Source organism: Pseudophryne corroboree, chromosome 6 (genome assembly GCF_028390025.1).
Source record: "Pseudophryne corroboree isolate aPseCor3 chromosome 6, aPseCor3.hap2, whole genome shotgun sequence".
NCBI classification, from domain to species: domain Eukaryota; kingdom Metazoa; phylum Chordata; class Amphibia; order Anura; family Myobatrachidae; genus Pseudophryne; species Pseudophryne corroboree.
In genome coordinates this window covers 36,179,530-36,323,708 of record NC_086449.1, presented here as the reverse complement: position 1 = coordinate 36,323,708, position 144,179 = coordinate 36,179,530, and the positions used below count along the sequence as shown (strand labels likewise).

Genomic DNA, 144,179 nt, shown 5'->3' with positions numbered 1-144,179 from the left:
CTCCCATCTCAGAGCCATTTGGAAAAAAGTGCACCTTGCTCTCAGAAAAGCGGCCTTTCGAGAGAAGAAATTTTCTGACAGGCTCCGATGTCCTTGCACTTTTAAGGTGGGAGATAGGGTATGGTTGTCGACTCGTAACATCAGGCTTCGACAATCCTCGGCTAGATTGGGACCCAAATTTATTGGGCCATTTCTTATTATTAAAAGAGTCAACCCAGTTGCCTTCCGGTTACGTTTACCAAGATCTCTCAGGATTGGAAATACGTTTCATTGCTCCCTGTTGAAACTATACGTTTCTTCCAGTAGATTTCCTCGGAGGATCTCTCAGGGTAGATCTCCGGTGGATGTACAGGGACAACAGGAGTTCTTGGTGGAGAAGGTTCTCGATTCCAAATTATCCCGGGGCCGGATTTATTTTCTGGTTCACTGGAGAGGCTATGGTCCGGAGGAAAGGTCTTGGGTCCTGGATAAGGATCTTCATGCCCCGAGGCGTAAGAGGGCATTTTTGGGGGAATTTCCTTGGAAACCTGGCTTTAGGGGTTCCTTGACCCCTCCTCAAGGGGGGGTACTGTTAGGCGCCGGGGTCCGCTTGTCTGCGCGGCCCGGCGCCTAGCAACTAGGGACGCCATGCGCGTACAGCCGCCGGCTCCCTAGCAACGCTAGACGCTGGGCGCGTTGAGCCGCACGGACCCTAGCAACGGGGACGCCACTGGCGGACCGCGTTCCCCGTTGCTGGGTCCTTTGAATTAATGGGTGCACCTGCTCTCTGGCCGTGCAGCAAGGCAGCTGCACGGCATTGATTCTAATCAGCTCATTAAGCAGCTGATTGGAAGACTCCTGGTTAAATACACTCCCAGGGCTTCTCACAGACGCCGGTAATAGCTTCCTGCATGCTGTCTTGTTTGCTGAGAGTCTGTTTCCAGTCCAGCTGTATCCGGTCATTCTGGTCCTCTGAAGTCCTGTACTAGGGAGTTATCATCTTGTCCCTGGAGTCCTGACTGATCACCTGTCAGGAATCGACTCACCGCTGTCATGTCGATCCGCCGGAGCGGACTCCGTCCGGGGTCACTGCATGTTGCTGTCACCTGTCGCCCTGCTCGTGGATGCACCCTCAGGCCTGGAAGCGCCCCTGGAGTCAACGGGCGTGTGAGCGCGCCGCGTTCCTGCCGGGCCGCGGCATGGGCGCCGCCATGATAGTATTCCCCAGTGTAAGTGCGGCAGCCAATCCGGAGCTTGGCCGCACCCCCTTGTCTCACTCCAGCCAATGCCTGCCGGTCAGGGGGTATATCAGGAGCTGCTGGGTGAGTCAGAGGTTGTCCTGAACTTTGTGTCACTCCTGCGACTCGTGTGTTTGGACCTGTTATCCTGTTCCTCCGTGTTCCTGGATATTCACCTGATCCTCCGTGTTCCTGGATACTCTCCTGTGTCTCCGTGTTCCTGGATATTCTCCTGTATCTGCTACTCCGTGGAACTACAAGCACCAGCACCACAGCAAGACCTTTCTGGCTTCACACCTTCTACACCTGCAGTGTGCTCCAGCCATCAGCAGTAGAGACTCCCTATCCAGGTGCATTCTAACAACTCACCTGTGATTCAGCCTGCAAGCTGATTGTGCTTCTCCAAAAGCACAGTGGACATTAACACCTAGTCTCCTGCATTGCTACCAGGTTTGCTACTATTATTCTCATCTCTGCTGGCTCCACGTTTTAACCATTCCGGTTCACTTCCATATCACAAACTCTGCCATAGACTTTCAGTTTACCATTTGCCATTACCATTTCTATTACCATTGTCGTTACCATTGCCATTTCCATTGCATTCGTTTGTTTTACTTTCTGCTGCATAATTATTATCTGGACTTTCTGTTATTAATAAACTACATTGTGCACATGCGCAGAAATCCCATACTGCCTCCTCACTTCATTCCTCCTACCTCCACTGACCCACTAGCGCCCCCTCCGGGGACACAAACAAAACCGTCTCTGACATCACCGTTTTTCATCCAGTGGTGTTCGTGAGTCGCGGCTCTGCAGTGTGTAGCGGCTTGGCCGCTTTACCCCTTTTATTTTGTGTTTGGAGCATTTGCGGAGGGTTCCGCTTCCACAGGTCCACTCTGGTATTCGGCGGTGCCGGGTAGGAGTATTGGACAAGTGGATACTTTGGTTGTCCTTTTCCCTGGCAGTTTCTCCGCACATACTTTAGGTTTTTAGTTAGCTAGTAGCCCCTGGCCAGGTTGTCTAGTTAGAGGGCCTCTTGTTATCATCCTGTCTCAGACTTCCCTTTGTCTCTCACTAAGACCGGGGGGCATCGGAGTTGGGCAGACATAATCCGCCCTTCAAACGCGGCTGCCAAGGGCTCAAGAAACCATAGTCTCGCAAGGGATTTCTGATAGCACGGATGAGACAACAGAGTTAGGGCGCCAGGGGCTATGGTTCTTTCCGGCTCCCTTCCCCAGCATTCCGTTCCAGTGCTCCGGTCCTTGCCATAAAATCTCCTCAGACCAGGAGTGCTGGAATCATAACATCCGTGGGGTCGTCAGTGTTATTTGTAATATACGTACAGCACTTCACGCCGTATTGAGTTGCCAAAGTGACACAGTACCCACCCGTCACGGCTGTGAGATAATTAAGGACCATCCTGTGTTGAATCAATTCCTTCTTGTAGGCTTGTAACTCCCTTCCCGTATACCTGAAGGTGTCGTCATACATCTCAGTGATATTATCTATCAAGTTCGCCAGCGCATGGATATACCTATAATTTATAGTTCCTCTGGCAGTTCGGGTGACGTCTAATGTGAGAAGGAACTGAATCCCGGTGGATTCGTGGATCAAATCAGAGGCTGCGTGCTCTGTCCTATCTATGAGGTGTCTCTTGATGATGTGTTCATAATGAGTATGAGTATAAGGAGCCTGAGCACTGCGGTGAACGTCTTTCATCTTATCATGGGTTATGGTCATGACCTCAAGCAGTACTCTCCCAATATAACAATCCCTCTGAGCTCGGGGCAAGCCACTTGAATGCTTTCCTCCCATATATGAAATAGGCATCATCTGGGAGAACATAGGGGACAAAATATAACATTACCATATTACAAACTTTCCAGGTAAAGAAACCAATCCCTAGTTCTCCCATCTGCTCAGTACAAGTATCGGGCTGGATGATATGAGCACAATACCCTGACGATACTTTTCCAACCCACATGGTCTTGCTTCCACGGGTGTACCTATACTGGAAATACCTTCCACTTTTGGATATTTGGCGTACAAGTTCAGAGTCTATGGGTATCCTATCAGCTCTGTGTGTAAAGGTCATTGTCTGGTTATTCCACGTCACTTCCCAATTTCCTGGTTTTCGGTAATTGGAAATGTTAAAACACACTAAGGATCTGTCTACGTGTTACTGGTGGAGCTTTAAACTAGGAGGCCCAGTAATTCGAGTACCTCATCTATTGCTAAAGGGTATGGTACTAATCCTGTCTTGCTCTGTCCTTGAGGTACCTGTGAGCACACCCAGCATTCTATCTGGTTTAAGACCTTACCCACTAGTGAGTGGTAATCACTCAACAGATGATGGTCCAAGTCGATATTAAGGTTGGACTGACATCTCTGGATGCACCCATCCTTGACTATGTTCTCACAGTTCCTACAAATACAATTTTCCTCAGACAATAACCCTTCACAGTGCCTCCGAGCTCCCTGACGACCAGAGCACTTACTGATGCTAGCCTTGACTTGAGTGATGTGCTGCTCCTGAGATTCTACAAAATCGTACTCGCCATCAGAACCCATTCTAGATCCCTGCTCGACCTCTCTGGGACCCTCACCAAAACAAACTGTCCTTATCAATACCAGAATTATTAACAGAACCCGAAACGCAGTCTCTTGTGATTGATCCATTTCATTAGGGGAAAGGAGGAAAATAAGAAGGAGAAAAGAAAGGAAAAATGCAGGGGGAGGTGAAAAAAGAAAATGGTACGACAAGCGTTCTAACTCTCGTTACTCTGCGTGCTCAGATGACTTTCAACAGTCCTGCCTCTCAACTTTCCCGGAACAAGCACTCTAGTGATACGAGGTTCTCTTCCACCTGCTCTTTGTCATGAGTCTTCTCCGAGTCAGCCTCTCTCTCGGCAACCTTCAATGCTGTCGTGCTGGTTAACAAAACTTGGTATGGTCCTTCCCACCTGTCTATGAGGCAACCTGAGCGTAAGAAATTTCGAATCATCACATAATCCCCAGGTTCAATGTCATGACAATTACTGTTCGGTAGGTCAGGAATCACCAGCTTTAAATTTCTTTGTTGATTTGTCAGCTGCTGGCTCATCCCAACCAAATATTTCACAGTCACTTCATTATTACATTTCAAATCATCCTGGGGGTCTATCATTACATGAGGTTGTCGACCAAAAAGAATTTCATAGGGTGATAGGTTAAGGGGAGACCTGGGAGTGGTTCTGATGATGTACAACACTAGTGGCAAAGCTTCTGGCCACAACAATCCAGTTTCAGCCATCACTTTTCTGAGCTTATTCTTAATAGTGCTGTTCATTCTTTCTCTCTACCTTCGCGCTCGCCTGTGGTCGGTACGGAGTATGCAGCTTACTATTAATTCCCATCAGTTTGCACATGACCTGAAAGACTTCACCTGTAAAATGGGTACCCCTATCACTTTCAATTATTCTAGGGATACCATATCTACACACAAATTCCTGCACAATTTTCTTTGCAGTGAACGTGGCAGTATTTGTGGCAGCAGGGAACTCCTCTACCCAATTGGAAAACACATCTATGCAAACTAATACATATTTTAAATTTCTACATGGTGGTACCTGTATGAAATCGATTTGTATTACCTGAAATGGCCCGTCTGTCGGAGGGACATGGGATGGCTCCGTTGGTATTGACTTTCCAATGTTCTTTTTCAAGCAAGTAAGGCATGTCATTGCTCTCTTACCTGCATGAGAAGAGAATCCTCGCGCACACCAGTAGGCTCTCACCAGCCTGCACATACCCTCTTTGCCCAGGTGAGTCAGACCGTGTGCCGCCTCAGCTAGACCTGGAAGGTATGCTCTGGGGGCCACTGGCTTACCGTGTCCATCTGTCCAGAGTCCTGAGGACTCCTGGCCATATCCCTTTGACCTCCAGACCGCTTTTTCCTGCAGGGAACACAAATCTTGCATTTCAATTAATTTTTGTGTGTTGATTGTGTTGAATGTCATCAGTGATGTGATGTTCGTTTGTATGGGGGTGCTGGCTGCTGATTTAGCAGCTTCGTCTGCCCGGCTGTTACCAAGTGAAATTGGGTCTTGGTTGTAAGTATGCGCTTTACACTTGATAACAGCCACTCTGTCTGGTTCCTGTATCGCTGTCAGAAGCCTTTTTATGTGGGACGCATTCGCTACCGGTGTGCCAGCTGCCATCATAAAATTTCTGAGGCGCCATAGGGCCCCGAAATCATGCACCACTCCAAAGGCGCACATAGAATCTGTGTATATATTAGCTGACTTACCCTTGGCCAATTCACATGCTCTGGTTAGGGCGACCAGCTCAGCAACTTGTGCTGAGTGCGGTGGGCCCAGGGGTTCAGCTTCTATGATACTTCTGTTGTCTACAACTGCGTATCCAGTGCACAGGTCTCCCGAGTCCGTCTGTCTGTGGCAACTACCGTCAGTGTAAAAGGTAAAATCTACTCCTTCCAGTGGGTCTTCACTGATGTCAGGTCTCGCTGTGAAAGTCTGATTCAGGTATTCCATACAATCATGCGTATCTGCACTAAATCCTCCTTTACCATCATTCTTATCCTCCACCCTTTGCGCCTGTCCAGGCACACTTGGCAGATGAGTTGCAGGATTTAGTGAGCTGCATCTTTTAATGGAGATGTTTACAGGGGCCATCAGTGATAATTCCCACCTTGTAAACCGTGCAGATGAGACATGTCTGGTTTGGGCGGAGTTTAGTAAGGCTGACACTGCATGAGGTGTATGGATGGTCAGGTTGTGTCCTAACACTACGTCTTCACTCTTACTTACTAGCAAGGTTATCGCTGAAACACTTCGCAAGCATGTGGGGAGAGACCGCGCTACGGTGTCCAACTGTGCACTGTAGTATGCTACTGGTCTGCTGGCATCACTGTGTTTCTGTGTTAAAACACCTGCCGCACACCCAGCACTTTCTGTACCGTACAATTCAAAGGGTTTACAATAATCTGGCATACCTAATGCAGGCTCCTGTGATAGGCACTGTTTGAGTCTCTCAAATGCCAGTTCGGACTCATCTGTGTGCGAGATCTGATCTAGTTTGTTTGAAGAGACCGTTTCTTGCAAAGGTAAAGCCAGTATGGAGAACCCTGGGATCCAGTTTCGGCAGTACCCACACATTCCTAGAAAAGTGCGGATCTGTTGCTGGGTTTGTGGCAGAGTCATGTCGCGAATCACCTGTATTCTATCAGCGGTGAGATGTCTAAGTCCTTGAGTCAAGCAATGTCCCAAATATTTTACCCTGGCCTGGCACAGCTGCAACTTATCCTTTGAAACCTTGTGTCCCGTATGGGAAAGATGAAACAGAAGCTGTTCCGTGTCTTTCAAGGACGATTCGAGTGAATCAGAACACAACAATAAGTCATCGACGTACGGTATTAGCACTGATCCACTATCAGGTTGAAAGGATTGTAAACAGTCATGCAACGCCTGGGAGAAAATACTTGGGCTGTCAATGAAACCTTGGGGATGATGAGTCCAGGTGTACTGTACTCCCCTGTATGTGAAGGCAAACAGGTATTGGCTGTCAGGGTGCAGAGGGACAGAAAAGAAGGCAGAACAGAGGTCAATGACAGTGAAAAATTTTGCAGCAGGAGGAACTTGCATGATGACAGCTGGATTGGGAATTGGCTCTCAACTATCTTGTTTATCCCTCTTAGATCCAGCACTAGCCGGTAACCCCTCCCCCTACTCTTTTTCACAGGGAAGATGGGACTATTGGCAGTGCTGCCCTGTTGTAGCAAGCGCTCTATGATGGGGTACACTCCTAATTCTACCTCTGGCTTCAGAGGATACTGAGGGATTTTTGGAGCTATCCTACCATCTTTTACTTGTACTACTACTGGAGCTACATTCGCCATCAATCCAGTGTCTTGTCCATCTTTGGTCCAAAGGGAACCCGGTATTCGTGAGATCATTTCCTCTACCTTTGATGGACACTTGTCTATAACAGCAGAATGCGACATTAGCCTTTGAGGGGTGTCTAATATATCTTGTACGTCTTGAATGTGATTCTCAGGTATATCTAAGAAGACACCCTCAGGAGTACAATATATGACACACCACATTTTACACAATAAATCTCTTCCAAGCAGGTTAGTCGGAGCCGATGCAGCCAGCAAAAAGGAATGCTTGGTTTGCAAGGGCCCTATCGTAATCTCTGCAGGTCTACTCAAAGGGTATTGTTGCACTGTTCCTGTTACTCTCATTGCCGAAATTGTTTTACCCGTGGTTTTTATACCTACCGTCGAATTTAACACTGACCTGGCTGCCCCTGTATCTACAAGAAAAGGTAATGATCTACCAGCTACATCAACTGTGACCTCAGGTTCACTACCAAGGTTTGCAATCAACTTCACTGGCTGCAGACTACAGGTGTGGCCCAACCCCTATTGTGTGGTGAGACCCTCCCACAGCGCATTGGCAGCTACAATATGTGAGGGGGGTAACTGAGAATTTTCAGAGGTCTGCTAGTCCCTCCTAGGCGGGTACCTTCTTGTTTCCCCTGCGTGTGGCTCGTAACTTCTCCTATGTGGTCCCTGATCCCAATTATGTGTATTGTAGTGTGGTTCATATCCTGGTCTAGGGGGTCTATCTTGGCTATGCGCTCTATTACTCTTACAGTCTTTGGCAAAATGTCCTTCCTTCTTACAAATGTAACATGCTCTAGGTCTGTCCCAAACAACAGGGGTCCGGGTTTTTGGCTGATGGGGTTTTGCTGTAAGAGCCTGGTTACTTACTGTCATCAGCTTTTCACCCTGTGACTCCCTGTGTTTAATGATGTTCCTATCATGCTCGACAGCAGACTCTCTCAATGCAGCCACCGAGATACCTCTCCAGTTTGGTAGAGAGGTCTGTACCCTTGTTCTTAGTGCTTCCTTCAACCCGTCCATTAATACAGACACAGCTACCTCCCTGTGATGTACATTGTCCTTAATGTCCTCGATCCCAGTGTATCTAGCCATTTCCTGCAGTGCTCGATGGAAATATTCGGATGCCGTTTCACCTTCCTTTTGTCTTATGAAAAACATTTTATTCCATTTGACAACAGTAGGGAAATATACTCCTAATTGCAGATTGATTTGTCATACATTCTCCTGAGTTTACTCATCAGTGAGAGGTACTTCTGCGTCTAAGTTACAATCAGCTATGAATTTCGCGGGGTCAATATTGGAGGGTAAACATACTCATAGCACTGTTCGCCAATCTTTGTTTGTGGGTTCGGTGGCATTACCTAACTCTTTAATAAACCTCTGGCATGTGACTAGATCTTTTCTGGGATTGGGAAATTCTGACATAATTGACCTTAACTCTGTCCGGAACCAGGGACAATGCATAGCAATGTTCCTGATGGGAGTGACTCCCAGAGCGTCAGTCTTCCCATTGGGGACTGCGATCACCCTGACAGGATTTAATTCAATTACGTCATTCTGTTTTGACTCTACAATGTGAGGTGCTATTGTATCTGCATAATGTATGGTACCGTACTTACCTGTGGACACAACCTCACTTATACTTCCGCTAGGGGGCCTTACTATTGCTCTTGTTGGTTGGGCCATGCCCACCTGAGTATTCTGTATCGTGGCTGCTAGAGAGAGTGCCGATATCGTGCTGGGCTCATCTTCCTGCTCGCAGTCCTGGGGAAAATTTAAAACAGGGTACAGCTGGCAATGGTTAGCGTTAGTACATTTATCAACTATACTCTTATCTGGTACCAATGTGCCATTGTCTGTAGCCACTTTCTCCCCCACAATATACGGTGGTGGTGGTGCGGTTGCCATCATTTTCCCGCTATGTTTGGAACCTGCTGCGTGAGCTAATTCTTTTTGCATATCCCCCACTTGCTGCCATACATTTAAACAATCTGTATGTCTAATCCTTTGTTTTCTGGATTTTATTAGACATATCCTAATCCTTAAATTCTGCAATTCCTCTGGTTCAAAACTGCCTACTTTAGGGAATGGTACCATATCTTCCGCAGTCATACATACCCACTCATTGCATAAGACTTCTGTGTGTGAACCATACTTTTCACACATGATAAACTTTGCGGACCCCTTTGGCCGCAATTCCTCAAACTGAATCCTACGAGAATGTGTCTCACTTGAGCAACTGGCTCCCATATTTGTGGGTCTTGCTTTCTCAGCTATTCCCACAAATACCAAAATACTCAATGTAAGTAGACGGTGAAAGTTCTCCGAGTGCTTTCACCCACTCACGCCCACGTTGGCTAATACTACGATACACTGTTGATAGCGGATCGCAATGTACCCAACCTAGGGCTCCTATCAGACCTTACAACACCGTAATTTCTTTCGGTGGAAGTTCTGTTTGGAATATTTTCCTGAGAGAGGCAGCGAAAAATTCCTTTTTGGTATCTTTCACTGGAATTGTGTGTAGGATGAAAAACAGAGAAATTAGATAACTATCTTTCACCCTTTCCAGTGAAGCCCACCAGGGAGATTTCCCGAAGTTATCAAAGAAAAACCCCTTTGTCTATTCAATTACGTCTGCGTATGCTCTTCCACAGCGCATATGACACAATAATATCATGTTGCGTTGTGCGGAACAAACGAACATGCGATGCAATAGCACAGCTTATAGATACTTGTTATCTATATGCCCTACGATTGCTGAGGACCACTAAGACCACTAAGACAACCAAGTTCCACCTAGAATTTTATGGGATTCCACCTAGACCACCAAGTTTCACCTAGCTAATAACGCAGGGTTGCGAACCCTACGCCACCGGGCCTCTACTAACACAGTGTGTCCACTTAGACCACCTAGTTCCACCTAGACCACCTAGTTCTTGGGTTCAGCTTCCACTCACTCCTACGTTCGCTCACTCAAATATACTTTTGGTTTTTCTTTACAGAAAATTATCATTCATTCAGATAAGCAGCTTAACTACCTGATGCAATACAGTAAAAAACGTTTTATTTATACTAATTTTGTGAAACCGAGCAATTTGTGCTATTGTAGCTTGGCTACTGTCACACCTTTAAACTAAACGACACTATTGTGTAGTTGTATTATGCGTACACAACCCTACGCAAGCTTGCATAATTATGCAACCGTGCGTACCTCTATGCCACGGGTACCACTGTGCGTACGCAATAAAACAACTTACACAACTTCTATAAACGTGAGCAATATTAACTATGATCGCTCACTTAACACACCACACAGTTTTTTTCTGTATAAACCTTTACAACTAGGCCAGACTGCGTTTGTGTTTTACATTTACTTCCTTAATTTTTATTCTATATCTTAACTATATAGCAACAAATGTCTCCGGCTTTACACAGGTCTAAATGAATCTAGTAATCAGTCCTTATGGTAACAATGTGAGCGGGTATACAAAGAGTATGGGTGTATGCTTGTGTTGTGTGCGCATTTGGCGCCAAACAGAAATTCACAGATTTTTTTAAATAGCTTTGTTTTTGTTTACTTTACGGGTTCTTCCAGCATCCCTACAAACCATACAGAGCAGATGCCATCTAATCAGCAATAAAATAGGGTTTTCAGTGTATCCACCGACCAGAAATAGGTTTACGTAGAATATCTGTCCGCCCTTTGCTGATAGATTAAGTCTGCTGTGACCTGCAAGGCTGCGGATATGTGGAAAACCGGACGCTGCCCCCAATTGATAATGTTGATTTTATATGTTAGAACAAAAAGCTATATCTTATACACACTTTAACATGGAGCCACTGTGGACGCTAAACTTAATACGCACTCTACGTACCTTTTACGCTATTTGCGTATGGAGTCCTGTACAACGTACTGACTCTGCGTACAAACGCTGCGCTGACAGTACAAAGTACTTGCAGCGCGTACACACCCAATTTAATACGCTTTTAAACCTTATACAGCTAAGCAATGCAATAATGAATACACTTTAAACCTTAGCAGGGAAAAGAGGACACAACACCGGTTTGTAGTTAAATCACTGGGTTCCGACACCACAGAGTAATATTGCAAAAAGGGGGTTACAATACAATCAATACAATACAATATCTAACAGAGTAAATGGCTACAGTCAATGTACATATGTGAGTGGATTCGCAGCGGTACCCAGTCTGGTCCTCCGCTATCAGGTTGATAGCGTTGTGAGTCTTGTGAGAGAGACCACGCCTGAAGCAGGCTATCTTTATACAATTCTTCCAAAGTGCAACACAATAGAAAATGTAATCCCTTTGTCCATTGGACACTGGGATGCACATTTACAGTACAGGAGAGGTCATAGGTCGATTTGTAAAGGTGGGCGATGTCCATTCCAACTGCTCTTGCGGGTGGTCTCTTCTGGCTTCCCGCCGCATACATAATGTACAGTAAATACAGTTTAAACCTATATTCTGCTTCTGCACACAACTATCTGCAGGAACATGCGATCTTCCTCAAACCAACACCGAAATGTTACCCTTAAAATACACTACAGCTGGATACCAAACACCACCTTCTGACCTTGTTCTGTCCCCTCCTATTCTGTAAAGGTGAATCCCTTGGTTCTGTTACCATTTAAACTGTTATAACTTTCTGATGTGGTGCATGGGGACTATATGTACATTGTGCACTATTTGGATTAAATATGTAATGTGTTTGGATGACTTTTCCATGCGTTAACAAAATCTACAGTAAATACTCATACCACGCGCTAATGCGCATGCCCGCGGGAGCGACCACACGCAGATTGCGAATATGCGCACGCACGGCAGCGCAAGTACGCGCACGGAGGTCATCTGTGTGTGGTTTGTACGTGATGTGTGTGCTGCAATATTTTTCGACTTTGACAATTTTATTAGGTGCCATCCTGTCTGACATTGCAGTGCCACTCCTAGTTGGGCCAGGTGTTTGTGCCACTTGGGTCGCTTAGCTTAGCCATCCAGCGACCTTGGTGCACATCTTTTTTTCTTTGCATCATGTGCTGTTTTGGGCCAATTTTTTTTAAGTGCCATCCTGTCTGACACTGCAGTGCCACTCCTAGATGGGCCAGGTGTTTGTGCCAGCCACTTGGGTCGCTTAGCTTAGCCATCCAGCGACCTTGGTGCACCTCTTTTTTTCTTTGCATCATGTGCTGTTTGGGGACTACTTTTTTAAGTGCCATCCTGTCTGATGCTGCAGTGCCACTCCTAGATGGGCAAGGTGTTTGTGCCGGCCACTTGGGTCGCTTAGCTTAGCCATTCAGTGACCGCCATCCAGCGACCTTGGTGCACCTCTTTTTTTCTTTGCATCATGTGCTGTTTGGGGACTATATTATTAAGTGCCATCCTGTCTGACACTGCAGTGCCACTTCTAAATAGGCCAGGTGTTTGTGCCGGCCACTTGGGTCGCTTAGCTTAGCCATCCAGCGACCTTGGTGCACCTCTTTTTTTCTTTGCATCATGTGCTGTTTGGGGACTATTTTTTTAAGTGCCATCCTGTCTGACACTGTAGTGCCACTCCTAGATGGGCCAGATGTTTTTGCCGGCCATTTGGGTTGCTTAGTTTAATCATCCAGCGACCTCAGTGCAAAATTTAGAACTAAAAATAATATTGTGAGGTGTGAGGTGTTCAGAATAGACTGAAAATGAGTGGAAATTATGGTTATTGAGGTTAATAATACCATGGGATCAAAATTACCCCCAAATTCTATGATTTAAGCTATTTTTGAGGGTTTTCTGATAAAAAACCACCCAAATCCAAAACACACCCGAATCCGACAAAAAAAATTTCAGGGAGATTTTGCCAAAATGCGTCCAAATCCAAAACACGGCCGCGTAACCGAATCCAAAACCAAAACACAAAACCCGAAAAATTTCCGGTGCACATCTCTATTTGAAACAATGTCCTGGGGTAATCCATGAATTCTGAAAATATGCTGAATGAACAGGGTATCAAGATTTTTGGCAGTAGGAAGCTTGATCAGATGCATGAAGTGAGCCACTTTGCTGAAGCGATAACTATCACCCAGATGACAGAAGACTTGGAAGATTTCAGAAGATCCAAAATTAAATCCAGGGCACTGGCGAAGGCAATAAATGTCCAGAGGGTAAAACTCTTGGAGTCTTGTTCTTGGCAAAGACCTGCACAAACTCCCGCACATCTTTCTTGATGATGAACCACCACATGGAACGCGACAGGAGATCCAATGTGTTAGACACCTTTAGACAGAAGTCTTATTGAAATGGAATTCAGATAAAACAGCAAATCTGAGATTTTCAGAAGCAAACAGAAGTCCAGATGGTGTCCTTGATGGAGCTTGTGTTTTGAACTGACTGGATACATGAAGCAAGATCTACAGTAAGACCGGCAAGGACACACTTTGGAGAAATAATTGGCAACAATGATTTAGAGACCCCTTGAACTGGAAGGAAACTCTGAGACAGGGTATCCACCTATACATTCTTAGACCCAGTTCTGTAAGTGATTACAAAATTAAACCTGGCAAAGGAGAGTGCCCAACTAGCCTGCCGGGAATTTAATATTTTTGCAGACTCAATGTACCACAAGTTCTTGTGATCAGTGAATAATATAACCACATGTCTGGCACCCTCCAGCCAATATCTTCATTCCTCCAGGGCTCACTTGAGCACCAAGAGTTCACAAGTCATTGTCACTGACCTGGGTTGGGAGTGTTGAGAACTCGGGGGTTCTTCCGATGATCAGGAAGAGGAACCACAGCTGGGCCTGAGCAGTCATGGCCGGATGTAGGTTTTCCTCATGCAGAACTTAGTTGTTGTATCCGACGTGTAATGCTAAATAATTAGTTGTGGCCAAGGCTTGGGGCAATGCTGAAGCACACAGATGAATGAAGAACATGTGAGCGATGTTGAAGAAATGAATGAGCATTTGAGAACGACGTTGAAGCACACGGAAGAATGAAAAACTTGTGAGCGATGTTGAAGAAATGAATGAGGATTTGAGAACGATGTTGAAACACACAGAAGAATGAAGAACTTGTGAGTGATGCTGAAAAAATAAATGAGGATTTGAGATTTAGTGTAACTCTGGAAGTATGGGAGGCGTTCCACTTAGGGATACCCTGTAATACTGGAAGCACAGGAGATGTCCCTCTGAGAGATACATTATAACACTGGTAATGCAGAGAATGTCCCACTGAGTGATACACTGTAACGCTGGTAACGCAGAGAATGTTCCACTGAGTGATACACTGTAACACTGGAATGCAGAGAATGTCCCACTGAGTGATACACTGTAACGCTGGTAGCACAGGGAATGTTCCACTGAGTGATACACTGTAACGCGGGTAGCACAGGGAATGTCCCACTGAAAGATACTCTGCAATGCTGGAACACAGGAGACGTTCAGCTTGGGAAGGGGCATCTGAAGGGGCCGATGACATCACCCACTCACAATTCTCCCGTCGACGCCGGGCGCAGTGGCGGCGCCCACACCCCGGGAACCCGCCGGAGGCAGCGCCAGCAAGACGCAACGACCCGGAGCCCACCGGGGGTGACGACCGCCGAGAGACCCAGCGCACCCGCAACAGTAAGCACGGCAGCCGCAGCGCTGCGAGTGTGACAGTACCCCCTCCTCTAGGAGTGGCCCCTGGACACTTTCCTGGTTTCGTTGGATATTTAGAATGAAAGATCCGGACTAGTCGGGGAGCAGTGACTTCAGAAGCTTTGACCCAACTCCTCTCCTCAGGTCCATAACCTTTCCACTCTACCAGATACTGTAAATTCTTGTGAAGATAACGAGAGTCAAGAATAGTTTTGATTTCAAATTCTGTTCCAGCTTCAGTCTCTACCGAGGTTGGGCTAGGAGACACCGAATGAAGCCGATTTAAAATGAGGGGACGAAGAAGAGAAACATGGAAAGAATTTGGTACCCGAAAGTGGGAAAGCAAACCCAATTTGCAGACAACAGGGTTCAGGACTTGCAAAACGGAGTAAGGACCGATGAACCTTGGAGCAAACTTCATAGCGGGCACTCTTAAACGAAGATTGTGGGTAGAGAGCCATACCCTGTCACCAACTTTGTATTGAGGAGTTGCTCGCCGTTTTTTATCCGCAAAGAATTTGTAGCGGCCAGAGATTTTCTTGAAATTAGCATGAACCCTACTCCAGATTTGACTGAAGTGCCGGAGAGTGGAAGCTGAAGCAGGAACATCCTCCGAAGGAAAAATTGGTAATTCTGGGACTCGTGGATAGAATCCATAATTAATGAAGAATGGGGACTCGCCAGTGGAAGAGTGGTACAGATGATTATGGGCAAACTCGGCCCAGGGTAACAGTTCCACCCAATCGTCCTGTGAAGGAGAGAGATAAACGCAGAGAAAAGTCTCTAAATCTTGATTGATACGTTCAGTTTGCCCATTGGTTTGTGGATGGTAAGCAGATGAGAACTTGAGTTTTATTTGTAAGGCTGAGCAGAGAGCCCTCCAAAATCTTGCAGTGAACTGTACCCCTTGATCAGAGACTATCTCCCGAGGTAACCCATGCAGGCGGAAGTGTTCATGAATAAATAGTAAAGCCAACTTTGGAGCTGTTGGTAAACCGGTCAACGGAACAAAATGTGCCATTTTTGAAAAGCGGTCAATAATCACCCAGATGGTATTGTAACCCTTGGAGAGGGGTAATTCGGTAATAAAGTCCATAGAAATATGGGTCCAGGGTTTCATAGGAATGGACAGTGGACGAAGCAACCCCGCAGAAGGCAGACGAAGAGTTTTGTGCTGAGCACATTGAGGACATGAATTGACATAATCTTGTATATCCTTCTTCATGGTGTCCCACCAATATGACCTTCGTAGAAATTCACAAATTTTTTGAACTCCAGGATGACCGGAAAACTTGGAGATATGAGCCCACTGCAGTAACTTTGGTCGAAATTCAACTGGTACAGACATTCTCCCAGGAGGATGACCCAGCAAGGTGGGAGCTGCTGAAATAGACTGGACTGAGAATTAAACTCTTTTCAAAGGAATTCTCCTCATCTGAGGCCGTTAAAGAACGAGATAGAGCATCAGCCTTAGCATTAAGAGTCCCGGCCTGGTACTTAATAATGAACGAGAACCGAGTGAAGAAGAGTGCCCATCTAGCTTGACGGGGATTCAAGCACTGGGCCGTCATGATATACAACAAGTTCTTGTGATCGGTGTAAATAGTAATTAGGTTTTTAGCACCTTCCAATATGTACCTCCATTCTTCTAGGGCAGATTTTATTGCTAAAAGTTCCTGATCTCCAATGGTGTAGTTTCGTTCAGCAGGAGAGAACTTATGAGAATGGAAACCACATGGATGTAACTTCCCATCAGAAGAGTACTGTGAAAGGACGGCACCGATGCCTACTGAGGAAGCATCGACTTCCAAGAAGAATGGTTTTGAGAAATTCGGTTGTTGGAATACCGGAGCAGACATAAAGGCTGATTTCAACCGGGCAAACACTACTACAGCTTCGGAAGACCAGAGGCTTGGGTCAGACCCCTTTTTGGTTAGGGCAGTAATGGGTGCAGCGATAGTAGAAAATCCCTTAATGAATTTCCGGTAGTAATTTGCAAAGCCCAGGAATCTTTGTACCGCTTTCAAGGAGAGAGGCTTAGTCCAGTCCTGAATGGCAGTGCGTTTTTCCAGATCCATGCGAAGCTCCGTACCTGAGATGACATAACCGAGGAACGGAATTGAAGGGACCTCAAAGATACATTTGGAAATTTTGCCGTAGATACGATTCCTTCGTAAACGAAGAAGTACTTCTTTGACCTGTACTCTGTGCTCTGCAAGATTCTTAGAAAATATCAGAATGTCATCCAAGTACACCACTACGCTTTGGTATAACGTATCTCAGAAGATTTCATTCACAAATCCCTGAAAAATGGCAGGTGCATTGCTGAGGCCAAACGGCATTACCAGATATTCGTAATGCCCATCCCTGGTATTGAAGGCCATCTTCCATTCGTCCCCCTGTCGGATACGTATCAGATTATAGGCTCCTCTTAAGTCGAGCTTAGTGAAGACGTGGGCTCCACGAACCCTATCAAATAGCTCTGTGATTAGCGGCAAAGGGTATTTGTTCTTAATGGTGTTATCGTTTAAGACATGATAATCCATACATGGTCTTAACCCCCCGTCCTTCTTCTTCACGAAAAAGAAACCTGCTCCAGCCGGGGAGGTAGAGGGGCGAATGAATCCTTTCAGTAGATTAGATTTGATATAGTCTGACATAGCTTATGTCTCGGGTAATGACAAGGGATATGTGCGTCCCCGGGGTAGCATTATCCCTGGGATAAGCTCAATGGGACAGTCCCAGGGTCTATGGGGTGGTAACTGATCGGCCGCCTGTTCCGAGAACACATCTGTGAACTCCCGATAGGCCTCTGGAATGAGCTCCTCACCCGACTTGGAAGATGCACTGAGCGGGTCAACAGGAGTGAGACAACTAGAGTGACCAAACGAACTCCAGGACAATATTTGGGATGACTTCCAGTCGACGTGAGGGTTATGAATTTTAAGCCAAGGTAGACCAAGAACAAGATCGTGAGGCATCTACGGAATTACTAGAAACTCCAAATGTTCTTGATGTAGAGCTCCGACCTGCAACTTGATTGGCTCGGTGCGACTTGTAATAAGACCTAAATATTTCTAAAATACACAGCGCTTTATGATAATACCACCAAGAAATCTGTTAATTACTACCCATAATTGATTAAAAAACACACCTAATCTCTACTGCTCCCACCGGTGGTACTGTTCCACCAATTACCAAAAACCACAAAATATATTTAAACAAGGGAGCGCTAAGAACAGGGTCAGTTTAAATCACACATTTATTACAATCCACATATAAACAGCAAATAAAATCAAGGATAATATCCGGATATTAAAAACAATATAGTGCACTCTTTATTTAGTCCCATGCCCTGAGCTCGAATTAGTAATTGTCTATTCACACGGATAGATCCGTACAATCTCCACTGGTACGCATTAATTGTGTCCAATTGTAACCATGCTGTCTTGATAATTAATTGGCTTTAGACAAGGCAACCTTCTTATTATTTGTATCCAGCAAAAATGTATCAGTCACTGGAAGGCTCCTTAATAGATAGCAGTAGGGGGAGAGCGCTGTGTAGAAAATGGATGCACAGCGGTATACTACGACCCCTACGTCCCAGCCGCAGCACGTCTTTTGAAAGGTTACTCACAGCCACCTCTGCTTCCCTCGGGGTGCAGACCGTTTTGCACTTGGTCCTGCTGTTGCTTTATCCCCGGTCAGGTTTCCATTGCGCTGCGTGCGGTAGTGGTATCCGTTCGTGAAAGAGCTCCGGGCACCGGAATCCAAGTAGTGAACGCCCCTCTTACGCGTTTCTCCGCCCACGGGGCCAGCGGTTTCCTCAGAGAGTTATGCTAGTGAGTAACCTTTCAAAAGACATGCTGCGGCTGGGATGTAGGGGTCGTAGCATACCGCTGTGCATCCATTTACTACACAGCGCTCTCCCCCTACTGCTATCTATTAAGGAGCCTTCCAGTGACTGATACATTTTTGCTGGATACAAATAATAAGAAGGTTGCCTTGTCTAAAGCCAATTAATTATCAAGACAGCATGGTTACAATTGGACACAATTAATGCGTACCAGTGGAGATTGTACGGATCTATCCGTGTGAATAGACAATTACTAATTCGAGCTCAGGGCATGGGACTAAATAAAGAGTGCACTATATTGTTTTTAATATCCGGATATTATCCTTGATTTTATTTGCTGTTTATATGTGGATTGTAATAAATGTGTGATTTAAACTGACCCTGTTCTTAGCGCTCCCTTGTAATAAGACCATTAGATATTTTGGTACCATTGATGGCAGTCAACGTAATAGGTCGTTCGATAGACTGTAACTGTAAACCCAGACTCTGAACACAAGAAAGAGAAACAAAATTCCCTGCAGCCCCAGAGTCCAGCAGGGCCTTAACAGGTTTGGCTATAGACTCAGAAAACAGAGACACGGAGAGTAAACAATCCACTGTCAGAGAAAATTTAGATGTAACCCCTAACTTGACTCCTCCGGAACAAGCTAGGCCTGCCCGTTTCCCGGACGGGACTTGCAAAACTTGATAAAGTGATCCGCGGCTCCACAGTAGAGGCAGAGTTTACTATCACGAAAGCGCTGTCATTCCTCCAGGGACAGCTGGGATCAGTTGATTTGCATGGGTTCGTCCGGACTCGGGGAAACTGTTTGCTTAGGCAGGAGAAGCCGGAATCTGGATCGATCCGACGGACTACGTTCGCCACCTCGTTCCTGCATGCGAAGATCCACCTTGACACAGAGTGAGATCAACTCTTCTAAAGGATCCGGCAGATCCCTAGTGACCAGCTCGTCCTTCAGACGGTCAGATAGCTCGTTCCAGAAAGCAGCCCTGAGAGCATCATTATTCCAGCGTAGTTCTGAGGCAATGGTCTGGAAGTGAACCACATACTGTCCCACAGAACGGGAGCCTTGACGGACTCGGAGCAGGTCCGAGGAAGCAGCGGTCGTTCTGCCGGGCTCATCAAAAATCCTTCGGAATGACGCAATGAAATGGGTCAGATCATTCCCACAACGGAGACACCCAATACAACGCTGACCCTTCAAGCAAGGAAATAATGTATGCCACTTTGGACCGATCTGTGGGGAAATTGTGTGAGAGAAGTTCAAAATGCACCTTGCATTGGTTGAGAAAACCACGGCAATTCTTTGGATTCCCATTATAGCGAAAGGGAGTGGAGGATTGAACATTACTGGAGACGACTACTGGAGCGGGTACTGGAGCAGGAGCCAGAACTACTGAAGCCAGGGAGGCCTGAATTTGATCCAGACGACCGGATAATTCCTGGAGATACTGCATCACCTGGCTCTGTGCCGCCTCCTGACTCTGAACTCGGGAAGTCAAGTTTTGGATGGAGCTTGACTCTGGGTTCTGATCCCCCGGGTCCATGAGGCCTGAGTATACTGTCACTGACCTGGGTTGGGAGTGTTGAGAACTCGGGGGTTCTTGCGATGATCGGGAAGAGGAACCACAGCTGGGCCGGAGCAGGGATGGCCGGATGTAGGTTTTTCTCATGCAGAACTTAGTTGTTGTAACCGACGTGTAATGCTAAAGAATTAGTTGTGGCCAAGGCTTGGGGCGATGCTGAAGCACACAGAAGAATTAAGAACTTGTGAGCGATGTTGAAGAAATGAATGAGCATTTGAGAACGACGTTGAAGCACACAGAAGAATGAAGAACTTGTGAGCGATGTTGAAGAAATTAATGAGGATTTGAGAACGACGTTGAAGCACACAGAAGAATGAAGAACTTGTGAGCGATGTTGAAGAAATGAATAAGGATTTGAGAACGATGTTGAAGCACACAGAAGAATGAAGAACTTGTGAGCGATGTTAAAGAAATGAATGAGGATTTGAGAACGATGTTGAAACACACAGAAGAATGAAGAACTTGTGAGTGATGCTAAAGAAATAAATGAGGATTTGAGACTCAGTGTAACTCTGGAAGTATGGGAGGCGTTCCACTTAGGGATACCCTGTAATACTGGAAGCACAGGAGATGTCCCTCTGAGAGATACACTGTAACGCAGAGAATGTCCCACTGTGTGATACACTGTAACGCTGGTAACGCAGAGAATGTTCCACTGAGTGATACACTGTAACGCTGGTAGCGCAGGGAATGTTCCACTGAGTGATACACTGTAACGCTGGTAGCGCAGGGAATGTTCCACTGAGTGATATACTGTAATGCTGGTAGCGCAGGGAATGTTCCACTGAGTGATACACTGTAACGCTGGTAGCGCAGGGAATGTTCCACTGAGTGATACACTGTAACGCTGGTAACGCAGAGAATGTTCCACTGAGTGATACACTGTAACGCTGGTAGCGCAGGGAATGTTCCACTGAGTGATATACTGTAACGCTGGTAGCGCAGGGAATGTTCCACTGAGTGATACACTGTAACGCTGGTAGCGCAGGGAATGTTCCACTGAGTGATACACTGTAACGCTGGTAGCGCAGGGAATGTTCCACTGAGTGATACACTGTAACGCTGGTAGCGCAGGGAATGTCCCACTGAGTGATACACTGCAACGCTGGTAGCACAGGGAATGTTCCACTGAGTGATACACTGTAACGCTGGTAGCGCAGGGAATGTTCCACTGAGTGATACACTGTAACGCTGGTAGCGCAGGGAATGTTCCACTGAGTGATATACTGTAACGCTGGTAGCACAGGGAATGTTCCACTGAGTGATACACTGTAACGCTGGTAGCGCAGGGAATGTTCCACTGAGTGATACACTGTAACGCTGGTAGCACAGGGAATGTTCCACTGAGTGATACACTGTAACGCTGGTAGCGCAGGGAATGTTCCACTGAGTGATACACTGTAACGCTGGTAACGCAGAGAATGTTCCACTGAGTGATACACTGTAACGCTGGTAGCACAGAGAATGTTCCACTGAGTGATACACTGTAACGCTGGTAACGCAGAGAATGTTCCACTGAGTGATACACTGTAACGCTGGTAGCACAGGGAATGTTCCACTGAGTGATACACTGTAACGCTGGTAGCACAGGGAATGTTCCACTGAGTGATACACTGTAACGCTGGTAGCGCAGGGAATGTCCCACTGAGTGATACACTGTAACGCTGGTAGCACAGTGAATGTCCCACTGAGTGATACACTGTAACGCTGGTAGCACAGGGAATGTTCCACTGAGTGATACACTGTAACGCTGGTAGCACAGGGAATGTTCCACTGAGTGATACACTGTAACGCTGGTAGCACAGGGAATGTTCCACTGAGTGATACACTGTAACGCTGGTAGCGCAGGGAATGTTCCACTGAGTGATATACTGTAACGCTGGTAGCGCAGGGAATGTTCCACTGAGTGATACACTGTAACGCTGGTAGCGCAGGGAATGTTCCACTGAGTGATACACTGTAACGCAGAGAATGTCCCACTGAGTGATACACTGTAACGCTGGTAACGCAGAGAATGTTCCACTGAGTGATACACTGTAACGCTGGTAACGCAGAGAATGTCCCACTGAGTGATACACTGTAACGCTGGTAGCGCAGGGAATGTTCCACTGAGTGATATACTGTAACGCTGGTAGCACAGGGAATGTTCCACTGAGTGATACACTGTAACGCTGGTAACGCAGAGAATGTTCCACTGAGTGATACACTGTAACGCTGGTAGCGCAGGGAATGTTCCACTGAGTGATACACTGTAACGCTGGTAGCACAGGGAATGTTCCACTGAGTGATACACTGTAACGCTGGTAGCACAGGGAATGTTCCACTGAGTGATACACTGCAACGCTGGTAGCACAGGGAATGTTCCACTGAGTGATACACTGTAACGCTGGGAGCACAGGGAATGTCCCACTGAAAGATACTCTGCAACGCTGGTAGCACAGGGAATGTCCCACTGAAAGATACTCTGCAACGCTGGAACACAGGAGACGTTCAGCTTGGGAACACACTGAACGCTGCTAGCACTGGTGATCATTGGAAAGACGATACTCAGGCGCCGGGGCTCTGTACGGCGTCTGCCTTTGAACTTCCCTCCCTCTCCCGATTGGCGGAAGGGGCCGATGACGTCACCCGCTCACCACGCTCCCATGGACGCCGGGCGCAATGGCGGCGCCAACACCCTGGGAACCCGCTGGAGGCAGCGCCAGCAAGACGCAACGACCCGGAGCCCACCGGGGGCGACGACCGCCGAGAGACCCAGCGCACCAGGAACGGTAAGAGCAGCAGCTGCAGCGCCGTGAGTGTGACATTCATCACATCATAATTGGCTTTCAATGAAAGGCAGATCCAGATCAGGATGGCAAAGGAACAGGGCTGAGACAAAATCATTCTTAGGATTTTCAAATGCCCGTACAGCCTGTGAAAACCAACGGGTGGGGTCTGCACCTTTCTTAATCAGTTCCACAATAGGTGCCACGATGGTGGAGAGAGAGTGAATAAATCTCCTATAATAGTAGGCGAAGCCCAGAAAATGTTGTACAGCCTATAAATTAGTGGGACAGACCCAATCAAGTACCGCTTGGAGCTTATTGGGGTCCATAGAAAACCCTTTAGGAGTGATAATATACCCCAAGAAGGAAATTTTCTCCACTTCAAACTCGCATTTCTCCAATTTGGCATACAGATGATGTTCTCTGTGCTATTGGAGGACTGCCTTGATATGACCTTGATGTTCCTGAAGGGATTTAGAATAAATCAAAATGTCATCCAGGTAAATGACAATGAATCTTCCCAAGAATTCTCGAAGAGCATTAATGAAGTCCTGGAATACTGCTGGGGCATTTGAAAGACCTAATGGCATTACCAGGTATTCGTAATGGCCAGAATGGGTGTTGAAGGCGGTCTTCCATTCGTCCCCCTGCTTTATCCTGATGAGATTATATGCTCCATGCAAATTAATTTTGGAAAAAAAATCACAGCCTCCCTTAGCTGATCGAACAGGACTGAGATGAGGGGTAGCGAATATTAATTCTTGATTGTAAATTTATTCAGGACTCTATAATGGAACCATCCTTTTTTGCCACAAAGAAAAACTCTGCTCCTACGGGTGATTTAGAAGGACAAATTAATCCTTTCTTAAGATTCTCTTGAATATAGTCCTCTATAGCCTTGGTTTTTGACAAAGACACAGCTAGAGCCAACCCTTTGGGTGCTTAGCATAGGGCATAAGGTTGACAGCACAATCATACAGATGGTGGGGAGACAAGAAGTTGGCCTGCTGTTTGGAGAAGATGTCCACATAGGAATGATACTGGACAGGCAACCCCTCAGGAACAGGCTGCACCTCACAAGCTGGGAAAGTAAGACATCTCTAGGAACATGCTGAACTCCATTGAACTAATTCACTGGTTCTTTAGTTGAAGACTGGGCTATGTGTTTTAAGCCAAGGAAGTCCCAGCACCACAGGAATCAGTGGACACTGGATGAGAAAGAAGGACATACTTTTCGAATGCAAGCACCAATGAATAAGCGACTGGTGTCTAAAAGTTCACTTGGCCATTAAAGAGCGGATTCCAGTCCAGACCACACACAGAGATTGGTGACTCTACGTCTTCTTTAGAGATACCACAGGAATGGGCAAACTCAAGATGCATGAAGTTCCCTGTGGCACCACAATCCAAAAAGGCCTGTACTTCAATCAGTACTTCTTGGGTTGTTATCTTAACGGGAAGTAGTGTAGAGTTATTTGGAGATATGGACGAAAGACCTGAGAAAACTCCACCTTCTTTACTCAGGCCTTGTCGTTTCCCACCTTCTGCAGACAGGTACTCGCCAAATGTCCTTTGCCCCTGCAATACAGGCATAGGCCAAGATTGCATCTCCTGGCCTTCTCCTGGGATGTCAAGTGGAAGACCCCAATCTGCATTGGCTCCACACTGTATTTGGAGGACTCTGGCATAGCCCACTGGGACGGTGGCAAGGGTATCTCCTTCTCCATCCTGCAGTCCCAGATACGTCTGGCTATAGTGATCGCCAGCTGTATGAGGGTGTCAAGTGTTCCAGGAGTTGGATATTGCACCTGGGATCCTTTATTTGTTCGATGAAGCCTAGCCAGAACCGATCTGGGTCATCATAAAGCACTCCCAGGGCTGTGAAGAAGGCATCCATGGTGCGAAGACTCGGATGATCAGATGGAAGGCCGAAACCCCAAGACTGAGGGTTGCCTTGAAGGAGGGAAATAACAAATTCCACATGCTGAGTCTCGGATCTGGAAGAATAAGGTCTGAGCCGAAAATAGAGTTTGCTACTCTCTTGGAAGTTCAGAAACTACTTTTGGTCTCCAGACAACCAGTCAGGGAGGTTCACTTTAGGTTCCTTCACCACTGCCTGTGGGGAAGCATTGGATATCCTAACCTCCTCTTGGTAAGTAACACAGAGAGTAAGATCCTGAAGCTGTTGGATCTGATTAGCAAAAATTTGAGCAGCTTCGTCAGCACCTTCCTGACCAGCAGAATCTCCCAGCTACAGTTTTCTGGCTGGTTATACTGTTAGGAACCTTAGACCCGTTTGGCGTCGAGACTCTTGGACTTGTTTAGAATTTTTTTTTTGGACTTGATGAGCCTGGAGACACTTGGACTTGATGAACATGAATATATTTGGACTTAATAAGTGTGCAAATGCTTGAACTTGATAGATGAGCAGAAACTTGGACTTACTTGATGTTGCAGGGAACTCAGTACTAATGGGGTGAGACTCCTAGAGCCCTCAAAAGGGTTTTCACCAATAGCAACCCCCACTGTTCCCTTAGTGCTTGTTGCCCACATTAGTACTCAGGGGGGCCCCCTGGACTTGATATCTCCAGCAGTAGGAGCTCACACAATAGACTGAGGACCCTGAGTTGCACCGGGTAGCTGATGAGAATGAGGTACATGGCTGTCCAAGGTATGAGGCACTTGTTGGAATAACCTCTAACGAGGCAGGTGTAAACAATGCAGATAGTATGCACGCTCCCAACTGGGGGATCTAGGGTTGGCAGATGTAGAACGCTACACCAAGCCTGGGTAACAGCAGGCAGAGCAGGATATTGGACGCTGACAGACAGGGATTCCATCAGAGTATCCTCAGTACAACGATACAGTGTAGATAAAGGGGACCAGTGATTTACATTGCAAGGGTAAACTATAACCAGCACAGAGGGAGTGGCCAGCCAGGTATATAAAGGGTATCTGACCAATAAACATGCAGGCAATGAGAAGGGAGCAGTGATCTTTAATGACATGCAGTTATCCAGACTATACAGAGCCGGAAGCTGTTTGTGTTATGTTGCCTAGTAGCCGGGAACGCTGCCTGCGTCCAGCGTCCCCGTTGCTAAGCACACGGCGGGCATTGTGGCTTCTGAACTGTGGTTGCAAGGCACCAGGCTGGGGCTCAGGACTCGGGTGGCCGGAAGCATCTCTGTCATCTGGCAACGACCGGGACCTGCATCTGCTATGGCCCACCCAGCTGATGGCAACACTGGTCTTGGATAGCCTTGCAAGATACAGAACTTCAACACCCACGTAAAGTACAGTAATATTATATGCTGCCTTTTAAACACACACAATCTTGGCAAAGCTAATAATAAAAAGTGTCGCTGATGGAATTGTTCTTGGGCCCTCCCCTACCCGGCCACTTCCCTACTCCAAGACCACACTACTGTCCTGATTAGTTGTAGCTCTCTCCAGCTACTGCCAGATACCCTCCACCCAACCGCACAGGGACATTAGCAACAGCTGCCGCAGATGCTCCTGTACACAACAACTCTAGTCTAATTCTACTTTAATTGATGGACTTCACTGTTTAATTCGGAATCTGTTTAACCCTGTGGTTTTTGACCTGTCCTTTGCTACTCCTAATTTTTGTTCTTCCTGCCGCATCAAAAACTTCCTACCATCCTGCGTAGTTCATCTTTATGAATTGCACATACTGGCCACTTTTACGGTAATACTACATAACAAGACGTAGAGGGCTGCCTCACCTGGTGTCACCAAGGACAAGATGTATTACCCATGGAGTAGGTATCTTAATCACTGTTTTTGTTTATTCTCATATGTCTTATCGTCTGTGTAGTGCTTATTTTCACATTGCAACCGGCGGTCGAATACCCGGTAGTCAAAATACCGACGCCGGAATCCCGACTGCTAGAATGCCGGCAGCGACACCACAGCTATTCTCACTTCTGGGTGTCTACGACACCCATGGAGGGGTAATAGAGCCTGTGGCAAGCGCAGTGAACCACCAAGCCCGCAGCGTGGCGAGCACAGTGAGCCCGCAAGGAGATTTGTTGCGCCCCCTGTCGGCATTCTGGCAGTTGGGATTCCGGCATCTGTATTTTGACCACCGGGATGTCGACCGCCGGATCCCATACCCAACCCGGTGCCAGGTGTTGAATGAACAGTAAATGGTACTGATTACCTTGCAAGGATCCTACCATAGTATTTTCATCTCTCCCATTGGTTCCAGGCATTGCTTGAGCAGATGTGATGTGCTCTGAGCAGGGCCGGGGCTTCTGCATGGCACGGTTAAGCTGACCAGGGCCGTAACTAGGTGTGTGCAAACAGTGCCTGGCACACAGTGTAAGTGCACTGAGGGCGCAGGACTGCCGGCAACACCTGCAGGCAGCGCCGGAATAATGGTGGTGTGACAGTGGCGGCTGTCTTGACTGTAGCGGATTTACCGCTATGCGGCCAAAGTGGACGGCGGGTCACTGTGTTGTGCTGCCTTGCCTGCGTGTCCGCTCTGTCTCCTCTTCAGCGCACTGTCTCCTCTCCGGGTACCGCGATTTCTCCTCTCCGGCTCTCTGTCTCCTTTCTGGGTGTCTGCTCTGTCTCCTTTCTGGGTGTCCGCTATGTTTTCTCTCTGGCGCTCTATCTCCTCTCCGGGTGATGAAGGCGTGCAGCAGCCGGCCAGTGGACTTAATGTGGTGAGTTGCTCCCGGGACTGTCTGGTTGTGGTTCTGATGCTGAGGTTCCAGCCGGTGGTAGCAGCAGCAGGTGGTCCGTCCTATACAGCATCCTGCAGCTCTCTTCCATCCTGTCCTGCTCCCTGACTATTGTCGTAGCTTTGTATGTGTATTGGTGTATCTGTATGTGTATTGGTGTATCTGTACGTGTATTGGTGTATCTGTATGTGTATAAGTGTATTGATGTATGTGTATTGGTGTATCTGTATGTGTATTGGTGTATCTGTATGTGTATATGTGTATTGATGTATGTGTATTGGTGTATCTGTATGTGTATTGGTGTATCTGTATGTGTATTGGTGTATGTGTATTGGTGTATCTTTATGTGTATCTGTATGTGTATATGTGTATTGATGTATGTGTATTGGTGTATCTGTATGTGTATTGGTGTATCTGTATGTGTAAATGTGTATTGATGTATGTGTATTGGTGTATCTGTATGTGTATTGGTGTATCTGTATGTGTAAATGTGTATTGATGTATGTGTATTGGTGTATCTGTATGTGTATTGGTGTACCTGTATGTGTATTGGTGTACTTGTATGTGTATTGGTGTATCTGTATGTGTATTGATGTATGTGTATTGGTGTATCTTTATGTGTATCTGTATGTGTATATGTGTATTGATGTATGTGTATTGATGTGTCTGTATGTGTATTGGTGTATCTGTATGTGTGTATATGTGTATTGATGTATGTGTATTGGTGTATCTGTATGTGTGTATATGTGTATTGATGTATGTGTATTGGTGTATCTGTATGTGTATTGATGTATGTGTATTGGTGTCTCTGTATGTGTATTGGTGTATCTGTATGTGTATTGGTGTATCAGTATGTATATATGTGTATTGATGTATGTGTATTTGTGTATCTGTATGTGTATTGGTGTATCTGTATGTGTATATGTGTATTTGTGTATCTGTATGTGTATTGGTGTATCTGTATGTGTATTGGTGTATCTGTATGTGTATTGATGTATCTGTATGTGTAAAGAGAAAAAATTGGGAACTAAGCGCACAAATGTCAAAGAAATCACACGTAGATAATTTATAGAATTAATTATTAAGAAACACTCCCCATTAATATCTATGGGTGGCTGCTAAAAAAAACTGTGTATTTGTGAAACACGCATAAACTAGTAAAAAAATTATGTTCTAAAGAGACTCTTACATTCTAAAGAGATTCTTGCTGTATCCAGGAATGCCACCTTGGACAGCCTTTATATTTGTGATCTCTTAGTTAAGACGTTACACACGATAGTCTCTATATTTTCTCTTTTCTTTCATATACATCTTGATTATATGCTGGTCTGATGACCAAAGATGCTAACTAAGAAGCTAAGTCTATTCCCAAAATATTTGTTCACCTGAGCACATTTTGCACTTTGTACGTCTGCACTAGTAGGCATTTTAGAACGTAATTTTTTACTATAGTATCTGTATGTATATTGATGTATCTGTATGTGTATTGATGTATCTTTATGTGTATTGGAGTATCTGGTGTATGTAATGTGTAAAAGGGGACTCTACCTGCCGTTATGTGTAAAATAGAGATGTGCACTTGAAATTTTTCGGGTTTTGGTTTTGGGTTCGGTTCCGCGGCCGTGTTTTGGGTTCGACCGCGTTTTGGCAAAACCTCACCGAATTTTTTTTGTCGGATTCGGGTGTGTTTTGGATTCGGGTGTTTTTTTCAAAAAACACTAAAAAACAGCTTAAATCATAGAATTTGGGGGTCATTTTGATCCCAAAGTATTATTAACCTCAAAAACCATAATTTCCACTCATTTTCAGTCTATTCTGAATACCTCACACCTCATAATATTATTTTTAGTCCTAAAATTTGCACCGAGGTAGCTGTGTGAGTAAGATAAGCGACCCTAGTGGCCGACACAAACACCGGGCCCATCTAGGAGTGGCACTGCAGTGTCACGCAGGATGGCCCTTCCAAAAAACACTCCCCAAACAGCACATGACGCAAAGAAAAAAAGAGGCGAAATGAGGTAGCTGTGTGAGTAAGATAAGCGACCCTAGTGGCCGACACAAACACCTGGCCCATCTAGGAGTGGCACTGCAGTGTCACGCAGGATGGCCCTTCCAAAAAACACTCCCCAAACAGCACATGACGCAAAGAAAAAAAGAGGCGCAATGAGGTAGCTGTGTGAGTAAGATAAGTGACCCTAGTGGCCGACACAAACAGCGGGCCCATCTAGGAGTGGCACTGCAGTGTCACGCAGGATGGCCCTTCCAAAAAACACTCCCCAAACAGCACATGACGCAAAGAAAAAAAGAGGCGCAATGAGGTAGCTGTGTGAGTAAGATAAGCGACCCTAGTGGCCGACACAAACACCTGGCCCATCTAGGAGTGGCACTGCAGTGTCACGCAGGATGGCCCTTCCAAAAAACACTCCCCAAACAGCACATGACGCAAAGAAAAAAAGAGGCGCAATGAGGTAGCTGTGTGAGTAAGATAAGCGACCCTAGTGGCCGACACAAACACCGGGCCCATCTAGGAGTGGCACTGCAGTGTCACGCAGGATGGCCCTTCCAAAAAACACTCCCCAAACAGCACATGACGCAAAGAAAAAAAGGGGCGCAATGAGGTAGCTGTGTGAGTAAGATAAGCGACCCTAGTGGCCGACACAAACACCTGGCCATCTAGGAGTGGCACTGCAGTGTCACGCAGGATGGCCCTTCCAAAAAACACTCCCCAAACAGCACATGACGCAAAGAAAAAAAGAGGCGCAATGAGGTAGCTGTGTGAGTAAGATAAGCGACCCTAGTGGCCGACACAAACACCTGGCCCATCTAGGAGTGGCACTGCAGTGTCACGCAGGATGGCCCTTCCAAAAAACACTCCCCAAACAAAACATGACGCAAAGAAAAAAAGAGGCGCAATGAGGTAGCTGTGTGAGTAAGATAAGCGACCCTAGTGGCCGACACAAACACCGGGCCCATCTAGGAGTGGCACTGCAGTGTCACGCAGGATGGCCCTTCCAAAAAACACTCCCCAAACAGCACATGACGCAAAGAAAAAAAGAGGCGCAATGAGGTAGCTGTGTGAGTAAGATAAGCGACCCTAGTGGCCGACACAAACACCTGGCCCATCTAGGAGTGGCACTGCAGTGTCACGCAGGATGGCCCTTCCAAAAAACACTCCCCAAACAGCACATGACGCAAAGAAAAATTAAAGAAAAAAGAGGTGCAAGATGGAATTGTCCTTGGGCCCTCCCACCCACCCTTATGTTGTATAAACAGGACATGCACACTTTAACCAACCCATCATTTCAGTGACAGGGTCTGCCACATGACTGTGACTGAAATGACGGGTTGGTTTGGACCCCCACCAAAAAAGAAGCAATTTATCTCTCCTTGCACAAACTTGCTCTACAAAGGCAAGATGTCCACCTCATCATCATCCTCCGATATATCACCGTGTACATCCCCCTCCTCACAGATTATCAATTCGTCCCCACTGGAATCCACCATCTCAGCTCCCTGTGTACTTTGTGGAGGCAATTGCTGCTGGTCAATGTCTCCACGGAGGAATTGATTATAATTCATTTTAATGAACATCATCTTCTCCACATTTTCTGGAAGTAACCTCGTACGCCGATTGCTGACAAGGTGAGCGGCGGCACTAAACACTCTTTCGGAGTACACACTTGTGGGAGGGCAACTTAGGTAGAATAAAGCCAGTTTGTGCAAGGGCCTCCAAATTGCCTCTTTTTCCTGCCATTATAAGTACGGACTGTGTGACGTGCCTTCTTGGATGCGGTCACTCATATAATCCTCCACCATTCTATCAATGGGGAGAGAATCATATGCAGTGACAGTAGACGACATGTCCGTAATCATTGACAGGTCCTTCAGTCCGGACCAGATGTCAGCATCAGCAGTCGCTCCAGACTGCCCTGCATCACCGCCAGCGGGTGGGCTCGGAATTCTGAGCCTTTTCCTTGCACCCCCAGTTGCGGGAGAATGTGAAGGAGGAGATGTTGACAGGTCGCGTTCCGCTTGACTTGACAATTTTCTCACCAGCAGGTCTTTGAACCCAAGCAGACTTGTGTCTGCCGGAAAGAGAATCCAAGGTAGGTTTTAAATCTAGGATCGAGCACGGTGGCCAAAATGTAGTGCTCTGATTTCAACAGATTGACCACCCGTGAATCCTTGTTAAGCGAATTAAGGGCTCCATCCACAAGTCCCACATGCCTAGCGGAATCGCTCCGTGTTAGCTCCTCCTTCAATGTCTCCAGCTTCTTCTGCAAAAGCCTGATGAGGGGAATGACCTGACTCCGGCTGGCAGTGTCTGAACTGACTTCACGTGTGGCAAGTTCAAAGGGCAGCAGAACCTTGCACAACGTTGAAATCATTCTCCACTGCGCTTGAGACAGGTGCATTCCACCTCCTATATCGTGCTGAATTGTATAGGCTTGAATGGCCTTTTGCTGCTCCTCCAACCTCTGAAGCATATATAGGGTTGAATTCCACCTCGTTACCACTTCTTGCTTCAGATGATGGCAGGGCAGGTTCAGGCGTTTTTGGTGTTGCTCCAGTCTTCTGTACGTGGTGCATGTACGCCGAAAGTGTCCCGCAATTCTTCTGGCCACCGACAGCATCTCTTGCACGCCCCTGTCGTTTTTTTAAAAATTCTGCACCACCAAATTCAAGGTATGTGCAAAACATGGGACGTGCTGGAATTTGCCCAGATTTAATGCACACACAATATTGCTGGCGTTGTCCGATGCCACAAATCCACAGGAGAGTCCAATTGGGGTAAGCCATTCCGCGATGATCTTCCTCAGTTGCCGTAAGAGGTTTTCAGCTGTGTGCGTATTCTGGAAACTGGTGATACAAAGCGTAGCCTGCCTAGGAAAGAGTTGGCGTTTGCGAGATGCTGCTACTGGTGCCGCCGCTGCTGTTCTTGTGGCGGGAGTCCATACATCTACCCAGTGGGCTGTCACAGTCATATAGTCCTGACCCTGCCCTGCTCCACTTGTCCACATGTCCGTGGTTAAGTGGACATTGGGTACAGCTGCATTTTTTAGGACACTGGTGACTCTTTTTCTGAGGTCTGTGTACATTTTCGGTATCGCCTGCCTAGAGAAATGGAACCTAGATGGTATTTGGTACCGGGGACACAGTACCTCCAACAAGTCTCTAGTTGGCTCTGCAGTAATGATGGATACCGGAACCACGTTTCTCACCACCCAGGATGCCAAGGCCTCAGTTATCCGCTTTGCAGCAGGATGACTGCTGTGATATTTCATCTTCCTCGCAAAGGACTGTTGGACAGTCAATTGCTTGGTGGAAGTAGTAAAAGTGGTCTTACGATTTCCCCTCTGGGATGACCATCGACTCCCAGCAGCAACAACAGCAGCGCCAGCAGCAGTAGGCGTTACACGCAAGGATGCATCGGAGGAATCCCAGGCAGGAGAGGAATCGTCAGAATTGCCAGTGACATGGCCTGCAGGACTATTGGCATTCCTGGGGAAGGAGGAAATTGACACTGAGGGAGTAGGTGGGGTGGTTTGCGTGAGCTTGGTTACAAGAGGAAGGGATTTACTGGTCAGTGGACTGCTTCTGCTGTCGCCCAAAGTTTTTGAACTTGTCACTGACTTATTATGAATGCGCTGCAGGTGACGTATAAGGGAGGATGTTCCGAGGTGGTTAACGTCCTTACCCCTACTTATTACAGCTTGACAAAGGCAACACACGGCTTGACAAATGTTGTCCGCATTTCTGTTGAAATACTTCCACACCTAAGAGCTGATTTTTTTGGTATTTTCACCAGGCATGTCAACGGCCATATTCCTCCCACGGACAACAGGTGTCTCCCCGGGTGCCTGACTTAAACAAACCACCTCACCATCAGAATCCTCCTTGTCAATTTCCTCCCCAGCGCCAGCAACACCCATATCCTCCTCATCCTGGTGTACTTCAACACTGACATCTTCAATCTGACTATCAGGAACTGGACTGCGGGTGCTCCTTCCAGCACTTGCAGGGGGCGTGCAAATGGTGGAAGGCGCATGCTCTTCACGTCCAGTGTTGGGAAGGTCAGGCATCGCAACCTACACAATTGGACTCTCCTTGTGGATTTGGGATTTCGAAGAACGCACAGTTCTTTGCGGTGCTTTTGCCAGCTTGAGTCTTTTCATTTTTCTAGCGAGAGGCTGAGTGCTTCCATCCTCATGTGAAGCTGAACCACTAGCCATGAACATAGGCCAGGGCCTCAGCTGTTCCTTGCCACTCCGTGTGGTAAATGGCATATTGGCAAGTTTACGCTTCTCCTCCGACAATTTTATTTTAGATTTTGGAGTCCTTTTTTTACTGATATTTGGTGTTTTGGATTTGACATGCTCTGTACTATGACATTGGGCATCGGCCTTGGCAGACGACGTTGCTGGCATTTCATCGTCTCGGCCATGACTAGTGGCAGCAGCTTCAGCACGAGGTGGAAGTGGATCTTGATCTTTCCCTAATTTTGGAACCTCAACCTTTTTGTTCTCCATATTTTAATAGGCACAACTAAAAGGCACCTCAGGTAAACAATGGAGATGGATGGATACTAGTATACTTATGGATGGACGAGCGACTGCCGACACAGAGGTAGCTACAGCCGTGGACTACCGTACTGTGTCTGCTGCTAATATAGACTGGATGATAATGAGATGAAATCAATATATATATATATATATATATATATATATATTATCACACTAGTACTGCAGCCGGACAGGTAGATATATTTATTATGTAATGACTGATGACGGACCTGCTGGACACTGTCAGCTGAGCAGCACCGCAGACTGCTACAGTAAGCTACTATAGTAGTATGTATAAAGAAGAAAGAAAAAAAAAAACACGGGTAGGTGGTATACAATTATGGATGGACGAGCGACTGCCGACACAGAGGTAGCTACAGCCGTGGACTACCGTACTGTGTCTGCTGCTAATATAGACTGGATGATAATGAGATGAAATCAATATATATATATATAATATAACACTAGTAATGCAGCCGGACAGGTAGATATATTTATTATGTAATGACTGATGACGGACCTGCTGGACACTGTCAGCTCAGCAGCACCGCAGACTGCTACAGTAAGCTACTATAGTAGTATGTATAAAGAAGAAAGAAAAAAAAAACCACGGGTAGGTGGTATACAATTATGGATGGACGAGCGACTGCCGACACAGAGGTAGCTACAGCCGTGGACTACCGTACTGTGTCTGCTGCTAATATAGACTGGATGATAATGAGATGAAATCAATATATATATATATATATATAATATCACACTAGTACTGCAGCCGGACAGGTAGATATATTTATTATGTAATGACTGATGACGGACCTGCTGGACACTGTCAGCTCAGCAGCACCGCAGACTGCTACAGTAAGCTACTATAGTAGTATGTATAAAGAAGAAAGAAAAGAAAAAAAAACGGGTAGGTGGTATACAATATTATATATATATTATATACAATTATATATATATATATTATATATATTAAACTGGTGGTGATTATTAAACTGGTGGTCAGGTCACTGGTCACACTATCAGCAACTTGCAAGTAGTACTCCTAAGCAGACAATCACAATATATATTATACTGGTGGTCAGTGTGGTCACAATGGCAGTGTGGCACTCTGGCAGCAAAAGTGTGCACTGTACGTTATATGTACTCCTGAGTCCTGCTCTCAGACTCTAACTGCTCCCCACTGTCAGTGTCTCCCCCACAAGTCAGATATACATTATACAGTCACACTATCTATCTATCACTTCAGCAAGTAGTAGTACTCCTCCTAATGCTCCCCAAAATGATTACTGTGTCTCTCTCTACTCTAGTCTCACTCTCTTCTCTATAAACGGAGAGGACGCCAGCCACGTCCTCTCCCTATGAATCTCAATGCACGTGTGAAAATGGCGGCGACGCGCGGCTCCTTATATAGAATCCGAGTCTCGCGATAGAATCCGAGCCTCGCGAGAAACCGACAGCGGGATGATGACGTTCGGGCGCGCTCGGGTTAACCGAGCAAGGAGGGAAGATCCGAGTCGCTCGGACCCGTGTAAAAAAACATTAAGTTCGGGCGGGTTCGGATTCCGAGGAACCGAACCCGCTCATCTCTAGTGTAAAAGGGGACTCTACCTGCCGTTATGTGTAAAATGGGGGCACTACCTGCCGTAATGTGTAAAAGGGGACTCTACCTGCTGTAATGTGTAAAAGTGGGCTCTACCTGCCGTAATGTGTAAAAGGGGGCTCTACCTGGCGTAATGTGTGACAGGGACTCTACCTGGCGTAATGTGTGTAAGTGGTGCTATTGTGCGGTGTAATTTGAATAATGGAGACTACTGTGCAGCATGATATATATTGGTATTTTTTTGTGGCCATGCCCCTTTCCCATGAAGCCTCGCCCCTATTTTATGGTGTCGGGGAAGGGGGGGTGCCGATGCTGTTTCTTGCACACAGCACTAAAATATTTAGTTACGGCTACTGACATCTTCAGATAGCTGTAGCTGCAGGGGGGCCAATCTCCAGAGTGCTTTGCATTCTAAAAGTTGGTAAATCTGGCGTCGCATTGCCCATAGAAACCTATGGGGGATTCGGCTGCCAGGGGCAGCCTGAAAGACGGCAACCCTGAGTAAGACATTAAGGTGATACTAAATATTTGCAGTTAACCCACTGTTCGGAGAAAAAGCCACAAATATTTTTTATAAATGGTGATAAAGCTAAATATTTATCTTATTTAAAACCCTTTAAGAGGTCTAAGAACACTGTACGCTATTGACGTATGGAGTACCGTAAGGGTACGCACGTTGCGTAACAATCGCTTAGCCGTGGTCGAGACGCTCAAGCGTCACGTTCGCTCACGGCCAAGAGATCACAGGCAGGCACGCTATTGGCTGCCGACTAACGTAATGGTTCGCTATAGCGTAGCAGACGCTCGGGACCACGAGGAGATCACCAGCGGCGCAGACGCTCACAATGTTAAACCTTTACATCTAAATCATAAACAATGTAATATGCAGTAAAACCTTAGTGTAGAGATAGGGTGTAGATGCAACACAATGTAACCTTATTAACTCAAAAGCTGTTCGAGCGTCACCGACGCTCTGAGAATACTTAACACTATAAGAAATACACAACTACCGGGCTTAGGGTCTAACGCCTTATATGAATGTTATACTTGCAAAAAGAATAATACAGTACAAGTCATACACTACAATATAACATAGACTAACTAACCAGATAACTACACAGGAAATACAATACAATACTATTACGTTTAAGGGAATACGAGAGAGAAAGAGGAGAAGAGAGAGAGAGAGAGAGAGAGAGATATGGCTCAGAATAACAAGAAAAACAATATGATTGCGGAGAAAAACTTACGCACAAGGGGAACGATCGCATGCGCCTCGATATCCAGCTCCCGATTATCAGCAATGAGAACCGTTGAAGAGAGTGAGCTGGATATGATCGGCTTGTCTATTTATGCCCCACACACAATACAATTCAATGGTCCCTACAATCTCATTGTTCATTGGACACAGGAATTCGTCTTCGCATTATAACAAAAGGTCATAGGTTGATTCATACAGGTGGGCTGTGACAATTTCCAACTGCTCAGGTGGGTGGGAAACTAGGTTTCCCGCCGCATGGATAAGTAAGTGCAAATAATAGTAAATGGACATAAACTTCTTATGTCCATAACTATTCGCACGAGCGATTAATTCGCTTCAAACCAACACCAGAATATTGCTAATTAAATACTCTTCCGATGGATACTAAACACCACTGTATAATCCCTGTCTGACCCTTTGTATCAGACAAAGAGGGATCTCTCTGTCCATGAACATGCTACATTAACTAAACTTTCAGAATCTATCAAAGGGACCATGATCTACAAAATACATTATATAGTGAAAATATGTAACGATTGAGTCGCACGCTACGAACACATAAACTCTACCGTAAATGCACATACCGTGCGCCTGCGGGTGCCCGCAACAGCGAGTATGCGCACGCACGGGAGAGCGCACGCATGCGCAGCGCGGACCTGTATGAGGTGCAAATATGGCAGTGTGCATAGTGATATTTTTCTGACTTTGACAGTCCACCCTTTGGCAGTCAACGATAACTGCCACTTCCTAAAACATTTCAAAACGAGAAAAATATATGTCAGGTGTAAATTCATTTCCATGGTTGGGTAAGGGAGGAGAGAAGAAGGTGTGAAAAGGGTATGACCTAGTGAGATAGCAGAAGCATGTGTGTATGAATCCATGTTTGGGGGGTCATGTATCATCGTGCCGTACGTGTTGTAAATCAAGCTTCGAGGTATTGCGAAGTATACATTTGAATTCCTTCTTATCCCGCGGTACGGGTCTGTGGATGGGCTGTCAAACTTTACCGAGCTCTTTTCGGCTGTGGTTGTAACAAAATGGGGAAGCACATTTTAGTTGATGATACATGAATGGGGGAATATGTGATTGCTGATATCTGTGCCTGTATTCCCTATCGACTATGTGTGTCATTACCTGAAGGTTGTAGAGATGAAGAAAAAGAACACTTATGGTAAATGCAGTGGTATTCTATGTCAGGTTAATGAACATTTGTCGGTTGAAGTCTTGTCTGGTGTCTGTTGAATGCAGTCTTCTTTGTGCGAGCAAAAGCTTTGTCAATGTCCATAGACTTACAAAAGTGTTGGGCTAGCGTAATTTTAAAATTTCTAGGGAAACTGGGGGTCTATGGCATAGTTCATCAAATATCTGTGTATAAGGTTGTCAAGACTTCTTCTTTAATCCATCAGTTGTCTGTATACAGGATCATCAAATTCCTCGTCCTGGTGGGTCTTTTTACCTTGGAGAAAACGGAAAAACAGGTGAAAGAAACGGACCGTATAATCGCATTTTCATCACATCATTGTTTCTACCGTTGGGTCATAAATCAAATCCATTGGAATTATAATTTCCTCACTCCTTAGACTCATTACCCTGGTACGACGTTTGCACTTCATTAAAGCCTGACCGCATCTAAATATCATGCCAATTGATATGACAACACCTAAGATACATAGGAGAAACTTCCCTATATCCATTATGACTCCTTGAGCCCATTCTCCTAAACCAGAGAACCAATTTCGCGGGTTCAACCATGACACCCAACCAGTCAGCTCATTACCCACAGCAGCAAGAGTGAGATTGTGTCTCCTGCGAAATTCCCACTTTAATTGGAGAATATCGTCCATCTTTTGGTCTATGACCTCGACCGGGTCCTCGGTGCTATTCGTAATATATGTGCAGCATTTCACGCCGTACTGCGTTGCCAGTGTGACACAATATCCACCTGTCACTGCTGTGAGATAATTAAGAACCATTCTATGCTGGACCAGTTCTGTTTTATAAGCTTGAAGTTCTCTTCCAGTATACCTAAACGTGTCATCATACATTTCCGTGATATTGTCTAACAAATTTGCGAGCGCAGATATGTATTTATAATTCAACACTCCTCTGGCGGTGCGAGTGAAATCTAACGCGATTAGAAACTGAATCCCGGTGGATTCATGGATCATGTCAGAGGCCGGATGCTCTGTTCTTTCTATCAGGTGCCGTTTAACTACGTGCTCGTAATGAGTATGAGTATAAGGAGCTTGGGCAACACGGTGTATATCTTTCATTTTGGCATGTGATACAGTCATTACTTCAGGCAGTACTTTTCCAATATAACACAATCCCTCAGAGTTTGGGGCAAGCCACTTATACGCCTTCCTCCCGCATATGAAATATGCATCATCGGGGAGAACATATGGGACGGAGTAGGACATAACCATATTACACATCCTCCATGTGAAATCTCCTACCCCTAATTCTCCCATCTGTCTAGTACACGTATCAGTTTGTACGATATGTGCACAGTATCCTGGTGATACCTCTCCAACTCTCGTAATCCTACTTCCTAGGGTATACCTATATCAGAAAGATTTTTCTCTACTGGCTATGTGGCGTATAAGCTCTGTATCTGTAGGCATTCTATCTGCTCTATATGAAAAGGTCATGGTTTGGTTACTCCATGACACTTCCCAATTTCCCGGCTTTCGGGGATTGGAAATGTTAAAACATACTAGGGATCTATCCACATGATATTGGTGGAGCTTCAAACTAGGAGTACTGGAGATATTAAACCTCCTGTCCACCGGTCTCCCACCCTTTAGCTCAAGTACCTCCCCTACCGTTAAAGGAAATGGTACTAGTCCTGATTTGCTATGACCTTGAGGTACTTGAGAGCATACCCAACAATCTGTTTGATTTAACACACTACCCACTAAGGAGTGATAGTCACTCAATGGATGCCGGTCCATGTGGATATTAAAACTGGATTGGCATTTCTTAATGCACCCATCCTCAACTACGTTGTCACAGAGCCTACAGATACAGTTTTCTTCAGCTAACAATCCTTCACAATTCCTTCTATTGTCAATACTATCGGATCGTTTTCTGATACTCGCCTTTACTTGTTGATTAAGTTGTTCTTGGAAAACTACGCCTCCATCTTTGTCATCAGAACCCATTCCAGAACCTCTCTCGACCTCCATGGTACTCTCGCCGGAACAGACTGCTCTGGTCAACATCATGGTCAACAGGAAAATCCGGATCACAGTCTCTTGGGGCAAGTCCATCTTATAGGAGGAAATGAAGAAGAATGAGAAGGGGAAAAAAATAACTTGAGGGAGAGGGGATGGGAAGTGGAGAAAAACAATAAAAGGGAACAGGGAATCGACAACTGCTTTTGATCTTGTGATTTTCAATGCTCAGGTGCCGCCTCAGTCCTCTTGGAACAGACACTCCAGTGATACAACTTCCTCTACCGTCTGTTCCTTATCACGGGACCTCTCTGGATCAGCAACCTTCTTACAATGGGACGAATGAACCCAAGTCTCTCTCTCGGCAACCTTCAATGCTGTAGTGCTAGTCAATAAGACTTGGTATGGTCCTTCCCATCTGTCAATAAGGCAACCTGAGCGTAGAAAATTCCGTATCATTACATAATCCCCAGGTTCAATGTCATGACAATTACTATCTGATAAATCAGGAATCACCAACTTCAAATTATCATTTTGATTCCTTAGCTGTTTACTCATGTTAATCAGGTACTTTACAGTCACTTCATTGTTACACTTCAAATCATCCTGAGGGTTAATCATAACATGCGGTTGTCGACCAAACAAAATTTCAAAGGGAGACAGATTAAGAGGGGACCTGGGAGTGGTTCTGATGCTGTACAGTACAATGGGTAAAGCTTCTGGCCATGTCAATCCTGTCTCTGCCATTACTTTGCTCAGTTTATTTTTAATAGTGCTGTTCACTCTTTCCACCTTCACACTCGCCTGTGGACGGTATGGAGTGTGCAGCTTGCTATCAATTCCCATCAACTTACACATTCCTTGAAAGACATCACCTGTAAAATGGGTACCCCTATCACTTTCGATTATTCTAGGGATACCATATCTACATACAAATTCCTGCACAATTTTCTTAGCAGTAAACATAGCGGTATTTGTGGCCGCCGGAAATGCTTCGACCCAATTTGAGAACACATCTATACAAACAAGTACATATTTCAAATTTCGACAAGGGGGTAATTGAATAAAGTCAATCTGTATTACCTGAAAAGGACCGCCTGTAGGTGGGATATGAGATGGTTCTGTTGGTATTGCCTTTCCGATATTCTTTCTCAGGCAGGTAAGGCATGACATTGCTCTCTTACTCGCATGAGATGAAAATCCTGGGGCGCACCAATATGCTCTTACCAACTTGCACATTCCCTCCTTGCCCAGATGAGTCAGCCCGTGTGCTGCCTCAGCTAAACATGGAAGATATGCTCTGGGGGCCACTGGTTTACCTTGTCCATCCGTCCAGAGTCCTGAGGACTCCTGGCCATATCCCTTTGCCTTCCAGACTGCCTTTTCCTGTGTGGAACACAAATTTTGCATTTCACACAACTTCTGTGTGTTGATGGTATTAAATACCATCAATTGTGTGGTGACTGTCTGTCTGGGGGTACCAGCTGCTAACTTAGCTGCTTCGTCTGCTCGGCTGTTACCAAGTGATCTGGGTCCTGGCTATATGTGTGTGCTTTACACTTGATAACAGCCACTCTGTCGGGTTCCTGTATCGCTGTTAGAAGCCTTTTGATGTGAACTGCATGCGCTACCGGTGTACCAGCTGCCGTCATGAAGTTTCTGAGGCGCCATAGGGCTCCGAAATCATGGACTACCCCGAATGCGTATCTAGAATCGGTGTAGATATTGGCTGATTTGCCCTTAGCCAATTCACATGCTCTGGTTAGGGCGACCAGTTCAGCAACCTGGGCTGAGTGAGGTGGGCCTAGCGGTTCAGCTTCTATGGTGCCTTGGTCATCTACGACTGCGTATCCAGTACACAAGTCTCCCGAGTCTGACTGTCTGTGACAACTACCGTCCGTGTAGAAAGTTAGATCTACATCTTCCAGTGGGCTGTCACTGATGTCAGGCCTTGCGGTAAAATTTTGGGTCAAATATTCCATACAATCATGTGTGTCCTCCTTTGTATTAAATCCTCCTTCCCCACCACTCTCATCCTCCACCCTTTGTGCCTGTCCAGGCACACCTGGGAGATATGTTGCAGGATTTAATGCACTGCATCTCCTTATGGTGATGTTTACGGGGGCCATTAGTGCCAATTCCCATCTTGTAAACCGCGCTGATGAGACGTGCCTGGTTTGGGCAGAATTTAACAAGGCTGACACTGCATGTGGTGTATGAATTGTGAGGTTGTGACCTAGCACTACATCTTCGCTTTTCGTTACTAGCAATGCTATCGCAGCAACGCTTTGCAAGCATGTGGGGAGGGATCGCGCTACCGTGTCTAGCTGAGCGCTGTAGTATGCTACTGGCCAGCTGGCATCACCGTGCTTTTGGGTTAGGACGCCTGCCGCGCAACCAGCACTTTCTGTTCCGTACAGCTCAAAGGGTTTCCCATAGTCTGGCATACCTAATGCTGGTGCCTGCGTTAGGCACTGTTTAAGTCTCTCAAATGCCATTTCGGACTCGTCTGTATGCGAAATCCGATCAGGCTTGTTTGAGGAGACCATCTCCTGCAAAGGTAACGCTAGAATGGAAAATCCTGGGATCCAGTTACGGCAATACCCACACATTCCTAAAAACGTTCTGATCTGTTGCTGGGTTTGAGGCAGAGTCATGTCTCTAATTGCTTGAATTCTATCAGCGGTCAGGTGTCTCAGTCCTTGTGTTAGACAGTGTCCCAAATATTTTACTTTAGTTTGGCATAATTGCAACTTGTCTTTGGAAACCTTGTGTCCTGTGTCTGAAAGATGAAACAGGAGCTGTTTCGTATCCTTCAGGGAGGCTTCCAATGAATCTGAACACAGTAGTAAATCATCCACGTACTGTATCAATACTGATCCACTCCCTGGTTGGAAAGACTGTAGACAATCATGCAAAGCCTGAGAAAATATACTTGGACTATCTATGAAACCTTGTGGTAATCGAGTCCATGTGTATTGGACTCCTCTGTATGTAAATGCGAACAAATATTGGCTGTCAGGGTGCAGAGGTACCGAAAAGAAAGCGGAGCAGAGGTCAATACCAGTAAAAAATTTCGCAGTGGGAGGGATTTGCATAAGGATGACAGCTGGATTTGGCACTACGGGGAACTGACTCTCAACTATTTTGTTAATCCCCCTTAGATCCTGCACTAGCCGGTAACCCCTCCCCCCACTCTTTTTCACAGGGAAGATGGGACTATTGGCAGTGCTGGATGTTCTTACCAGAATGCCCTGTTGTAGCAAGCGCTCTATTACTGGGTACACTCCTAACTCCACCTCTGGCTTCAAAGGGTACTGTGGGATTTTTGGAGCTATCCTACCATATTTTACTTGTACAACTACCGGAGCTACGTTTGCCATTAATCCAGTGTCCTGTCCATCTTTAGTCCAAAGTGACTCTGGTATCTGGGATGTCATTTCTTCTATTTGGGATGGAATCTTATTTGTCATAATGGTATGTTGTTAGGCGCCGAGGGTCCGCTCGTCAGTGCGGTCCGGCGCCTAGCAACCAGGGACGCCGTATGCGGACAGCCGCCGGCTCCCTAGCAACGCTAGACACCGGGCGCACGGAGCCGCACGGACCTTAGCAACGGGGACGCCACTTGCGGACTGCGTTCCCCGTTGCTAGGTTCAGTTGTAATTATCACTGACCTGTTTCCCTGGCCATGCAGCTTGACAGCTGCATGGCATTTAATCCAATCAGCCTCCAAACAGCTGATTGGAGGACTCTCTGTTAAGAACACTTCCTGGGCTTCTCACAGACGCCGGTTATAGCTTCCTGTTTGCTGTATCAGTTGCTGAGAGTGTTCCAGTCCTGCTCTATCCGGTCGTTCCTGTCCTCAGTGGTCCAGTACTCGGAAGTTGTCATCTGTTCCTGGAGTCCTGACCGAGCACCCTTAAACATCCTGTGGTGTTCGTGAGTCGCGGCGTAGCCGTGTGTTGCAGCTTGACCGCTTACTATTTTATTATTTGTTATATTGTGTTTCGGAGCTTTTGCGGAGGATTCCGCTCCCACAAATCCACTCTGGTATCCAGCGGTGCTGGGTAGGAGTAACGGATTAGTGGGTTTTTGGTTGTCCTTTTCCATGGCGGTTTGTCCGCACATACTTCTGGTTTTAGATTAGTTAGCTTGTAGCCCCTGGCCTGGTTGTTTAGTCAGAGGGCCCCTTGTTATCACCCTGTCTCGGATTTCCCTTTGTCTCCCATTAAGACCTGCGGGGGCATCGGAGTTGGGCAGACATAATCCGCCCTTCAAACGCGGCTGCCATGGGCTCAAGCAACCATAGTCACGCAGGGGATTTCTGATAACACGGGCGAGACAACGGAGTTAGGGCGCCAGGGGTTACTAGGCTTTCCTGCTCCCGTTACCAGCATTCCCTTCCAGTACTCCGGCCTTTGTCAAAAGATCTCCCCTGGTCGGAAGTACTGGAATCATAACATTTGTGACATTAATTTTGATGGGGAGTCTAACATGTCTCGCACTTCCTGAGCGTGATTCTCAGGTATGTCCAAGAATACACCTTCAGGAGTACAATAAATGACGCACCCCATTTTACACAATAAATCTCTTCCCAGGAGATTAGTCGGTGCCGATGCAGCCAGCAAAAAGGAATGCTTGGTATGTAAAGGCCCTATTGTAATCTCGGCTGGTTTGCTAACAGGGTAATGCTGGACTACTCCCGTTACTCCCATGGCTGGAATTGTCCTACCAGTGGTTCTCATGCCCACTGTCGAATTTATCACTGATTTGGCCGCCCCCGTATCTACAAGAAAGTTTAATGATTTACCAGCTACATTAATTGCAATTTCGGGTTCACTTCCAAGACTTGCAATCAATTTTACTGGCTGCAGATTACAGGTATGGCCACACCCCTATTGGGTATGGTGACCTCCCTGAATCCCGCTGGCAGCAACTACTTGTGAAGGGGTTAAATGGGAACTACCAGAGGCTTGCCAGTCTCTGTTCGGGGGGTATCTTTTTGTTTCCCCTGCATGTGGCTCATAACTCCGTTTCTGCGGACCCTGCTCCCAATGTCGTTTGTCGTGTCGTTGTCTAGGGGGTTGATATGAGTTTTGTAAATTTTTCACTCTACAATCTCGTGCCATGTGTCCCTGTCTATGACAAGAATAACAAGTTACCACATTTGACTTACCCACAGGGTTTGGTGATTTATACAAAGGCTGCCTTGTGGTCAGGGCCTGTATACTTACGGCCATTAATTTATCACCTTGTAGTTCCCTGTGTCTGGTGATATTCCGATCGTGATCAACAGCTGCCTCTCTCAAAGTAGCCACCGACAGACCTCGCCAACATGGTTGCGTGGTCTGCACCCTTGTCTTTAATGCCTCTTTTAAACCATCCATTAGTACAGATACTGCTACTTCTCGATGGTTTATGTTCGTTTTAATGTCCTCTATGCCTGTGTATTTTGCCATTTCTAGTAATGCCCTGTGAAAATATTCTGCAGCAGTTTCTGACTCCTTTTGTTTAATGGAGAAAATCTTGTTCCATTTAACTACAGCTGGGAAATACTCCTTTAACTGTAAACTTATTCTTTTTACATTATCTTTGTTGTACACATCTGTAAGAGGTACATCCTGATCCAATCCACAGTCAGCTAAAAATTGAGCTGCGTCGACATTGGAGGGTAAACATGCCCTCAGCAATATCTGCCAGTCTTTGTTATTGGGCTCTAAAGTGTTCCCTAGGTCTCTGATGTATTTTTGGCTAGCAACTAAGTCTTTCCTAGGGTCAGGGAATTCAGACACTATGGTTCTTAATTCCATTCGGGAAAATGGGCTATACATGGCAATGTTCCTAATGGGAGTGACTCCTGTGGTGTCTGTTTTCCCATTTGGAACAGCTATCACCCTAACAGGATTAAGTCTAGCAACATCATTCTGTGTAGATTCTACAGCCTGTGGTGAAATGGTTTCAGCATAGTGTATGGTGCCGTACTTACCCGTTGATACGACCTCACCTGTCCCTCCGCTAGGGGCCTTTGTTACTAATCTTAAGGGTTGGGCCGTGACTACTGTAGTTTCTGATATGGTGGCAGCTAGAGAGAGCGCTGATATTGTTGCTGATTCGTCCTCTTGATCACACTCCTGGGGAAAGTTCAAAACAGGGTACAACTTGCACGGGTTAATACTTGCATTGGTTAACTTATTAACATTTACACAGTTGCTAAGTGTTTGTTTGTTACACCCTAGTGCGTCATTCTCCGCAACCAATTTCTCTCCTGATATGTATGGTGGCGGCGGGGCCGTGGCTATCAATTTCTTGATAGGATTAGATCCCGCCGCCAGAGCCAATCCTCTCTGTATTTCACCCTCCTGTTGCCATAACTGCAAATAATCATAATGTTGGATTTGTCTCTTTGTTGATTTAATGAGACATATCCTCCTCCTTAAATTTTCTAACACTTCTGGGCTAAAGCTACCTACTCTTGGGAATTTCTCCCCGTCATGCATTGTCATTCTTTCCCATTCATCACATAAAACCTCTGTGTGTGAACCATATTTTTCACACATTACATACCTTGCCGACCCGACTGGTCGGTTCACTGAATCAACCCGAACCGAGGTTGATCGCCCCCTTCCTGAACAATTGGCCCCCATAACTTGCAGGTGTTGCTTTCACCACCTCTGACCTTAAATCAGGGTCTTCAGCGAACCCTTACAAAAAACAAAATGTTCACGATAGGCTGACGGTTGCGGTTTACCGAGTACCCCACTCACTCGCCCACGCCGACCAATACGACCTACACACTGCCTTAGCGCTGGCGTACTCGACCCAGGGCCCCTATGAACCTTCGTTTACTGGAACATGTGAGTGTGATCCGCAGAGCATTAACCCTTTCCAGTAACTGTTGGTTGTTGGATAATTCCTGAGTGACCAGCGAACTTCCCTTCAGAAAATAAAAAATTACACAAATCACGTCAGAATGTACAAATAGTGTTTATGATAGAGATGAGCGCCGGAAATTTTTCGGGTTTTGTGTTTTGGTTTTGGGTTCGGTTCCGCGGCCGTGTTTTGGGTTCGACCGCGTTTTGGCAAAACCTCACCGAATTTTTTTTGTCGGATTCGGGTGTGTTTTGGATTCGGGTGTTTTTTTCAAAAAACCCTAAAAAACAGCTTAAATCATAGAATTTGGGGGTAATTTTGATCCCAAAGTATTATTAACCTCAAAAAACATAATTTACACTCATTTTCAGCCTATTCTGAACACATCACACCTCACAATATTATTTTTAGTCCTAAAATTTGCACCGAGGTCGCTGTGTGAGTAAGATAAGCGACCCTAGTGGCCGACACAAACACCGGGCCCATCTAGGAGTGGCACTGCAGTGTCACGCAGGATGGCCCTTCCAAAAAACCCTCCCCAAACAGCACATGACGCAAAGAAAAAAAGAGGCGCAATGAGGTAGCTGACTGTGTGAGTAAGATTAGCGACCCTAGTGGCCGACACAAACACCGGGCCCATCTAGGAGTGGCACTGCAGTGGCACGCAGGATGTCCCTTCCAAAAAACCCTCCCCAAACAGCACATGACGCAAAGAAAAAAAGAGGCTTTTTACTGATATTTGGTGTTTTGGATTTGACATGCTCTGTACTATGACATTGGGCATCGGCCTTGGCAGACGACGTTGCTGGCATTTCATCGTCTCGGCCATGACTAGTGGCAGCAGCTTCAGCACGAGGTGGAAGTGGATCTTGATCTTTCCCTAATTTTGGAACCTCAACTTTTTTGTTCTCCATATTTTATAGGCAGAACTAAAAGGCACCTCAGGTAAACAATGGAGATGGATGGATTGGATACTAGTATACAATTATGGACGGACTGCCACGGTTAGGTGGTATAAAAAAACCACGGTTAGGTGGTATATATTATAATAATAATACAATTATGGATGGACGGACTGCCTGCCGACTGCCGACACAGAGGTAGCCACAGCCGTGAACTACCGCACTGTACACTGGTTGATAAAGAGATAGTAGTATACTCGTAACAACTAGTATGACACTATGACGACGGTATAAAGAATGAAAAAAAAACCACGGTTAGGTGGTATATATTATAATAATAATACAATTATGGATGGACGGACTGCCTGCCGACTGCCGACACAGAGGTAGCCACAGCCGTGAACTACCGCACTGTACACTGGTTGATAAAGAGATAGTAGTATACTCGTAACAACTAGTATGACACTATGACGACGGTATAAAGAATGAAAAAAAAACCACGGTTAGGTGGTATATATTATAATAATAATACAATTATGGATGGACGGACTGCCTGCCGACTGCCGACACAGAGGTAGCCACAGCCGTGAACTACCGCACTGTACACTGGTTGATAAAGAGATAGTAGTATACTCGTAACAACTAGTATGACACTATGACGACGGTATAAAGAATGCAAAAAAAACCACAGTTAGGTGGTATATATTATAATAATAATACAATTATGGATGGACGGACTGCCTGCCGACTGCCGACACAGAGGTAGCCACAGCCGTGAACTACCGCACTGTACACTGGTTGATAAAGAGATAGTAGTATACTCGTAACAATTAGGATGACACTATGACGGTATAAAGAATGAAAAAAAAACCACGGTTAGGTGGTAGGTATATAATAATAAATAATACAATTCTGGTCGGACGGACTGCCTGCCGTGTGCCGACACAGAGGTAGCCACAGCCGTGAACTACCGCACTGTATACTGGTTGATAAAGAGATAGTAGTATACTCGTAACAATTAGGATGACACTATGACGGTATAAAGAATGAAAAAAAAACCACGGTTAGGTGGTAGGTATATAATAATAAATAATACAATTCTGGTCGGACGGACTGCCTGCCGTGTGCCGACACAGAGGTAGCCACAGCCGTGAACTACCGCACTGTACACTGGTTGATAAAGAGATAGTAGTATACTCGTAACAATTAGGATGACACTATGACGGTAATGGTATAAAGAATGAAAAAAAAACCACGGTTAGGTGGTAGGTATATAATAATAAATAATACAATTCTGGTCGGACGGACTGCCTGCCGTGTGCCGACACAGAGGTAGCCACAGCCGTGAACTACCGCACTGTACACTGGTTGATAAAGAGATAGTAGTATACTCGTAACAATTAGGATGACACTATGACGGTATAAAGAATGAAAAAAAAAACACGGTTAGGTGGTAGGTATATAATAATAAATAATACAATTCTGGTCGGACGGACTGCCTGCCGTGTGCCGACACAGAGGTAGCCACAGCCGTGAACTACCGCACTGTACTGTGTCTGCTGCTAATATAGACTGGTTGATATTTAAAGAGATATTAGTAGTATACAACAATACTATACTGGTGGTCAGGCACTGGTCACCACTCCTGCAGCAAAAGTGTGCACTGTTAATTAATATAATTGTACTCCTGGCTCCTGCTAACAACCTGCAGTGCTCCCCAGTCTCCCCCACAATTAATTATAAGCTTTTAATTTATACATTGATGACTGTGCAGCACACTGGGCTGAGCTGAGTGCACACAGACTGAGTCACACTGTGTGACTGACTGTGCTGTGTATCGTTTTTTTTTTCAGGCAGAGAACGGATATAGCAGAGAGAAGTGAACGGATATATTATATTAAATAAAAGTTAACTAGCAACTGCACTGGTCACTGACTGTGGTAAACTAACTCTGTCTGCGACTCTGCACAATCTCTCTCTATCTAATCTATCTATCTCTATTCTAATGGAGAGGACGCCAGACACGTCCTCTCCCTATCAATCTCAATGCACGAGTGAAAATGGCGGCGACGCGCGGCTCCTTATATAGAATCCGAGTCTCGCGAGAATCCGACAGCGTCATGATGACGTTCGGGCGCGCTCGGGTTAACCGAGCAAGGCGGGAAGATCCGAGTCGCTCGGACCCGTGGAAAAAAAAGTGAAGTTCGTGCGGGTTCGGATTCAAAGAAACCGAACCCGCTCATCTCTAGTTTATGACCGGGTTCGTACACAAATGGTACTGGTCAGACTAACTAATGCACACAATTACGTGCGGTACAATCGTTCAGCACATAAGCAACTAATCTTATGTGCAGAGCGACCAGTGGAATCGAAAATTTCGGCTGCGAATTCCTTCAGCCAGAGCTTTATTGGCCTATATGGGTTCTGCACCAACCCCCTGGGTTGTGCTACTTATCTCTATCTATAGCGGACTTCTTTGTCTGCTGTACCTGGACCTCCTGGTCTGTTCTGGACCTCCTGGTCTGTGCTACAGTATGACCTCCTGGTCTGCTATACTCTACTGCTCAAATTTTATATTTAACAAGGGATGCCTCCCTAGCCACCATGTACGACACTTACATGCATGTACCTCTGTGAGAACTCGACTTCTTGTGGTTCAACCTTGAAAATTGTATAAACTTATATATACAAAACACTCACTCATCACATGTACACTTTTGTTTCTATTTCTATTTCTGCGCAGAAATTTTCTTTAAACCAGATGTGTTGTGAATTTGGAGAAGGATCTGTTAGTCTAAATTTCGGACACTAAAATAAACTTGCGCTATTTATCGCGTTGCCACCTTTTCGCCTGTTAAAATATAACACTAGCATGTGATTTGAGTTACGTGGGCGTACCCGGACGCTCCGTTGCGTAATTTACGCTGCATGCGTCGGCCTTTACGTACGCGAGTCTCAGCCCTTTGTTAGAGACACGTGTACACAAAGCCAATGTCCACCGTAACACAACTAACACGTTTATCAATATAGATGATCCTCGATCATCTACCGAACACCACACCAATCTCTCCTTGTACCTTTAGGTAGAGCTGCGTGTGCTTTACACTTTATCCCTTAATATATTACTTTTACACTTTAACTATGAAAAATAAGATTTTACTTACCGATAAATCTATTTCTCATAGTCCGTAGTGGATGCTGGGACTCCGTAAGGACCATGGGGAATAGCGGCTCCGCAGGAGACAGGGCACAAAATAAAAGCTTAAGTATCAGGTGGTGTGCACTGGCTCCTCCCCCTATGACCCTCCTCCAAGCCAGTTAGGATACTGTGCCCGGACGAGCGTACACAATAAGGAAGGATTTTGAATCCCGGGTAAGACTCATACCAGCCACACCAATCACACCGTACAACTCGTGATCTGAACCCAGTTAACAGTATGATAAATGCAAAGGAGCCTCTGAAAAGATGGCTCAACAATAATAACCCGAATTTTTTTGTAACAATAACTATATACAAGTATTGCAGACAATCCGCACTAGGGATGGGCGCCCAGCATCCACTACGGACTATGAGAAATAGATTTATCGGTAAGTAAAATCTTATTTTCTCTAACGTCCTAAGTGGATGCTGGGACTCCGTAAGGACCATGGGGATTATACCAAAGCTCCCAAACGGGCGGGAGAGTGCGGATGACTCTGCAGCACCGAATGAGAGAACTCCAGGTCCTCCTCAGCCAGGGTATCAAATTTGTAGAATTTAGCAAACGTGTTTGCCCCTGACCAAGTAGCTGCTCGGCAAAGTTGTAAAGCCGAGACCCCTCGGGCAGCCGCCCAAGATGAGCCCACTTTCCTTGTGGAATGGGCTTTTACTGATTTTGGCTGTGGCAATCCTGCCACGGAATGTGCAAGCTGAATTGTACTACAAATCCAACGAGCAATCGTCTGCTTTGAAGCAGGAGCACCCAGCTTGTTGGGTGCATACAGGATAAACAGCGAGTCAGATTTTCTGACTCCAGCCGTCCTGGAAACATATATTTTCAAGGCCCTGACAACGTCAAGCAACTTAGAGTCCTCTAAGTCCCTAGTAGCCGCAGGTACCACAATAGGTTGGTTCATGTGAAATGCAGAAACCACCTTAGGTAAAAATTGAGGACGAGTCCTCAATTTCGCCCTGTCAGAATGAAAAATTAAGTAAGGGCTTTTACATGATAAAGCCGCCAATTCTGACACACGCCTGGCTGAAGCCAAGGCTAACAGCATCGACACCTTCCACGTGAGATATTTTAAGTCTATCGTGGAAAGTGGTTCAAACCAATGTGATTTTAGAAAACTCAACACAACATTGAGATCCCAAGGTGCCACTGGAGGCACAAAAGGAGGCTGTATGTGCAGCACCCCTTTCACAAATGTCTGAACTTCAGGTACTGAAGCCAGTTCTTTCTGGAAGAAAATCGACAAGGCCGAAATTTGAACCTTAATGGAACCTAATTTTAGGCCCATAGACAGTCCTGTTTGCAGGAAATGCAGGAAACGACCCAGTTGAAATTCCTCTGTAGGGGCCTTCTTGGCCTCACACCACGCAACATATTTTCGCCAAATACGGTGATAATGTTTTGCGGTTACTTCCTTCCTGGCTTTGACCAGGGTAGGGATGACTTCTTCTGGAATGCCCTTTTCCTTTAGGATCCGGCGTTCAACCGCCATGCCGTCAAACGCAGCCGCGGTAAGTCTTGGAACAGACAAGGCCCCTTCAGTAGCAGGTCCTTTCTTAGAGGTAGAGGCCACGGTTTGTCCGTGAGCATCTCTTGAAGTTCCGGGTACCAAGTCCTTCTTGGCCAATCCGGAACCACGAGTATAGTTCTTACTCCTCTCCTTCTTATGATTCTCAATACTTTTGGTATGAGAGGCAGAGGAGGGAACACATACACGGACTGGTACACCCACGGCGTTACCAGAGCGTCCACTGCTATTGCCTGAGGGTCCCTTGACCTGGCGCAATATTTGTCCAGTTTTTTGTTTAGACGTGACGCCATCATGTCTACCTTTGGTTTTTCCCAACGGTTTACAATCAGTTGGAAGACTTCCGGGTGAAGTCCCCACTCTCCCGGGTGAAGGTCGTGTCTGCTGAGGAAGTCTGCTTCCCAGTTGTCCACTCCCGGAATGAACACTGCTGACAGTGCTATCACATGATTTTCCGCCCAGCGAAGAATCCTTGCAGCTTCTGCCATTGCCCTCCTGCTTCTCGTGCCGCCCTGTCTGTTTACGTGGGCGACTGACGTGATGTTGTCCGATTGGATCAACACCGCCTGACCCTGAAGCAGAGGTTTTGCTTGACTTAAGGCATTGTAAATGGCCCTTAGTTCCAGAATGTTTATATGAAGAGACGTTTCCATGCTTGACCACAAGCCCTGGAAATTCCTTCCCTGTGCGACTGCTCCCCAGCCTCTCAGGCTGGCATCCGTGGTTACCAGGATCCAATCCTGAATGCCAAATCTGCGCCCCTCTAGTAGATGAGCACTCTGCAGCCACCACAGGAGAGACACCCTTGTCCTTGTCGACAGGGTTATCCGCTGATGCATCTGAAGATGCGATCCGGACCATTTGTCCAGTAGATCCCATTGAAACGTTCTTGCATGGAATCTTCCAAATGGAATCGCTTCGTAAGAAGCCACCATTTTCCCCAGGACCCTCGTGCACTGATGTACTGAGACCTCTCCTGGTTTTAGGAGGTTCCTGACTAGCTCGGATAACTCCCTGGCCTTCTCCTCCGGGAGAAACACCTTCTTCTGGACTGTGTCCAGAATCATTCCTAGGAACAGTAGACGTGTCGTTGGAATCAGCTGCGATTTTGGAATATTTAGAATCCACCCGTGCTGTTGTAGTACTACCTGAGATAGTGCCACTCCGACTTCTAACTGTTCCCTGGTTTTTGCCCTTATCAGGAGATCGTCCAAGTAAGGGATAATTAAGATGCCTTTTCTTCGTAGAAGAATCATCATTTCGGCCATTACCTTGGTAAAGACCCGAGGCGCCGTGGACAACCCAAACGACAGCGTCTGAAACTGATAATGACAGTTTTGTACTACAAACCTGAGGTACCCTTGGTGAGAAGGGTATATTGGGACGTGGAGATAAGCATCCTTGATGTCCAGAGACACCATATAGTCCCCTTCTTCCAGGTTCGCTATCACTGCTCTGAGTGACTCCATCTTGAATTTGAACCTTTTTATGTAAGTGTTCAAAGATTTTAGATTTAAGATTGGTCTCACCGAGCCGTCCGGCTTCGGTACCACAAACAGCGTTGAATAATACCCCTTTCCCTGTTGTAAGAGGGGTACCTTGATTATCACCTGCTGGGAATACAGCTTGTGAATGGCTTCCAGAACTGCCTCCCTGTCGGAGGGAGACTTTGGTAAAGCAGACTTCAGGAACCGATGAGGAGGAAACGCCTCGAATTCCAGTTTGTACCCCTGCGATACTACCTGTAGAATCCAGGGATCCACTTGCGAGTGAGCCCACTGCGCGTTGAAATTCTTGAGACGGGCCCCCACCATGTCTGAGTCTGCTTGTAAAGCCCCAGCGTCATGCTGAAGACTTGGCAGAAGCAGGGGAGGGCTTCTGCTCCTGGGAAGCGGCTGCATGGTGCAGTCTTTTTCCTCTTCCTCTGCCCTTGGGCAGAAAAGAGTGGCCTTTTGCTCGCTTGTACTTATGGGAACGAAAGGACTGAGTTTGAAAAGACTGTGTCTTTTTCTGCTGATGTGAAGTAACCTGGGGTAAAAAGGTGGATTTTCCAGCCGTTGCCGTGGCCACCAGGTCCGATAGACCAGCCCCAAATAACTCCTCCCCCTTATACGGCAATACTTCCATGTGCCGTTTGGAATCTGCATCCCCTGACCACTGTCGCGTCCATAATGCTCTTCTGGCAGAGATAGACATTGCGCTTACTCTTGATGCCAGGGTACAAATATCCCTCTGCGCATCACGCATATATAGCAAAGCATCCTTTAAATGCTCTATAGTTAACAAAATATTGTCCCTATCCAGGGTATCAATATTCTCCGTCAGGGAATCCGTCCATGCGACTCCAGCACTGCACATCCAGGCTGATGCGATTGCTGGTCGCAGTATAACACCAGTATGTGTGTATATACTTTTTAGGATATTTTCCAGCCTCCTATCAGCTGGTTCTTTGAGGGTGGCCGTATCAGGGGACGGCAACGCTACTTGTTTAGATAAACGTGTGAGCGCCTTATCTACCCTAGGGGGTGTTTCCCACCGCGCCCTAACCTCTGGCGGGAAAGCGTATAGTGCTAATAATTTATTAGAAATTAGCTGTTTTTTTATCGGGGGAAACCCACGCTTTATCACACACCTCATTTATTTCATCTGACTCAGGAAAAACTATTGGCAGTTTTTTCACACCCCACATAATACCCGTCTTTGTGGTACTTGTAGTGTCAGAAAGGTTCAATGCCTCTTTCATTGCCGTGATCATGTAACGTGTGGCCCTACTGGACATTACGTTTGTCTCGTCACCGTCGACACTATACTCAGTATCTGTGTCAGGGTCTGTGTCAACCCACTGAGGTAACGGCCGTTTTAAGGCCCCTAACGGTGTCTGAGACGCCTGAACAGGCACTAATTGATTTGCCGGCTTTCTCATGTCGTCAACAGTTCTTTGCAAATTGCTGACATTATCACTTAATTGCTTAAACACAATCATCCAGTCAGGTGTCGACTCCCTAGGGGGTGACATCACTAACACAGGCAACTGCTCCGCCTCCACCTCATTTTCCTCCTCATACATGTCGACACACGCGTACCGACACACAGCACACACACCGGGAATGCTCTGATAGAGGACAGGACCCCACTTAGCCCTTTGGAGAGACAGAGGGAGAGTCTGCCAGCACACACCCAGCGCTATATATATACAGGGAAAACCTTATATAAGCGTTAAACCCTTATAGCTGCTGTTTTATTTGTTATCTGCTGCCAAAATGCCCCCCCTTCTCTTTTTTACCCTGTTCAGAAGCAGGACTGCAGGGGAGAGTCAGGGAGCCGTCCTTCCAGCGGAGCTGTGAGGGAAAATGGCGCCAGTGTGCTGAGGAGATAGGCTCCGCCCCTTCACGACGTCCTTATCTCCCGCTTTTTATGTGTAAAATGGCAGGGGATAAAATACATCCATATAGCCCAGGAGCTATATGTGATGTATTCCTTTAGCCACCTAAGGTATTTTTCTGTTATATTGCGTCTCAGGGTGCTCCCCCCCCAGCGCCCTGCACCCTCAGTGACCGGAGTGTGAAGTGTGCTGAGAGCAATGGCGCACAGCTGCGGTGCTGTGCGCTACCTTAGTCTGAAGACAGGAACGTCTTCTGCCGCCGATTTCACCGGACCTCTTCGTCTCTTCTGGCTCTGTAAGGGGGACGGCGGCGCGGCTCCGGTGACCCATCCAGGCTGTACCTGTGATCGTCCCTCTGGAGCTAATGTCCAGTAGCCTAAGAAGCCCAGGTGAGTTCGCTTCTTCTCCCCTTAGTCCCACGATGCAGTGAGCCTGTTGCCAGCAGGTCTCACTGAAAATAAAAAAACCTAAATAAACTTTTATTCTAAGCAGCTCAGGAGAGCCACCTAGATTGCACCCTTCTCGGCCGGGCACAAAAATCTAACTGGCTTGGAGGAGGGTCATAGGGGGAGGAGCCAGTGCACACCACCTGATACTTAAGCTTTTATTTTGTGCCCTGTCTCCTGCGGAGCCGCTATTCCCCATGGTCCTTACGGAGTCCCAGCATCCACTTAGGACGTTAGAGAAAAGGGACAAATCTCTTTTAGCACGTTTATCAATTATAAAATGTCAAACAGGAGAGTGATATGAAAATACACAAATGAAAAAAAGAAATGCAGATATGTGCGTGCGTACGCAAGACAGAAATAAACAGTTTTAAAAGACACTAGCGTGTTGTTCTTACCTCCGGTTCCGGATTCCCTCAGCACCCTTTACTAAGCGAAGCAGACGCTTATCCCGTCAGCACTGCGAAGAATATGATCTCCCGCCCTTTGCTGATGGATAATGTCTGCTGAAATTACCTAGCAGAGATATGTGAAGGACGGACGAGCCCCAAATTGATAAAGCTAAATATTTAACTTATTTAAAACCCTTTAAGAGGTCTAAGAACACTGTAGGCTATTGACGTATGGAGTACCGTAAGGGTACGCACGTTGCGTAACAATCGCTTAGCCGTGGTCGAGACGCTCAAGCGTCACGTTCGCTCACGGCCAAGAGATCACAGGCAGGCACGCTATTGGCTGCCGACTAACGTAATGGTTCGCTATAGCGTAGCGGACGCTCGGGACCACGAGGAGATCACCAGCGGCGCAGACGCTCACAATGTTAAACCTTTATATCTAAACCATAAACAATGTAATATGCAGTAAAACCTTAGTGTAGAGATAGGGTGTAGATGCAACACAATGTAACCTTATTAACTCAAAAGCTGTTCGAGCGTCACCAACGCTCTGAGAATACTTAACACTATAAGAAATACACAACTACCGGGCTTTGGGTCTAACGCCTTATATGAATGTTATACTTGCAAAAAGAATAATACAGTACAAGTCATACACTACAATATAACATAGACTAACTAACCAGATAATTACACAGGAAATACAATACAATACTATTACGTTTAAGGGAATACGAGAGAGAAAGAGGAGAAGAGAGAGAGAGAGAGAGATATGGCTCAGAATAACAAGAAAAACAATATGATTGCGGAGAAGGGGAACGATCGCATGCGCCTCGATATCCAGCTCCCGATTATCAGCAATGAGAACCGTTGAAGAGAGTGAGCTGGATATGATCGGCTTGTCTATTTATGCCCCACACACAATACAATTCAATGGTCCCTACAATCTCATTGTTCATTGGACACAGGAATTCGTCTTCGCATTATAACAAAAGGTCATAGGTTGATTCATACAGGTGGGCTGTGACAATTTCCAACTGCTCAGGTGGGTGGGAAACTAGGTTTCCCGCCGCATGGATAAGTAAGTGCAAATAGTAAATGGACATAAACTTCTTATGTCCATAACTATTCGCACGAGCGATTAATTCGCTTCAAACCAACACCGGAATATTGCTAATTAAATACTCTTCCGATGGATACTAAACACCACTGTATAATCCCTGTCTGACCCTTTGTATCAGACAAAGAGGGATCTCTCTGTCCATGAACATGCTACATTAACTAAACTTTCAGAATCTATCAAAGGGACCATGATCTACAAAATACATTATATAGTGAAAATATGTAACGATTGAGTCGCACGCTACGAACACATAAACTCTACCGTAAATGCACATACCGTGCGCCTGCGGGTGCCTGCAACAGCGAGTATGCGCATGCACGGGAGAGCGCACGCATGCGCAGCACGGACCTGTATGAGGTGCAAATATGGCAGTGTGCATAGTGATATTTTTCAGACTTTGACAATGGGACCCAGTGAAGCCTAAAGCTGGCCATACACTTTAAGATTTTCTGTCCAACCAACCATCCAACCAATCTGCTGGTTGGAACAAAAATTTGGTAATGAATGAGAGCAAATGACAATCGATCAGACAGACAGAAACTCTTGTTTCAAAGCAAACAGATTTAACTAATTTGAATGACCACTTTTGTCTGTTTTCCGGTGCTTGGGAGCAAATGATTGATTGTCATTTGCTCTCATCTATTACCAGATTTTTGTTCCAACCAGCGAATTAGTTGGTTGGTTGGTTGGTTGGTTGGTTGGTTAGTTGATTGGACAGGTAATCTTAAGGAGTATGGCCAACATAACCTTGTGTTTTGTGTAATGTATTCCCTGTGCATTTGCTCCTGTGACTTTCAGGGGGAAGGGGCTTCATTTGCTACCTTCACATTTCACATCTGCAGCTAAATTAAAATACTGTAGGTAACAAAATGCAAAGTCTTAGTGTAGGTACAATTTTCAATTATATCTGTTTCCAACTCAGAATAAAGTTCTAAGCATGTCGCCTTCCCAAGCTTGGTGCACTCTTGGTCCCAGCTTACTTGAAACTTTGCTCCATATCCTGCAGATCCACCTGGTCTTCAAGATGGATTTATGACCTGTGTAACTGTAATCTGCAGCTATACTCTTTCTGGTCAATTAGGGAAGCAGGTACCTTACCGACATACGGGATCCCGGCGGTCTATATAACGACGCCGGGATCCCGTAGGAGAATGCTCTGGATACCGGTAGCACATTACCGACAGCCGGCATCACGTACGTTCTGACAGCGGGACACACTGCCGTCCAGCCTCGCTGGGGGGGGGGAGGTTAGGGATAAGAGGCAGATCAGGGAAGGTTAGGGTTTAAGGACTGGGGAGGGACGGTTAGGGTTGGCCACATAGTAGGGGAGGGTTAGGTTTAGGCACCCAACAGGGAGGGTTGGGGTAGGGTAGCGTAGGGTAGGGGGAGGATTAGGGGGCCTACTGGAGGGTTGTCATGGCAGGGATCCGGCTCTCTGTATTCTAACTGCCGGAATCCCGTCCATCGGCAAAGCATGCTGATCCGGTCTATTAGTGCTTGGCTCAGCAATGAGCTTATCAACTGCTAGACCAGGTTATGGCTATAGTATATCACTGGGCTAGAATTTGGAAATTATTCAGATCTTATCTACTGTATGAGGACAAACAAAGCAAATGTATGAGAAAATAAACTCAAGTAATTGATGGAAAAGGAAGACTGTTATACAGGTTGAGTATCCCTTATCCAAAATGCTTGGGACCAGAAGTATTTTGGATATCGGATTTTTCCATATTTTGGAATAATTGCATATCATAATGAGATATCATGGCGATGGGACCTTAGTCTAAGCACAGAATGCATTTATGTTTCATATACACCTTATACACACAGCCTGAGGGTCATTTTAGCCAATATTTTTAGTAACTTTGTGTATTAAACAAAGTTTTTTTACATTGTGCCATCAGAAAACAAAGGTTTCACTATCTCAGTCTCACTCCAAAAATTCCGTATTTCGGAATATTCCGTATTTCGGAATATTTGGATATGGGATACTCAACCTGTACTACAATTACACAGAGGTGAGTTACTTTCACTCATTACAAACATGGGGGGTAATTCAGACCTGATGGCAGCAGTAAATTTGTTAGCTAATGGGCAAAACCATGTGCACTGCAGGGGGGGGGGGGCAGATATAACATGTGCAGAGAGAGTTAGATTTGGGTGGATTATATTGTTTCTGTGCAGGGTAAATACTGGCTGCTTTATTTTTACACTGCAATTTAGATTTCAGTTTGAACACACCCCACCCAAATCTAACTCTCTCTGCACATGTTACATCGGCCCCACCTGCACTGCACATGGTTTTGCCAAACTGCTAACAAATTTGCTGTTGCGATCAACTCTAAATTAGCCCCATGGAGCATAGATCATTATCTGTGTTTAGTCCAAAGATTATTACACAGATACTCAGAGATTGAAGTGTTAATATTTTACTACTACCAGTTATTACAGATAATACTTCAATCAGTCACATCAGTCCCCACCCCAGAGGAGCTTACGCTCTGTATCCCCTGTCACATGGACACACACATATATAGTGAGAGTTGAAATAAGATCTGAGTGCTGTGAGTTAGTAATGCTAACCACTACACCAACCATACTGCCCCTAATAGTCATTGACATTTCCTCACGTAGAGTCCAGGAAGAGTAAGTACCAAGGTGCAGAGAGCTGTAGACATGTGACATCTTCTACTGCTTCTGATGATGATGATGATGATGATGATGAGCCTCCCAGTCGAGGTGGTTTATAATCATTTGTCTAATTCTGAGGAAATCAGGACCAGGTCACAAGGCCGGCAACATAAATCTTGAGGCCTGGTACAGTGAAGGCTCTGTGGCCCCCTCAGGTTATATATATATTTGTTTTTTATATGTATATACATATATATATAAGCCCTGTATCCCCTCACCAATCCAGTCTGCACTCCCCAGTATCCACACCTGAACACCGTACAGGACGTACCATGCGGCCCTCACACCCCACAGGAAGAGGCCGGCACAGGGCACAGGAATCTTGGCCAGTGGTGTCCCCTTTGATCCCTCCTGTCGCCGGCCCTGCCAGGTCATGAAACCATATGTCAGGTGGAATCTCTGAAATGTGGAATCTCTGCTAATCAGTACTCATTGTATTCTCTGTGTAGGTGACAGGTCCATATCTCAGCTGGATGAGCTGATAGCTGTCCCAGGAGCAGAGGTGACCATCCCCTGTCATTACCCGCAGGAGGCCATAGGGGCAGCACAGAAAGTCACCTGGTATAGAGGAGACAATGAGCTTTGCTCACAAGAGAAATATGAACTCTACACCTGGGACCAGCAACACAGAGATGAGCGGTACTCGCTGGTCAGTTTCCCCACAGATGTCTCACTGCGCATACATAGATATGACAGCTCTTCTTACACACATTACTGCTGCAGTGTGACCACCAGCAATGGAACATTCACAAGCAGAGCAAGTACAGAGCTGGTCATTGCAGGTAAGGATATGACTTACAGTAGACCTGTGTACTCTGTGCTATCAATAATAATTCTTGTATCATTTCTTAAAGCTTCATTTGTAATTATTTAATACATCCATTGACCTGATAAAAGCAAATACACAAGTCATGTGATATGCAGGGCTGTAACTAGGGCTGTGCAAGCAGCATCTCCTTTAAACACTCCAGGCCGGCACCCTGCAGTCTGTAGGCTTTGGGTAGTGCTGCACTTACCTGTACCAGTGTCCTCGCCCCCTTCATGACATCATGATGACATCATTTTGGGAGTGCATTGGGGGCGTGGCCAGCACAGGCCATAGTACAGCATTGTTATGGCACTTGAAATATAGTACAAAACTGCGTACTGCCCGGCCCTGGGGAAAACTAGGTCACTCCGGAGAAAGTTGGCCAATATTTGGTATACACACCCAATGGCTATTCCTCTAGCTTAGGGGGTCATTCAGATCTGATCGCTGGGCTGCTAATTTTGAACTTCTGAGAAATGGCGCGGTAGACTATGATTGGTTGCCTTGTTTTTTTTATACTCCATAGATGTTCCTGTATTCTCAGTTTTACTTTTCTTTTTGCTTTCCCAACGTACATCAGATTACAACTGCATGTGATTCTATATATGACAAATCCACTATTACAATTTACCTTCTCCTTCAAAGTGTATTTAAACCCATTCTCGTGTTCCCAGGCAAAAGTCAGTTTCTCCATGAACTTGTTGCAAGTTACATGGGAAACAACCTGCAGTTTTTTTCAAAATGAGAGAAGAGCTTCTCTCTAATAGGGTAACTGTTTTTTTGGTCCGCAATTTACTAGAAACCAGAATGTTTTATAATAATTATTTGCCCTTCTGAACACAACTTGAGGTTTGGAAGGAAGTGTCGGACCCAGAACGGGGTCCTTCAAAAGAATAGGTCAATGTTTGTCCAATTTTTTTGTTTTAGATGAGTCTACTTTCTTTGTTATACTGAGTTAGGAAAGGTTTACCCTTAAAATCCCTCATGTCCTCAGGAACTCGATCCTCTGACAAGAGACTGGTTCTACTGGTATTATTTGCTTTGTTAAGAACCTCTTCAACTTTTTCTTGGTTGTATCCCCATGCTAGGAACCTGTCTCTTAAGACATCTGCTCACTAAAAGAACTGCAGTTTTTCCTCAACCTGAGGAATTGGAAGTAGGGGACTCCATCTATCCAGACAGGGTGGTGACAGCTGGATGATGGAATAAAGCTGTTCACATCAACTTCCTTAAAGAAAGTTGATGTTTTTACAGCTTCCCCCACTTTGCTTTCCAGTTTAAGGTCTAAATAATCGATAACATTAATATCAGTTTTAAAGGTAAATTTTAAATTAAAGGGATATAACTGAAGGTGATCCACAAACTGTTCAACACTCTGCTGATCTCCTTTCCATATAAAAATCAAATCATCAATATATCTCCCATAAAGTTTTATATGGTATATATACACTGCTTAAAAAAATAAAGGGAACACTTAAACAACACAATGTAACTCTAAGTCAATCACACTTCTGTGAAATCAAACTGTCCACTTAGGTAGCAACACTGATTGACAATCAATTTCACATGCTGTTGTGCAAATGGAATAGACAACAGGTGGAAATTATAGGCAATTAGCAAGACACCCCCAATAAAGGAGGAGTTCTGCAGGTGGTGACCACAGACCACTTCTCAGCTCCTATGCTTTCTGGCTGATGTTTTGGTCACTTTTGAAAGCTGGCGGTGCTTTCGCTCTAGTGGTAGCATGAGACGGAGTCTACAACCCACACAATTGGCTCAGTTGGCCCTGAGTTCCTCCTAATGCAAGACAATGCTAGACCTCATGCGGCTGGAGTGTGTCAGCAGTTCCTGCAAGATGAAGGCATTGATGCAATGGACTGGCCCGCCTGTTCCCCAGACCTGAATCCAATTGAGCACATCTGGGACATCATGTCTCGCTCCATCCACCAACACCATGTTGCACCACAGACTGTTCAGGAGTTGGCGGATGCTTTAGTACAGGTCTGGGAGGAGATCCCTCAGGAGACCATTCGCCACCTCATCAGAAGCATGCCCATGCGTTGTAGAGAGGTCATACAGGCGCGTGGAGGCCACACACACTACTGAGCCTCATTTTTACTTGTTTTAAGGACATTACATCAAAGTTGGATCAGCCTGTAGTGTGCTTTTCCACTTTAATTTTGAGTGTGACTCCAAATCCAGACCTCCATGGGTTAATGAATCTGATTTCCATTGATAATTTTTGTGTGATTTTGTTGTCAGCACATTCAACTATGTAAAGAACAAAGTATTCAATAAGAATATTTAATTCATTCAGATCTAGGATGTGTTATTTTAGTGTTCCCTTTATTTTTTTGAGCAGTATATATATATATATATATATATATATATATATCAAATTTATCTGCCTGCCTCTTTATTAGGGGCCCCACTGTATGAAGTGCCCCAGGCCCTCCATCACCTTAATCCGGCTCTGATTAGAGATTGTCCCAGGGCTGGCTGTGAGTGCTGCCTGGTCAGCTGGCATCCTGAGAACAAGGTACACCCTGCTCCTGTCCAGTCCCAAAACCATACACTGTGACCTGGGACGCCCTAACCCTTACACCATCATGATAATGCAAATAATGTAATTAAAAATCACCTCTCTGCTGGGTCCCCTTCAGTGCTCAGTCGCCGCTCTGGCCTGGTCAGTGAGAGAGTGTGAGCTAGGGTGGCGGCAGGTGTAGTGAAACTGGCTCAGACCATCGCCATGTTGCGGCTCCCGGGCCGGGCTAGTTGAAGAGACCTTTGGCCAGGGCCAGGGAGAGGATGCTGCTGGACTGGTTAACTTTCTCCAGGTCCCCCGTTGGTAGAACAGCTTCACCACTTTTCACGGCTAGTGGTACCCGGAAGTGCCCGCTAGCCTAGCTTCTGGAATGCGTTCCAATGAACCGCAAGTACTGGAAGCAGTGTGAGCCAGCCCAGTCTGAGTGTGAATCGGCCTAGCTGAGGAGGATATGGGACCGGCCCATCTGAATCTGTCCTGGTGGGTCAATCCGTCCCTGGTATCTGTTATTAATTTAGTTACTCTGAGGACAAGCGAGAAGTGTTTTTAGAAATGTAAGAATCCTCAGGCACCAGGAACGGAAATATTTAATTCTGATGTGACATTTATATGTTTTCCTGCAACTGGTGCTAAAAGTACTAATATTTTGGTAGTTGGGTCTAATCTATGCAGATTCAAATGCTATAGAAATTACATCTAATATTGAACAATATTACACTGTTTTGATAGACGCCTATAATACTGTTATGGATGCTCAATAGAGCTATGACTGCTTTTTCAGAGAGGACTAATTGAAACAGTAACATTTGGATCTCTGCTGCTACCAGAAACAAGGCTGCGATATGTGTAACTATTTGGGTTTAGACAGCAAACTGATACAGTAGCAACCAGTGTTCGTCTTCGCTACCAGAAACTGTGTTATACAGTGCCTTGCTAAAGTATTCACCCCCTTAGCACTTTTCATGTTTTGTTGCCTCACAACCTGTAATTAAAACAGATTGTTTGAAGGTTTTTATCATTTCATTCACAGAACATGGCTACAACTTTGAAGATGTTTTTTTTATTTATCGGGAAGCAAACAGCAAATAGGACTAAATAACAGAAAATGTCAGCATGCATAACTATTCACCCCCCTAAAGTCCATACTTTGTAGAGCCACCTTTTGCGGCAATTACAGCTACAAGTCGCTTTGGATAAGTCTCTATGAGCTTGCCACATCTTGCCACTGGGATTTTTGCCCATTCCTCAAGGCAAAACTGCTCCAGCTCCTTCATGTTGGATGGTTTCCGCTTATGAACAGCAATCTTCATGTCTGACCACAGATTGGATTGAGATCTGGGCTTTGACTAGGCCATTCCAACACATTTAAAGGTTTCCCCTTAATCCACTCGAGTGTTGCTTTAGCAGTATGCTTAGGCCCATTGTCCTGCTGGAAGGTGAACCTCCGTCCCAGTCTCAAATCACAGGCAGACTGAAACAGGTTTTGCTCAAGAATATCCCTGTATTTAGCACCATCCATCTTTTCCACAACTCAAAACAGTCTCCCAATCCCTGCTGCTGAAAAACATCCCCACAGCATGATGCTGCCACCACCATGTTTCACTGTGGGGATGGTGTTCTTGGGGTGATGCGATGTGTTGGGTTTGCGCCAGACATAGCGTTTTCCTTGGTGGACGAAAAGTTACATTTTAGTCTCATCTGACCAGAGCACCTTCCTCCATACATTTGGGGAGTCGCCCACATGCCTTTTGGCAAACTGAAACTTGCCTTCTAATTTTTAACACTAAGTAATAACAATTTTCTGGCCACTCTTCCATATAGATAAACAAAAGGGAGAAAGAAGAAGGCTCTTGTGTGGGCGCACTCATTAATGGTAGTTAAATAACTAGAATGAATAACACTAGGTTGATTAGTCAGCAGATAAAACAAAATTTATTTGGAAATATTAAGAATATAATTGCCCCTGGTTGAGGAGATGTGAATGATCCCAGATAAAAATGTTCTGGTCCTGCCTCAGGAAATGAGATGGAGAGGGGTAGAGACACTGCAAGTCATAAACCCTTTCTCACCCGGCCAGTACAGATGATCTGTATTAATGAGATCAATTAAGTCAATTGATTTTAGATTCTGTCATAATCCTAATGAAGGAATAACAGCTATTATGGCAATAAGTAATAATAGAAACAAATCAAAGGATATACCAGGGTAAAGAAAGAAAAGGATAGGAACAAATGGTGATGCTGCTGTTGGAGTCACATACCACACATCATATGCAATGATTGATGTTCTACAACACTGAGTATTCCCTGTGAGTCTCCACCTCAGGTACTAACTCAGCCCACACTGTTTCGCTTCCAAGATCGGACGAGATCGGGCATTAGCAGTGTGGTTTGATAGTAGAAGGATTTGGTCAGACGTCCAATGAGAGTGCACCTATATAGGGGGGGATAATTAGCTGGGTCTTATAGATACAGTGTGGATCTGCTTTTTGTGTTAGGCAGGAGACATCAAGTCCCACACCGGTGGTATTGTGTCCCTGGATCACAAATGAGAGTCCACGAAAAATAGATTTATGAAAAAAACGAAGATATATGGATTTATGAAAAAAACCCTAAAAAGGATAATGGAGATCAATTAGGCTGTAGTTATTAGGAACGGGTGATAAAAATTACCCGTCCGTATAGATACAAATGGATAAAGAAACACGGATCAAGAAATTTTTTTATATATATGTGTACATTGGTACTGGTGTAAGGAACAGAAAATATGTCAAAGATAATTGTAGATACAAATAAATAGTATATGCAATGAAATAATCACTAGTGACATGGGTGTCATTAGAAACACTTTGTGTGAATTGGAGCTGTTATAATCATTAGGATATAGGGAAATAGACATGAAATTCTCATATAACCCATGCAGCAATATGACAACAGGATCTGCAGGAGGAAAGTCAAAGAAGAATGCAGTATTTCTTTCCTATAAAATGCAGTTTTTAATCCTGATGCAATAAACTAAGATGCATAAGCCTGGAAAAAGGCATAAATGAAGCTGCACGGATATAGATACAATTTCAATGACAGCTGGGCAAAAATTAGCCCAAAATGGCAGGATGGAATGATCTGACCTGAGGCTAGGAGTGAATCACTTGCAGTTGGACAAAACAGGACCCATTGGAATGGAAAACATGTTTCACCCCTGTGGGGCTTGCTCACTTCCTGGGTCTGTGTGTGAAAAGCTAGGAGATTTATACCTCCTGATTAGGACTGTATCCAATGAAAAAGGAGGCTGGGTAATTGGTGTGAGTGGATGCTGTGAACAGCTGATATCTGCAGCCAGGGGAAGTGCTGGGACGGAAAGGAAACACTGAGGTACGCGGCGCCATTTTGGAAGAGGGCAGTTAGCCCTTAGTTGTATGGCCATAGTTCTATAATGATGAAAATATAAATAAAATAAAAATAAAAGAAAGAAGAACAGACCTGGTGTGCAGTGTGCGATAGGTCTGCGACTGGACTGTATATGAAAATGGACCTGAAAAAAGGAGTCCATTGCTTGCGGCCACGCGATCGCAGCAGTCTGCAGTGACTGACATGGCCTGACCCTCTGCCCTGTCAGCATTCACCGGGCAGCGTACATATAGGCGATTAGTGCGCCTTCAGATATAATAGCTGTCAGCAGTGTTTTTAGGTCCAAAAGGACGGAACAAAAACCGCCATTTTGGAATGGGGCAGATATGCCTTCACCAAGCGACCAATGGGATACCGTTAGTGGGCTGGTTCAATGCGACAGCCGGGCAAAGTGTATAAGTGATTAGTGCACCTGCTGAGATGATAGCTGTAGGCGGACTAGGGGGAAAAAAACATTTTCGACCATTTTAGAGTGGGGCAAATATGCCCTTGCATGCTATTAGGATATTATTGATAAGCAGATTGGATATGGCATAAGATGTGGTATATAAGGGTATGTTGGGGATGTGGGATGTGAAGGGATGTGACTATGGAAGTGGATGGACGGTTGTGATTGGCGATGGTAGTGACATGGGATTGTTTAGGCTGCGATTTGGGACGTGAAGTAAAGGAACGGATAGACTGGTGATGTGTGCCATGGTGTGTGCATGATTTGGTTGGGGCAAGTGAGTTGACAGGTGGGATGGGCTGTGGAGCGAAGTAAAATGGATAGGTATGTGGGGAGGGAAAAGGGGGGGGGGAAAGGGGGGGGGGGTGTGTTTAGGTTGGTGGGTGGGGGGAGGGGGGGGGAGGGGTTTATTATTTTGGGGGGGGGAGAGAAAGGGGGGGGTTTATGGTATAGGGGTTAGGGGGTGGGAGGGGGATGTGTTAAGGGGGGTAGGAGGGTTTGTTTATTTTGTGGGGGGGGGTGTTTTAGGTAAGTTTTTGTGGGGGGGGGAAAGAAGGGGGGGGGAAGGTTGGGGAGTGGGGGAGTGAAAGTGGGAGGGAGGCGCTGGGTATTAATGGTGGGCTGGGTGGGTGGGTTGGAGTGTGGGGGAAAGGGGAATTAATTAGGGGGGATTTAGGGTGTTAAAGGGGGGGAAAAAAAGGGAGGAGAGGGAAGTGAGGTTAGGGGAATAGTGCGGGGGGCTAGTGGGATGAGGTGGTTAGAAATTGTGACAAATTAACATAAAAACGGGTTAAAAATATTAAAATACCAAATTGTGGTAACTGATTACTAGATGTGTTGATGGGGTGTAGGTTTTACAAGAAAGCCCCATAATTGATATTCTCATTGAGTCCCAATGGTTTTAGGCTGCCCAGACGGAAAATCCATTCGCTTTCTCTTTTTAATAGTTCTTGAGTAATATCACCTCCACGGATGCCCAACTTAATAAGATCAAGACAAAAAACTTTCAGATCCTTGGTTGATCCTTTATGAGTGGAGTAGAAGTGTCTGGCGACTGAAGTAAGTTGTTTCATTCTGGTGATATCGTGTTGAGCATTCCTGATATTTCCCATGTGTTCTAAAATCCTCTCCTTCAATTTTCTGGTGGTCATGCCTATGTATTTGAGGTCACAGCTGCAGGTTAGACAATAAATTACTGTCTGTGAGTTGCAGTTAAAGAAATGTTGTATCTTGACCGATTGTCCATATCTATCAGTAACTGCATTGTTACGTAGAATATGTGGACATAATTTGCAGTGACCACAGGGGAAGGTACCAGTTGTCTGCGGTTTTTTGGAGGTGGAAGTCATGAAGTGACTGCGGACCACATGATCCTTGATATTTTTTGACCTGCGCCAGCTCATTTGAACTGGAGTATTGGCGTATGGTGCCAGGTCCGGATCTAATTGTAATACCGGTAGATGCTTGGATATGGCGTTTTGAAGCATTCGCCATTCTGGGCAAAAGGTGCCAATAAACCTGATGTTTTCTTCTTGTACGGGTTTTTCCTTGATTTTTCTGAAAATGAGATCTTCTCTTTTGATCGTCTTAGTGGCTGAATAGGCACGTTTGAGCGAACGTTTGCTGTAGCCTCTGGTCAGAAGACGATTGGTTAGTTCCCAGCTTTTCTTGTGAAATACCGAGTCTTCCGAGCAGTTCCTTCTTAGACGCAGGTACTCCCCCTTGGGAATGTTTTCAATTGTTGGGGGAAAATGTGAACTAGTTTGGTGGAGAAGGCTGTTGGTTGCCGTTTCTTTGCGGTATAGTTCAGTTGCCAAAAAACCTGTGTTGGATTTGTAGATATTGAGATCCAGAAAGGGGACCGTTTCTGAGCTGATGGTGTATGTGAGTACTATATTGAGATCATTAGTGTTGAGCAATTTGATGAATTCTGTTAGTAGTTCTTTGTTACCATCCCAAATGATGAAAATGTCGTCAATGTAGCGAAGCCACATGACGATGTGTGAGATGTATTTTTCATTGGCAGAGTTGAAGACGGTACAATGTTCCCACCATCCAAGGAAAAGGTTGGCATAAGTGGGCGCACAAGCTGCGCCCATTGCTGTCCCTCTTATTTGTAGGTAAAATTGATCTTTAAAGACAAAGTAATTTTTGGCAAGAACAAAGTGAAGTAACTGTTGGAGAAAGTTGGAGAAATCACTTTCTCCTCCTTGATCAAGAAAAAATTTAACTGCTGTGAGGCCATGGTGATGGCTAATGCTCGTGTATAGGGCCTCCACATCACACGTCACCAGCAAGAAATTATTTTCAAAATGTATATCATGAATTTTTCTTAGAAGGTCTGCTGTGTCTTGTAAGTATGATGGTAATGAGAGTACAAATTCTCGGAGATGTAGGTAAAGGAATCGACTGGGTTTTTCCAAAAGTCCTCCGTTACCTGACATAATTGGTCTGCCAGGGGGATGTTCTACGTCCTTATGTATTTTGGGTAATAGGTAGAATGTGGGTGTTTTTGGATTTTGAACCGTTAGGTATTTGAATTCTTGTTGTGTGATAGTACCTCTTGTTGCTGTGTCCTGAATCAGGTGGTTATAAGACTGAAGGAAATCCGAAGTGGGATTGCCCAAAAGCTTCTTATAACAAGTGGTATTGTCTAATTGGCGTCGAGCTTCCGTGATATACATTTGCTGTGGCCAAATGACAATATTGCCCCCCTTGTCTGATGGTTTGATGATAACGTCCCTCCAGCTTTGAAGTTCTTGTAATGCCCTTCTCTCATGGAATTTGAGATTGGAGGGGAAACGATGTATGTTCTTCTTAGTCTGGGTATATATGTTATCAAATTCTTTGGAGACTAAGTTAAGAAAGACTCGAATTTCGGGGCTGTTCTGATCCGGAGGGAAAAAGGAGGACTTGGGTCTACATGTAGGTCTAGAGGTAGAGGCTTCATTATCTGCTGATTCCATGTGGAGATCTTCTAGAATGGTAAGGGCGTTGAGGTCCTCCATGGATAAATCGGGATCAGGTGTATTGGCAAAATTTCTATTTTTTGAGAAAAATTTCTTCAGGAGGAGTTTTCTACCATAAAGTCGAAGGTCTTTTTCCCACATAAATCGGTCAAAAGATCGGGAAGGTGAGAAAGAGAGTCCCTTGGTAAGTATGGTCATATGATCTGAAGATAAGATTTTGTCAGATAAATTGATGACTTGTAATTGGCCTGTGGAGGCCAGATCTACCGTGTTGTCTTTCTCTGTCTCACAGGATATCTCGGGTTCCGGGGTATATCCCAATCTGAGTTTCTTGGGTTGTCTCTTCTGTCCCCCTCGCCTTGTCTTCCTCGTGATTTGAGGCGGCCTCTCCCTCTCTGGCCTCGTTCTAAAAAACGTGGGGAGAATTCTTCAGTGTCTTCTCGATCAAAGTTTTCACTAGCCGAGTCGCCGCTATTTGAGGATTCGAATTCTGATAGTGTGGGGTCCTCCCGTGTTTTTTTACTGTTGTTCCTGTTGTTAGGGGGTGGCGGGTTCCACCTGAAAACGTCTCCTTTGGAAAAGTCTCTCTTATCCCGCATAAACTTTCCTCGTTTACGGTCTACAATGTTGCGTTCATAGTTGTCGATCTCTTTTTTGAATTTTTCAAAGGCAGTCTGAAAATTCGAATCCTTTTCCCAAGTCTCCAGGGTCTTTCCCAAATCTGCGATTTCTTTTTCCACCTGATCAATTACTAGAGTGTCGTGTTTTATTAGTATGTGTAATAATTCGTTAGAACATTTCAGAAGGGCTGTTTCCCATTCTGTTTTTAAATTGTCCGTCGCGAGCGGAAAAGAGGGGAAGATCTTGGGTCTTAGGCCTCTTGGTGCAATTTTATGTTTTACATAATTTTCTAGAGTGGTTACATCCCACGATAAGCGAACTCTTCTCTGTAAGTTCTTCTGTAATTTGGAAAAACTTGTTTTCCAATCACTGCTTAAAGAGGTTGGTTCCGATGTCTCAGAAAATGGATCACCAAAATTGTCCAGGTTTTGGCGTCTTGTTAATTCATTTTTTAGGGAAAATGTGGTCATAATTGAGTATGATATTGTCGTAAGTAGATGTCCACAGTGCAAGGGTGAATGAGAATTATTTTTTGTTTTTTATTTTTGGGGATCACGGGGCAAAAAAGGTTAATAAGTGTGAGAATAGAAAATGATAATGGACCGTGCCTATGGGTCAGAGGCTGATGTATTCACCAGCATAGAATAATAACTGTTACACAAAGGGGGCGACCCGGCACCGGTCTAAAAATAGTTTTTGATTACACAAAAACCAAATTTGGACAATTTTCAAGTAAAATCTTTAATATAATGTCCAGTTTGGGGGTGCGCCCAGAGCCAGTGACATATGCATAAACAAAAGGGAGAAAGAAGAAGGCTCTTGTGTGGGCGCACTCATTAATGGTAGTTAAATAACTAGAATGAATAACACTAGGTTGATTAGTCAGCAGATAAAACAAAATTTATTTGGAAATATTAAGAATATAATTGCCCCTGGTTGAGGAGATGTGAATGATCCCAGATAAAAATGTTCTGGTCCTGCCTCAGGAAATGAGATGGAGAGGGGTAGAGACACTGCAAGTCATAAACCCTTTCTCACCCGGCCAGTACAGATGATCTGTATTAATGAGATCAATTAAGTCAATTGATTTTAGATTCTGTCATAATCCTAATGAAGGAATAACAGCTATTATGGCAATAAGTAATAATAGAAACAAATCAAAGGATATACCAGGGTAAAGAAAGAAAAGGATAGGAACAAATGGTGATGCTGCTGTTGGAGTCACATACCACACATCATATGCAATGATTGATGTTCTACAACACTGAGTATTCCCTGTGAGTCTCCACCTCAGGTACTAACTCAGCCCACACTGTTTCGCTTCCAAGATCGGACGAGATCGGGCATTAGCAGTGTGGTTTGATAGTAGAAGGATTTGGTCAGACGTCCAATGAGAGTGCACCTATATAGGGGGGGATAATTAGCTGGGTCTTATAGATACAGTGTGGATCTGCTTTTTGTGTTAGGCAGGAGACATCAAGTCCCACACCGGTGGTATTGTGTCCCTGGATCACAAATGAGAGTCCACGAAAAATAGATTTATGAAAAAAACGAAGATATATGGATTTATGAAAAAAACCCTAAAAAGGATAATGGAGATCAATTAGGCTGTAGTTATTAGGAACGGGTGATAAAAATTACCCGTCCGTATAGATACAAATGGATAAAGAAACACGGATCAAGAAATTTTTTTATATATATGTGTACATTGGTACTGGTGTAAGGAACAGAAAATATGTCAAAGATAATTGTAGATACAAATAAATAGTATATGCAATGAAATAATCACTAGTGACATGGGTGTCATTAGAAACACTTTGTGTGAATTGGAGCTGTTATAATCATTAGGATATAGGGAAATAGACATGAAATTCTCATATAACCCATGCAGCAATATGACAACAGGATCTGCAGGAGGAAAGTCAAAGAAGAATGCAGTATTTCTTTCCTATAAAATGCAGTTTTTAATCCTGATGCAATAAACTAAGATGCATAAGCCTGGAAAAAGGCATAAATGAAGCTGCACGGATATAGATACAATTTCAATGACAGCTGGGCAAAAATTAGCCCAAAATGGCAGGATGGAATGATCTGACCTGAGGCTAGGAGTGAATCACTTGCAGTTGGACAAAACAGGACCCATTGGAATGGAAAACATGTTTCACCCCTGTGGGGCTTGCTCACTTCCTGGGTCTGTGTGTGAAAAGCTAGGAGATTTATACCTCCTGATTAGGACTGTATCCAATGAAAAAGGAGGCTGGGTAATTGGTGTGAGTGGATGCTGTGAACAGCTGATATCTGCAGCCAGGGGAAGTGCTGGGACGGAAAGGAAACACTGAGGTACGCGGCGCCATTTTGGAAGAGGGCAGTTAGCCCTTAGTTGTATGGCCATAGTTCTATAATGATGAAAATATAAATAAAATAAAAATAAAAGAAAGAAGAACAGACCTGGTGTGCAGTGTGCGATAGGTCTGCGACTGGACTGTATATGAAAATGGACCTGAAAAAAGGAGTCCATTGCTTGCGGCCACGCGATCGCAGCAGTCTGCAGTGACTGACATGGCCTGACCCTCTGCCCTGTCAGCATTCACCGGGCAGCGTACATATAGGCGATTAGTGCGCCTTCAGATATAATAGCTGTCAGCGGTGTTTTTAGGTCCAAAAGGACGGAACAAAAACCGCCATTTTGGAATGGGGCAGATATGCCTTCACCAAGCGACCAATGGGATACCGTTAGTGGGCTGGTTCAATGCGACAGCCGGGCAAAGTGTATAAGTGATTAGTGCACCTGCTGAGATGATAGCTGTAGGCGGACTAGGGGGGAAAAAACATTTTCGACCATTTTAGAGTGGGGCAAATATGCCCTTGTATGCTATTAGGATATTATTGATAAGCAGATTGGATATGGCATAAGATGTGGTATATAACCCAGCCTCCTTTTTCATTGGATACAGTCCTAATCAGGAGGTATAAATCTCCTAGCTTTTCACACACAGACCCAGGAAGTGAGCAAGCCCCACGGGGGTGAAACATGTTTTCCATTCCAATGGGTCCTGTTTTGTCCAACTGCAAGTGATTCACTCCTAGCCTCAGGTCAGATCATTCCATCCTGCCATTTTGGGCTAATTTTTGCCCAGCTGTCATAGAAATTGTATCTATATCCGTGCAGCTTCATTTATGCCTTTTTCCAGGCTTATGCATCTTAGTTTATTGCATCAGGATTAAAAACTGCATTTTATAGGAAAGAAATACTGCATTCTTCTTTGACTTTCCTCCTGCAGATCCTGTTGTCATATTGCTGCATGGGTTATATGAGAATTTCATGTCTATTTCCCTATATCCTAATGATTATAACAGCTCCAATTCACACAAAGTGTTTCTAATGACACCCATGTCACTAGTGATTATTTCATTGCATATACTATTTATTTGTATCTACAATTATCTTTGACATATTTTCTGTTCCTTACACCAGTACCAATGTACACATATATATAAAAAAATTTCTTGATCCGTGTTTCTTTATCCATTTGTATCTATACGGACGGGTAATTTTTATCACCCGTTCCTAATAACTACAGCCTAATTGATCTCCATTATCCTTTTTAGGGTTTTTTTCATAAATCCATATATCTTCGTTTTTTTCATAAATCTATTTTTCGTGGACTCTCATTTGTGATCCAGGGACACAATACCACCGGTGTGGGACTTGATGTCTCCTGCCTAACACAAAAAGCAGATCCACACTGTATCTATAAGACCCAGCTAATTATCCCCCCCTATATAGGTGCACTCTCATTGGACGTCTGACCAAATCCTTCTACTATCAAACCACACTGCTAATGCCCGATCTCGTCCGATCTTGGAAGCGAAACAGTGTGGGCTGAGTTAGTACCTGAGGTGGAGACTCACAGGGAATACTCAGTGTTGTAGAACATCAATCATTGCATATGATGTGTGGTATGTGACTCCAACAGCAGCATCACCATTTGTTCCTATCCTTTTCTTTCTTTACCCTGGTATATCCTTTGATTTGTTTCTATTATTACTTATTGCCATAATAGCTGTTATTCCTTCATTAGGATTATGACAGAATCTAAAATCAATTGACTTAATTGATCTCATTAATACAGATCATCTGTACTGGCCGGGTGAGAAAGGGTTTATGACTTGCAGTGTCTCTACCCCTCTCCATCTCATTTCCTGAGGCAGGACCAGAACATTTTTATCTGGGATCATTCACATCTCCTCAACCAGGGGCAATTATATTCTTAATATTTCCAAATAAATTTTGTTTTATCTGCTGACTAATCAACCTAGTGTTATTCATTCTAGTTATTTAACTACCATTAATGAGTGCGCCCACACAAGAGCCTTCTTCTTTCTCCCTTTTGTTTATGCATATGTCACTGGCTCTGGGCGCACCCCCAAACTGGACATTATATTAAAGATTTTACTTGAAAATTGTCCAAATTTGGTTTTTCTGTAATCAAAAACTATTTTTAGACCGGTGCCGGGTCGCCCCCTTTGTGTAACAGTTATTATTCTATGCTGGTGAATACATCAGCCTCTGACCCATAGGCACGGTCCATTATCATTTTCTATTCTCACACTTATTAACCTTTTTTGCCCCGTGATCCCCAAAAATAAAAAACAAAAAATAATTCTCATTCACCCTTGCACTGTGGACATCTACTTACGACAATATCATACTCAATTATGACCACATTTTCCCTAAAAAATGAATTAACAAGACGCCAAAACCTGGACAATTTTGGTGATCCATTTTCTGAGACATCGGAACCAACCTCTTTAAGCAGTGATTGGAAAACAAGTTTTTCCAAATTACAGAAGAATTTACAGAGAAGAGTTCGCTTATCGTGGGATGTAACCACTCTAGAAAATTATATAAAACATAAAATTGCACCAAGAGGCCTAAGACCCAAGATCTTCCCCTCTTTTCCGCTCGCGACGGACAATTTAAAAACAGAATGGGAAACAGCCCTTCTGAAATGTTCTAACGAATTATTACACATACTAATAAAACACGACACTCTAGTAATTGATCAGGTGGAAAAAGAAATCGCAGATTTGGGAAAGACCCTGGAGACTTGGGAAAAGGATTCGAATTTTCAGACTGCCTTTGAAAAATTCAAAAAAGAGATCGACAACTATGAACGCAACATTGTAGACCGTAAACGAGGAAAGTTTATGCGGGATAAGAGAGACTTTTCCAAAGGAGACGTTTTCAGGTGGAACCCGCCACCCCCTAACAACAGGAACAACAGTAAAAAAACACGGGAGGACCCCACACTATCAGAATTCGAATCCTCAAATAGCGGCGACTCGGCTAGTGAAAACTTTGATCGAGAAGACACTGAAGAATTCTCCCCACGTTTTTTAGAACGAGGCCAGAGAGGGAGAGGCCGCCTCAAATCACGAGGAAGACAAGGCGAGGGGGACAGAAGAGACAACCCAAGAAACTCAGATTGGGATATACCCCGGAACCCGAGATATCCTGTGAGACAGAGAAAGACAACACGGTAGATCTGGCCTCCACAGGCCAATTACAAGTCATCAATTTATCTGACAAAATCTTATCTTCAGATCATATGACCATACTTACCAAGGGACTCTCTTTCTCACCTTCCCGATCTTTTGACCGATTTATGTGGGAAAAAGACCTTCGACTTTATGGTAGAAAACTCCTCCTGAAGAAATTTTTCTCAAAAAATAGAAATTTTGCCAATACACCTGATCCCGATTTATCCATGGAGGACCTCAACGCCCTTACCATTCTAGAAGATCTCCACATGGAATCAGCAGATAATGAAGCCTCTACCTCTAGACCTACATGTAGACCCAAGTCCTCCTTTTTCCCTCCGGATCAGAACAGCCCCGAAATTCGAGTCTTTCTTAACTTAGTCTCCAAAGAATTTGATAACATATATACCCAGACTAAGAAGAACATACATCGTTTCCCCTCCAATCTCAAATTCCATGAGAGAAGGGCATTACAAGAACTTCAAAGCTGGAGGGACGTTATCATCAAACCATCAGACAAGGGGGGCAATATTGTCATTTGGCCACAGCAAATGTAAATCACGGAAGCTCGACGCCAATTAGACAATACCACTTGTTATAAGAAGCTTTTGGGCAATCCCACTTCGGATTTCCTTCAGTCTTATAACCACCTGATTCAGGACACAGCAACAAGAGGTACTATCACACAACAAGAATTCAAATACCTAACGGTTCAAAATCCAAAAACACCCACATTCTACCTATTACCCAAAATACATAAGGACGTAGAACATCCCCCTGGCAGACCAATTATGTCAGGTAACGGAGGACTTTTGGAAAAACCCAGTCGATTCCTTTACCTACATCTCCGAGAATTTGTACTCTCATTACCATCATACTTACAAGACACAGCAGACCTTCTAAGAAAAATTCATGATATACATTTTGAAAATAATTTCTTGCTGGTGACGTGTGATGTGGAGGCCCTATACACGAGCATTAGCCATCACCATGGCCTCACAGCAGTTAAATTTTTTCTTGATCAAGGAGGAGAAAGTGATTTCTCCAACTTTCTCCAACAGTTACTTCACTTTGTTCTTGCCAAAAATTACTTTGTCTTTAAAGATCAATTTTACCTACAAATAAGAGGGACAGCAATGGGCGCAGCTTGTGCGCCCACTTATGCCAACCTTTTCCTTGGATGGTGGGAACATTGTACCGTCTTCAACTCTGCCAATGAAAAATACATCTCACACATCGTCATGTGGCTTCGCTACATTGACGACATTTTCATCATTTGGGATGGTAACAAAGAACTACTAACAGAATTCATCAAATTGCTCAACACTAATGATCTCAATATAGTACTCACATACACCATCAGCTCAGAAACGGTCCCCTTTCTGGATCTCAATATCTACAAATCCAACACAGGTTTTTTGGCAACTGAACTATACCGCAAAGAAACGGCAACCAACAGCCTTCTCCACCAAACTAGTTCACATTTTCCCCCAACAATTGAAAACATTCCCAAGGGGGAGTACCTGCATCTAAGAAGGAACTGCTCGGAAGACTCGGTATTTCACAAGAAAAGCTGGGAACTAACCAATCGTCTTCTGACCAGAGGCTACAGCAAACGTTCGCTCAAACGTGCCTATTCAGCCACTAAGACGATCAAAAGAGAAGATCTCATTTTCAGAAAAATCAAGGAAAAACCCGTACAAGAAGAAAACATCAGGTTTATTGGCACCTTTTGCCCAGAATGGCGAATGCTTCAAAACGCCATATCCAAGCATCTACCGGTATTACAATTAGATCCGGACCTGGCACCATACGCCAATACTCCAGTTCAAATGAGCTGGCGCAGGTCAAAAAATATCAAGGATCATGTGGTCCGCAGTCACTTCATGACTTCCACCTCCAAAAAACCGCAGACAACTGGTACCTTCCCCTGTGGTCACTGCAAATTATGTCCACATATTCTACGTAACAATGCAGTTACTGAGAGATATGGACAATCGGTCAAGATACAACATTTCTTTAACTGCAACTCACAGACAGTAATTTATTGTCTAACCTGCAGCTGTGACCTCAAATACATAGGCATGACCACCAGAAAATTGAAGGAGAGGATTTTAGAACACATGGGAAATATCAGGAATGCTCAACACGATATCACCAGAATGAAACAACTTACTTCAGTCGCCAGACACTTCTACTCCACTCATAAAGGATCAACCAAGGATCTGAAAGTTTTTTGTCTTGATCTTATTAAGTTGGGCATCCGTGGAGGTGATATTACTCAAGAACTATTAAAAAGAGAAAGCGAATGGATTTTCCGTCTGGGCAGCCTAAAACCATTGGGACTCAACGAGAATATCAATTATGGGGCTTTCTTGTAAAACCTACACCCCATCAACACATCTAGTAATCAGTTACCACAATTTGGTATTTTAATATTTTTAACCCGTTTTTATGTTAATTTGTCACAATTTCTAACCACCTCATCCCACTAGCCCCCCGCACTATTCCCCTAACCTCACTTCCCTCTCCTCCCTTTTTTTCCCCCCCTTTAACACCCTAAATCCCCCCTAATTAATTCCCCTTTCCCCCACACTCCAACCCACCCACCCAGCCCACCATTAATACCCAGCGCCTCCCTCCCACTTTCACTCCCCCACTCCCCAACCTTTCCCCCCCCCCTTCTTTCCCCCCCCCCACAAAAACTTACCTAAAACACCCCCCCCCCCCAAAATAAACAAACCCTCCTACCCCCCTTAACACATCCCCCTCCCACCCCCTAACCCCTATACCATAAACCCACTCCCCCCTTTCTCTCCCCCCCCCCAAAATAATAAACCCCTCCCCCCCCTACCCCCACCCACCAACCTAAACACCCCCCCCCTTTCCCCCCCCCCCTTTTCCCTCCCCACATACCTATCCATTTTCCTTCGCTCCACAGCCCATCCCACCTGTCAACTCACTTGCCCCAACCAAATCATGCACACACCATGGCACACATCACCAGTCTATCCGTTCCTTTACTTCACGTCCCAAATCGCAGCCTAAACAATCCCATGTCACTACCATCGCCAATCACAACCGTCCATCCACTTCCATAGTCACATCCCTTCACATCCCACATCCCCAACATACCCTTATATACCACATCTTATGCCATATCCAATCTGCTTATCAATAATATCCTAATAGCATACAAGGGCATATTTGCCCCACTCTAAAATGGTCGAAAATGTTTTTTCCCCCCTAGTCCGCCTACAGCTATCATCTCAGCAGGTGCACTAATCACTTATACACTTTGCCCGGCTGTCGCATTGAACCAGCCCACTAACGGTATCCCATTGGTCGCTTGGTGAAGGCATATCTGCCCCATTCCAAAATGGCGGTTTTTGTTCCGTCCTTTTGGACCTAAAAACACAGCTGACAGCTATTATATCTGAAGGCGCACTAATCGCCTATATGTACGCTGCCCGGTGAATGCTGACAGGGCAGAGGGTCAGGCCATGTCAGTCACTGCAGACTGCTGCGATCGCGTGGCCGCAAGCAATGGACTCCTTTTTTCAGGTCCATTTTCATATACAGTCCAGTCGCAGACCTATCGCACACTGCACACCAGGTCTGTTCTTCTTTCTTTTATTTTTATTTTATTTATATTTTCATCATTATAGAACTATGGCCATACAACTAAGGGCTAACTGCCCTCTTCCAAAATGGCGCCGCGTACCTCAGTGTTTCCTTTCCGTCCCAGCACTTCCCCTGGCTGCAGATATCAGCTGTTCACAGCATCCACTCACACCAATTACCCAGCCTCCTTTTTCATTGGATACAGTCCTAATCAGGAGGTATAAATCTCCTAGCTTTTCACACACAGACCCAGGAAGTGAGCAAGCCCCACAGGGGTGAAACATGTTTTCCATTCCAATGGGTCCTGTTTTGTCCAACTGCAAGTGATTCACTCCTAGCCTCAGGTCAGATCATTCCATCCTGCCATTTTGGGCTAATTTTTGCCCAGCTGTCATAGAAATTGTATCTATATCCGTGCAGCTTCATTTATGCCTTTTTCCAGGCTTATGCATCTTAGTTTATTGCATCAGGATTAAAAACTGCATTTTATAGGAAAGAAATACTGCATTCTTCTTTGACTTTCCTCCTGCAGATCCTGTTGTCATATTGCTGCATGGGTTATATGAGAATTTCATGTCTATTTCCCTATATCCTAATGATTATAACAGCTCCAATTCACACAAAGTGTTTCTAATGACACCCATGTCACTAGTGATTATTTCATTGCATATACTATTTATTTGTATCTACAATTATCTTTGACATATTTTCTGTTCCTTACACCAGTACCAATGTACACATATATATAAAAAAATTTCTTGATCCGTGTTTCTTTATCCATTTGTATCTATACGGACGGGTAATTTTTATCACCCGTTCCTAATAACTACAGCCTAATTGATCTCCATTATCCTTTTTAGGGTTTTTTTCATAAATCCATATATCTTCGTTTTTTTCATAAATCTATTTTTCGTGGACTCTCATTTGTGATCCAGGGACACAATACCACCGGTGTGGGACTTGATGTCTCCTGCCTAACACAAAAAGCAGATCCACACTGTATCTATAAGACCCAGCTAATTATCCCCCCCTATATAGGTGCACTCTCATTGGACGTCTGACCAAATCCTTCTACTATCAAACCACACTGCTAATGCCCGATCTCGTCCGATCTTGGAAGCGAAACAGTGTGGGCTGAGTTAGTACCTGAGGTGGAGACTCACAGGGAATACTCAGTGTTGTAGAACATCAATCATTGCATATGATGTGTGGTATGTGACTCCAACAGCAGCATCACCATTTGTTCCTATCCTTTTCTTTCTTTACCCTGGTATATCCTTTGATTTGTTTCTATTATTACTTATTGCCATAATAGCTGTTATTCCTTCATTAGGATTATGACAGAATCTAAAATCAATTGACTTAATTGATCTCATTAATACAGATCATCTGTACTGGCCGGGTGAGAAAGAGTTTATGACTTGCAGTGTCTCTACCCCTCTCCATCTCATTTCCTGAGGCAGGACCAGAACATTTTTATCTGGGATCATTCACATCTCCTCAACCAGGGGCAATTATATTCTTAATATTTCCAAATAAATTTTGTTTTATCTGCTGACTAATCAACCTAGTGTTATTCATTCTAGTTATTTAACTACCATTAATGAGTGCGCCCACACAAGAGCCTTCTTCTTTCTCCCTTTTGTTTATGCATATGTCACTGGCTCTGGGCGCACCCCCAAACTGGACATTATATTAAAGATTTTACTTGAAAATTGTCCAAATTTGGTTTTTCTGTAATCAAAAACTATTTTTAGACCGGTGCCGGGTCGCCCCCTTTGTGTAACACTGTTCCATATAGCCCAGCTCTATGGAGTATACGGCTTATTGTGGTCACATGCACAGATACACCAATTTCTGCTGTGGAACTCTGCAGCTCCTTCAGGGTTACCTTTGGTCTCTGTGCTGCCTCTCTGATTACTGCCCTCCTTGCCCAGTCTGTGAGTTTTGGTGGCTGGCCCTTTCTTGGCAGGTTTGTTGTAGTACCATGTTCTTTCCATTTGAAGATGATGGATTTGATGGTGCTCCAGGGGATCATCAAAGATTTGGATATTTTTTTATAACCCAACCCTGACTTGTACTTCTCAACAACTTTGTCTCTGACTTGTTTGGAGAGCTCCTTGGTCTTCATGGTGTGATGCCCCCTTGCTTAGTGGTGTTGCAGCCTCTGGTGCCTTTCAGAAAAGGTGTGTTTATACTGACAGATCATGTGACACTTAGATTGCACACAGGTGGACTTCATTTCACTAATTATGTGACTTCTGAAGGTAATTGGTTACACCAGAACTTTTGAGGGACTTCATAGCAAAGGAGATGAATACATATGCACATGCCAATTTTCAGATTTTTATTTATAAAAATTATTTTTTATATCCATTTTTCTCATTTCACTTCACCTTCATAGACTATTTTGTGCATATCCATCACATAAAATTCAGATACAAAAATTAAAATAAATGACAGGTTGTAATGTAACAAAATAGGTAAAAAGCCAAGGGGGTGAATACTTTATGTCACACTATGTCCTATGTACTGTATCTAGGATTATTTTAACTAAAGGAAGCGCCCTTTGAGTCAGAAATATCAATATATACAGTCTCCATGTTGCATTGTTTTTGTACCTCTGATATAATTCTTATTACAGAAAGTGCTTCTAGACCACAACACACAGGGGGTTCATTCAGACCTGATCGCTAGGGTGCGTCACTACCTACAGGGGGAGGGGGAAAACGCTATGCAGGGTTGCGATCGCATGTGCAGGAGAGCTGCACAAACAGAACTTACTGGAGAGCTGCACAGCCCAGGACTTACTCTTCCAGTGCGATGATCGTGGCCGGTGCTGACGTCAGAAACACTCCCTCCAAACGCCGGGTCCCACCTGCGTTTTTCCGGACACTCCTCAAAAATGGTCATTTACCACCCACAAATGGTCACTTCATGTCAATCACCTTGTGACCGGCCTTGCGTTCGCTTTTTTCGCATCATCGCGTTACAGCCCGGCGCTACCCGTCACTGCAGAACAACGCGCCTGATCATTGCTACGCATACACATGCACAGTACAGACCTGATCGCAGGCTGAACGAAAACTTAGCCTAGCGATCAGGTCTGAATGACCCCCAGACTATTAGGAGTCACCACAACCAGTGCATGCTGCACAAGTACTCTGCAGGGAGCAGCTTATGGAGATCATAATGTAATCAAAAAAGATCTCATGATTGAATAAATTAAAACCTGCAAAAGAGATAATCATTATTTCTCTAACGTCCTAGTGGATGCTGGGAACTCCGTAAGGACCATGGGGAATAGACGGGCTCCGCAGGAGACATGGGCACTTTAAGAAAGCTTTGGATTCTGGGTGTGCACTGGCTCCTCCCTCTATGTCCCTCCTCCAGACCTCAGTTAGAATCTGTTAGAATCTGTGCCCGGACGAGCTGGCTGCTCCTGGTGGGCTCTCCTGAGCTTGCTAATAAAGTATTTTAGTTAGGTTTTTTTTATTTTCAGAGAGCTTCTGCTGGCAACAGACTCTCTGCTACGTGGGACTGAGGGGAGAGAAGCAAACCTACTAACTGCGGCTAGGTTGCGCTTCTTAGGCTACTGGACACCATTAGCTCCAGAGGGTTCGAACACAGGATCTTAACCTTGGTCGTCCGTTCCCAGAGCCGCGCCGCCGTCCCCCTCGCAGAGCCAGAAGACAGAAGCCGGCGGGTGAAGCAAGAAGACGTCATAATCGGCGGCAGAAGACTCCTGTCTTCATATGAGGTAGCGCACAGCACTGCAGCTGTGCGCCATTGCTCCCACACTAACCCACACACTCCAGTCACTGTAGGGTGCAGGGCGCAGGGGGGGGGGCGCCCTGAGCAGCAATTAAGGTACCTCTTGGCAAAAGCAGCATATATACAGCTGGGCATTGTATATATGAATGAGCCCCGCCATTCATTTTACACAAAATCACAGGACAGAAGCCCGCCGCTGAGGGGGTGGGGCTTCTTCCTCAGCACTCACCAGCGCCATTTTCTCTCCACAGATCCGCTGAGAGAAGCTCCCCAGGCTCTCCCCTGCACGGTAGAAGAGGGTAAAAAGAGAGGGGGGGCACATAAATTTGGCGCAAAAACAGTATATACAGCAGCTACTGGGTTAACACTAAGTTACTGTGTGATTCCTGGGACATATAGCGCTGGGGTGTGTGCTGGCATACTCTCTCTCTGTCTCTCCAAAGGGCCTTGTGGGGGAACTGTCTTCAAACAGAGCATCCCCTGTGTGTGGTGTGTCGGTACGTGTGTGTCGACATGTCTGAGGTAAAAGGCTCCCACAAGGAGGAGATGGAGCAAATGTGTGTGTGAGGGTGTCTCCGTCGACAACGCCGACACCTGTTTGGATGGGATCGGTATGAAATCCCGCCAATCAAAATCCCGACGGACTAAATCCCGACACCCATTGACCGATGGTCAAAATCCCGACAAGGTCAAAATACCGACACGGACTAAATACCGACATGTAAAATACCGACAAGGTCTAAACACTGACATGTAAAATGCCGACAGGTCGAAATACCGACATGCATTTTTTGATGTTTTTTTGTGTGTATGTCGACATAAATCAACATGGACACCATATAAAGTGTACCGCGTCCCCTCGCATGGCTCGCTGCGCTCGCCATGCTTCGGGCACGGTGCCTCGCTGCGCTCGGCACACTATTATATTCCCCCTCCAGGTCCACTGGGACGGTAAAGTATGAACAAGTCGGTTTCAATGAAAAAAATCATGAAAAACTTGTGTCGGTATTTCGACCTGTCGGCATTTTACATGTCGGTATTTAGACCTTGTCGGTATTTTAAATGTCGGTATTTAGTCCGTGTCGGTATTTTGACCTTGTCGGGATTTTGACCATCGGTCAATGGGTGTCGGTATTTAGTCCGTCGGGATTTTGATTGGAGGTAAAGTGACTGCATCCCGTTTGGATATGTGTAAGTGCTAAGGTGAATTTATTGCACAAAAGATTAGAGAACAGACAGGAAATCTACCCATGTCTGTCCCTATGTCGCAGAGACCTTCAGAGTCTCTCAATGCTCACTATCCAAAATAATAGACACTGTTATCGACACGGAGTTGACTCCAGTGTCAACTACGATAATGCAAAGTTACAGCCAAAATGGCAGAAAAGTATTCAATATATGTTTATTGTAATAAAAGATGATTTACATATCACTGATGACTCATCTGTCCCTGACACGAGGGTACACACACATGTTTAAGGGGAAGAAAGCTGAGGTAAATTTTCCTCCTCTCATGATAAAAAAGAGCGGGAAACTCCAGACAAGAGACTGCAGTTTCCCATAAAGAATTCTCAGGCAGTTTCCTTTCCCCACTAGGGCCAGTATATGATGGGAATCTTCCCCTAGGGTGTCACAAAAGGCAGCCCTGATGTTACAGCTATTCTCAGGGATCCTGCAGATAGCGTGCACATTCTGGTAGACTACTCAGACCGGCGATTGTGTCGGCATGGGTTTATAGCGCTGTGGCAGCGTAGACAGGTCCCTTATCAGCAGAGATTGAGACCCTAGTATGTATATAGATATATATATGTATATATAGAGGTGTATATATAAGTGTCCAGGTAGGCAGCACACACAGTCAAATGTTACAATGGTCCGGTGCCTTCCGTAGGGGTCCCGCATGCAGGGTACTCCAAACATCTACTCGCAATCGGCGGCCTATGTCTGATAATTTACGAGTGCCGCCGATTGCGAGTAGAGGTGTATATATATATATATATATATATATATATATATATATATATATATATATTAAAGATGCTGTCTTAAGAGATATGTATATATAAAACATGCCCATAGAGACATGAGTATACTGGGTCCTACAGTCAAAGCTATGTCGATTTCTGCTTGACGTGTCCTGTACAATATGCAATGGACAGATGATGCCGACTTAAGAGGCATATGGAAGGCTGAAGATTGTGTGGAGAAGGGTTCTCGGACCTGGTCTCCACAGCTATGGCTTGTAATTCTGATATTTTGCCTTTTAACCCTGCACAGCCTAGGGAAGCACGACATTATCAAATGCAGCCTTTCGAATAAAGAAACAAGAAAGTCCGAGGTGCGTCCTTTCTTGCCAGAGGCGGGGGCAGAGAAAAAAAGCTGCACAACACAGCTAGTTACCAGGAACAGAGGTCCTAAAAACCCCGGCCTCTACAAAAATTCACTGCATGTCGCTGGGGCTTCACAGGCGGAGCTAGGCCCAGTGGGGGCACGCCTTTGGAAGTGCAGCCAAAAGTGGGTTCACTCCCTGTTAGATCCCTGGGCAATAGATATTGTATCTCAGGGATTCAAGCTGGACTTTGAGAAGATGCCTCCTCACCGACGGCCCTGCTGGCTTCCCCCCACGAGAGGGAAACAGTGTTAACTGCAATTCACAAATTGTATCTTCAACAGGTGGTGGTCAAGGTTCCCCTCCTTCAACAAGGAGGGGGTTATTATTTGACCATGTTGTAGTCCCGAAACCAGACGGTTCGGTCAGATCCATATTGAATTTAAAATCCCTGAACATATACCTGAAAATTTGCAAGTTCAAGATGAAATCGCTAAGAGCGGTCGTTGCAAGCCTGAAAGGTGACTCGGGACATACAGGATGCATACCTTCATGTCCCCATTTATCCACCTCATCAGGCGTACCTCAGAATTGCGGTACGGGATTGTCATTACCAATTTCAGACGTTGCCGTTTGGTCTCTCCACGGCCTGGAGAATGTTCATCAAGGTAATGGCGGAAATGATGGTGCTCCTGCGGAAGCAAGGTGTCACTATTATCACGTACTTGGACGATCTCCGCATAAAAGCGAGATCAGCTGAACAGCGTATCACTTTCTCTGGAAGTGTAACGGCAACACGGCTGGATTCTATATATTCCAAAGTCGCAGTTGGTTTCTACAGCTCATCTGCCTCTCCTAGGCACGATCCTAGACACAGACCAGAAAAGGGTTTATCTCCCAATAGAGAGAGCTCAGGAGCTCGTGACACTGGTCAGGAATCTATTAAAACCAAAACAGGAGTCAGTGCATCACTGAACTCGAGTCCTGGGAAGGATGGTGGCATCATAAGAGTCCATTCCCTTCGGCAGGTTCCATGCGAGGACCTTCCAATGGAACTTACTGGACAAGTGGTCCAGATCACATCTTCAGATGCATCGGTTAATCACCCTATCCCTCAGGGCCAGGGTGTCTCTCCTGTGGTGGCTGCAGAGTGCTCACCTTCTCGAAGGTAGCAGATTAGGCATTTAAGCCTCCGAGGGTGGGGGACAGTCACACAGGGAAGAAATTTCCAAGGTCTGTGGTCAAGTCAGGAGACTTGCCTCCACATCAATATCCTGGAACTAAGGGCCATATACAACGCCCTGCGTCAAGCGGAAAATCTGCTTCGCGACAAATCAGTGCTGATTCAGTCAGACAACATCACCTCAGTGGCTCATGTAAACCGCCAAGGCGGCACAAGGAGCAGGGTGGCGATGGCGGAAGACGCCAGTATTCTTCGCTGAGCGGAGGATCATGTGAGAGCACTGTCAGCAGTGTTCATCCCAGGAGTGGACAACTGGGAAGCAGACTTCCTCAACAGGCACGACCTCCACCTGGGAGAGTGGGGACTTCATCAAGAAGTCTTCACACAGATTGTGAGTTGGTGGGAACTACCACTGGTGTACATGATGGCGTCCCGCCTCAACAAAAAGCTACAGAAGTATTGCCCAAGGTCAAGAGACCCTCAGGCGATAGCTGTAGACGCACTAGTGACACCGTGTGTGTTCCAGTCAGTTTATGTCTTCCCTCCTCTTCCTCTCATACCCAAGGTGTTGAGAATTATAAGAAAAAGAGGAGTGAGAACAATACTCATTGTTCCGGATTGCCCAAGAAGAACTTGGTATCCAGATCTGCAAGAGATGCTCACAGAGGACCCATGGCCTCTGCCTCTAAGACAAGACTTGTTGCAACAGGGGCCCTGTCTGTTCCAAGACTTACCGCGGCTGCGTTTGACGGCATTGCGGTTGAACGCCGGATCCTAGCAGAAAAAGGCATTCCGGATGAGGTCAATCCTACGCTGATAAAGGCTAGGAAGGACGTGACAGCAAAACATTATCACCGTATATGGCGCAAATATGTTGCTTGGTGTGAGGCTAGGAAGGCCCCCACGGAGGAATTCCAGCTGGGCCGTTTCCTTCACTTCCTACAGTCGTGAGTGTCGTTGAGCCTGAAATTGGGTCCAGATTTCGACCCTGTCTATTTTCTTTCAAAAAGAACTGGCTTCGCTGCCTGAAGTTCAGACATTTGTAAAGGGAGTGATGCATATTCAGCCACCTTTTGTGCCCCCATTGGCACCTTGGGATCTTAACGTGGTGTTAAGTTTCCTGAAGTCACATTAGTTTGAACCACTTAAAACCGTGGAGTTAAAATATCTCACGTGGAAGGTGGTCATGCTATTAGCCTTGGCCTCGGCGAGGCGTGTGTCAGAATTAGCGGCTTTGTCACATAAAAGCCCCTATCTGGTTTTTCATATGGACAGAGTGGAATTGAGGACTCGTCCACAATTTCTGCCAAAGGTGGGGTCATCTTTTCATATGAACCAACCTATTGTGGTGCCTGTGGCTACTCGTGACTTGGAGGACTCCGAGTTACTAGACGTGGTCAGGGCTTTGAAGATTTAGGTAGCCAGAACGGCTAGGGTCAGGAAAACTGAGTCGCTGTTTATCCTGTATGCATCCAACAAGCTGGGTGCTCCTGCTTCAAAGCAGACGATTGCTTGCTGGATCTGTAACACGATTCAGCAGGCTCATTCTGCGGCTGGATTGCCGCTGCCAAAATCAGTAAAGGCCCATTCCACAAGGAAGGTGGGCTCTTCTTGGGCGGCTGCCCGAGGAGTCTCGGCATTACAGCTTTGCCGAGCAGCTATTTGGTCAGGTTCAAACATTTTTGCAAAGTTATACAAGTTTGATACCCTGGCTGAGGAGGACCTTGAGTTTGCTCATTCGGTGCTGCAGAGTCATCCGCACTCTCCCGCCCGTTTGGGAGCTTTGGTATAATCCCCATGGTCCTTACGGAGTCCCCAGCATCCACTAAGACTTAAAATAAGATTTTACTTACCAGTAAATCTATTTCTCGTAGTCCGTAGTGGATGCTGGGCGCCCGTCCCAAGTGCGGACTTCTTCTGCAATACTTGTATATTGTTATTGCTTACATAAAGGTTATGTTATGGTTGCATCACGATTGATCTGATGCTCTATTGTTGTTCATACTGTTAACTGGGTAAGTTTATCACAAGTGATACGGTGTGATTGGTGTGGCTGGATGAGTCTAGCCCTGGATTCCAAAATCCTTTCCTTGTACTGTCAGCTCTTCCGGGCACAGTTTCTCTAACTGAGGTCTGGAGGAGGGACAAAGAGGGAGGAGCCAGTGTACACCCAGAATCCAAAGCTTTCTTAAAGTGCCCATGTCTCTTGCGGAGCCCGTCTATTCCCCATGGTCCTTACGGAGTCCCCAGCATCCACTACGGACTACGAGATATAGATTTACCGGTAAGTAAAATCTTATTATTTTCACTTCTGCTTATAGAAAATGGAATTTGTTCTACCTATATAGCCAATTTTGAAGGGAGGAAATAATTGCCCTTAAGGGTATAATCGACATTTGTTAGGAACGATCTATACACTCCCATACTTAAGCCCCTAAAAACTATTACTATTGATTAGACTAAACAAATTTAAAAGGGCCAGGGAGTTTTGCTCTGTTCTTATAATATCTGCTTTTTTGTAAAATTAAATAGGAACAGGCAGTGTATTTGAGTCTATATTATATCCCTTGTTTCCAGGCTGACAAACATTTACCCTATGTCATGCCTATTAAGAACCAATTTGTTCAAGTTAATAAAAATAAAAGTTACGTTTTATTTAATTAACTATACAAGACAAAAAGAGTGCACCACCAAGTAAGCCATCTTAAGCTGAGACCCACTAGTGATCTTGCTGAACCCCCTAACCTGTATACTGTACCTTTCTTACAGGCATACCTCCATCCAAACTAATGTACTAGTCTGTATTTATACCTAGAAATCCCAGCTTCTTATTGGTTGGTTAAAATATTAGATATTATTATCCCCCCTCTATTTACCTGTGCATAGTCTTCAAGGCTGGAGGCCTCCTCCACAACTACTGTGTATACTTGTGGATGGAGCCCTTCATTCTCTTTGGCAGGATTCAAGCGTGGTCAATCTGTTGAAATCAGAGCACTACAATTTGGCCACCGTGCTCGATCCTAGGTTTAATGCCTACGTTGTATCTCTCTTTCTGGCGGACACAAGTGTGCAGAGGTATAAAGACCTGCTGGTGAGACAATTGTCAGCTCAAGCAGAAAATGACATTTCAACAGCTCCTCCCTAATTTTCTCCCGCAACAGGGGCTGCGAGGAAAAGGATAACATTTCCTAGTCCACCAGCTGCAGGGCAGTCAGGAGCTAAAGCTGACATCTTGTCTGGACTGAAGGACCTGCCAATGATTACTGACATGTCTACTGTCACTGCATATGATGCTGTCATCATTGAAAGAATGGCGGAGGATTATATCGGTGACAGCATCACTGTAGGCATGTCAGACAGTCCGTATGTAAACAGGCAGGAAACAGATGCAATTTGGAGGCCCTTGCACAAACTGGCTTTATATTACCTAAGTTGCCCCCCCCCCTCCCCCCCTCCAGTGTGTACTCTGAAAGAGTGTTTAGTGCAGCCGGTAACCTTGTCAGTGATCGGTGTAGGAGGTTACTTCCACAAAACGTGGAATTATAAATTCCTTCAGGAAGACATTTACAAGCAATTGCCTCCAGAAAGTACACAGGGACCTGTGATGGTGGATTCCAGCGGGGACGAATGAATACTGTACTCTGTGAGGAAGATGATTTTAATACTGAAGAGGGTGAGGAATTGGAGGATGAGGACGAGGACAAGATCTTGTCTCTGTAGATCCAGTTTGTGCAAGGATAGATGAATGCTTCTTCTTTGGTGGTGGCCCAAACAAAGCAATCTATTCAGCCACAGTCATGGAAGGGCCCAAGGACAATTCCATCTTGCACCTCTTTTTCTTCTTTGTCATTACGTGCTCTTTGGGGCCTAGTTTTTAAAACTGCCATCCTATCTGACATTGCAGTGCCACTCCTAGATGGGCCAGGTGTTTGTGCCGCGCACTTGTGTCGCTTAGCTTAGTCATCCAGCAACCTCGGTGCAACCTTTTGACCTAAAAACCATATTGTGAGGTGTTCAGAATAGAATGGAAATGAGTGGAAATCAATGTTATTGAGGTTAATAATACCGTAGGATCAAAATTACCCCAAAATTCTGTGATTTTAGGTGTTTTTATGTTTTTTTTAAAAATCATCCAGAACCAAAAAACGAAAGGGTGGTTTTGGCAAAACCAATCCAGATTCAAAACATGAAAGGAGATCAAGATCCAAAACAAAAACATAAAACCCGAAAAGTGTCCGGTGCACATCTCTAGTTCAGAGTATGCAAAAACTCTACAGAGTAATGAAATGTGTCCTCTACCACGGAATCAACCAACTCGTACCTAACCATGGTCCCGATTCAGCATGAGTTGTAGTTGTACTACTATTCGCACAAGTACAACTCACGTCACTGGCATGCAGGGGGACACCCAACACAGGGCAATTCTGCCTCGCATGCTGGGTTCTTCTCCTCTGCAAACATGCGAGTGCTTTGCTAAGCAGCGAAGTGCTCACATGATAAGGGTAGCCCCCTGCTTTTGCAGCCTAGCTGCAAAGGCAGACAGCTACCCGCAGTGTTTATGCTCGCAGCGGCTGCGTGTGCTGCCACCCCACACACGGTCCGGACACTCCTCAGTAGTCCGGACTGCACCCCCCAAATGGTGCCCCACGAACTGCGTCATCGTCGACCTGTCACTGCCCCTTCGCCAGGTCTAAGACTGCGCTCTGAAGAGAACGTAGATTAAGACCTTGCACATGCGCGCACCGGACTACTGTTGAATGCAGACGGGGTTATGGGCTGTGGGGCTGCAGACAGGGCTGGCAGAAAAGCAGTGAGTGCTGTAGAAGTGGCTGGTGGATGGACTGTGAAATATGCAGCAGGGTCTGGCAGCCGGGGCAGCAGGAAGGGCTGGCAGCTGGGCTCCTGAACCAGCTTACCGAAGGCTGATGAATGGCATCCGCTTCTGCACTCTACTTCCATACGGATGATTCAGGCCACACTGTCCGGCCCACTGGGGAAGCTCCCTGTGAGGCATATTGCCAATACACCCCTGTTACCCCACTGTGTGATTGGTCATGAGTCTCAGCTTGTGATACATGTACCTCAAGTTATGATTAACTATGTTTTGATTGTTTATTTTATTTCTATGAAGATTCTCAAAAAATTTTGATGCCGTATTCAGAAAATGTTTCACCAGTTGAAGATCAAGAGTCGCCTCTTTCATACTGTATACTAAAAGTGAACTCTGAATTACTTTAATTGGATGAGGTACTGTATATAAATATTTTGCTCTGTAATTATCCTATGTCACATTTTCTCTTTCTAGATACATCGTCCTCCGCAAAACTTTATGTTATGCAGCCAAACAATATCACAGCTGACACTGGAGGTTCCGTGACTCTTAACTGCTCAGGCACTTTTGCCCCTTATCACAGAGCTAGACATTCCCTCTCACTCAATATTTATTGGAGAGTGAACAGCACAAGTGGCCCTTACGCCTACCACCCCCACCAGGAAATGATCCATCCCAGGTATAAGGGAAGAATTGAGATATTAAAAGTAGCAGATCTCCACATACAGGGGGTGCAGGCAGAAGACAGCGCTACCTACTACTGCTTTATGATCATCACGCGGTGTGTATATGAAGAAAGAACACTACTCGTGGCTTCACATGGAGAAGGAACCAGTCTGATCGTGAAAGGTATCAATAAAATTAATGATAAAATATAAATGAAAAATATTAGTTCAGGTATTCAGAATGAAAATTGCTCCTAGACACTAGCGTGTAAACTCAGAGAAATAACACATACACTATGATCTGATAAGCTGCATTTCCACAGAACGTGCATCATTTTACATTATAGTGATACAAACATGATCGGTAGATCTTCTGTTTATTTTAAACAGTTTTCCAGTAAAACAATACCTAAAATATAAAGGTATACAGGGATGTGATTGGTGCACCGAGCAGGAGCTGGAATGTGGACTGTACAAGTTATGGGCCTAATTCAGACCTGGTCGCTGGGGCTGCTAAAATTGTTGTCCTGCAAGTCGCCGCCCAATGGAAATGTATATTCGACGTGCAAGTGTGCGATCGCATGTGTACGCCGAGCTGCTAAAAATCCCTCAGTCAGCGGACAGATGCAAATCCATTCCCACCTCACTCACCAGTGAATGGTTTTTACCACTGTGTGTGCAGTGTGTGCGCAGCCCAGGACTTATCCTACAGTGCGATGAGAACAGGCTGATCGGGGCCGGAGCTGACGTCACACACCCTCCCTGAAAACGCTCAGGCACGCCTGTCTTTTCCCTGACACTCTCAGAAAACGTCAGTTACCGCCCCCAAACGGCCTCCTCCTGTCAATCAGCATGCCAATGGCTGTGCGATTAGAATTTTCCCACCAGTCTATCGCTGACCGGCGATGCCTGTTGTTTGCCAATGCACATGCGCATTGTGGTGCATACGCACGCCCAGTTAATTGCAAACGAAAAAAAAACATTAGAAAACACACAGCAGCAATCAGGTCTGAATCGGGCCCTATATCTGGCATGCAGGGGATTTTCAACTGCTCCAACTTTTTATATATATATATATATACTGTATATACAGTTCTGTAGCAATAAGCGCGGCACTGGGAGTCTTGACAAGATGCAGTGAAAAAAATCTCTGTGCTTTATTCTACGTTTCGGGATCGCAGCCCCTTCGTCAGGATACCAAACATTACAAACATACGTGTTTAAATACCTTTAGTGCAAGAGGAGGTTCACACCGCCGCTGCCGCCAGCCATGCTGCCCGGGTCCTGACGTCACTCCGCCCACAGGAAATGACGCGGCTCCGGTCCGTCCAGCCGGTGTTCTGGGGCTGATGGGATAGAAAACCATGGTAACATATAGACACAATAACAAATTCGTGATGCAATGCTATCACAATCAGTACAGTATTGCCACTAAATAAACAACATACAATACTAATCGTTACCATCCATTTTCTACTAGTGCCATAATCCAACAAACATAATACATATACTGAACATAAAAAATATTATTTAAAAGGACTGATGAATCTAACCCGCACCTATATTGAGGTCGCTGCTGGAGTACTACTCCTCTCATAAACTATTCAATCAAGGATATTAGCTAATATCGAAATGCTATATCTGACAAGAGCATATAACATGCCAATATATGACATGCTACTTGTTCATACCTTCAAAGAGCGGAGAAAGCTTTAGAACAAATTAATTAGCTTCAACCTGAAGCAATTTCTTGACCTATGACCCCCACGTAATGAGCTCGGGACCTGATCAATTATTTTATAACGGAGGGTAGCCATCCCATGCTTAGCAAGCATGAAATTTTCCATCAAGTACCCTTTGTCTTGTGACTCTAAGTTCGTTGTATATTTACTGACATGTCCCTGCGGATTGGCCTATGTCAGCAAGACCGACTGCGCCTTCAAGACCAGGATGGCACAGCATCGGTATGCTATAAGGGAGGCCATCAAGTCGGGGACCAGCGACCAACCGGTGGCACGCCATTTCATGCCTTGTCAAGACTCCCAGTGCCGCGCTTATTGCTACAGAACTGTATGGGATTCTCCCAGGAGGTGAGGGCACGGGAGCAGTTGCTTTGACCGCTGGGGAGCGGGAGGAGTGCCGGATCATTCAGTGACTTACTGTATATACAGTATATATTTATATATATATATTGATAATGTCGATATTATCTTAGACGGAAAAGCTATACCTCTAGATACACTATTACCGTGGAGCCGCTATGGCCGCTAGACTAAATACACGTGCTACGCACTTTGTACGCTATTTGCGTACATAGTCCCGCACGTGGTACGTACTTGGCGTACACACGCCGCACTGAGTGTACAGAGTACACACAGCTTGCGCACACACAATTAATAACCTTTAAACCTTGTTAGTGTTACAATACAATTATATTATTACACTTCAACCCTTAGCAGCAAAGTACTGCAACAATGTTATATCTTTAAACCTTAAGTAGCGCTGACGGTATAAAGTACCCGCAGTGCGTACACCTTATCAATACTTATACACCTTATACAGATAAATACACTCTAAAGCCCTTGCAGGAAAGTGAAGACACAACACCGATTTGTAGTTGAAACCACAGGGTTCTAAGGCCACCGTGGATTATTCCAAAAGGTAAAACAGTACAAATCATACACTACAGGCTAACAAAATAAATCTAAACAGAATAATGGCTACAGAGAATGTACATACGTGAGAATGTTCGCAAGCGCAACCCGGCCGGTCCTCCGCTAGTCAGATAGAAAGCGTTCAGAGTCTTCTGACCGGCCAGGCAACAATGGGCTTTTTATACACAACATACATACACAATACAATGGTCACTGTAATCTCATTGTCCATTGGACACAGAGATGTGTCTTTCCATAACAGAAGAGGCCATAGGTTGATTTGAATAGATGGGCGATGTCTTTCCCCAACTGCTCTTGTGGGTGGTATCCTCTGGATTCCCGCCGCATACATAATATACAGTAAATACAGTTAATATCTATATTCTACTTCAGCACATAACTATACGCTGGAACATGCAATCTTTCTCTAACCAACACCGGAATGTTACCCTCAAAATACCCTACAGCTGGATACTAGACATCACCTTCCAACCTTTATCTGACCCTTCCTAACATGCAAAGGCGAATCTCCTAGTCCAGGAACTGTTTAAACTATTGATACTCGCTGATGTGGTGCAAGCGAGCTATGGGTACAAAATGCACTATTTGGGTTAAATATGTAATGTTCTAATAACCCTCTACGCGCTCACAAACTCCACCGTAAATACCCATATCACGCGCATGATCGCCAGAGCGATCCTACGCAAATTGCGGATATGTGCACGCACGGCGGACTGAGTGCACGAGCAGCTGGCATGTGCATGGGGTTAGTACAAGGCATATGCATTACAATATTTTTCGACTTTGACAGTCCACCCTTTGGCAGTCAACAATAACTGCCACTATCTAAACATTAAACAGAAAAATATACAGTACAATATCTACAGATGGTTGAATAAAAATATATAATACATTATCCATAAAAATAATTGGATGGTAGGAGGAGAGGTATAGGCGGGAAATGTATGACCTAGTGGGATAGTAAAAGCATGTATGTATGAAATCCATGTCTGAGGGGCATGTATCATCGTGCCATATATGTTCTAGATAAGCTTTGAAGTATTGCGAAGTATACATTAAATCCTTCTCATCCCGTATTAAGGGTCTGTAAGTGGGCCAACAAACACTACCGAGCTCTTTTCGGCTTCTTGTTCCAACAAATGGGGTGCACATTTAGTTGATGATACATGGAGGATGAACACATGTGAATGCTAATAAGTGGATATCACCTGTCGACTATGTGTGTCACTACCTGAAGGTTGTAGAGATGAAGATAAGACACATATGTACAATACATTCACATAACATTTTCGTAATCATTCTTGGGTGTTGATTGAAGTCTTCTCAGGATGGGTGTATTTTTGCTGAGGGAAAACAAAGGGGAAACGGGTTAAAGAAACAGACTGTGGAATCACGTCTTATCACAACATTGTCTCTATTGATGGGTCATAAATTAAATCAGTTGCTGTACCAATGCCCCCGCTCCTCAAACTCATCACTTTGGTACCGTGCTTGCGCCGCGTTAAAATTCGAACACACCGAAATTTCAAACCAATCATTATGACAACTCCCAGGATACAAAGGAGAAACTTTCCTACGCTCACGATAACATTTTGAGCCCATTCTCCTAAACCTGAGAACCAATTGCGTGGGTTCAACCCTGAGACCCAGCCGGTCAGTTCATTACTCACAGCAGTAAGGGTAAGGTTGTGTCTCCTCCGGAACTCCCACTTCAATTGCAAGATATCGTCCATCTTTTGATCTATGACCTCGGTTGGGTCATCAGTGCTGTTTGTGATATATGTACAACACTTCACACCATACTGAGTTGCCAATGTGACACAGTACCCGCCTGTCACCGCTGTGATATAATTTAGAACCATCCTGTGCTGGATCAGTTCCGTTTTGTAAGCTTGCAACTCCCTCCCTGTATACCTGAAGGTGTCATCATACATCTCGGTGATATTATCTATCAGATTCGCTAGCGCGTGAATATACCTATAATTTATAATTCCTCTGGCGGTACGGGTGATGTCTAACACAAGTAGGAATTGAATCCCGGTGGATTCGTGGATCAAATCAGAGGCTGCGTGCTCTGTCCTATCTATAAGGTGTCTCTTAACGATGTGTTCATAGTGAGTATGAGTGTAAGGAGCTTGAGCATTGCAGTGATCGTCTTTCATCTTATTATGGGTTATGGTCATAACTTCTGGCAACACTCTTCCAATGTAACACAATCCCTCTGAGTTTGGGGCAAGCCACTTATATGCCTTCCTCCCGCATGTGAAATATGCATCATCGGGGAGGACATATGGGACAGAATATGACATTACCATATTGCAAACCTTCCAAGTGAAAAATCCTATCCCTAATTCTCTCATCTGTTCAGTACACGTATCAGGCTGTATGATATGCGCACAGTACCCTGGTGATACTTCTCCAACCCGCATGGTCCTACTTCCTAGAGTATACCTGTACCGAAAATACCTTCCACCGTCGGCTGTTTGGCGTATAAGTTCAGTGTCTACGGGTATTCTGTCGGCTCTGTGTGAAAATGCCATGGTTGGGTTATTCCATGTCACTTCCCAATTTCCCGGCTTTCGGGGATTGGAAATGTTGAAACATACTAAGGATCTATCCACATGATATTGGTGGAGCTTCAAACTAGAGGGCCTAGAAATATTAAATTTCTTGTCCACCGGTCTCCCACCCCGTAATTCAAGTACCTCATCTATTGTTAATGGATACGGTACTAGTACTGACTTGCTCTGCCCTTGAGGTACTTGTGAGCACACCCAGCATTCTGTTTGGTTTAAAACCTTACCCACTAATGAGTGATAATCACTCAATGGATGACGGTCCATGTTGATATTAAGGCTGGACTGACATCTCTGGATGCACAAATACAATTTTCCTCAGCCAATAACCCTTCACAGTGCCTCCTAGTTTCTTGACTACCAGATCGTTTTCTGATACTCGCCTTTGCTCGATGGATGTGTTGCTCTTGGAATTCTACAAATCCGTCCTTGCCATCAGAACCCATTCCAGATCCTTTCTCGACCTCTCTGGTATTCTTACCGAAACAGACTGCTCTGGTCAACAACAGGGTCAACAGGAAAACCCGGAATGCAGTCTCTTGGGGTAAGTCCATCTTGCTAAGGGGAGAGAAAAAGGAGCAAGGAAGGGGGAAAAGGGGGTAAGGGGAGATGGAGAAAATAATAAAAAGGAAAAAGAAATTTGGTGCGACAACCACCTCTGGTGTTGTAGTTCTCTGTGCTCAGGTGCCATGGCAACAGTCCTACCTCTCAACCTTCCCGGAACAGGCACTCCAGTGATACGATTTCCTCTACACTCTGCTCTTTGTCACGGGCTTTCTCTGGGTCAGCAACCTTCTTACAGTGGAACGAGTGGACCCAAGTCTCTCTCTCGGCAACCTTTAATGCTGTTGTGCTGGTTAGTAAGACTTGGTACGGTCCTTCCCACCGGTCAATAAGGCAACCTGAGCGTAGAAAATTTTGAATCATTACATAATCCCCAGGTTCAATGTCATGACAATTACTGTTTGGTAGGTCAGGAATCACTAGCTTTAGATTTCTGTTTTGATTCCTCAACTGCTGGCTCATCTTAACCATATATTTTACAGTCACCTCATTATTGCATTTCAAGTCATCCTGGGGGTCAATCATTACATGGGTTGTCGACCAAAAAGAATTTCAAAGGGTGATAGGTTAAGGGGGGACCTGGGAGTGGTTCTGATGCTGTACAATACAAGTGGCAAAGCTTCTGGCCATAACAATCCAGTTTCAGACATCACTTTGCTCAGCTTGTTCTTAATAGTGCTGTTTACTCTTTCCACTTTCGCACTCGCCTGTGGGCGGTACGGAGTATGCAGCTTACTATTAATTCCCATTAATTTGCACATTACCTGAAAGACTTCACCTGTAAAATGGGTACCCCTATCACTTTCAATTAGCCTAGGGATACCATACCTGCGCACAAATTCCTGCACAATTTTCTTTGCAGTGAACATAGCAGTATTTGTGGCAGCGGGGAACGCTTCTACCCAATTTGAAAACACGTCAATACAAACTAACACATATTTTAAATTTCTGCAGGGTGGTAACTGTATGAAATCAATTTGTATTACCTGAAAAGGGCCGTCTGTTGGCGGGATATGGGATTGTTCTGTTGGTATTGACTTTCCAATATTCTTCCTCAAGCATATAACACATGTCATTGCTCTCTTACCCACATGAGAAGAGAATCTTGGCGCACACCAGTAGGCTGTCACCAGCTTACACATACCCTCTTTGCCCAGATGAGTCAGACCGTGTGCCGCCTCAGCTAAGCTTGGAAGATATGCTCTGGGGGCTACTGGCTTACCTTGTCCATCTGTCCAGAGTCCTGAGGACTCCTGGCCATATCCTTTTGACCTCCAGACTGCCTTTTCCTGTGGAGAACACAAATTTTGCATTTCACTTAATTTTTGTGTGTTGACAGTACTGAATACCATCAGTTGTGTGATATCTGTCTGTATGGGGGTGCTGGCTGCTGATTTAGCAGCTTCGTCTGCCCGGCTGTTACCAAGTGACACTGGGTCTTGACTGTAAGTGTGGGCTTTGCACTTGATAACAGCCACTCTGTCTGGTTCTTGTATCGCTGTTAGAAGCCTTTTTATATGGGATGCATGCGCTACAGGTGTGCCAGCTGCCGTCATGAAATTTCTGAGGCGCCATAAGGCCCCGAAATCATGCACTACTCCAAAAGGCATACCTAGAATCTGTATATATATTGGCTGACTTACCCTTAGCCAATTCACACGCTCTGGTTAGGGCAACTAGCTCAGCAACTTGTGCTGAGTGCGGTGGGCCCAGGGGTTCAGCTTCTATGATACCTTTGTCATCTACGACTGCGTATCCAGTACACAAGTCTCCCGAGTCCGTCTGTCTGTGGCAACTACCGTCAGTGTAAAAAGTAAAATCTACGCCTTCCAGTGGGTTGTCACTAATGTCGGGTCTTGCAGTGAAAGTTTGGTTCAGATATTCCATACAATCATGCGTGTCAGTGTCTGTACTAAATCCTCCTTCACCATCACTCTCATCCTCCACCCTTTGTGCCTGTCCAGGCACACCTGGGAGATAAGTTGCAGGATTTAGTGCACTGCATCTCTTTATGGTGATGTTTACAGGGGCCATTAGTGCTAATTCCCACCTTGTAAACCGTGCTGATCAGACATGTCTGGTTTGGGCAGAGTTCAGTAAGGCTGATACTGCATGAGGTGTATGGATGGTCAGGTTGTGTCCCAACACTACATCTTCACTTTTACTCACTAGCAATGCTATCGCTGCAACACTTCTCAAGCATGTGGGGAGAGACCGTGCTACTGTGCACTGTAGTAAGCTACCGGCCTGCTGGCATCACCATGTCTCTGGGTTAGGACACCTGCCGCACACCCAGCACTTTCCGTACCGTACAACTCAAAAGGTTTCCCATAATCTGGCAAGCCAGTTCGGACTCATCTGTGTGAGATATCCGATCTGGTTTGTTCGAGGAGACCATTTCCTGCAAAGGTAAAGCCAGTATGGAGAACCCTGGGATCCAGTTTCGGCAGTACCCACACATTCCAAGGAAAGTGTGGATCTGCTGCTGGGTTTGTGGCAGAGTCATGTCGCGAATCGCCTGTATTCTATCAGCGGTGAGGTGTCTCAGTTCTTGTGTCAAGCAATGTCCCAAATATTTCACCTTGGTCTGGCACAACTGTAACTTATCCTTTGAAATCTTGTGTCCCGTATTAGAAAGGTGAAACAGAAGCTGTTTCGTGTCTTTCAAGGATGACTCGAGTGAATCTGAACACCGCAGTAAGTCATCTACATACTGTATTAATACTGATCCGCTCTCAGGTTGAAATGATTGTAAACAGTCATGCAAAGCCTGGGAGAAAATACTTGGGCTGTCAATGAAACCTTGGGGTAGGCGAGTCCAGGTATACTGTACTCCCCTGTATGTAAATGCAAACAAATATTGGCTGTCAGGGTGCAGAGGGACCGAAAAGAAAGCAGAACAGAGGCCAATGACAGTGAAAAATTTCGCAGTAGGGGGAATTTGCACGAGGATGACAGCTGGATTTGGCACTACGGGGAATTGGCTCTCAACTATCTTGCTTATCCCCCTTAGATCCTGCACTAGCCTGTAACCCCTCCCCCCACTCTTTTTCACAGGGAAGATGGGACTATTGGCAGTGCTGGACATCCTAACTAGGATGCCCTGTTGTAGCAGGCGCTCTATGACTGGGTACACTCCTAATTCCACCTCTGGCTTCAGAGGACACTGTGGGATTTTTGAAGCTATCCTACCATCTTTTACTTGCACTACTACAGGAGCTACATTTGCCATCAATTCAGTGTCTTGTCCATCTTTGGTCCAGAGGGATTCCGGTATCTGGGAGATCATTTCCTCTACCTTGGATGGACACCTGTCTATAACAGCAGAGTGTGACATCAACCTTTGTGGGGTGTCTAACATATCCTGCACTTCCTGAACGTGATTCTCGGGTATATCTAAGAAGACACCCTCAGGAGTACAATATATGACACACCTCATCTTACACAATAGATCTCTCCCAAGTAGATCAGTCGGAGCCGATGCTGCTAGCAAAAAGGAGTGCTTGGTCTGCAAAGGCCCTATCGTAATCTCCGCTGGTCTACTAATAGGGTAGTGTTGCACTACTCCTGTTACCCCCATTGCTGAAATTGTTTTACCCGTGGTTTTCATACCTACCGTTGAATTTATCACTGACCTGGCCGCCCCTGTATCTACAAGGAAAGGTAGTGATCTACCAGCTACATCAACTGTAACCTCGGGTTCATTTCCAAGGCTAGCAATTAACTTCACTGGCTGCAAACTACAGGTGTGGCCTAACCCCTATTGTATGTTGTGACCCTCCCGCAGCGCGCTGGCAGCTACAATATGTGAAGAGGGTAGCTGAGAATTTCCAGAGGTCTGCCAGTCCCTCCTAGGTGGGTACCTCCTTGTTTCCCCTGCGTGTGGCTCATAATTCCTCCTGTGTGATCCCTGATCCCAATTACGTGTGTTATGCTGTGAGTCATGTTCTGGTCTAGGGGGTTGATATATGTTATGTGTGCTTTTATAATTACAGTTCCGTGCGTAATGTCCTTCTCTCTGGCAATTATAACATTTTACTACATACGACTTACCATCAGGGGTCTGGGGTTTAGGCTGATGTGGCTTCGTTGTCGGGGCTTTGATACTTACAGTCATCAGCTTATCCCCTTGTGACTCCCTGTGCTTAATGATGTTCCAATCGTGCTCGATAGCGGACTCTCTTAATGCAGCCACCGAAACACCTCTCCAGTTAGGTTGAGTGGTTTGTACCCTTGTTCTCAACGTTTCTTTTAAGCAGTCCATTTATACGGACACAGCTACCTCTCTATGATGTACATTTTCCTTAATGTCCTCGACCCCAGTGTATCTAGCCATTTCCTGCAGTGCTCGATGGAAATATTCAGAAGCAGTTTCACCTTCTTTTTGTCTTATGGAAAAGATTTTATTCCACTTGACAACAGTAGGGAAATATACTCCTAACTGCAGATTGATCTGTCGTACATTCTCCTGAGTGTATTCATCAGTGAGAGGTACTTCTGCATCTAATTTACAATCAGCAATGAATTTCACAGGGTCAATATTGGAGGGCAAACATGCCCGTAGCACTGTCCGCCAATCTTTGTTTGTGGGTTCGGTGGCGTTACCTAGTTCTCTAATAAACCTCTGACATGCGGCTAGATCCTTTCTGGGATCGGGAATTGTTCTCAATTCTGTCCGGGACCAAGGACAATGCATAGCAATGTTCCTGACGGGAGTGATTCCCTGAGCGTCAGTCTTCCCATTGGGGACTGCGATCACCCTAACAGGATTTATTTCAATTACATCATTCTGGGTTGCTTCTAAAATGTGAGGTGCAATTGTCTCTGCATAATGTACTGTACCGTACTTACCTGTGGACACGACCTCACCTGTCCCTCCGCTAGGGGCCTTTGCTACTGTTCTTACTGGTTGTGCCGTGCCCACTTGTGTGTCTTGTATGGTGGCTGCTGGAGAGAGTGCCGATATCGTGCTGGGCTCATCTTCTAGGTCGCAGTCCTGAGGGAAGTTTAAGATGGGATACAACTTGCCCGGGTTAGCATTAATACATTTATTAAGTTCACTCTTACCATATATTAGCATGCCATTTTCTGTAGCCACTTTCTCCCCTGTAATATATACGGTGGTGGTGGTGCAGTTGCAATCAGTTACCTGCTAGGGTTGAAACCGGCTGCGTGAGCTAGTTCCCTTTGCATATCACTCTCTCGTTGCCATAAATGTAAACAGTTTGAGTGTCTGATCCTTTCTTTTCGGGATTTTAACAGACATATCCTAATCCTTAAATTCTGCAACACCTCTGGATTAAAACTGCCTACCTTAGGGAATGGTTCCCTATCTTCCGCAGTCATACGTTCCCATTCATTGCATAAAACCTCTGCGTGTGATCCATATTTCTCACACATTATGTACCTCGCCGACCCCTTGGGCCATGGAATATCAACCTGAACCCTGGTTGATCGTCCCTTACTTGAGCAACTGGCCCCCATCTTTTGCAGGTATTGCCTTCTCGGCTAATTCCTACAAAAAAACAATATACTCAATTATAAGGCAACGGTGAAAGTCCTCCGAGTGCTCTCACCCGCTCACGCCCACGTTGGCCAATACACCTAAACACTGTCGTCAGCGCCGGTACGTACCCAACCTAGGGCCCCTGTGTAACCTCTATTTACTGGAAATGTGTGGGAGTGACTTACCCTTCCCAGTAAATATTGGTCGTTGGAGATTTCCTGAGTGACCAGCGAAAACTCCCTTAAAACAAAAAAATTGTTACACAAATCACGTTGCGTGTGCTACACCTAGTCCCAATGTTCCCGCGATTTTACGCAGAACTCGTAAAAGGGTATTGCGGTGAGCTAAGTATTGCACCCACGAACGCGCGATCCAATCGCCCAGCGTATAGGTAACTGTTACTTATCCGCCATGCGACCAATGGAATGGTTTTTTCAGGCTGCGAAACCTCAGCCGGAGCGTATCTGAACGGGCCTATATGGGTTCTACGCCAGCCACCTGGGCTGCGCTCTCTACACAAAACCTCGCTGACCTTTTAGGCCGTGGTATTCAGAGCTTCGCTTGACTATGTCAGCGGTTTTCTGACTTCGCTGACCTCTTGGTCTGCTGTATCTACTACTTGCTCCTTTGTACTCTAATCAATGTTAACGTGAGCAAGCCACTCTCACGCCACCAAGTGTCCACTCACCTGATGTGGTCTCCGACGGGATCCCGAATTCCCTGGGTCCACAAAACCTTTATTGTTTGCACACTCACGCTCGTTCACTCATATACACTTTGTTTTTTTCTGTACAGAAAATTAACTTTAATTCAGATAAAACAGCCTTAGTTCCAGAGGTAATACAGTAAAAAAAGGTTTTGAAACTAAATATTGGAAAACTGATCAATTTGTGCTATTATCGCATGGCTACCATCTCGTGCCTAAACTAAAACAATGCTATTGTGTGATTTGTATTTAGCGGTCGTAGTTTTACGCACGTTGCTTGAACACGCCACGTGTGTACGTCTTTACGTTGCGTACGCAGTCCCGTACTCTGTCCGAGACACGTGTACAAAGGCCGTACGTCCGCAGTACTACAAATCCCACACTTCTATAAATGTAAACGATATTTAACTATAATCGCTTACTTAACACAGCACACAGTTTCTACTGTATAAACCTTTACAACTAGGCCAGGCTGCATGTGCGTCTTACACTTACTTCCTTAACGATTAACTCTATATTTTAACTAAATAGCAAAAAAAATTCTCAGTACAGGTCAAAATGAATCTAGTAATCAATGCTTATGGCAATAATGTGAGCAGATATGCAAAGTACAAAATACAGGTGTATGTGTGTGTTGTGTGCGTATTTGGCGCCAAACAGAAATTTGCAGATTTTAAAAATAGGTTTTGTGTTCTTACCTTACGGATCCCTCCAGCATCCCTTCAAACCATGCAGGGCAGATGCTTATCTAATCAGCACTAGTGTATCCACAGACCAAGAGAAGGCTTACAGGGGATACCTTTCCGCCCTTTGCTGATAGATAAAGTCTGCGTAAACCTGCTAGGCTGCGGGTATGAGGAAGAACCGGACGAGCTCCCAATTGATAATGTCGATATTATCTTAGACCGAAAAGCTATACCTCTAGATACACTATTACCATGGAGCCGCTATGGCCGCTAGACTGAATACACGTGATACGCACTTTGTACGCTATTTGCATGCAGAGTGCTGCACGTGGTACGTACTTGGCGTACACATGCCGCGCTGAGTGTACAGAGTACACACAGCGTGCGCACACACACAATTGATAACTTTTAAACCTTGTTAGTGTTACAATGCAATGATATGATTACACTTCAATCCTTAGCAGCAAAGAACTGCAACGATGTTATATCTTTAAACCTTAAGTAGCGCTGACGGTATAAAGTACCCGCAGTGCGTACACCTTATCAATACTTATACACCTTATACAGATAAATACACTCTAAGACCCTTGCAGGAAAGTGAAGACACAACACCGATTTATAGTTGAAACCACAGGGTTCTAAGGCCACCATGGATTATTCCAAAAGGTAAAACAGTACAAATCATACACTACAGGCTAACAAGATAAATCTAAACAGAATAATGGCTACAGAGAATGTACATACGTGAGAATGTTCGCAAGTGCAACCCGGCCGGTCCTCCGCTAGTCAGATAGAAAGCGTTCAGAGTCATCTGACCGGCCAGGCAACAATGGCTTTTTATACACAACATACATACACAATACAATGGTCACTGTAATCTCATTGTCCATTGGACACAGAGATGTGTCTTTACATAACAGAAGAGGCCATAGGTTGATTTGAATAGATGGGCGATGTCTTTCCCCAACTGCTCTTGTGGGTGGTATCCTCTGGATTCCCGCCGCATACATAATATACTGTAAATACAGTTAATATCTATATTCTACTTCTGCACATAACTATACGCTGGAACATGCGATCTTTCTTTAACCAACACCGGAATGTTACCCTCAAAATACCCTACAGCTGGATACTAGACATCACCTTCCAACCTTTATCTGACCCTTCCTATCATGCAAAGGCAAATCTCCTAGTCCAGGAACTGTTTATACTCGCTGATGTGGTGCAAGGGAACTATGGGTACAAAATGCACTATTTGGGTTAAATATGTAATGTTCTAATAACCCTCTATGCGCTCACAAACTCCGCCGTAAATACCCATATCACACGCATGATCGCCGGAGCGATCCTACGCAAATTGCGGATATGTGCACGCACGGCGGACTGAGTGCACGAGCAGCGGGCATGTGCATGGGGTTAGTGCAAGGCATATGCATTAAAATATTTTTCGACTTTGACAATATATATATATATTTATATAAATATCCAAAAGCTGTCCGGCACTCTTAGCCTGTGATGTGAATATGCTGTGGTTCCCTCCTCGTGGGATACGCTACCCACCATGCAGAGAAGAGGATTGTTCAGGCGGCACTCAACAGTCTCAAATCCTTAGAGTTAAGTGAATGTCATGTTTATTGACAAATAGCCGACATGTTTTGGAGGATAACCTCTGTCCTCAGGGCCAAACTTTTGGCAATTTCCGCACTTCTACGACTCAACCTGAATCGGGCCCAGCATCCACTCCAGAAGTACTGAAGAACAGCACTTGCCCTTTGCTGCAGCACACACAGGCAGCCTCAGGTAGCTTCAGTCCCTGACAGTCTACTCAGCAGTCAGAACAACACAGTTTGGCACTCGGAGCAGGAGTGCAGGCAGGGCCAGCCTAGTCCTTGAGTCACTCACAGAGCACTGGGAGCAGGAACAGTCCCACTTTGTCTGCGCTGCTCAGACAGTGTGACACGGCGACAGTTAATGTGATGACACAATTAGGTCTTTTACTCTGCTCAGCCTGCACCTCATGTCACACAGTGTTAAAAGACATGCAGTTACTTTCCTAGCCCTGGTCCTGCCCATGGTCTCCACTAATTGGCGATATTAGTTAAGCACAATTCTGTATTGGATTGTGTTATTATCATACCTCCCAACTGTCCCGATTTTTTGCAGGACAGTCAAGTTTTTTGGGGGACTGTCCCACTGTCCCACCCGCGAGCTGCAGTGTCCCACGGTGGGTGTGTGTGTGTGTGTGTGTGTGTGTGTGTGTGTGTGGGGGGGGGGTAATTGGGAGGCTCCTCTCCTTTGCTTCTCTGCTTAGCAAAGCAGTGGTGAATAGACGCTGTGCGCATGTGCACAGGTCAATTCTCAGAGACCGGAGAGAGACTGCGGGCAGAATAGTGGCGCGGCTCACGATTGAGGCATTATCGCGATGCCAAGCCCCCTTTCATGTGGTCACACACCCTTTTTATGGGCCGCACCTGATTCCTGCTTCAATCATTTACAAAGTTGGGAGGTATGTATTATTATTATTATTATTATTATTATATATGGCATAGTTATATTGTATCTGTTATATTTAAAATATGTAATTTATTTGGTTTTACTGTGTTCAATGTGTGTATTTGTTAACAGGAATGTTTGCAAACCAGAGGATTTCACAGACAAATAGCAGCTGACACCCCTTGCCTATCACAAAGGCATGAAAGGGAGTAATTCTGGTAGAGACTGGACACAATCTGAGATTTGTAGAAACTTCCTTAGCATCTATTGTTGTCTCCTAGGTGGGATGCGGTGAGGATACTGGTGCTTGTCAGCTTGCATCCTGACCATAAGCATGACGGGGACTCCTAGGGTTTGGCCGTGAGGGAAAATTAGGATTAGGCTGTGGGGAAGGGAGGTTTAGGGGTAGGCTGTGGAGAAGGGAGGGTTACAGTAAGGATGTGGATAAGGGAGAATTAGGCTGCGGGGTAGGTAAGGTTAAGGTTAGGCTGCGGGGAGGGGGAGTTAGGCTGCGGGAAGGGGGCTTTATGGTGGTAGGGTGAAGGGTAAGTATACTTACCAAACCCCTGTAGGGATTGTCAGCATTGGGAGGCCAGTCTCGGTCTTTTGACCACCGGCATCCCAAACGTCGGTCTCACGTATCACACCCCTCCTAGACATGTGTAGACAGGGCATCAGCAGGTTGTAACTAGAGATGTGCGGCGGGCACTTTTGGTGTTATGTGTTTTGGTTTTGGTTCTAATTCCCGGCTCGTGTTTTGGTTTTGGATTGGTTTTGCCCAAACCACCCTTTTGTCTATTGCAGGGGTTTTCAAACTCGGTCCTCAGGACCCCACACAGTGCATGTTTTGCAGGTAACCCAGCAGGTGCACAGGTGTATTAATTACTCACTGACACATTTTAAAAGGTCCACAGGTGTAGCTAATTATTTCACTTGCGATTCTGTGAGGAGACCTGCAAAACATGCACTGTGTGGGGTCCTGAGGACCGAGTTTGAGAACCTGTGGTCTATTGGTTTTTGTTTTGGATCTGGATGATTTTTGAACACCCCCCCATAAAAATGACTAAAGTCACAGAATTTTGGGGTAATTTTGATCAATAACATTAATTTCCACTAATTTCCAGTCTATTCTGAACACCTCACACCTCACAATGTTGTTTTTAGTCCAAAAGGTTGCACCAAGGTGGCTGTATGACTAAGCAAAGCGACACAAGTGTGCGGCACAAACACCTGGCCCATCTAGGAGTGGCACTGCAGTGGCAGAAGGATGGCAGATTTAAAAATATAGGCCCCAAACAGCACATGAAGCAAAGAAGAAAAAGAGGTGCACCGAGGTTGCTGTATGACTAAGCTAAGCAGCACAAACACCTGGCCCATCTAGGAGTGGCACTGCAGTTGCAGACAGGATGGCACTTAAAAAACTAGGCTCCAAATAGCACATTATGCAAAGAAGAAAAAGAGGTGCAATGAGGTAGTTGTATGACTAAGCTAAGCGATACAAACAACTGGACTATCTAGGAGTGGCACTGCAGTGTCAGACAGGAGGGCAGATATAAAAAAATGCCCCAAACAGCACATCATGCAAAGATGTAAAAGAGGTGCAATGAGGTAGCTGTATGACTAAGCTAAGGGACACAAACAATTGGCCCATCTAGGAGTGGCACTGCAGTGTCAGACAGGGTGGCACTTAAAAAAAATAGTACCCAAACAGCACATCATGCTAAGAAGTAAAAGAGAGCAATGAGGTAGCTGTATGACTAAGTTAAAAGACACAAGTGTGTGGCACAAACACCTGGCCCATCTAGGGTTAGCACTGCAGTCCCGCTGCACTAATGGCGGATACCGGACACACGTCTAACACCAGCATAGTTGTTATGGCCTCAGTAATCCGCTTTGCAACAGGGTATATATATATATATATATATATATACGGCAGTATCACTGGAATTATATGGCAGTATCATTGGACATATACTGCAGGATCACTGGAATTATGCAGCAGGATCACTGGAATTATACGGCAGTACCTCTGGACATATACTGCATGATCACTGGACATATACTGCAGGATTACTGGAATTATACGGCAGGATCACTGGAATTATACGGCAGTACCTCTGGACATATATGGCAGTATAAATGGACATATACGGAATTATCACTGGACATATATGGCAGTATCACTGGACTGGATTTATACACCAGTACCACTGGAATTATACGCCAGTACCACTGGAATTATATGGCAGAATCACTGGAATTATAATGCAGGATCACTGTACTTATACGCCAGTACCACTGGAATTATATGGCAGGATCACTGAATTTATATGCCAGTACCACTGGAATTATACGACAGGATTACTGGAATTATATGGCAGGATCACTGGATTTACATGGCAGTACTGCTGGACATATACGGCAGTATCAATGGACATATAGGGCAGTATCACTGGACATATATACGGCAGTATCATGGACTGGACGTATACGGCAAGATCACTGGACTTATATGGCAGGGTCACTGGACTTATACATCAGGATCACTGGAATTTTACGGCAGGATCACTGGAATTATACGGCTGTACCACTGGACATATACGGCAGTATCAATGGACATACACGGCAGTATCAATGGACATATATGGCAGTACCACTGGACATATACGGCAGCAGAGGGACGCCACCACTGGACTGATGCAGGACAACACAGCACCACTGCACTGGACTGGACTTATACAGCAGCACTGGACATATGGCAGCAGAGGACACCACCACTGTGACTGGACTGATGCAGCACAAGACACGGACACTGAGGATGGAGACACGTCCTCTCTCTACACTCTCTAATGCTGGAGTGAAAATGGTGGCTCCTTTTATGGAATCCAAACCCCGCAAGAATCCGACAGTGGGATGATGACGTTTTGACTCGTTCTGGTTCCCGAGTCAGGTGGGAAAACCCGAGCCTGACTCGGATCCGGGCTCGTGACGTGAAGTCCGGTAGGGTTTGGTTCTCTGAGAACCGAACCCGCTCATCTCTGCCTTCGATCTCCAACCACTATTTCTGTAACTCTAATAAGCGAAGAGCACCACACCTTAAACAGCACCGGAAGGCAGGTATAGCCTACCACTGTGGGAATGTGATTACAGTATGTGAGACTTTGAAAAGGAAGAGTGAGCTTGACTGTGGATACCTACAGTTAAGGGCTATAGAGCAGTAACTGGTCTTCTGAAGTGCAGCCACGTGGTGCCATCAGTGGTGACAATTGATGTTTAAGAGAGCTGTGTGGGCTGGTAGCCATATCATCAAAAGTGTCTCTCAATGTCACCATGCAGTTGTGGCTCTCACTTGACAGGCAAATCTCTTCTTAAGCATGCAAATGTGGCTCTTGAAGGAGTAGGCTGGTGTGGGGATGCACAGTGTGACCTCTGAAGTCACTCACAGCTGCACAGCCAGCCTGGGATGGGGCAGTGTCTGAGCCAAGTGCTCAGTGTTTACCGGCTGAAAACAAATCTGCTCATGTGCGCCATAACCCCAGAAATCCCAGGATTGGAGGCTCCAATTCCATTATTCAAATCCCGGCATTTTTGAGCCAAAATCCTGATACCCTGCTGACCCTGATCCTGGTATTGGCCTCCCTAGTTCCTACCCAGGAGAGTAAACTCTTTGCACAGTAACAGGAACTGAACAAGGTCGTAGAAGCAGTGGGCCATTGAACTATGGCATCCACCAGCTGGGTAGAAAGCAGAGAAGAGCAAATTTATCATGTTAACCTACTGTTATGAAACTCCCTGGAGCATATCAGAATCACAAGTCACAGAATGTAGTAGTTAATACAAATGATGCTTTTTTGGGGCTATAATTACTGGCATAGGAGTGCAGATAAACTTGAATTGCAGATTACTGGCAATTTAGGGGTAAATTTACTAAGCGCCTGAATACACTCGAGATTGCATTTCCGGCTAAAAATGCATTTACTAAACACAAAACATGACAGAGTTTGACCAATTCGTATTGAAAATCATGGCCGCCCTGACATGTTCGAACAAATAGAATATTGGCCAAACACGGTTGTTTTTTCTTATACACCTTATAGAACAGGGGAATTTACCAAGGATTTGTATGTGCATTTGAAGGCCGCAAACTACTCAAATCCAGCTGCAAAAGAATGGAATTCGAACACATATAAAACGTTCAAATAGAACTGCTTTTGCATGTCATTCTGCTTTATCATTCTGCTTTATCTAAGTCATTCGGGTGATGTGTGGTATGGTTGTTTCTCCTGGCTTTTGACTCCAAGTCGGTCTTTGATAGAAAGCTGTTTTGGCCTGCTGAATTCTCGGTTTTGGTGTCTGGATAAGTCTGCTGGCCTTTTGCTGTATAGTCCCTTAAAGGTGGCTAAAATTTTGTTCAGCTGCTGTTTTCTTCACATGTTTTTGCAACAACATCTGCAACATGATGATGAAGAAGATAGTCAGCAAGTAGTGGAGTTAGTACCATCTGGTGACAGTTTGAGTACAGAATTAGAGAGGCAGGTAATGCAGCAAGTCATTGAGGAGCACTTTAGTGGTAAGTATACAGATGTAGCCACGTTCATAGAGCATGGCTACATTCCAAATGTGCACTGCTGCTACAGCTAGGTTATTCTGCGCCTAGCCGTGCCAAGATATCGTCCAGAGACGCTCCCATTCATGTGAATTGGGCGTGTGCGTGTCTATGATGTGCGTCTATGATTAAAGTGCAACGGAATATGTTGCACTATATAAGAAACTGTTATTAAATAAATAAATATTAATAATGTGTGTGCCACAGATGCAGATGTGCCCTCGTTCGCCATGGCACGCTAGGGCACAGATGTAGCCACGATGAGCGTGGCTACATCCGTATATAAACCAACATACAATGTAATTTTTTCGGTAGGGGCCCCCGCAAATAGTGCAGACCAACTCACCAACTCCAGAAACCACAAGCTCTCACCACTCCTCTAACTAAACCCAGAAGGAACAGATTTACTGTATAAGCCTGTGACATCTCCCTCCCACTTATGACACTTTCAACAAGTGTTTTTAAGTAAATACGTGACCGGCACTAACAAAATACGAACCAGCCATATTCGGAAGTGTTTAACAAGTGCAGCCAGAAAACATGGTTAAGAATTACAAATGGCTTCCACATCGGAAACACGAATGAGAGAAACACGGTAGCTTAGTAAATTACTGGGTATGTTTGATGAAAAATAGACATGATGTCAGCAGAGATTGATCTTGGTTGCATTCGGCTGAAGCACGGGAGCTTAGTAAATACCTCCCCTAGAGTCTGTGTATAACTGGAAGCTGGTGACTTCTTACAAGTCTCATAGATTATCCTCACTGTGGTTCTAGGACACGTCATAGAGGTGTTTTGACCCCATAATATGTACTCAGGCCTCAGGCCATGTTATTTTGACATTGTGCTTCTACCTAAGGGTAACGTGTCTCTCTTTATGGAGCCAGTTGCTAAAAACCTAAACCTTCCAATGTGCCCACCCCGCACTAGAGGGGATATCACCCTAAAATGTGATGGACAAGTATTTTATATCACATTTATACTAGATATTATGGGGTCTATTTACTAAGCCTTGGAGAGAGAAAAAGTGGAGAAGCAGATAAAGCACCAGCCAATCAGCTCCTGTCATGTCACTGGCGGTGTTTGGAAATGACAGTTGGGAGCTGATTGGCTGGTACTTTATCTCTCACCAAGGCTTAGTACATAGACCCTTATGTCTGCTTCTGTTTTTAGATTCTTTCTCTAAACCATTGTTGTTGGCTTTTTACATTTTGAGAATACAGGACACACAATATATTTTTGCCCTCGCGGTTATGTGATGTTTCTGTGCAGTATTTCTGTATCTTCCCTTAGTAGGTTGATCACAGATTATTTATTGTATTTTATCTGTTCAGCAGAATCTTCTCACAAGTCACCTGGGAAAGGACGTAATCTGGTGATCGCTGTGTCCGTCTCTTTTTCTTTCAAACTGATCGTCATATGTGTGATGGTTATCTACACAACGGGAACAGGTGAGGTGACGTCTACCTGGCTGAATGTTTTTATATCTGTTTCAGTAGAACCTTTGTCTTTTAAGTATCAGATACCAACTTTGTGCCCGTCTTTCTAAAAATCATATTCTCACTAACATTCCATTAACCCCTTCACTGCAGAGGATTTCCTCAACACTGTGCTGAGACAATTTTTCCTTTGTGTCCATCACATTCCAATATCAATATAAAAATCATTTTCGCAGGAAAATATTCACATCCCAACAAGGCATTTTTTAATGATCAAATTAAATTATGGGACCCTTATTTATTTGATACAACTGGGGTAGACCTTGCTGTGAATTTACTAAGATTGGAGTATTTTAGATCTGGTGATGTTGCTCATAGCAACCAATCAGATTCTTCTTAACATTTATCTAGCTGCTTCTAGAAGATAATAGATACAATATGATTGGTTGCTATGGGCAACATCACCAGTTCTAAAAAAAACTCACATCTTAGTAAATTTACCCCCTTTGATACACCCATGTGTGGAATTTTATTTTCCTTTACCTATTACCTCCAACACTACAGAGTTAGTCTAAGCTGACAGGCAGGATCTTCCGTCTGTGTCCCGGAGATTGTGCTACACTGGATGAGGCCGTTCACAACATTTAATTAGCCCTTTCATTATTGCATTATTCACTATTGAAACCAAGGGTGCGATTACTTTATTCATCTAATAATCAATATGTACTATAGGAGTATAATAACCTGTGTCAGCAGAGGGAGACCTGATCTGCAGCAACAGGACCCAGGGGTGGTGCTTCAAACACACAAAAAGAATAACCCCGAAATGGAGGCCCCAACAAATAGTAATTCCAACACAATAAGTCACCGGAGGCAGAAAAAGCTTAATACATTATATATAACAAATCTTAATTGCATAGAGACCTGGCTGTGTTCATCTCTGAATAACCCCCATTACGCTGCAGTGTAGGGGGCGCTGTTGGCAGCATTTGTCAATTATCAATTATCTAATTACTATCACTTGCAGCGTCTCCCCTTTTTGACCCCAGCATCTCCTGACCGTCCCTGTCCCTACCCCCACCCCTTTTGTTGCTAATACCTACACAGCATTCATTAACTTGACTTGATGATTCATTGTTATTCAGTTGCACAGTCCTTTTTTTACATTTTGGGGTGCTGATGTGCTCAGGATTCTAACCCATTGCCTGTGTCATTGCAGTCAGACTATCTATTCATTGAGCTACTGTATCTGCCCTCGCATAAAAAGCTAGAGAATTCCAAGCTGGAGCGTTATAACTATTTGAAGCTCACCTTGAACTTTGTGAAGAGGTGACCATTGTTACGGATGGGCAGATCTATGTAGTGTGTGGCTGCAAGGGATTAGATGTGTGGCTGCAGACTGCATGGATCTGCTCAACTATGGTTTTGGTTATATTTTTACAGGGTACAGGTAGCTTCATACAGTTAGAGATCTCATCATTTTTATGTGGGATCAAGTGGCTCAGTGGATGGGGTGTTTGGTTGCAATGTAGCAAGTTGCAGGTTTGAGTCCTGGGTGTGGAAGTATATTGAAATGTGTTATTCAATGAGGAAATTGTGGCTGAATGGCATCAAGCTCTCGGGTTGAGTGCATGAATGTGGAATAAAGAGGATTTGTGTCCAAATCTATTTTTTGCAATGTTATATGTATATATATATATATATATATATATATATATATATATATATACACATATATATACATATACATATATACACATATATATATATATATATATATATATGTGTGTGGGAAGGGGGCATCATAGCATGGGCTTTCTCTGGGACCAATTTTGTCATGCCGCTTCCCCAGGGGGGCACACACCACACACCCATATAATTATACTTACTAATGCAAAGTCCCACAGCAGCTGGCTTTGGTGTCATAAGTCTCAGGAAAAATGGCGTGTTGGCCATTTTCCGAGTGATTAATGCATTAGCAGTAGATACGTCCCTAGGAATAAGGCCCGGGGCACCACTTTCTCAAAGATCTGTGCAAAGCCAGAGTCTACAGCGCTGCAGACACTAACATAGAGAAGTGGGCCTGCACGGAGCCTGCACACGGTCCCCTCATCTCTTAAGAGAACATGTACTTAGCAGTGATAAAAGTGGAGAAGTGAGCCAGTGGAGAATTTGCCCTCGGCAACCAGCATTGATGTAATATTTAGAATTTGCATACTATAAAAGTATACAGAGCAGCTGATTGGTTGCTATGGGCAACTTCTCCACTGGCTCACTTCTCCACCTTTAACACTGCTTAGTACATGTCCCCCTGAATCTGCCCCTGGCCCTGATGCTGTAATATCCATGCCTGCATCTTGTCCCGGTCACCCGACTGTGACTCTAGCTTCTCCCCTGGCATGCAGCCCTGCATATGAATGTACAAATATTTAGAAGCCCACTCTGCAGACACTGTAATTATGCTTGATGCATCTTTAGATGCCACCACCAGTCGCACCACCGAAACGTGCACAAGCCTCATACCAGAGGAAGATCTTCCTTCTGAGTACGGCCTTCAATGTAAGTGATTAAGCATCTGATTATTAGAGATGAGTGGGTTCAGTTCTCAGAAAACCGAACTCTCCCATCCCACCGAACTTCACGGTCCGAGCCGGGAACCAAGCCAGGGTCGGGACTTCCTGCCAGACTCGGAAACCAGAATGAGGCAAAACTTCATCATCCTGATGTCGTATTCTCATGTGTTTTGGATTCCATGTAAACAGCCGCACGTCGTTGTCGTTTTCACTCCAGACTTGGAGAGTGAGGAAGACACAGTGTGTGCTCTCTATGTGGGCTGTTCCTGTCACTGTGGTGTCCCTGTAAGTAGCAGCTCTTGCCATGGGCAAGCAGGCTATTTGCCCGGGTGCCGCTGTTCTGAGGGCGGTGCCACTGCTGCCATAGCAAGAGCTGCTACTGGTGCCGTGCTGTGCGCCTGATGTCATCGCGCAGCGCACGGCATTGTGAGAGTGGCCGCAGACACTAGAGGTCATAATTTACTATTTTTTGTAAGCGCCACTACTAGGGGCACATCTATGGGGGACACATCTACTGGGGCACAACTATTGAGGGCACAGCTACTGGGGCAAAACTACAGGGGGCACATCTACTGAGGGCACAGCTACAGGGGGGAAAACTACAAGGGGCAAATCTACTGGGGGCAAAACTACAGGGGGCACAGCTACTGAGTGCTCTAACCCTTTTATGTCTATTGGGAGTGCCAATGGAAACTTTTGCCCTGGGTGCCACAAGGTCTAGAACCGACCCTGCTCCCTGTGCTGTTAGGGTTGCTTTCCTGGCTGTCACTGGTGTTTCATGTGCTGTAAGTAGTGCTGCAGCTGTGCATAGGTGTTGCTGTCCTGGCTGTCACTGTGTTGTACAGGGGGCAGAGGCACTGTTCTCCTGTATGCAGTAAAAATACAGGGGAGCAGGCTGTAAAAAATCAGTGGTACAGTGAAAATAAATGTACACTGGTCCTGTATGCTGTAAAATATAGGGGTGCTGCTGTTAAAATAAAAGTACACTGGTACTGTATGCTGTAAAAAAATATAGGGGTGCTGCTGTTAAAATAAAAGTACATTGGTCCTGTATGCTTTAAAAAAGCAGGGGTGCTGCTGTTCAAATGAAAGTACACTGGTCCTGTATGCTGTCAAAATACAGGGGTGCTGTTGTTAAAATAAACGTACACTGGCCCTGTATGCTGTAAAATACAGGGGTGCAGTGAAAATAAATGTACAGTGGCCTTGTCTTGTATGCTGTAAAATTACAGGGGTGTTGTGAAAATACAGGGGTGCTGGCACTGTCCGCACTTTGCGATGTCTATGCCTGACCTTCACAAGACTGTAGGGGAAGAGGAGGCTCTTACCACCATTTGCAAGCCCTCTGCAAGTGCTGGGAGGAGCACCGCCAATCCAGTTGCTTATATTCTGATTGAGGATGTCACTGCAGAAGTACACCAGGATGAGGAGGAAATGGGTGTAGCTGGCGCTAAGGAGGAAGTTGACAATGAGAATTCTGATGGTGATGTGATTTGTTTGAATAAGGCACCAGTGGAGACCATTGTTGGCCATGGCATGAAAAAGCCCATTGTCATACCTGGGCAAAATACCAAAAAAGCCACCTCTTCAGTGTGGAATTATTTCTCCACAAATCCGGACAACAGGTGTAAAGCCATCTGTTGCCTTTGTCATTCCATAATAAGTAGGGGGTAAAGATGTTAACCATCTAGGAACATCCTCCCTTATTCGTCACCTGCAGCGCATTCATCATAAGTCATTGAAAAATTCAGAAACTTTGGGTAATAGTGTAAGCAGTCCACCGACACCTAAATTATGTGGTTTCTTTGAATATTATTTCTTTGTGAGGATGACGATGTAAACACTGAAGGGGGGTGGGGAATCTGAGGATGAGGACATCATCTTGCCACTGTAGAGCCAGTTTGTGCAAGGAGAGATTAATTGCTTTTTTTTTGTGGGACCCCCAAAAAACTAATCATCTCAGCCACAGTCGTGTGGCAACCCCTGTCGCTGAAATGATTGGTTTGTTAAAGTGGCAATGTCCTGTTTATACAACATAAGGGTGGGAGGGCCCAAGGACAATTCCATCTTGCACTTCTTTTCTTTGCCACATCATTCCAGTGGTGCTGCCCTATATGGGGTGCTGCCCCTCTGCCCTTTCAGTCTGGGGGTGCTGCCCCACTTCCATTTAAGTCCACGGGTGCTGTTGCCTGTCTGCTCTGCTGTGTAATTCTCCAGGGGTGCTGCTATGCTGTATAAGTCCAGGGGTGCTGTCATATAATTCATTCCAGGGGTGCTGCTGTACTTGATCCAAGGTTTAAATGAAAGCCTAGAGCAGTTATGAAACAAGCTTCAATATCACAAATAGATTTGTGAAAACATAGCTGCAAAGCTGGAAATGGAAATTGCTATTTTGATGAAGTGATTTTGAATAAAGTGGGGAGAGACCACATTTGTGGCCAAAGTCAGTGTGACTCAGAAGAGACAGAATCATAATCCAGCGCAGCTGTCAAAGAGGTAAAGATAGATTTTCTGCTGGAGGATTAGAGAGAGGTTCTTTTCAATTATTTCATGTTAGGGACTCACTCAAATGAATGGCTCCAATTAGCCAACCTTAAGTTTGATTGATTATTGATGTTCCACATTTTGGAATTATTTATTTAAAAGATGCACATTTGTTGTACAGGGTTCTTTTACTAAGGGCTGCGTAGGGTTATAGCAAGAACTTGCGGTGTTAGAAGAACAGAGTTTCAGTGATCTTGCATTGCATCAGCTTTCCATTGCACTGCAGAGCTAGATGGGCCAGGAGCTCCTGTGAGGCACAAACAGCTACTGAATTAGGGCCCAGTATGGAGTCTCATCATGGCTTACAGCCAGGAAGATGTCTGGCTTGCCAGGCTGAGGCATGCTGTGGGTACAGAGGTTAGCATTGCTTCCTCCCACAGTCCTACTTATAGTATAAAATGATTTTCAACTGTAGAGTGGTAAGCTCCACTAGGGCAGGGGCTCAATAACAAAAAATTCACTGCACAGTCCTGTTTAGAACTGTACTGAACTCAACATGCCCCATTCGGGGATGCTGTGGGGGCTCAGGAGGGGCTGCTAAAACATCTAAGGGGCTGCTTTATTTAAAAATTAATTGTGAAAAAAAAAATAAGACACACAGGTATGCTCCTATGCGTGTAACTGGAAAACACAGTTATGCTCACATGTGTGTAACTGGGAGCTGTTAAAAATGAAAATAAGACATCTTCCACAAAATATGTAAAAAAAAATGGAAAAAAGAAACCCACAAGATTTTCAAAGAATAAGTCTCCAGACTCCGTGGAGGGGAAAATATCCAATCTTGAATTTGTAGTATACATCAGTTTACTGTATTTGCATCCCCGCATTAAATCCAGGATTATCTTAACCCCTGAAAATGGAGAAGGGGGTACTAATATGAAGGCTTTGGGGTATATGCAATTGCGGTCGAATTCGCGGCAATTATCGCCGTTTTTTAATTCGACCAAATTCGCCAGGTGAATCCCGGCAGGTGCCTGCCGGGATTCACCATATTCAATGAAAAACGGATTCGCCAGAATCGCGGGCGAAAATCGGCCGATTTGGCAGATTTTGCCGCGATTTTAAAAAACGGGAAAAAACGTGAAAAACCCGGAAAAAAAAATGGCGTGGGGTCCCCCCTCCAAAGCATAACCAGCCTCGGGCTCTTTGAGCTGGTCCTGGTTCTAAAAATGCAGGGGAAAAATTGGCCAGGGATCCCCCGTATTTTTAAAACCAGCACCGGGCTCTGCGCCTGATGCTGGTGCCAAAAATACGGGGGACAAAAAGAGTAGGGGTCCCCCGTATTTTTAACACCAGCATCGGGCTCCACTAGCTGGACAGATAATGCCACAGCCGGGGGTCACTTTTATGCCGTGCCCTGCGGCCGTGGCATTAAATATCCAACTAGTCACCCCTGGCCGGGGTACCCTGGGGGAGTGGGGACCCCTTCAATCAAGGGTTCCCCCCCCCCAGCCACCCAAGGGCCAGGGGTGAAGCCCGAGGCTGCCCCCCCCCATCCAATGGGCTGCGGATGGGAGGGCTGATAGCCTTTGTGAAAATTAAAAGATATTGTTTTTTCCATTAGTACTACAAGTCCCAGCAAGCCTCCCCCGCAAGCTGGTACTTGGAGAACCACAAGTACCAGCATGCGGGAGAAAAACGGGCCCGCTGGTACCTGTAGTACTACTGGGAAAAAAATACCCAAATAAAAACAGGACACACACACCTTGATAGTAAAACTTTATTTCATACACCGACACACACATACTTACCTATGTTGACACGCCGACTGCCACGGTCTCCGACGATCCGAGGGTACCTGTGAAAAAATGGTACTCACCTTCCAGCGTCCAGAGGTACATCCAGGTCCAGGGTATAATCCACGTACTTGGTAAAAAAAAAAAAACGAACACGATCCACCGGACTAATGAAAGGGGTCCAATGTTTTCACATTAGACTCCTTTCCCCGAATGCCGGGACATCACGTGACTCCTGTCACTGATGTCCCTTCAGCCAATCAGGAAGCGCTACTTCCGTGGCGCTCACCTGATTGGCTGTGCGCCGTCTGTACTCTGACAGCGCCTCGCAAAGCCGCTCCATTACTTTCAATGGTGGGAACTTTGCGGGTAGCGGTGGGGTCACCCGCCGGTCAGCCGCTGACCGGCGGGTGACCTCACCGCTAGCCGCTAAGTTCCCACCATTGAATATAATGGAGGGAGCTGTGCGATGCGCTGTCTGAGTTCAGACAGCGATCAGCCAATCAGGTGAGCGCAACGAAGTTGCGCTCCCTGATTGGCTTAGAGACCTGTCAGTGACAGCTGTCACTGACAGGTCTCATTCGTGGAAAGGTGTCCCATGTGTCAGCATGGGACCCCTTTCAGTCCGTTATGGAGCGGGTATTTGCGTTTTATTTTTTTGCCAAGTACGTGGATTTATCTCTGGACCCTGGTTGAGGTGAGTATATTGAACTTTACTTTTCAGGTATCCGTGGATTCTACATGGAGAAGAGGACCGATGTCGGCGTGTGAACATAGGTAAGTATGTGTGTGTCGGTAGTGTGAAATAAAGTTTTACTGTCGACGGTGTGTGTGTCCTGTTTTTATTTGGGTATTTTTTTCCCAGTAGTACTACAGGTACCAGCGGGCCCGCTTTTCTCCCGCATGCTGGTACTTGTGGTTCTCCAAGTACCAGCTTGCGGGGGAGGCTTGCTGGGACTTGTAGTACTACTGGAAAAAACAATATCTTTTTATTATCACAAAGGCTATCAGCCCCCCCATCCGCAGCCCATTGGATGGGGGGGGACAGCCTCGGGCTTCACCCCTGGCCCTTGGGTGGCTGGGGGGGGGACCCCTTGATTGAAGGGGTCCCCACTCCCCCAGGGTACCCCGGCCAGGGGTGACTAGTTGGATATTTGATGCCACGGCCGCAGGGCACTATATAAAAGTGACCCCCGGCTGTGGCATTATCTGTCCAGCTAGTGGAGCCCGATGCTGGTGTTAAAAATACGGGGGACCCCTACTCTTTTTGTCCCCCGTATTTTTGGCACCAGCACCAGGCGCAGAGCCCGGTGCTGGTTTTAAAAATACGGGGGATCCCCTGTCAATTTTTTCCCCGCATTTTTAGAACCAGGACCAGCTCGAAGAGCCCGAGGCTGGTTATGCTTTGGAGGGGGGACCCCACGCCATTTTTTTTTTATGATTTTACCATTCCAGCATAAAAAAACTAAATAAAAAATAATAATATTTAAAAAAATATATAAATAATATTTGTGCCTCCCCCCCAAAAAAAAAAAGTACCTAATCCCTTCTAATATAAATAGATCTGCTATTCCCACAAAAAAAAACACCCAAAAAAACATGTTTACATTTTTTTTATTTGTTTTCACCCTCCAAAGTGTGGCGGATTGAAAATGACGAATTTGCTGTCTAAAAGCACTGCTGTCGAATTTCCAAACTTGAATTGAATATGCTTTGGTCGAATTGCAGCACTTGTATCATTGCAGAAAAGTCGAATTTGCAAAAATTCGAATTTCAAAAAGTCGAATTTTGAAAGTCAGTTTTTTGGTCGGAAAGCACTGAATTGCATAGGGGAATTTTTTTTTTTGGTCGAAAATGACCCGAAATTCGACAATTTCGGGAATTCGACCACAATTGCATATACCCCTTTGGCTCCTAAACTTTCAGTTCATCCAGTAATGTGGTAATTGTATATTTGCTTGGTTGAAGTCTTTCCGTTCCACACCAATATAGGAGTGGAGGTGAAAGCATGTGTGTTGTTCCTGATTGCGTGTGCCTCTCTAACTTTTAATCACCTTCTTGACCCTGTCCTCTTCCTCTTGCTTCTCCTTATAATGTGAAAAGTCATCAAAGAAGGATGTGGTATGTTTGTAGCTATGATTCGGAGAACTTAGCGAGATTTTTCCAGGGGGACCGCCTGTCGCTGAAATTATAGGTTATTAAACCCTAAACAAATCCAAGCACTACTAAGCCATCAAGGTCGTTTCGTCAATTGGATTTTCTATAAATGTACAAATATATGCCATGCCACTCCCAATGGGGCAGTACTGCTCCGCCCACCACAAAAAAAACACCTTTAAGATAAATAATTATCCAGGGAGCGCAATGAACTATTTATTACAATAAAAAAATAATTAAAAACACATTATACACACATGTATGAAAAAATATAAGAGCAACAATAAATAAACAGTGTTCTATTGCTCAGTCTCCAGACAAAGGCATATACTCATTACTGGTAAATTCCCAAAAAGGGAATTTACCAGTGATGAGTATATGCCTTTGTCTTTCATGCTGATGTCGATGTGATTACTTTATGATTGGAGCACGGCTTGGAGTAAAACTTGTCTTGAAAACTACGCAGAGTGCTGGTTCTGTCTTAAACCTCACCCCGAGTGTTTGGCATGTGACTTTATATATATATATATATATATATATATATGTGTAACGTGACATTTCATATTATTATTTTCATTACATACAATACTTATTAGCTGTTTTCAATACATCCTCAAAATTCAAATATAAGAAAAAGCATTCCCTTCTCATAGCTTTTCTCATAGCCTAATGGTATCGTGTTCCGTATTGCAAACACTGAGGTCCCGGGTTTAAATGCCAGACAACATATGTTCTTTTAATTTTTAATTTTTAATCTTTTTAGTTAATTTTTTTTTATATATTTTATATATGCTTATGTATTATTTCTTAGATACTCAGTATTGTAATATATTTCTTTCATTGTTGTCTTTAACCATACGTTACACAATTCTTGTGAGTGGAACAATTATACTAGACCTCAAACAACATTCATAATGTAGTTCTAACGTAAAAAACATATAAAATAAATCTTCACTAACTTCTGCTCAAGTAATTTACAGAGCAATAGTGTACATCCACAAATCTGCTCATATTCAGGAACATTTAAAGGTAATAAATACTACTATGTTCTAATAATATAGCTTTATACAAAAAACATCTATAGGACAATTTAATGAGCTAATACATTTATCAATTATTTGTTATAATATATAACATGGAGATAAAAAACCTTGAAAAGAGGAAGAATCATATATAACCTTACAAACCTCAAACCTATCAACGTATGTTATTGAGCTCTATGTTTTCATTTAAGCCATCTGGAATCAGGGTACCCAAAGTGAAAATCCAATATTCCTCTCTCGTGCACAATCGATTGAATCTGTCCCCCTTCTAGGTGTGGGGGCAAAAGACCCAATCCCCTGCAATCTCAACACCCCAATGTCACCATTGTGACATTGAGATCTATGTCTGGGTACAGTGTGATTAGGATTCTTCTTGAGGATATTTCTTCGATGTTCAAGGAATCTTATATTAAGACTCTTCATAGTCCTCCCTACATAAGTCTGTTGGCAATTGATTAGAGTCTCAATATTATATTCAAGTCCCAATAGGTTGGATTTAAAGCTCTTACTCCTGTGGAGTAAAAATCCAGAGGTTATACAATATATTTTACCACATTTATAACAACCAACAATTTTACCAAGCCAATTCTTATCATTATCACCTCTGCTGGAGTGACTATGCGTATGTGTATTCTGGAAAAAGCTGGGAGAGACATGATTTTTTTTAAATTTCTTGCTTTTTGAAAAACAACCCTTGCTGTATCTCCTAGATGTGTATCAAGAACTTTATCCTATTTTAATATCTCAAAGTTCTCATTTAGAATCCTCTTGATCTTATTTGCACATGTTTTATATTTTGTTATAAATGGTAGAACCTTATTGTCATTTTTCCTTCCCACAGAATCATTGACTTGTGTTGCTGTGGATAGGAGGGACCTCCTTTCTCTCACAGCAACCTTGTTGAATGATTCCTCTAAGAGTTCTTTAGGATACCCTTGATCTAAAAATGCACGTGTAAGAATCTCTGCCTGTTCCAAAAAGATACTCTCGTCCGTACAATTTTGTTTAATTCTTAAATACTGCCCTATAGGTATGTTATCTTTCCATTTTTGATGATGGCAACTACTATAGTTTAAATATCTACCACAATCAACTTTTTTCTTGAAAGTCTTAGTCACTAAGGTATTACCCCTGACCGAAAGAGCAATATTCAAAAAATCTATTTGTGTGGGGTGACAAGTGTGACTACACTTAAGACCAAATGTGTTCGAATTAAGATAAGTAAGGAAAGAAGAAACAAGAAGCCCCATCCCAAATAATAAAGAGATCATCAATGTGCCGACCATATAGCACCAAGCTCGCCTCATAGGGACCCCCAAATATACTGGTCCTCAAACAGGCCCATATAAAGATTAGCAAAACTCGGGGCGAACTTGTTGCCCATGGCAATACCGTGCACTTGGAGATAAAACTGTGAATCAAACAAAAAATAGTTATGTGATAAAATAGAATTCATGGATTCCAACACAAAGCGACGCCGCTCCGGTATCAGTCCACATCAGTGTCTATAAAATGGCGACAGGCCTCTATCACTCCTGAGTGGGGAATGTTGGTATAGAGGGACTCGACATCACATGTCAAGAGTACATAACTTTGCCACGACTCTATACCACCCACTAGATTAAGAAAGTGGATGGTTTCTCTGATGTAGGACCGAAGACCGGTGACGTGGCCCTGTAAGAAGTAATCCACAAATGCTGAAATATTAGAAGTGAGGGACCCAACACCAGAAATTATGGGATGCCCAGGGGGTGCTATCAAAGATTTGTGTATTTTGGGGAGGTGATAGTTCGTGGGGATAACAAGATAAGGGTTAAAAAGAAATTGAAATTCCTCCTTTGTTATTGCTCCCTCGGTCAGGGCTTGTGTCAAAATATTCTTAAACTCAAGAATGTACAAAGCGGTTGGGTTCGCAGCCAGTTTGGAATAGAACTTCTTATTCCCCAACTGTCTGGCTGCTTCCTCTTGATATGCAATCCTATCCTGAAGTTCAACACACCCTCCTTTATCCGCACTTTTTATAATTATTGTGTTGTCATCTTTAAGTGCATTAAGGGCTCGTCGCTCATTCTTATTTAGATTATCTCTCTTAGAAAACCCCTTCCTATTCTCGCATAGTTGGAAAATCTTTAAGTGTAGATGTGTAGAAGGTCTCAATATAAGAACTCTTATGTTGCATTAGGTAGAACTCCGATTTTATTTCTTGAAAACCTCAATACCTCTAGTCATTGTGTCTGTAATATCAAAAACCTTTTGCTGTTGTTTCCCATTAACTTCTAAAATACCCTCACTTTCAATCAATAAAGAGTTTAGTATATCAATCCCCATATAGTCATCCTCATTTAAAACAATGGGCATACCCTCTATATCTTGTCATTTAAGAGACTTGTTTGTAAAATATCTTTTTGGACAGAGATCCCTAGTATATTTATTCAATGCTACAAATAGTTCAAAAATATCAGGTTCAACTGATGGTGTAAATTTAAGTCCTTTGGCAATAACAGCCTTTTCATGTTCACTAAGCATTCTAGATGAAAGATTGTATATTCCACTATTTCTTACCCTAGCCTTACATTTTTTGTGTTGTGCATTGACTCCTCCTCTACACCCTCTTGTTCCTCTACTCTTAACCTTTTTGGGGTGTTCGACTGTAGGGGCTCGTACCTGTTCTGTGTAACCCAACCTTTCTTTCCTATCTCTAAAAAATCCTTAGATGTTCTGAATTCTGTTCTAAATCCTCTTTCTTGTTTATAATTTTCCTTAGGTCTCGCTCCTCTACTTTCAAAAGATCCCCTCCTTCTATTCTGATAATTAATTTGTCCAGTATTGTAATTATCTCTATGTAAATCATATTGTGGCACCTCTTTTTCCTAATTCTCCACATATTTTTTAATTATGATTAGAATAAAAGATATGTGGACAATAAGGAAAAAGAGGTAGATGATTGCACACATCATGAAATAATGGAGCCTTACCCACAGGTGTAAATATTTAACATTAGTACTCTGATTGGTCTAACTTGGAATAAAAGGAGTCCAGGGAAGTTCCAGCCTTATTCTCTGACGAAACTGCTGAGATATAGCAGAGAAACGCGTCAGAAATGCAGATATTCTACTCTGGACTTTGATGCAGATGATTCTCCAGTGGACGCGTTCATAGCATTGAGTGACTGATCCGAAACTCTGCAGTACTGCAAAGAGGATGACGGGCATGCACACTACCTGACAGTGAAGGTCCATGCCATCAAAGGTTTCTCCTCCGGCTGTGAGTATATAGGATCACCCCTTACAGGCAGCAGCGGCGGTGATGGGGTTGAGCCTATCACTGTGAATATGAACATGCACAAACGGCTTCCACAGGTTACCCGTATCACAGCAATGAAGAGCCGCACTAACAGATACTTTGTAACTGCTGCATACGGTCACTATTTACAAGTGGGACTCATAGTGCATAAGTTTATGGGCTAAAGGCTGTAAGAGTACTAAACTATGCCCATAAGACAAACATAACCTTAATAAGTCCGAACATAAGAACTACAGTATATGGACTAAGGAATATTTCAAATACATTGAGATCACTTATTGTTTCCGCTGGAGACAGAGGAATAGAACACTGTTTATTTATTGTTGCTCTTATATTTTTTCATACATGTGTGTATAATGTGTTTTTAATTAATTTTATTAATTTTTTATTTTTATTGTAATAAATAGTTCATTGCGCTCCCTGGATAATTATTTATCTTAAAGGTTTATTAAACTGTGTATGTCCTGTTTAAACAAAACAATTCCATCTCGTGCCTCTTTTTTTCTTTTTTCTTTGCATCATGTGCTGTTTGGGGCCTAGTTTTTAAATCTACCATCCTGTCTGCCACTGCAGTGCCACTCCTAGATGGGCCAGGTGTTTGTGCCGCCCACTTGTGTTGCTTAGCTTAGTCACCCAGCGACCTCGGTGCAACCTTTTGGCCTGAAAACAATATCGTGAGATGTGAGGTGTTCAGATTAAACTGGAAATGAGTGGAAATTAATGTTATTGAGGTTAATAATACCGTAGGATCAAAATTATCCCCAAATTCTGTGATTTTAGCTGTTTATATGGGGGTTTTTTTTCAAAAACCATCCAAAAACTAAAACCCAAAAGGGTGGTTTTGGCAAAAGCAATCCAGATGCAAAACATAAGCGGAGATACAGATCCAAAAACAAAACACAAAAAGTTTCCACCGCACATCTGTTTATGCATCCTTCTCATCCCATGACACTACCATAACATGCCCACAATACATCATTGTGCGTTTGATTAGCTACCCTGCTGTCTCTACACACGTGTGTCTGATATTGCTACTACGTCACTGTACATACTCAACTGAGATACATGTGCAGAAATAATTGCTCTACTGCGCCCGACTTCCACATAAGATGTGACTCAGAATCAGCCCCTATATGTCATGGTAATCAAAGCTGTAAATATAAATAATGATGGCATGAGGAGATGGTAAAAAGTGCAATGAAACATTCTGTTACATATTACACCATTGAAGATCATATTTTGGTTATGTCCCTGTGTATGATTGAGCAACATAAAAACGTAGCAAGGGGCTCAGGCCACAGGACTCATCCCAGGGCCACAGGACTCATCCCAGGGTCATATGCACCTGTGCACTTATATATAAACTAGAGATGAGTGGGTTCGGTTCTCCGAAATCCGAACTCCCCCCCCCCCCCCCCGGACTTCACCCATTTTAAAAGGATCCGAGGCAGGCTCAGATCCTCCTGCCTTGCTCGGTTAACCCGAACGCGCCCGAGCGTAATTATCCCGCTGTCGGATTCTCGCGAGATTCGTATTCTATATAAAGAGCCGCTCGTGCATTGGAGATTGAACGGAGAGGAAGTGGCTGCGTTCTCTTCCTAAAAAGCTCCGTAATCTGTGCTAGGTGTGCTGCAAATATCTGTGCTCAGTGTGCTGCAAATATCTGTGCTCAGTGTGCTGCAAATATCTATGCTCAGTGTGCTGTAAAATCTGTGCTCAGTGTGCTGGAAATATCTGTGCTCAGTGTGCTGCAAATATCTGTGCTCAGTGTGCTGTAAATATCTGTGCTCAGTGTGCTGCAAATATCTGTGCTCAGTGTGCTGTAAATATCTGTGCTCAGTGTGCTGCAAATATCTGTGGTCAGTGTGCTGTAAATATCTGTGCTCAGTGTGCTGCAAATATCTGTGCTCAGTGTGCTGTAAATATCTGTGCTCAGTGTGCTGGAAATATCTACGTTCTCTGCCTGAAAACGCTCCATATCTGTGTTCAGTGTGCTGTAAATATCTGTGCTCAGTGTGCTGCAAATATATGTGCTCAGTGTGCTGCAAATATCTGTGCTCAGTGTGCTGCAAATATCTGTGCTCAGTGTGCTGTAAATATCTGTGCTCAGTGTGCTGCAAATATCTGTGCTCAGTGTGCTGCAAATATCTGTGCTCAGTGTGCTGTAAATATCTGTGCTCAGTGTGCTGCAAATATCTGTGCTCAGTGTGCTGCAAATATCTACGTTCTCTGCCTGAAAACGCTCCATATCTGTGCTCAGTGTGCTGTAAATATCTGTGCTCAGTGTGCTGCAAATATCTGTGCTCAGTGTGCTGGAAATATCTGTGCTAAGTGTGCTGGAAATATTTGTGCTCAGTGTGCTGAAAATATCTACGTTCTCTGCCTGAAAACGCTACATATCTGTGCTCAGTGTGCTGCAAATATCTGTGCTCAGTGTGCTGCATTGTGGGGACCACCACCAGTATATAATTATACTTATAGCAGTACAGTACAGTAGGCCATTGCTGTATCTTGCAGCTCATTGTGACTGCAAGTATCCATTCTATATCTGTGCGGCATTATTGTGAGCAGTGTATATAGTATTACAGTGCAGCATTTTGGTGACCCAACAGTATATAGTTGTGTACAGTAGGCCATTGCTGTATCTTGCAGCTCTGTGTCACTGCAAGTATCCATTTCATGTCTGTGCAGCATTTTTGTGAGCAGTATATATAGTATTACAGTGCAGCATTTTGGTGACCCAACAGTATATAGTTATACAGTAGGCCATTGCTGTATCTTGCAGCTCTGTGTCACTGCAAGTATCCATTCCATATCTGTGCGGCATTTTTGTGAGCAGTGTATATAGTATTACAGTGCAGCATTTTGGTGACCCAACAGTATATAGTTGTGTACAGTAGGCCATTGCTGTATCTTGCAGCTCTGTGTCACTGCAAGTATCCATTTCATGTCTGTGCAGCATTTTTGTGAGCAGTATATATAGTATTACAGTGCAGCATTTTGGTGACCCAACAGTATATAGTTGTACAGTAGGCCATTGCTGTATCTTGCAGCTCTGTGTCACTGCAAGTATCCATTCCATATCTGTGCAGCATTTTTGTGAGCAGTATATATAGTATTACAGTGCAGCATTTTGGTGACCCAACAGTATATAGTTGTGTACAGTAGGCCATTGCTGTATCTTGCAGCTCTGTGTCACTGCAAGTATCCATTTCATGTCTGTGCAGCATTTTTGTGAGCAGTATATATAGTATTACAGTGCAGCATTTTGGTGACTCAACAGTATATAGTTGTACAGTAGGCCATTGCTGTATCTTGCAGCTCTGTGTCACTGCAAGTATCCATTCCATATCTGTGCAGCATTTTTGTGAGCAGTATATATAGTATTACAGTGCAGCATTTTGGTGACCCAACAGTATATAGTTGTGTACAGTAGGCCATTGCTGTATCTTGCAGCTCTGTGTCACTGCAAGTATCCATTCCATATTTGTGCAGCATTTTTGTGAGCAGTATATATAGTATTACAGTGCAGCATTTTGGTGACCCAACAGTATATAGTTGTGTACAGTAGGCCATTGCTGTATCTTGCAGCTCTGTGTCACTGCAAGTATCCATCCATTCCATTTTCTTCCAGTGATTTGGACCAATAATACCATTGATTAGAACGACTAATTCCAGTGATTTTGTAATTTTCTTCCAGTGATTTGGACCAATATATATTAAACAGATACTCTCCCTTTTGCGCTATTAAACAGAAAGTGAGAGAGGATTGGGTTTGGGCTGCCAAATTCCACTAAGTTCCTTGTTAGGAGGGACTAAAAAGATACAAATATGTGCCAGTAGAGGAATGGGCGCACTTGGGTTGTTTTTCCACCCAATTTTCAATGGGGAAAAACAGCAGTCTCCCTAAGATATTTACTCCTAAATCGTGAGCATAAAACCACATTTAACATGTTCCATGTAAAAATGTATTACAACATAAAAGCAATGATACTGTTAGGGTCTCCTGCCCTGTGCTGCCATGTCGTCATGGCAACCGGGAGACAAGTGCTAGCGGAGTAACCTGAGCGCAGTTGATACTCCGGTTCGGGTCTTTTGCTGTGCAGTGGTTACAGGCTCTGTGCACGGCAGGGGATCCGGTGCTGGTTTTGTGCTCACAATCTGTGAGGTCTGAGTGGGGCGCGGACAGCACCTGCTTTATAAACCCTCTTCTCAGGTTAAGCAGATGCTGCTGAATCTTTGTTGGTTAGTTAGTTCCTGAAAGTTAGCCAGTACTGTGTAGCTTTGTATTTGTTGTTGCTTACTGCAAATAGGCCTGGGGATTTGGTACTACACTCTGCCAATCCAGACCTAGCAGTAAGACTGGAGTCAGTCGTTTAACTTGCTGGGGTTCTTTTGCTACTCTGTGAACTTAGCAAGTTTGCGGCTGTATTCTCAGACTTGCCTGCCTAAATCCTTTCTCACTGTGCAAGGTGTTAAGGTGTCAGTTTAGTGGCAGTAAGCTGAACCAGTGCACTGCAAGTGAGGATTAGGATTGTGGAGACTCTCCTTGTGTCTATCATTCCATCTCTGACCAAGGAGTTTACTGCCACACCCGTTGGTAATCCTTTAGGGTTTTGCTGTTGCCCTTAGCAACAGCATTTCGGGTTCTCTACGTATTAAAACACAACATCTTGCTTTTTCCATCTGAGCATTCCTAATATTAGGGAGACACCCAGTTTCTTAGCCTCTGGGCTTCTCTGTTCACTTTGTGTTTATTTCGTTACCCTATCACCTTCTGTGTACGTAATGTCATATTCCCCAGTCTGTCTGTGAGTTCATTTGTTTTGCATCCCTATCCGTTCAGATACCAGTACATTCCTGCAGGCACTGGTGTGCATAACAGTTCAGACACCAGTACATTCCTGCAGGCACTGGTGTGCATAACAGATACAAAACGGTATAGTATCTCTTCTTGCAGATAACACCATATAGTACAGAGGACCAGTTGAAATAACTTTGATAGATTCCTCCTTCTCCTTTGACAATTCGGAGATTTAATGTTTATGAACAAATAACCCGACACGTTTCGTCTTACTCTAAGACTTCATCAGGGGTATGTCTCTAGTGCTTGATAAATACTGTTAGTGCATCAATGAAATGGCAATTACATATTCTGGATACTTGAAAAAACCACACACCGGTGGGGTACACAGGTGAAAGTTAGATTAAGCCTTATGGTTAAGTGCATGAATAACAAGTTCAAACACATAGGCCTGAACGCAAGTTCATATAGGTATGCTACCTTATTAGATAGATTACAGATAGATTACACTGGTTGTGACTTGAAGCTATTGTAGCTACTGGTAAGGTTACACACGCATATGAAATTGTGGTAGACCTGTGTATTTGAACTTGTTATCCAAATCCCTGAATCATAAGGTTGCATACCTATATGAACTTGCGTTCAGGCCTATGCGTTTGAACTTGTTATTCAAGCACTTAACCATAAGGCTTAATCTAACTTTCACCTGTGTACCCCACCAGTGTGTGGTTTTTTCAAGTATCCAGAATACGTAATTGCCATTTCATTGATGCACTAACAGTATTTATCAAGCACTAGAGACATACCCCTGATGAAGTCTTAGAGTAAGATACTATACCGTTTTGTATCATTGCTTTTACGTTGTAATAAATTTTTACATGGAACATGTTAAATGTGGTTTTATGCTCACGAATTAGGAGTAAATATTTTACGGAGACTGCTGTTTTTCCCCATTGAATATTGGGAGGAAAAACAACCCTAGTGCGCCCATTCCTCTACTGGCACATATATATATATATATATAAATCTCCAAAATCGGTACAAACGGCACTCACAGGGTGTTAAATGCATAAATATGCTAGTCCATTTTCTGTGACGTTTCGGAGCTGTTAGCTCCTTCTTCAAGACAACACCAAGCAACTCCTGGGCTGGAACGCAAGCCGTGCTGTCTCTATGACAACGGCTGGAAGCACCCGCCCGGAAGTATGTCATCTGGAGAGGATCCGATTCTCACGTGCAGCCAGGCGCGTCGTGCGGCGCTGATTCACCAGGTATTTTAGAGGGTAAGTGTTTGTATGTTATTTTTTGCTTGGTGTTGTCTTGAAGAAGGAGCTAACAGCTCCGAAACGTCACAATAAATGGACTAGCATATTTATGCATTTAAAACCCTGTGAGTGCCGTTTGTACCGATTTTGGAGATTTATGTACACAAGGACTCAGGCACCGGGGGATGGTGTATTGCAAGTGAGTGCCGACTGATTTGGAGGACTATATATATATATATATATATATATATATATATATAAAATGTGGCTGTGGTAGATTTTCAGAAGAACCCAATGGGATCTCTAACTCAGTGATTATTTCATTTCAGAACCAAGAACTAGAGCCGGCATTTGACAGCAAAGAAGTTATCGGGAAACGGGGATATGGAGAGTGGACAGAAGGAGGATGGAGATGATGAAAGTAGTAGAGAAGAGAATAGTGACGGCTGTCAGTGGTTTACCTCAGGGTCATGAAAGAAATCCCGGACATCTGTCACCTGACCCATATATAGGTGCTCATACACAGCACCAATTACACTATGGCACTTTTTTTCTTTTCATCAAAGTGATTGAGTTTAGCTGTGACATTCTATATAAATGTGTGTGTGTATATATACTGTGTGTATATATATATATATATACAGATGGAGCCACAATCATCTTGGCTTCTCTGCTGCACCTAGGTGCACCAAGGTTAATTAGCATAACCCTTTCATCTATTGTTCTCAGCAGTGGCGGAAGTTCGTCCCAGTCACCCGGAGGCATGATAAATGTTGGTGCCCCCCTACATATACAAACATATACCATATGTAGCTATCCGGCACTAAGGGTGAACAGTAGCAGCGTGCTCAGGTACCTTTCCCAATAGTAATATAGATACACATAGAAAGTGGACGCTCTCCAAGTCAGTCTTTACAATAAAACAGACACCAGCATACCTTTATAGTACACCTACAGTGCTCCCTCACTCGCAAGCAGGTCTCAATGGAGATGCTTTGGCGCAGCGGTGTGCCGATTTAATTAGTGTTCACTCTAGGATTTTTTTTAGGGCAGGGTGCTGATCGTGGGGAGGGCACATTTCTGAATCGATCCGGCCTGGTGGAAGGGGGGAGTGCCTCCCAAGCCATTGTTCTCACCACACGTCACTGTAAAGGTCCCCTGTGATTGTGCCATCTTCACACTAGCTGTGGAGCTTCTATTGAGTAAATAAGTCTGTGGTGTGTCCTCCAGGGTTGCTTTGTCCGTACATCAAGGGGCTTCTGTGTCCATCCAGGGGTGCTATGTCCATACATCAAGGGGCTTCTGTGTCCATCATGGGGTGCTCTGTCCGTACATCAAGGGGCTTCTGTGTCCATCCAGGGGTGCTCTGTCCATACACCAAGGGGTTTCTGTGTCCATCCAGAGGTGCTCTGTCCGTACATCAAGGGGCTTCTGTTTCCATCCCAGGGTTGTCCATATGTGTTGTCCATATAGGGGCTGCTGTGTCCAACAAGGGGCTGCTATGTCTGTGCATGGGTTCATTGTCCATCCATCAATGGGCTGCTGTGTCCGACAAGGAGCTGCTGTGTCCATCCAAAGGTACTGTCAATCTAGAGGTGCTGAGCCCTATTGAAATAAAAATAAAAGCTAAAAATTAAAAAAATAAAATATATTTATCATTTATATATACTGCATGTATCATAAACGTATTGTGACACGTTAGGCAGTACCACAACTGTAGGTGGTCCTTTGTTGTACATAAAGGTTTGCTGTGATGTCCATCAAGGGGCTGCTGTGTCCAACAAGGGGCTGCTGTGAACGTCCATCCAACGGCTCTACATTAGTTTAAAATTAAAATATTAAAAGTTGTACCCCAGTGTACTATACATTTTTTCATAAGTACAGTGACACTGCCAGTCAGACCGCAGTGTAATATTATTTTTCATACGTATTGTGTGACCCTGTAGGTGAAAGTAAACCGCAGTGTAATATTATTTCTGACTAATACACATATTGGGTGACACTGTAGGTAGAAGTGAACCACAGTGTAATATTAATACACTGCAGACACATGGACACCGTCTGAGGATAGAGGAAAAAATAATTCATACTCAACACAGGAAAGTGTTCTTCACAGTAAGGATTTAGAATTCAACACCTGAGAAGGTAGTAATGGTGAACTCTGTCAATATGTTTTAAAATGGATTAGATAAATTCCTAACTGAAAGAAATATACAAGGATATAGCATTTAAAGTGATTAGAATTTAGAAAATGCATGATTTATAGTGTTAGTTAGACTTATTAACTCAACTTCATCTAGGTCAGTGTAGTTAAGATAGTATTAAATACCGATTAGTGTCAGAATATAAAAGGAGATTTATGGTAGACTTACCATAGTTAAATCTCTTTCTGCGAGGTACACTGGATTCCACAGGGAATACATCAGGGTGAAGAGTTGGATCTTCATCTGAGGCACCCACAGGCTAAAGCTTTGACTGTTCCCAGGATGCATTGCACTGCCTCCTCTATAGCCCCGCCTCCTCTATAGCCCCGCTTCCAGGTACTGGAGCTCAGTTTCGTTAACCAGTCTAATGCAGTAGCAGGTAAAAGACACAGTAGATTTTATTCACATAGAACCACATTCTCACGACAGGAGAAGGGACCAGTGGCTAATGCCATACAAAACCAAAGAAGATAAGTGCGTCAGGGTGGGTGCCCTGTGGAATCCAGTGTACCTCGCAGAAAGAGATTTCATTATGGTAAGTCTACCATAAATATCCTTTTCTGCAGCGGGTACACTGGGATTCCACAGGAAATACATCAGGGATGTCCTAAAGCACATGGAGGTGTGAGGTGTGGTGCCTCTGGACTGGCTGAGCTGGATGGCCTTAGTGTGGCATACCTTTACATTCTATTAACACTTTTCACTTATTAATTTTTTAACACTATTTCTCTATTTTAATTGCATTTCATTTTTGTCTCACTTACTCTCTAGCTTCGGCGTCCTAAATACTAATTTATTAACACTATAGTTTTTTCACTGGTATGCTACGCTGGGCTTTCTGGCTTATGCTGGTGTTTTGGGGTACCACACCCTGCACCTAGATATAGCGCTAGGGACCCCAAATATACAGAGATGCCTTGATGCGGCTTTGGGGCTTATTCACACATTTGTGCAAATATGTGTAACGAAGATCTCTGAATTCTATTATTATGTGGAATTTATATCTGGTTACGGTTATCATTCAGGGTGCTGGGGGAAACAAATGCCTTTTTTTCTTGCTTAGAAATACCCCTCCCTTTTGAGCACCTGAATGATATCACTAAGCTAATTGAGCATCTACCAATATATATGTTTGTTGTGAGAGGCAGAGAGGTTCCTGCATTAGGAGGAGGCGCAGGCCCTGACATGCCACATGGAGCATTGTGGGGTTGCTCCAAGGTAGGTAGCTCTTAGCTTAGACATATTGTAGTAAGGAGCCATTATCATGTGGCTGCTTGCTGGTTAATCTTAGACCCAGATTGGAGTAATGGAGGTGTGAGGTGTGGTGCCTCTGGACTGGCTGAGCTGGATGGCCTTAGTGTGGCATACCTTTACATTCTATTAACAATTTTCACTTATTATTTTTTTAACACTATTTCTCTATTTTATTGGCATTTAATTTTTGTATCACTTACTCTATAGCTTCGGCATCCTAAATACTAATTTATTAACACTATAGTTTTTTCACTGGTATGCTACGCTGGGCTTTCTGGTTTATGCTGGTGTTTTGGGGTGCCACACCCTGCACCTAGATATAGCGTTAGGGACCCCAAATATACAGAGACGCCTTGATGCGGCTTTGGGGCTTATTCACACATTTGCGCAAATATGTGTAACCAAGATCTCTGAATTCTATTATTATGTGGAATTTATATCTGGTTACGGTTATCATTCAGGGCCCTGGGGGAAACAAATGCCTTTTTTCTTGCTTAGAAATACCCCTCCCTTTCGAGCACCTGAATGATATCACTAAGCTAATTGAGCATCTACCAATATATATGTTTCCAAAGGAAGCATCCTGGGAGGCGGAAGTATCAAAGGCATAGAACCTGATGAACGTGTTCACAGAGGACCACGTAGCCGCCTTTCACAATTGTTCGGCCTCCCAAGAAGGTCCAACAGACCAAGTAGAATGGGCTTTGATTGCAGCAGGAGCTGGGAGTCCAGCCTGCGCATAGGCTTGTGCAATCACCATTCTAATCCATCTTGCTAAAAATTGCTTATTCGCAGGCCAGCCACGTTTGTGAAAACCAAAAAGTACAAAAAGGGTATCTAACTTCCTAATAGAAGCAGTCCTCTCCACATAGATACAGAGAGCCCGTACCACATCCAATGACCGCTCTTTGGAGGACAAACCAGGAGAGATAAAAGCCGGAACCACAATTTCTTGGTTAAGATGGAAAGATGACACCACATTAGGGAGATAACTGGGGCGAGTTCAAAGAACTGCCCGGTCACGGTGAAAAATTAGAAAGGGTGGACGACAGTACAAAGCGCCTATGTCCGACACGATCCTAGCAGAGGCAATAGCCAACAGAAAAACGACCTTAAGCATAAGGCATTTAAGGTCCACAGACTCAAGGGGCTCAAATGGAGACTTTTGTAGGGCATTCAAAACAACAGACAGATCCCATGGAGCCACAGGAGGGACATAGGGAGGCTGAATCCATAAAACACCCTGGGTGAAATTCACTAAGGTAGGAGATTTTCTGGAACTAGTGATGTTGCCCATAGCAACCAATCAGATTATATCTATTATCTGCTAGAAGCAGCTAGATAAATGGTAAGTAGAATCTGATTGGTTGCCATGGGCAACATCACCAGTTCTAAAAATCTCCCACCTTAGTAAATTTACCCCCCTGAGTGAAAGTATAAACGTCAGGAAGAGACACAATTTTCATCTGAAACCACACTGACAAGGCAGAAATATGTACCTTGAGGGAGGCCAGACGAAGGCCTAAGTTCAGGCCCTGTAGCAGAAAAGCCAAAAAACTGGAAGTTTTGAAAGTATATGCATCATAATTCTTACCAGCACACCAGGCAAAGTAAGAATTCCAGACCCTATGATAAATCTGTGCAGAAGCCAGTTTACGGGCTTTCAACATAGTTTGAATAACCAACTCAGAGAAACCCTTGGCCCTCAGGAGTGAAGCTCCAAGAGAAACACCATCAAAGCCAGTCTGACCAAGTCCGGGTAGACCGAAGGGCCCTGAATGAGGAGGTCTGGGTGATGAGGAAGTAGAAGAGGATGCTCTAATGAGAGACCCTGCAGGTCTGAGAACCAATGTCGTCTGGGCCAAGCTGGAGCGAATAGAAATGGTATTCATCTTTCTAGCTTGGACTTCTGCAGTACCTTGAGCAGTAGTGACACTGGAGGGAACACGTATGGCAGCCGAAAATTCCATGTAATTGCCAGTGCATCCACGAACACTGCTTGAGGATCCCTTGTCCTTGAACCAAAGACTGGAACCTTGTGATTGTGTCGAGATGCCATCAGGTCTACATCTGGTAGGTCCCACTTGTCCACTAGGAGTTGAAAGACTTTTGGATGAAGACTCCACTCTCCGGCATGAACGTTCAGACCACTGAAGAAGTCCGGTTCATAGTTGAGAACTCTGGAAATGAACACAGCCGATATCGCTGGCAGATGGCGTTCAGCCCAAATGAGGATTTTTGACACATCCATCATTGCCATGCAGCTTTGATTTCCACCTTGATGATTTATGTATGCCACCATGGTGGCATTGCGTGATTGCACTTGAACAGGCCTGTTCTGTACTAGAGGCATGGCCAGTGTCAATGCATTGAACACTGCCCGCAATTCCAGAATGTTTATCGGGGGAAGAGATTCCTCCCTGGACCACCGACCCTGGATAGAATGTTGCTCCAACACTGTGCCCCATAACCGCAGACTGGCATCTGTCGTTAGGAGAACCCAGTTGGAGATCCAGAAGGAACGGCCTCTGCTCAGCTGTTGGTCCTGTAGCCACCCGCTCAGAGACAGATGAACCTCCGGAGTCAAGGAGATCATTTGAGACCTGATCCGACGAGGCAGGCCATCCCATTTGGAAAGAATTAACCTCTGCAGAGGCCGTTAATGAAATTGAGCGTACTCGGCTATGTTGAAGGCCGACATCATGAGGCCTTGTATTTGCATCGCCGAGTGTATCAACACTCTCAGACGAGAGAGGAAGTATCTGATGCTGTCCTGAACTTTCAGGACTTTCTTTGGAGACAAAAACAATCATTGGTTGTGCGTGTCCAGCAGTTCCCACAGGTGCACCATGATCCGTGTCGGGACCAACGAGGACTTGTTCCCGTTGATGAGCCACCCATGGGCTTGTAGGAATTGGGCCGTCATTTCCAGATAATTGAGGATAACCTCTTGGGAGTTGACCAGGATCAGCAAGTCATCCAGATACGGCAGGATCTTGATTCCCTGACGGCAGAGAAGGGCCGTCATGACGGCCATGACCTTGGCGATAATACGAGGGGCAGTGGTCAATACAAAAGGAATGCATGGAATTGATAATGTAGGTTGCCAATAGCAAACCGCAGGTATTGCTGATGTGACATGGCCATAGGTATGTCCAGGGATACCATATAGTCTTTGGGTTCGAGGCCAACACAATGGAGCACAGAGTCTCCATATGGAATTTAGATACTCTCACAAATTTGTTCAAAGATTTGAGTTTGAGTATAGGCCGGAAGGACCAATTTGGTTTCGGAACCAGAAACAGGGTCGGATAGTATCCCCTGCTTCTCTGAGACAGAGGTACAGGCACTACCACTCCTGTGTCCAGAAGGGATTTTACAACCAATTGTATAGCTTGTGCTTTTAACGAATCCAAAGGGATAACCATCATATAAAACTGGCGAGGGGGAGGTCTCTTGAAAGAGATTGGGTACCCGTGAGAGACAACTTCCCGTACCCAGGCATCTGAAGTGGACTTTAACCAGGCCTGGGCGAACTACAGAAGTTGGCCTCCCACCTTGGGGTCTCCAAGGGGGAGGCCCGCCCCATCATGCAGCAGGCTTGTCTTGTTAGAAGCAGGCTGGTGGGCGGCCCAAGATTGTTTAGATTTGGACTTAGCGGTTTTGGAAGCCCAAGCTTGTCTCGGGTACCCCTGACCTTTTTTATTTCTCTGGAGGTCAAAAGGAATGAAAAGTGGTACTCTCAGCCTTCGGAGCAGAAAGATTAGCACTTGGAAGATTCACAGTCATGGCAGTCGCCAAGTCAGTCACAATCTTGTTTAGATCCTACCCAAATAGTATGTCTCCCTTAAAAGATCTTTTTGGAGTCCAGGTCCACCTTCCAGTACCTCAACCACAGAATCCGGCGAGGCAGGATAAACATAGTAGACACCTTTGCCACCATTACGCCTGCATCAGAGGCCACCTCCTGAATATAGTGGGAGGCTGTGGTGATATAAAACAGATATTGTTTGGCAGTGTCAGAAAAATCCTGAGGCAGCCCATTCTCAATTGCCTGAACACATGCTTCAATTCCCTTCGCAGCCCAAGAGGCTTCCATAGTGGGTCTATGTACAGAACCGGTAAGAGAGTAAATAGACTTCATGCAACCCTCCACATGCTTATCCGTCAGCTCACTCAGTAAGGTGACAGTGGTGACAGGCAGAGTAGATGACACCAAAAGACAGGGGACATGAGAGTCCACCGGCCGTGGAGTTTCCCACTTGTTACTCAATTACGCAGGGGTAGGATAATGAGCTAGCATCTTTTTAGACAGGGAAAATTTATTTCCAGGAGACGACCAGGATTCCTGACCTATGTCAATTAACAGGTCAGAATGTGGTAAAACTACTTTAGCAACCTTCTGATGTTTGAACTTATCAGATTTCTTAGATGTAGCAGTAGGTTCGATCTCATCATCAATTTGGAGAATCAGCTTGATAGCCTCCACTAGGTCAGGAACATCAACCTGGTTTGTAGATTCCTCATCAGAAGCAACTGTATCAGTGTCTGACGGATCAGTATATTCCCTTTCCTCTTCGGAAGAATTATCCAAAATATTAATGGATTGTGAGGAAGAAATGGTCTGCTTAGATGACCCCTTGGCCCCAGATGGGTGTGGGGTCTACTTTTATCTAACCAAAGATTGATTTAATTGTTGTAACTGGGTAGTCAGAGTGTCCACTCAGGGCGGATTAACTACAGGGACAATATGTGGTTGTAATGGCACAGGAGGTCCCACAGGGGGCGTAAGACATGTTTCAAGCATAGTCACCATACTTGAAAATGCTGCCCAAGGTGGTTCCTAATTGGCCACAGGTGGACTGGGATATGTATGTCACCCAGCGCCTTAACCAGCAGCTAACACTTCCCCCACCGGTAAATCCATTGTGACAGTGCTGCAGGATGCAGAAGTGTCCGTGGATTTGCTGCCCTGTGTGGCAGTCATTATAGGGAATCAAACAACCAAATAAGACAGCGCTTCTCACTTTGTATGAATTAAAATTATTTTACTTTTAAATATACACAATTAATACAGTAAGATACCGGCCAGTATCAATATACACATAATATTAAGAAATAAAAACAATTGTTTAAAGTAATTCCAAAATTAGGGTATCTTAGTTAAAGCGCATTGGTATCATCAGATTACCATCCATTTATATTATGGCATAATCCCAATGAGGCTCTAAACAAACAATCAATTTGGTTATACTTTCATTTTTCAAAACAATTTTTAACCATACACAATCTGATTGTTAGACCCACGTCTAACTAATTCCAGGTGTTAATCAAGCAAGCAGCAGATAGTTAGTAATAAAGTCTGCATATGCAAGGAATCAGATGTTAAGCAAGCGAGTGATTTGAAAGCAGAGATAATTGCTTAGAATCTATCCATACTAATAGGCAGTTTTTTAGTATACTTTGTAGATTATTAGTAATATGCTGGCAATCTAAGCTCAGCTGGTCCCAAGAACAATTGAATGAAAGGCAGATTGAACACTACAGTCCAAAGTCCACTTTAGAGTACAATACGCTATGTACCCAAATTTGTACCTCTCCTGATTATGTTGTGGGCATTGCAGCCTCATCCAAGGAGTGTAGTGGATAGTGGAAGATCTGTGCAGCGTGTTCTTTGCAGGTGCCTCTCCTTCATATTACCAGCAGCTAGTTCTTCAATACTGCTATAGGCAATAAAATATGGTTTTTAGCCAGAAATGAGTCTCCAAACACGTTTCTCCGCCTAACCTCCGGTCTCAGCGGCTTCCTCAGTGTGTATATTGGCATTATAGGGAATGTAGCCTTATAGTGTAACAGTACAATATAGCCAGACAAACACAAAACCTGCAAATAACCCCCTGTGTTATGTGAGAGTAAACAAAGGGAACAAATAGAGGATTTAAGCGGTACAAGGTGGCTGAAATACACAGTAAAAAATACAAAACAGTATATCCTGTGTAGCACTATATATATATATATTGTATACTGTATATGAGACCCTGACGCACCTAGCCCCCCAGGGTACAGAATACAGTGATAGCAATACTTGTGATACAGGAGATGAAATCCACACAACAGCTACAGGCACACTCAGTCACAGGCACAATGCGGAGGTTATTACATATAAACAATAAAACTGCACTGAACTAGTAAAACTACATATAAATATGTATAAATATAGACAGGGCTGGTGCTAGGGTGCTTGGCGCCCTCCTGCAAACTATCAATTTTGCGCCTTTCTGCAAATACAAATGTGACCGATCTCATCCTCAGAGCTGTAACTAGACATCTTGGTGCACCCCCCCCCCCCCCCAAAAAAAAAGTTTTTTACAAATTCAGAAACTTTTGTTAAAAACTTAACAACAACCAGTCCAGCATCACCTAGCTTCCTTCTCTCTGTTATATCCAAGCGGCTACAATATCCA

At 44.6% G+C, this 144,179-nt stretch overlaps 1 protein-coding gene across 1 annotated transcript; it reads left to right on the top strand.

Annotated features, from left to right (window-relative positions):
- The first annotated feature begins 25,630 nt into the window (after positions 1-25,630).
- LOC134934209 (uncharacterized) lies at positions 25,631-136,062 on the top strand. Its single transcript, XM_063929697.1, has 5 exons — positions 25,631-25,643; positions 61,283-61,615; positions 93,391-93,765; positions 114,731-114,844; positions 134,587-136,062. The coding sequence occupies exons 1-5, from the start codon at positions 25,631-25,633 to the stop codon at positions 134,610-134,612; spliced, it is 861 nt and encodes a 286-aa protein (XP_063785767.1). The 3' UTR covers positions 134,613-136,062.
- The last annotated feature ends 8,117 nt before the right edge of the window (positions 136,063-144,179 follow it).

Excerpts from the sequence above, each read along its gene's own strand:
- LOC134934209 (XM_063929697.1), top strand. Across the intron at positions 61,616-93,390 it reads TACAGAGCTGGTCATTGCAG|ATACATCGTCCTCCGCAAAA; the intron begins GTAAGGATATGA and ends TTCTCTTTCTAG. Across the intron at positions 114,845-134,586 it reads TATCTACACAACGGGAACAG|AACCAAGAACTAGAGCCGGC; the intron begins GTGAGGTGACGT and ends ATTTCATTTCAG.